At 42.6% G+C, this 144179-nt stretch overlaps 1 protein-coding gene across 1 annotated transcript; it reads left to right on the top strand.

The window, feature by feature from the left end:
* Window positions 1–60548: 60548 nt before the first annotated feature.
* LOC308058780 (uncharacterized protein) lies at window positions 60549–107551 on the top strand (the record flags this gene model as incomplete). Its single annotated transcript, XM_080375139.1, has 4 exons — window positions 60549–60712; window positions 64325–64397; window positions 86574–86670; window positions 86779–107551. The coding sequence occupies 4 exons, from the start codon at window positions 60549–60551 to the stop codon at window positions 86793–86795; spliced, it is 351 nt and encodes a 116-aa protein (XP_080231265.1). The 3' UTR covers window positions 86796–107551.
* Window positions 107552–144179: the final 36628 nt, after the last annotated feature.

Genomic DNA, 144179 nt, shown 5'->3' with positions numbered 1-144179 from the left:
TCCAGTTCTCAAAAATCTTACCAGCAAAATAGATCTATTGACCTGCTTAACCATTTCAGTGCTGTCTTCTCAAGCAGACATGTTATCAAGTTTGCTTGCTGTGTGAAAGCTGGCTCCTGTGTGATGTGGGGACCAGGAGTGAGATTATTGCAGTGGTCAAAAAAGATGTGCCTTGTCCTGCATGACATGCAATGGTGTGCACTGCATCCTGTCGGATACATCAGAGACCAGCACTGCTGAATGTGTGTGAGTGGGTTTGCCTGGGGAAGACTGGATAGTGTCACCCATTGGTAGGTTGAATAGCTTGACATCCTGGATAGCAGGCTCTGAGAAGGACACTGCTAAGGCATTTAGGACAGTTGTTTATGGTTCTGCTCTGCTACATGCAGTTTGAGGTAGTGAGGAAGGAGGAGGGGGAAGGGAAGGCATTCCCACAGTAATTTCCTGGTGTTTCTCTGGCTAACCTCAGCAAGATAGCATGGGGAAAGCCTTCTGATGAATGCTCTGGGAGAAAACACAGCGTAAGCTTCTCCTGCAAGTTACCCCAGCTCTGAGTATACAAGGTAGGCAAAATCTAGAGTCGATCCTTTACAGTGTGTGAGCACCGCTGGTAGCAGGAAATCCCCAGTTCTCCCTGGTAGCATAAAAATGAAATTAATGGCCAGCCTTTGCATAGTTCTGTGAGGGATTGAAGACCTCTTCCTTTTCATTCAGTTATCCATACATGGGCAGCCCAAAACTAGCTGGTGGGTTTTACAAAACCTAATATGAATGGAATTATTTTCATGTATTGCTTTATTTTTTTTAAACTTTCCTTTTATTACATGCTGACAGAAAAATCCAATATATAATCTACTGACAGCCAGTGAGTGCCAGAGCCTGAGAAGTCATCTTACAAAGAAGGATATGCAATTTTGTATTTCCATCAAGCATGCTAGAATAATAAGTCAGCTGCCACAAGCCTTGGAGAACTGGCCGGGATTGGACCACCTACAGCAAATTGTAATTAAGACTGTAGAAATTTCCCTTTTCAGGCAGTGGTTTCCAGAATATAAGGTCTCAATATTTTTTACAAGCTTCCAGCAGAGGAGGTAGATGGTCCCACCACAGTTCTCTATTCAAAGGAAAGGTTCAGAGTGTCTCCTGAGGAGACAGGCACCACAACCCGTCTCCAAGTCTGTTAGAGCAAAGTGTGTGCCAGTTGCTTTCTCAGGGCATGCAATGCTGGTCACCTTCTAGCACACCTTAGGTGCTTTCCTGCAGCACCTCCATCAAGGTGTCTGGTCCCCCCATGTCCCTCTGCCATCAGTGGAAGGAGGTAGGTGCCTTCAGCAGTCAAGGCAGCCCTCCTGCGACCTGAACTTGGCTCTGGAGCAGCTGCCTCACATTCATTAACTATAAAGACATTTCAGGTCCCTGCACTTCTGTCCAACTCTGGTGCTACAGAATTCAGAGGCTCTTTTTCCATTTAACTGTATGGCACTTGATGATGACCCTAAGTAGAGACTTGTAGAATAAGCATCCAACTGTGCTAGTTCAGTAAGCCCTACAGAACTATTATTCTTTGGATAGGGGTCAGGATGGGTTTTGGGGTGAAGGCATGGTGGTTTATACTTCTTGGAAATGACAGAAATTCTCTTAGCTCTGCCCTGATCTATTGTTTTATCACAAGTATGTTATGCACCTCAAAAGCTGCCTCTTGGCTAGGCCTTCCAGAAGCGTTCCTTTCAGTGCCAGCAGGAACAACAGATCCTTGGCTTGTGTAAGGAGCCAGAACATGAGGCCTAAATAGGAAATGCAGAACTGAGCTACTCCCTAACCCGTGGACTCTTTATTTCTTCAAAACAGGCATGAGTTACCTGCGTGGAAGGTGTCTTCTATTCCAGCACACATGACTGTGGTCAGCTTATACACAGTCAATCCATTTTCAGGGTGGAGAGATTGTTTTGAAACTGAGCTGCCTGGATGGAGAGTACAGTGGAAGAGAAAGGGAGGAAGGATAATGTGTTTGCCTGCAGTACACTTCTGAACCACTTGATATTTCTCTGTCTGGTATGGTGCGGGTCCTGTGAGACAAGGACAGGCTGGCCCTAAAATACTGTAGAGTCCTTTCATCTGCAGCTGTAGGTTTTTTCTTCAACAAATGCTTCCTGCTTAGAACATTTGAAACTAAAACATAGATCTTTTAAGTGCAGGGGATTTCATTTAGATGGCCCAAAGGGTTGTAGTTTATTTCTGGGATCCCCTTTCCCTTGTGAACTGGCAGTGACAAGGCCAGAGGGGCTGGAAGCTCAGGCTGCTCTGCCTGTCTGTCAGGACCAGGGAGCTGTGGTGTCCCATGTCTCTGTGGTGGCACCAGGTCTGAGGGCTGGGCAGGCACAGGGGACATTTGGCTGTGCCTGTTGTCCAAAAGAACATCCTTTATGTCCTCTGTGGAAAAGATGATGGGCTAACCTACTTAGCAACATTTGGCCTACAGGCTACCAGCTGACACACGTTGGAAAGGTCATTACTTAAGGTCTTTTGGGTCAGATATGTCCCTGTTGGCTGGACTTGTGCATCTCCATATTTATAATTCAACCAGTGTGTACTCTTAGAGGAGCTTTCAACATTTAACTTTCAGCATTTCAACCCAAAACACAGACTTGTTGTATGGGAGAATGCAAAAATGACTGCCCTGCTTTTTCTTTTTCAAGCTTCATGAAATAAGTGAGATGCAGGAGAACTGCAGAGTAAGAGGGGGTTAAATAAAATATTTAGCTTTAAAACATGGAAAACATTTTAGAAGACAGAGAGCCAAACTCTAATCTCATTTCCAGCGGAGTAGAGCAAAGCTGGCTTCAGCAGAGCTGGAGCCCACCTGAACTCTGCAGATGTGTGTGAAGCTATAGCATGCTAACGTGTGGCGTGGGACTCTCTTAAATGCCGTCTGTGTCAGATGAGCCGCCCTAGGTACCGTATTGATCATGTGCATCGAGGATATCCACAGAAGGAGCGAGTGCAGCCGGCAACACAGCATGCGCTCTCAAGCTTTGCAAAGGTCGCTTGACCATGCCTACAAATCCACCCTGCACGCTCTGCTCTGGGCGCCTAATCCAAGTGAAAGGCACCAGTGAGCTCTGTGGTACCCAGGATCAGGCCCACCTCTTAAGTTTAGCGCTCTTTCAGGTAGTTTCTGCTTTGTCCGAGCTCCTCACCATTGCTGGGGAGCGGCACTGTCAGTGGAGTGAACAGCGAAGCAGGCTTGTCACACCTCAGTGCTCACGGGCTGGAAATAGAACAAACTCACACCACTCCCACACAAGCACGCATTACACAGTCAAACAAAAATATCTGTACTTTCCGGGATGACTCCGATGATTTTTAATGCCACTGACTAAATCATGTGCTTTTCTATTACCTCAGGAAGACACCCAGCTCATGTGGAGACGGCACCGCTGCCTGGCATGGCCCTGTGTCAGCCACACCACGTGCAGTTACGGGTAGCTCAGTTTGCTTTTCATGTCTGGAAAAAGATTGCCATGGTCACTGTGGGCCACATCTCTTTTCCGCATTTTTGTCCCTAACGAGTGTAAAGCTAAGCCCAAGTCCGCTTGCTGAATCCCGCTGAGCCTGTGATCTGAGATGGACAAGGACTGCTCCCATGAGTACGTGTTGCAGGAACTTGACCACACACCACAAAGTTATCTGTGCAGCTTACTGTCAGTTTTCTCTGTCTTGAAGTTCAACTTGAATTCAGACATATGGCTTTAAATTCTCCAAACAGAGATCACCAGCAAGGCTGTAGGAAGGAGATTTCATTCCCTGTCCCCATTAGTCAACCATGAGCTTTCCTGTGCTAAAACCCACTCAGGAAATGCTGCAAACAAAAGGGGTAAATAGTTCTCAGCATTCCTTGTTGCTTGGAAGGAGTTAAGCTCTGCACAACAGTGATCGAGTTCTTCTGGCATTATCCCATTAGCTTAAGTCATTGCTGATGACTTCACCCTTGTGGTGACATCAGCCTCTAATCTCGTGAAGGTGAATTCATGTGAGATTGTTTCAAAACAATTACTCCCTGAATTGTAGGCCATTTCAATTGATATATGGATGCAGCATTCACTTTTGCAGATTGTAGCCTCTCTTCTGCAGTATGGATACACATTTTCCATATTGTATTTCAGCATGTGTGTTATGTCACAAGCTGGCACGGCCTGAGATCAGCAGGAGAATGTGCTTGTTTTAAAGGCAAAAGTAAAAGAAACAAGCAAAACCAACCCACCAATATTACTATTTTCATACATATGGTTAAGACTTCTCTACAGTTGTATATGTGGTTTGTCTGATTCCCTCTGGATGCTGCCTCCCTCTCTGTCTCTGCTGGAATATTCCTTCTGCCTTGGCTAGGCTGTGTCTCTGATTAGGAGTGCTCTGGTCATTTCACATTCTCTTGTCTTTTCTCATACATGGGGAAAAATGTAGACAGATAAACATCCAGGATGGTTACTTAATAAATCACTATTTTTAATAATATTAGATACCATTTTCTTACCCCATACGAGATTAAGTATAGGTATAAGCGCATAACGATGACAGATTTGGTCTTAAAATGTTTTCTGTTTTTTCTCTTTCCTCTGAAGAAGTGACTCAGAGGAACATGTAGACACAGTCGGCACTTATAAGAAGTGGTTTTAATAAGAGGAGACAAGTCATCGTCCCAGCTGTGCAATCCTTGCCGAAGTCAAAGGGGCTGAAAAGAAAGGCCCCGTTTGTCCTGAAGAGCAGCACACACATGTATACCGAAGGATAGCCATGTATTTAGACTAGAAGTTCCCCAGACCTAGACGAGACATTTGTTTGCTTAACTTCATTGTTCTTCCCTTCTCTCATCACTTGTCCTCAACTGACTGCAGCAGTCCCCGTGGAGTGCTGCAGCTGCATCCACCTTAAAACCAGTTCCCCCTCCCCAAAATCTCTCATGCTTCCAACTGCTGGTGGAAAACCTCTCTTAGCTGCTCCGTGTATGAGTCTGGCTACAGCCAGGGAAGGTGACAGGGCACAGCGTGGCACTGGAGGCAGGAGGATTCAGATGGTCTCCTCTCTATCTGCTGTATTGTGAATAAACTTCTTAATGTGACTAATAGTTCTTGGCATTGAACTGTAGCTCCTGAAGTGCAGAGCTGGCATGTCCATGTGCTAATGTTTAAAGTAATGTGTCAGAAAAGTTTTATAGTAGTAGCACAGTATTGTTGGGGGAGAAGCCTGTTTAAATAAAGCCAATAAAATTCTACTATCATCACTTTTCTGTCTTTATTGTTGAGAGGGTGGAAATGACTAAAGTTTTTATTTGGTGTTACAGTGTGATGCTAGAATTTTTTCCACATTTGGAAGTGGACAAGGTAGTGATAAAAAATCATTAAAAAGTGAACAAGTTGTCCTCAGCTCCTGGATGCTCCAGAGGGGCTCAGCCAAACAGACAGCAAACCTACTGTAGGCACCCAGAAAGGGATTTTTTTCTCCTTGCAAAATAACCCCTGTTGCGTTCTTCCTTTAGGAAGGAAATTGAGTCTCTGGATGACTAGCAAATGTTTTGCTCATTGTAGTGGCCTGTACGTTTCCTGAATATCTAGATCTGATTCAGATTAGGGCCTTTTTGGGTGGGGCTGGGGGGGAAGGATTGGCTAAATAAGAGGAAATTTGTATAGTTTTAGTCCAAGGTCCAAGCACTGTTACCAATTACACGTGTATAAGCTGTAAGAGAGGGGCTGCATCTGCCTCAGCTATAGTTAAAATTGTCCAGTACTTCATCCTTTTCCTCTGCCCTTTCCTTTCAGAGGGAAGGGAAGCAAGAAAAACAAACAGAGAAGGTCTCCCCAAACTGCTCTCTGTGATTGAAACCTGTATCAGGGTTAGGTAAAGTGTCTAGAGTTTAGCTCAAGACAAAGAATAGGCAGGAAAAATTGGATTGGCGAGTGTTGCTTTAAAGTGCAGTTATTGTGCCTGGCCTTCATGTGGGTACGCAGTGAGTTAGAAAAAGCAGAAAAGCGAAAGGTGAAAGCAGAAAAAGCCTTTCCTGTGATAAAATCCAGTAGAAATGGCAGCTCCCCCACTCTGCCAAGCTCTTGGTAACTGCTCCCACAATGCCTGACACCTGTAAGCCTCTGTAAACCCACCACAGTAATATGTCCCTCAACAGCAAGCAAAAATACTGAAGGATTTGTCTGGGCCAAACCATGGTGGTGCAATCTTTTTGGTTCTGGGAGCTGAAGAGAGGTTTGGGAATGGGATTGGAGTGGTTCAGCAGGGGTGGTGCATGACTCTCTATGCCAGGCATCTCTGGGCCACGATGGCCTCCCATGTGGATGCGGTGGCTGCTCCACCAGGGAGAAAGTGGTGGGCTGGTGGGGTTCCTGGGGGCTGTGCTGGCCAGCCACTCTCAACCTCGTGCCATGACAATCCTTCTCTTCTCCTGGCTGGGAGAGCATCTCACACCCAGTCTTCCTTCTCTGCCTGCTGCTTCAGAGGGCTAATGAGACACCGGGGAGTAAAGGACACAGCTCTTGTAGTGTGCCCACCAATTTTGAAGAGAGTATCCTTTGTGATTTGCTTTTGTATTGACCATGTGGCTACCAGATCGTGTTCCCTGGTTTTGTCTTACAGAAAGAAACTCCACTGTTTTCACTGAAAAAAAAAAAAAAGCTGGCATGCAAAAGACCAGCTCCATACAGCAGGCTGTGGTTCATTCTTACTGTCTCTGCTAGTTGGGCAAAAATAATTTGCCTTTCAAGATCCATCTTCTTTCCCCACTATATACTAGGTCTACATAAATCTTTTTCTACTGGGCATGCTGAGGTTTTGCATTAATATAGGAACCCTGAGGATTCAAAGATATGTTCAAAAGAAACAGAAACCCTCCCCAAAAGAACAAAGAGGTAATTCATCCTTACATATCTCTGCAGTAGCAATAGCTGTTCCACCACAGCATCCTCACTAAATGAAGGATCAAACCTATCCTCAGGAATACTTGCTTCATATCTGGCCCCAGAGCCACCACAGACTGAATGCAACCGAGAAACTATAGCACCATCCTTAAAGGAGGTTTGATAGACAAATTCCGGAGCCTGGGACACCCAGTGTCAGGAAAGGATTTAATTCAAACATTAGATTTTATACTTGTGCCTGCTTCTTCTTAGACTACATTCTTACTTTTCTGTGAACGCTTTTTACCCATCCCAATGCCACAAAGGGGAGCCTGCACCCGAGTTGGTGTCCTTGGGCACTAGCAGATTCCAGCAATGCCAGTGAGCTCTGCAAAAGTTTGGTTTCTTTTGAAAAGACCTTATATGTCTGACTGGGGCACCAGGTTTCAGCATTTTAGCTGGTATTTTTTCATGTTTACAGAAAAAGCCGTTGCTCATTGAGGGTAATCACAAGCAGCTATTTCTGTGTTTCTATGAGGTGCCATATGTATGATTTAAAACACAATTTAAAGGGAAATTTATTACTTTCATCATGCGGTGATGAGAGTGAAGGTTTAGGACAATTCAGTGCTGTGCACATTGTGGTATAGGAGAGTGCTGTATCAAGATCATGGTAGCCAGAGCACTTATTTTATTTTATTATTTTTTTTTTATTTATTTATGGGAGCAGAGGATGGCTTTGTAGCCCCTGTCCCCTTCTGTTCCCTACATTTCCCTTCCTGGGTTAGTTCTATGGCCACACGGAGCAGCTCACCACTCTGTCTACTGTCTCCTATTAATACTTGATCTAAACCTGATTTGTCAATGTCCCAGATGCAGGTACTGAACAATAAGCAGGATGGTCTCTGGATCTTGTAAGGCCGGTGGAGTTCACCACAAGCTGCAGAGAACTCTCCTTGTCTACTTTTTATGTCGGCTCTTAACAAGGTATTGCTGGAGGTGTAAAAGCTCAGGTAGGCACTATATATTTAGGGTGAGACGTGGCAGCTATTAGCGGACAGACATGCATAGGTTTGGAGAACAGAACTAGAGAGTAAAGTATGAGAAATTTTTCCATTTTTTAAGTGACATTCTTGTTTTCAGATAATAATGGAAATTTATGTAGTTGAGTAGCTATAGGGCTAGCTAAGATAACCTATGGTCTAATCCAAAGCCAGTCAAAATCTATGACTCTTGAAGGGATTTAAAGCAGCCTGCTGAAGTGCAGAATAGATAAAATATAGATAAAATAAAATACATGTATACTTTTGAAGAGGTGTGGTTTCAATACTATGCATGAGCTCACTATTGACTAAGGGACTGTATGGAAAAACAATTTCCTTTGCTTCTCTAAAACAAAAATACTTTGCAAACAATGTCTTATGCTTGTCTGCTACAATGTTCGGTGAAGCTGGGGACTGTATTCATGTGCTAGAGGAACACAGCCAAGAAAATGTATTATCTTATTTTGTAGAGCACACTTTCTCCAGGAAGAAATAAATTGAGCAAGACAGCTGCACTGGTAAAAATGAGACATACCACTAAGCAATTTTCATAGGAGGTTTTGAAAATGCTTTCTAAAGGACAGCACCCCTGAGCTCCATTTTACAGAGTATCCTAGATACAGACGATTTTAAGAAATTGCACAAATTTACATAGTGAATCTGCAGATGCAGGAACAGGTTCCTCAGATTTTTTTTTTGTTTTTTTTTTTTTTTTCTTTGCTCATTTGGGTAGGCAATCCTAAGAGTCAAAAGGTAACGATGATGGAAAGGTCCCAACAGGCTAGGCCTGTTTTCTTTTTTCCTTTCTCCCCACCTCCCCTTTGGACAATGGGGCAGCCATGGGGATCTCCCCCTTCTTCCCACCCACACTCATTCCCTGGTTGAGGTGCTGCAGGAAGAAAAGCAGCAGCAGGAGAGAGGCACCAGCAGAAGGGATAAGTGAACGGTCTCACATGTACAGGAGCCTTCCCTACCCAAGCTACCTCTCTTTCTGTGTATGCATTTATTGTGAGACATGCATAGCCACAGTGAAATGTTTTTGGTTTCTGTGCAAGATGCCACTCAGCTGCTCTGCTGCATGAGGACCAGATGCTACTCCCTCACACCTGCGTGTCAGGACTGGATTTAGACCTGCCTGTGATTAGGAGATAGTTTTCCTCTGGGTGAGATGTGTCTGATGTTGCCTTTCTAGTAACCCCATCTTGTGCCCCTCACAAGTTACCCTGGCACTAGCTCTGGAAATTCAAATCCTTCATGTTTTCCCCTAGTAGACGTATCACTGGCTAGCAGGAGCTTTCTTCATTTCTGCATTAAGTCAACTTGAGCTTCGTGAGGGCGAGAACTGAAGAAATACTTCAGAGAGATCATCATAGAGATCATACAGATAATATAAGCCTGTCACTTACAAAAAAAAAAATAGTGCTAGTGATGGGAAAGGATTTACTACATGGATTTCACTCTTCTGTTGGGAATGACACCAGGAACTCCCAGTCTTCTTCTCATAAAGACTACAGAAAAGATATTAGGTGGCATTCCTCTGTCATTTATGAGTGATCTGGGTAGGAGGGAAGGGAAAGAAGGTGATTAACTAAAGCCCTGAAAGTGTAAGGTTAGCTGACAGCCCCAGCTGTCTCCTGTACCCACTTCAACCCAGTGCAGGGGAAATCTGCAGAGGACTGTCAAGCTGTTAAGAAACAGCCTTCCCACAGAGCAGAAGAGACAGAGATGGAGCAGGGTCTGAAAATCTTACCAAATATGTCCAAATATTTGAAATAAGCTCAAACATTCAGTGGCTGCTTAGCCATACCTTTTGCACTCAACCCACAACAATTAGTGTTAACTGAACTCTGATTTTTATAGAGGAAGAAAATACATTTGGAGAAGTCAAGCTTAAAATTTTTTAGGGCTGCTACATTTTCCTTACTTCTTTATATGGTTTGATTAATGATTTGTCATTGTTGAATCAATGAACATTGAACTTGTGCTCAGCACATCACCAAGCATAGCAGTGAAATGACAAAGAACAGAATACATGTACATATATTTCAGATGTATTGGATGCCTCCTCCAAAATTCTGTTGAACGTAAGATTTTTTTCATACTTAGGCCTTATACATTATTTCTAGAAAATAACTGCAGAGATGGAAAGAGCACTAACACAACCTCTTATGACCCTGACCTTGTATCTCATTAAGTAACTGCTTTGAGTACTCACATGTGGAAACATTTGCTAAAATATTGACCCATAGTGCCTCAAGTCAAGTATCACAGACTTCTCTAAAGGTGTGAAATACCTGCAGAGCTCATTGACTTCACTGTAGAATTGGAGTCCTCAAAACTTGTTAAAATCATGCTGTTGTCTATAGCTATCTTGGGAAGCATTGGGTTGGTCATGTTGGGTTATTGGAAGCTAGAAAAACTGATGGGTCACAAGTAAACTGAAAATGCAGCTTTATTAATCCAAGGGGAGAACTAGAACTACAACTAGTTATGAGGCTGAATTAGGACACAGCAGAAAAAAAGAGAAAAGAGAAAGTGGAGCAGGACCTAAATTATGGTTACAAAATCCCACAACTAAAGTGCTTCATTGCAGAGGTACCATTGCCACCATGCCTTCCTTTCTTTGGGGATGTCACCCCACTTTATCACCTATACCACAGACATGGTATGAAGCAGCATTTACCATTTGCTTATTTTCTGTGAAGGATTCAAACTAATGATGCAGTGATATGAGACTGTGGAAACATGGCAAAAAACAACTCAACTTTTAGTTTAGACCAAGGAAGGCACATAAGATCCTCTAATTTCCTCAGTCTATGGTCTCGTAGCTTTTACAAAGCAAACCAGATTTCCTGATGTAGTGGGTTGACTCTGGCTGGATGCCAGGTGCCCACCAAGCTGCTCTATCACTCCCCTTCTCAGCAAGATGGGGAGGTGGAGAAAATAAGATGGAAAAACCTCATGGGTCAAGATAAAGGCAGTTTGATAAAACGAAAGGCCATATGCAAAAGCAAAGGAAAACAAAAGATTTATGCTTTACTTCACATCAGCAGGTGATGTCCAGCAACTTTCCTGGAAGTAGGGCTTCAGTAGGTGTAGCTCTGGAAGACAATCATTTTCAAATGTAATAACAAATGCATCCCCCACCTCCACTTCCCCATCCCCCTTTCTTAGCTTTTATTTCTGAGCAGACATCCCTTTAGTCAGTTTGCTTCAGCTGCCCTGGCCATATCCCCTCCCAAGATCTTGCCTGCCCCCAGACTGCTGGTGGTGGTGAGGAGGGAAGGTTGGAGAGACAGCCTTGATGCTGAGTGACCACTGCTCAGCAGCAGTCAAAACACTGATGTGCTATCAACACCTTTCTAGATACCAATACAAAGCACAGCACTGAGGGCTGCTGTGGGGAAGATTAACTCCATCTCAGCCAGGCCCAATACATCTGATCACAGAATCACAGAACGATCAGGGTTGGAAGTGGCCTCTGGAGATCATCTAGTCCAACCCCCTGCTAAAGCAGGTTCACCTAGAACAGGTTGCACAGTATCATGTCCAGGTGGATTTTTAATGTCTCCAGAGATAGAGATTCCACAGCCACTCTGGGCAGCCTGTTCCAGTGCTCTGTCACCCTCAAAGTGAAGAAGTTTCTCGTCATGTTCAGACGGAACTTCCCGTGTTGCAGTTTGTGCCCATTGCCCCTTGTCCCTGTCGCTGGGCACCACTGAAAAGAGCCTGGCCCATCCTCCTGACACCCGCCCTTAAGCTGTTTGTGTGCACTGATAAGGTCCCTTCCCAGTGTTCTCCAGGCTACACAGGCCCAGCTCTCTCAGCCTGTCCCCTTAAGGGAGATGTTCTAGTCGCCTCATCATCTCTGTAGCCCTCCGCTGGGCCCTCTCCAGTAGTTCCCTGTCTTTCTTGACCTGGAGAACTATCTGTCCCTTTGGTAATTTGTGTAACCAGACCTTTCCAAGTGGTGCAATCTACAAGCAAGCACAGGAGGAGCCTGTCACATTCATTTACTCTGTTAATTGTGTCAGCTATTGGTGACTGAGAAGGCAGTAATGAAACTCTCCAATGAGTGAGTAAATGTGCTCAGATTCCGGAGCCAAGTCACATTTCATAGATTTTGCAGAGATTATGCCTGATCTCCTGTTCATCACTGTCACATTTTACTCATTTCCCAAGGTGGGAAGGAATACTCCTCTTGTCAAAACCTGAGTGCTGTTTGTGGAGAATGGGAAGCCTCTTGTGCCGCTGTGACTTACGGATCAAGGTGATACGTGCTGGTGCATTGCCCTGCAAGAAGCAGACAGCAAACTTCTCCCAGCCTGTCCAGGGAAAAATCCTTTCCAGACCTCAAAGCTGTTGAACCCAAGCATATGAAAACACCTGATAAGTACAGGTGAAGCTTCAAACATGAGTCTTAATTGTGATTGTTATCCTAATTGTATCACAAACATGCTTAGGCTCCAGAAGGGATGGGCGAGAGAGGAAGGCTCAGATCCGTGGGTCCAGAATAGGCTGTCACAGCCATCGCAGATCAGAGAGTTTTTCCATTAAACTGAAACAAAGCATACCTGCATGTTTCCTAAAAATGGTATCCAGTCTCACTTAAAGGCTCTAAATCACAGTGAGGCCATGACCTTTGAGGATTATGTGACAGTATCTGTTGCATTGCAACACTTAACATTGACTTACTAACCTAGGAACATGATTGACGTGTCTGTCAAAAATATTTCTTCATTTCTGTAACAGATGTAGGTGTATTTGGAGTAACAGAAGTAAGCATGCCATTCTGGAGGCAAAGTTTTAATGATAGATTTTGGGAGAGAGGTCCGTGGTTCCCAGTAAAGGAACAGTTAAGTGCATTAATTCTGTAGCAAACAAATTTATTATTTTGAACTGTTGCAAAATGGATGAGATGTTTGAGTCGCAAGTCTGCTGGTTAGTCCATTTCTTATGAGATCCTTAAAAAGAGAAAGCTTGGCAGGTCTGTGGCTAAGATGACACTGTGATGTAGAAATGATCAAATATGGAATCACCCATCAGAAAAAGGGATCTCGAGGCTGTGACAATGAGTAAGTGGATGAAAGGGTTTTAAAAAGTAAAAAGAACAGAAACAGTGCAAGAAGAAGCTGTTTCTGCAAAAGCTGAGACTTAATGTGTCATTCTATTCTTGCAAAGTCACTGAGTTTGTAAGTACTCTAACATGCTGGAATTTTAATGCTTTTTTTGATTTTACTAATAAAGCGTGTTAAATGTATATCCTGTTGTTCCTACTGTGTAAGCATATGCTGCTTTCTATGGTGACTGTGTTAGCTTTCATGTTGCTGTTTTGAAGTATTCGTTAGATTGAAGACCAAAATATTTAATGGATCTGTTGTTATCTAACACTCACCACCTTCTCTAATAAAGTGTGGTGACATTCTGCCTTGATTTCTAGCAAGCTGTTAGAGTTCGGGTATGTTTGGGCAAATATATTACTGGAGAACTAGTGACAAATGAAAACTAGTGAAAAATAAAGGACTGTTTTAAGAAATAGTGTTCAGAAAAAGGTATTTTCTGATGGTTCCTAAAAAGCATATCAGGGATGCTGATTTCAGCAAGAAATAGGTGCATCTCGGACTGTGTTTCCTGAGCTGTTTGAACTGTGCCCAGCAGCTCTTCAAGATGAAACTCTCTACATTGCAGACCATTTCTGAGTCTGTTAAGAGTGTAGTACAGGAGTTTTCAGTGTGTCTACTGGATGCTATGGTACACTCAAAGTAATACGGAGGCTAGGTTAGGAGCTGAGGTAAAGATGGCTTCATGCCACCCATTGCTTTTCCTGGACTCTGTAATTTCCTAAAGGTAGACTAGATTGTTGTAAGTTGTACTTAGCTGTTGTGACACATCCCACCCGCCTCCTGTATCCTGTGAATATTCCTAATGGAATATGGAATGTGGCACAGAAGATGGGTGGCTTGTAGTGTCTTTTGCACTAGATTCACAGGGGTGTTTTATGCCACAGGTATAATGAAAGGGACAAGGAAAGGCTGAAAATCTGGAAAACAAGGAAATGTGGGGTTTTTTAAAACTGTGATCAATGTGAGTGCTGAGCAGCATTAGTACTGTAATAATTATAAAAATTAATTAATATGAGAAAAAGTGAAATGAAAAGGACATTGAATTGCTCACTTCTCATACTGTAATGACTAAATTACCCATTACTACAATAACTCATACACAATGTTGTTGCAGACAGCTCAAGTGGTTTGTTAGAGCATTGGGCTAGATTTCTCTCACGTAGCTTCAGCTGCTGCTAAGGCTGAAATTAAAATACTTACCAGTGCTAGTTGACATTTCACAATGACAAGCACTGCCAGAACACTGGTATTGCAGTGAAATTGTTTCTTTGAAAACATGAATTTTCTATGTGTGCTTCCTATTTATTAATTTGCTAGAAGGCCAAGTACTCTCACTAGGACTGAAGTAATTTCAGGTAAAAACAGTACTGCTGTAATTTCCAGTAATCAGGTTTCCTTAAATAATTTGTCTTTATACTCTCAATTAGTTCTATCAAAGGTGAAAATAGCAGGAAGAACTACTTTCTATATGGTGGACCATAGAGGTTTTCCTATCTGCAAGTGCAAAGTCTGTGGTGCATAGGAAACGCAGCATAATAAGGGAATTCAGATGGCAGGAGAGGAAAGAGTCACAGGAGACCTGCATGATAACTCCTACAAAACACTACCACAGCATATCTTTTCCAGGTTTTAGTTAACCTTTTTTTTTTTGGCATTTGTATTTTCACAAGGGGAAAAATGAATTGGTCTTATACTGTTATTGCTATAAATACTGACTTTTAGATTCGACCAGGAGGCTGGATTCCTACTGGTTTTAAAGCCAACAAATATGTGAGCTACATGAATTTTACCACAGAATATTTTAAAATTTGTCTGCACTGTTCTACATTGTAGAATAGGAGTGTAACAAAGACAAGATGAAAGCACAGCTCAGTGGTTTGTAGTGGAGCTGGAATATCACAAAGGAATCTCCCCCCCAAATCCTAGAAAGCTGAAACAGAGGCACTGAAGAGACACGTCTTCATAATTTGTATCTCGCTTCCCCAAGCTGACATTGTCCTTCCTATATAGCCCAGTTTTTCCACTCAGAAGGAGGCTGTTTGGGATTCCTGTCTACTTCTGTTTTCTTTGTCCCTGAGTCCCTTCATGTGATGTTTCCATATAATTGCTTAATATATATCCCCTGCCTATGGCTCTGACTGTTAAATCATCACTTTTATTTCAAGGGTATGCTTTCTTTAAATACTGGGTGTAAAGCTCTTCTCCACGCATCCCTTGTAACTCTACAGCCCTGCTGCTGGTGCCAGTCTTGACGGTCTCTTCATTATCTGCTTTGTGCTCTGTCTCTGCCTCTTTCTAGGTTGTCCCTTAGGAATGGAGTAATTTCCAACGCTTTTTTTGCAAGAAGGCTATGTCTTATTCAACTGCATGCTAAAATCCCATTCCTTCTGCCAGACCCGTGGAGCACTCAAAAGCACAGATGGTGGGTTGCCCTTTTTTGTGTCTGTCCTGGAGGGGAGGAAGATGGAAAGAGAGAGCTTTTCTTTAGGCTGGGCTTTGGCACAGCAGCGGCTATGCCGTCAAAGCTGACAAATAGCAGACAGAGCAGGGTATTAAGATGGTATTCAGCAAACCTTGTTTCAATCCTTGGCTCAGTTTCCAGTACAACAGGTATGAAATTTTCCTTCCTCACTAAGGTGTTGTGAGAGTAAAACCACGTTAATAATTGTGAATTGCTGGCGACTGTGGGGTGGAGGGGCAGACAGTGTTTTTTCAGCTCTGTGTTTAAAACTGCAACAGAACGAGGCCAGGTGTTGTGTTTGGGTTCTATCCTGTGAGGAGTGGATGGGGGAAGCAGCTCACTGCAGCGATGGGTACTCCTGTGAAGATGTTCAGGTGCCTCCGTCGTATAAGAACATGTGAAGGACAGAAATGTGTCATTGAACTTAGCTCTCCTGCTGTTAGTCCACTTCTGAGCTTGGGCATTCGCAAGAATTTGCATCCACAAGCAAGATGGAAAACTGAGGAACATTTTGGGTTTGTGTGTTACAAGCTACAAATTCTTTTTGGAAGTTCAAAGAGAAGCTTAATTAATTTTTGTTAGGAGGAAAAAGTCCCTTTATTAAATTCTAATTGCAGTGTTTAAGATTTTTCTTCATTTTATAAACTGTATTAGAAATAGGGAAACCCCCACACACAATAAATGGCAACAGATGTAGCTCTGTAGACTTCAGACCATTCCAAAGCCTTTGACAGGACAAACAACACTAACATACTTTCCAGTCTCAACCATCAAATAAAGTGTTTACAAATTAGGACATAATGGCCATTGCTTTTCTCCTCTAAAATAAAATAGAAAAAAGGGGCTTCAGATTATTGAATCTGCTATTGAACCTTAATTAGCCCTTGTCTCTTTGACATTTTGAAATCTATATCAAGATAAATAATTTATGGGATTTTTTTATGCAACAAATTGTTGTTTACAAAATGCAATGTAGTATGAAATCTTCTATTCTCTCAGGACCCAGACCACAGTGACCAGGGTTTCAGTCTCAGTTGGCAATTCCAGTTGAATAACTGGAACAGAGCATGGGTAATCATCATGTGAGCACGATCAGCCACAAATGGCAAAATGCTTAGCAATGTCCCAGATTTTCAAAGTATCCATGACTTTTTTTCAGGCCAATGGCTCTTAATGCCACTATGCAAATGTTTGCATGGCAATACTGCTGTGTTAAATACAGAGAAGGACTTGCCAGTTAAAAATGGGAGAAATAGACTCTATTTTAGGCTTTTTGAAGCACTGGGGAACTTTACAGCTGTCTTTACATTAAAAAAATGTCTTTTTTTCCCAGGGAATTACCCTTGAATTTGTCAAATTAGTGCAATATCAAATGAAACCAGTGCATTATCAGGAGAAAAGTGAGCTGGAGTTCTATCAGTGGACCAAAGTCTGCCACTTTGACATATTATATTGCATCTTCTCCCATAAGAAATGCAAATAGACAGGATCTGGCCCTAGATTATGTTTAGTACTTCTGATTTCCCTAGAAAAGTGTCTGTACAGAGACTGAATCACTCTTGATGTTGCCAGGATTTAGTCTGCAAATGAGATAAATCTCAAACATGTGACTTTGCTGATTAAATAGATCTTAATTGATTTGATTAATATTAATCACTTGTGTCCACCCTTTTTTGGTTCTCTGGATTTTCTTCTCTCACTGTTTTATTGACCAATACCACACTATTTCCCCTTTGTTTATGCTATACAGTGCTTGTCTCTTTTCCCCAAGTAGGAAATTAAACAAAATTCCTTGCTACAGAAAGAAAGCTCTGTCTCTGTCCTTCCCATTTGAGGGTGCCATATGCCCAATTAAACCCTTCTTTTCACCTTGATGATTATTTTTTGTTAAAGATGCAGACGTCCAGAGCGTGCAGACTGAGCTAAAGAATTGAGGTTGGACCTGGACCAGCAGAAGAGTCATTGTTCGAGTCATGTTGGTACAGCTTGAGCAAACACTCAAAGCAGCTGGTCAGCTCCAGATGGATTTCATCTCCAGTCAACCGTTACATGCAACCTTGCTTCCAGTGCCTTACCTCTCTCTGCTCAGACCCTCTGTCTACTATAATTTTCTTCCAGCAATTCTCTTTCTCATTTCCCATCTTATTTTGAGCAGCTAGGTAGATTCTGTGGCTATTTCTTCTTTGGAAGGAGAAATGCTTTACTCTTCCTTACTGTCTTCTGAAAGAAGAAAAACAATTGAGAGCAGAACCCCAAAGTGCTCCCCTTCTTTTCATTCCGGTTTCCTGCTCCTTTTCTCCAAAGAAGAAAAGCAGAGCAGAGACAAATGGAGAAAGTGAAAGCAAAAATGCACTTTAATCTGAAAACAAAAAGAAAAAAAAGGAAAATAAGATTCCTTTTGAAATCAAGATAAAAAAAGATTTACACTTTCCTGTAGAAAACACATCCAGTAGCATTTCAAAAAAAGACAAATTTCTGTCCTCAGTGAAGTCCTCTTTTTAGCTTTGGAAAGTGTTTTCACTTTTCTTTTTTTCTTTTTCATTATCAAGTCCTAAGCAGATCTGCTCTTTTTTATATCTTCTGACAGCTTTAAGCCAGATTTTTCTTCTGGGAGTTGAGGCTGTATGTGTGTTAGTACACAAAATGTGCTTGAGTCTGACCCCTGTGAGGCTGAGCAGCCGGTGCCTGGGTGGGAAGGGGAACTTGGTGCCCAGAGCAGGGTGGCTGTGTGTAGACCACCCGCTCCTGGACACCCTCTGGCTCCCGAAACATGCCTGGGAACTGCTGGGGGACACTCTAGCTAGCACAGGCCCAAACTGTGCCATAACAGGGCCACTCCAGCAGCTTAACAGTAGAGACCATCTCTCTCTTCAGGACTCAGGACTCCATCCAGGCACTGCTTGACTTAGTACTATAGATACAAATGGCGAGTATTAGTCTTTTTTGTAGGTCCAATAACTGTCCAGGTCTTAGAAAGTGAATTTATGAGGAGTAAATTAGTAGCTAGTTTTCGGTAGCAAAGCAGCCTCTTTTCTATTACAGGTTTTGCAAACTTCAACTGAGACTTGAAAGAGTGAGAGATGGGTCACAAACCCTGTGTGATGAACACACAATGGCAGCAGCTCACCTGGCAAGCATCCTGTGCGCTCTTCCTTGCACTTCAGGGCAATGATCACAGGTGTAACATTACTGAGAAGCCCAGGTAATGTGGGCTTGAGCTAAGGATGTCTGTTCCAAATCATATACCTGTGAGGCACCATACAAGTTAACTAGAAGAGCCCCAAGTGGGAAAACGCAGTTCATGTTCTGACCTGACCATCATCTTGTGTAGAGCTCAGGGCAGACTGGTTTGCTCTTCCTTGGAGTTAATCCTGTGTTTATGTAACTGATGTTTAGATATCAGCCAGGAGAAATCCATGCTTTCCTTGCTGGTTGTACACCACACGGCTGCATTGGAACCTGCGTGCGTTAGACTGGGGCACAGCATGTTGCTGCCATTCAGATACTTTCACACCAGCCAGTCATTACTGTTATCTCCAGAGCAGAACAAATACAGGTGATACTCCCAATGATTGCATGCAAGGAGCAAACAAGGATCTGTTTTCATGAGGCAGCAACCCAGAACACTTATCTAAAAACCTGCAGGAGTCTGTAGCCATTAAAGTCCTCAGTCTCCAACATGGGCCAGAGCCAGATGTGAGCAAATGCTTCTCATTACAAGTCAGTTACAGCCAGAGGTTTAACAATGTGGTTTCACTAGGTAATTGTGCTGTCCAAGTAAACTATTAATTAACCTCCTATTAGATGATGTCAAATCTTGCTGCACAAGAAACAATTACCATAATTGCCACAGTTTTTTTTTTCCTAGTTGACTTTATTGATTATGCAGTAAAAAGATAAGCATGGCAGGTTTAGATTGCATTTACTATCCATTGAGGAAATAATTCTTATTTCTGTTTTCTTTCAGATCTTTAAGAAGTCCTACATTTCTGTGAAGATATTTTTATTTTACTTTTAGCAGAAAATATGATATTCCATCCTGCTGTGACAAGGCCCACATACTATTCCTTTGAGTAATCTCTGTTCTTCTTTCTCCCCCGTTTATGTTTTGTTGATAACATTCTGTTAAACAAGTTTTGAAATAAGATTTTACCTCCTTCTGGCAAGGACAACACCTTCTTGTTTGTTCTGTGAAGTGGCAGGCAGACTTCTTCAGAGCTGTAAAAACTCATTCAAAATATTCCCCTCTCTGATGTACAGTGTTGCTATTTCTTGATTTATTTTATTAATTAGGATTTGTGGGAAGGGAATAGTTTGCAAAGTTTAGTTCCTGTGGTTGCTTCTACCATCAAACTCTTCGAAAATATTGGATTCACAGATATCTATTCCTTCTGTTGCTGGGACCTGCTGCAGCACAGCAGTATAAAATAAGAACATTGTCTCTTCCTGTGTCTGCACTGGTAGCCTTTGAAGTGACCTTTACAAAATTACAATGCCACCATTACTTCAGGTTATCCAAGAAACTGTGATATATGTCACTTCATATGCCCATCATGGCTGCAAAATGCTCAGACTGCTGAAGTCCTGGAATCCCAGGACTTGTGTGGAAAATTAAGGATCAATTTTAGCAGTGCCTCCACCATCAGCATTAGCAGGTTGTTTACCAAGTTATTTTGAGAAACTCATGGGAAGTCAAGGAGATGAGAGGGATCTTCAAAATAGATGTCTGTCATGTAACATTTGTGGACTTTATTGTCTGCCAGTTACCAGGGCTAGGTCTGTGAGCTATGCTGACAACATCAGACTTGCTGACGGAGAGATTAAATACTCATTTTGTAATTAGTGGGAGTATTATTTTGTTTTTATTGCAGTAATGCATAGAGGTTCCAGCAGAGATTGAGGGCCTCTCTGTGATAAGCATTAGATTTATGTACAATAATAATTAAAGTTCTTGCTTCATACTCCTATGAAGGTCATCTGAAGGGTGCTGTGAGATTTCAAAATAAATAAGGCGATTATGAAATGGATCCACCTTGAGCTGTTCAGCTCCCAAAGTTGCAAGATCAAGTCAAGACCACACACAGAGCTCCCTCTCTCCATGTTGTTTATGAATGGTTTACAAGGGGCCGTTCCCAGAGGGTCACTACCACAGGCACTCCAATATTATACCCACTTCTAAAACGGCCTCCACAGAATCGTTATTATGAACATTTTTTCAGATGTTATAAAATAACGGCTTCACAGTGGGTTAACTACTCTCTAGCTTAGTTGGATAGGGAACAATATAGTTTATGTGCTCTGAGCTTTCTCATGGATTAAATTTATCACTTGGTCAGTGGTAGTGCCCCTGTTTGACAGATGTAGGCCATTATTAAACAATTTGGCCTTCAAAACAGTGCCTGTATTTGGAAAAGTACTTTTGGCATAGCCAGCCTCAATTTTAGCAATCCATAATATAACGTAATGCCTTGGGAGACCTTCCTTATGTTGACAAAGACATGGAATAAGCTACTCCTGAGAACATTTTAATAAATGACACGGTGAGGGCATTGTCAGTAGGAAAAAAAAAAAAAAAAAGCCATCTTGGGCTCTTCCACCACTCCTTCTCTCTCTAAGATGGTGACTTCTGTCAGCTGCTCCTGAAGATGATTCAATTTATCTGTTTAAATTTTTAGATATAATGAGTCACATCAGAATAGAGTTGAAGGGTGAGAGTGCAATGGTAGGGAGACAAGAAGACTTTGTCTGGGGTGTACCTGGTGGAGGGCAGTGCTCAGGCAAAAGTGAGTGGGTGGGAGATCTGCTCACAAGCTATCTTGCAAAAAGAGACTTTGGCAGCATGGCAGTTTTGAGAAGGTGTCACAATACAGAAGACTTGGCATGTACATAGGTGTTTGTATGTGCAATGGGAAATGGACAGGAGGATCACACATTTGGTACAGACCCTTAGGCAGGGTAGCCCTATCCAGTATACAGAGTACTATGTCTGTGTCACATAAGGTTGTTGGAAAAAGAGGGAAGAGCTACATCCTCCAGTATAGAGGAACCTTCAGCCAGTGTTGGGAAAAAAAAATACAAGAGAGAGCAAAGATTTTTCTCTTTTTTTCTGCACAAAAGTATGTGTTTCTGATGAGAAGGAACAGGGAAATCCAACAATTATTGGACATAGTGAACATGGTGGTTTATAGTGGTGATAAGAGGGTATAGAAAATATGAAAAAAAGGGCAAAAGAAGAGATGGTGAAAAGTGTTCTGTGATATTTGTTGATTTAATAGTAAGAGAGTGATTTAAACTCGGAAGGGCTGGAAGGGAGAAATGAAGACTCAAGTGTCTTAAGGCCAGGCAGAGGTGGAAAGGAGCAAGCCACTGCAGAGAGGGACTGGGGAGAATGTGATGATGTAGGAATGTGACTTCAGATACAACCCTGACCTTGGAGGAGAAATGTTTGCTGAGCCTGTGGCTAAAGTCAGCTTTGGTTTGGCCAAGAGCACTCCAGCATGCATCCTTCCCCCAGTACTGAACTGGAAGGGCTTTTCTGTTTTTGGCGTGGTCTGTGAAAGCTGAAGCACTCAGTGATTCTGGCATTGTCCTCTCTGAGCATGACCCAGCCTTGTCAGTGAATGCTGAAGGTGCAAGGCCACAAAGGTGTGGAGTGATAGACATGACCATGTTGGAAAAGGCTCTTCACCAGGTAAACAAGGCATGGCATTGACTATCTGGTATGAAATTCGAGCTATTGACATGGGGTCACAGTTTCATAAATGGTCTCCTTCCCATTGACCTTCCCCAACACTCATGAACAACAACAATGTCCTGGGGTGGAAGATGGGCTGGAAAACGAGACCAGAGTCTTCTGGGACACTGTGTGCATGCAGTGACACAAAGGCAAATAACTCTGGCTGTATCTGAGGATATCTCGGCCAGTGAGCAGTGCGCTTGCCAGGGAAGTTCACTGCCAGAGGCCACCCATCCTGGGGAGGTCCTTGAAAGGGTGGTGTGAATGTTAACTTGAATGTTTCCTTTTCTTGTGGAGACCTTAACAGACAGATGTAATCCTTCTATCACCCTCTCAAGGGTTCAACAACAAGTAAGTGGCTTTTAATGCAAACAATTTGCTATTCAAGTTAAAGTTTGGGTGCAGGTCAGATCCAAATAGTCCTCACAAGGTGAGGTTCATGCATGCATTTAGACATCTTCATATGTTCCCAGCCTCGATTCTTCCTTTTTTTGCCTGTGAAGCACAAGACTAAAGAATTTCTGCTGACCTTGGTTAGAATAAAGGACTACAGTTATTTTATATCCAAGTCATCTTTGCATATGAGTGTTGGCTAACACGCAGTCACTGCTGGGGTGGAGCACAGCAGCCATTTTGTATGCAGCAGGTCTTACCAACAACTTCAAGGAGTGGGAGAAGTGGCAATAACTTCCTTAATTGAAAATTATGTGGGAATTTCACAGTGTGCAGAATATAATTAACCACACTGGAACCTGGCCAGATAACTAAGGTTAGCACCGCTGTACTTGCAGAAGTGCCACTGGTAAAGCAACACCTCCTGAAAACTTTAGAACCTAATCCATCCCTGTAAAATAAATAAAAGGCACGTCTTTGAAAGGTGGTGTACAGCTTTTATTTATATTTTGCCATGCCTTCATCACTTACAACTGAAACAGTCAATCACAGCTGTACACTAAAATAAGAAGTATATACAGCTTTTAATGACATATATTTTTTTACTGAATCAAAGCTGAGTTAGTATATTGCATTACGCCAAATCTTTATAAAATTGAGCCAAAGTCATCTTATGTGTGCAACACATTTTATCAAATGTGTAAGAAATATCTGGAAGAGGAATATTGTTTATATAGAAGGAAGGGGGGAAAAGTGAAGTTGGCAGCATATCATGCAAAAATTAGTTCAGCAAAAGGGGAAAAAAAAATCAAACTATGTGCCAGAGTTTCAGTCACAGTCAGATGAGCTTTTCTGAGCTTGCAAGTACTATACAAATGTGAAAAACATGCACTTGGTGCAGGAGGAAGTGAAGAAGGAAATAGCTGATGGAGAAGTCAGGGCTGTTAATGCCAATGGTGACGCTGCAAGTCAGCATAAGAAAAAGCATCAAGAAATGAAGTCATTCTTCAAGCCTGGATTTATCTCTTATATTGCTGGAGCTGCACTGCAGATTCCTTAGGCCACAGTGTGGGGCAGCTATGGGTCTTGTGGCACAAATAACGGTGCCTCTTTTCCAGAGGGAGCTTGATTCTCATCATGGCTACAACCCAATAAGCCAAGAAGACCTTACTGAAACTAGGAGATGCATTTGCATGTGGTGAAAAACCTGGACTGGGCACTCAGAACTGGGCCTGGTGTGAAGGTGCCCAAGAACCAGTCCAGGTGGGCACAGTGAGACTTTCAATGTTCAACCCTCAGGGCTTGGTACTGGTGGTGTTGTGAGAAGAGGAAGACCTGTAACCTAGAAGATTATGAAAGTGACATTTTAGAAAGTGAAATAAAGGGAAATTCCCAAAAGATGTAGGTGTGGTGCGTGTGTCTTTGCAGATGAAGTGATACTGCAGGGTTACAGCAGCTGGTGAAAAACTCTTCGCATCTCATGTACACCTCTGAAAAAGTCCCTCCTCTGTCCTGGGGTGAGGCAGAGCTCACAGAGGGGTGTTTATTTATCTCTGTGAAAAGCCAGATGGCCAGAGGCTGGTGCACTGGCCAGAGAGCAGCCCATTGCTGGGGGGATTGAGGGGCAGAGCAGGGACATGTGGAGCTGACATCACTGTCCTGGTCCTCAGTGCTAGGACTGCTGCTGGGTCTGGCCTTCCCTAATTTGGGGTGAATACAGGGAGATGCATTTTGGGCTGAGAGGGCTGAAACAGCAGGAGCCACTGCCCAGCATGCTGGCAGGGTGTGGAGCTGCCGAGCAGCTGACCTGGTGGGGCTGCCAGACCCTCTTGGGGAGTTTGGGCAAATGCAGTGTCACTGCTCAGCACTCTGGAAGCAACAGCACCTAGAAGAAGACAATGACAAAGGCCTTGCATCGTCGTTCTGAGAAGAAGCTCTGAAACGTTTTTCAGTGTATCGTGGCTGAAAAGAGGCAAATCTGCAGCTTCATTCCCCGTTTGTTCAATAAGACTCTGTTTACTGTCTTTCAAACTAAAAAGTATTGCATGAAAGGAGTACTGGGCACTATCATTAATTTCTCCAGCCCGCTGGAAAGAATAAGACCCTGAATATTGACTGACTACTTCGGTCAAAAGGTAACAGTGTATGGCTTGCTGGAAGAGTGTTTGCTGTTTTGTGTTCTGCATTCAGTTGCTGAATGCTTCAAATTTCACTGGTGGAGACTTTATATTGACTCTGACTTTTTTTGTTTCCATTATAAGGCTTTAAAGTTGCTGATGGAAACTTTTGCCCTTGAGCGTGAGCATAGCCAAGGGTAACATCCCCATGCCAAATACTAGAGGGGACCCCATCAGTCCCTTAAATCAAGCAAATTACAGTTACTAGTAACATACTGCAAATTACTAGTCCCCCCCATCCCCTGATGCTATGGAAGCGGGTGCCAGGAGCACGGAGGGGCTGGCAGAGCTTAGGAGAAGGTTGCAACGCTGCTCTTGTAGCCACTTGCTAGGCCCTCTCTGGGGCCGGGGTGGGCTGTGGGGCTCTCTGCCCCGTCAGCAGGCACACAGGGAGGATTCTGAGGCATATCACAGCTATAGCAAATTTCCACTGAGCAAAAAAATATAGAGAACCACTCCAAAGAGGCTAAGCCCTCTGGCTGGGCTGGTTGATGGAGGCAGTCAAGTGGCTGGAAAACATTGCTACCCAGTTAAATCCAGCAGTGAGTGTTGAAGCAGCCGATTCTCTAAACACCGCGTTTCCCTGCAGCAGGCGTTGGATTTGTGGAGAGCGTTGCCCTAGCAGGAGCCGGCAGGGCCACTGTGGAAGAGTGGGGCATGAAAGAGGGGATCGGTATGCATCCCAGAGTGCACAAACCTGGAGTCATTGCTCAGGCAAAACTCATAGGGACCAGCCCCTTAATGCAATTTCACCCAGGCTTTGAATGCAATTTTTACACAGCGTCTTTCTCCTTGACAAATCCAAACCCTTTCATCAGTGATGACTGGCACCAGCCCCCTGTGGCTCCTCTTGGACCGGATTCAAGCTGTATGTTGTTTTTCGCTGTAAATCTTTCTACTCTACTCCCCTGCCACCTGTCCCCTCCCCACCTTTTAAATTCTTCATTGATTTAATGCCCCCCCACCCCCACCCCGAGGCTATCAAACAGCTTTTCCCCCAGCGCTTTTGGTTGCTCCAGCAAAATGGGCTTGGAAGAAAAGTGGTTCCAGGCTGATAATTTGAAGAGGTTATACATGAGTGCTGTACAGAGATTGAAAAGCTCTGAGTTGTTATAGCAGCTGTCCCAGCTGAAAAAATGTCAGGGAGTGGGATCGTTTTCGGTGTGTTTTATGGACAGGGAATAGGCCAGGTTCCCTGGTATTTGAGTTACTCTGGGGTTGTTCAGCCAACCCCCACACTTTGCAGGATAGTAATCGGATCCCCGGTGCCCTTGAAGTGTGCTTGCACTCAGTGTAGAAAGCAATAGCTCTATGTCAAGCACTAAATGGACTTTTAAGTACGTAAGCCATTTTTGTTCTTGTAAAATCTAGGTTTGATTCTGTAAAAAGACTTGCACACCTTTTTTTTCCCGGGGAGTTTGATGCAATTTTTCTCTGGATTAAAGCCAAACGAATGATCCTCAGGGACTAACTCCCTCTCCCTTTTTTCTTGTTCTTTTTTTTTCTTTTTTTCTGTTGGCGATTAAGAAAGGATTTGGTTATAACTAATTACTTAAAATTGGTCAACCGCACTTGGAGCAATATATTGCAACCACTGGGTCGTTTGCACTTGCTTTGCTAGTTAGCTGAAGTCTTTCACAAAATTTAAGGCCAGAGGGGACTATTAGATCAGCCAGTCTGACCCCCTGTACATCACAAGCCATTAAATTTCACCCAGTCAGCCTCCTACTAAGCCCAATAACGTCTGAGCTTGGCTAAATCACAGAACCCAGAAATGTATCCAGACTGGATTTGAAGACATCCAGGTACGCAGACTCTAACGCTCCCTTGATAGTTTGTTCCAGTGGTTAAAAATTTTGCCTTATTTCCTGTTTGAATTTGGCTGGAAGCTGAATCCAGACTTTGGTTCTTGTTACGCCTTTCTCTGCCAGGTGACACAGCCCTTTGGTATATGGTGTTTTCTCTCCGTGAAGGTACTTAAATGTGTTGTAATCAAGTCACATCCCAGGCCTTTTTCTAGCTGTTAAAAAGAGAATGTAAACACATTCTGCTTTACGATTTTCTCCCAATAAGTCACTTTATATTTCCTTTTAAAACATTATTAAAATCTTTCTGTGTCCTCTCAGGTATTTGACTACCATTTTAAGCAGACAGATGATGGAGCTGAAGAAAATATTCTGTCTTGCAAGAATACAGGAACAATGTTCTAAATCCTAGACCAGGATGTAGGCCTGCTATGAGCATCCTTTCACCACCTGTCTGTGGGTGGTGCCCAGGCGCATGCTTTTCTTTGGCCTTAGCTTGCTGTTCTGTCATCTGTGAGGGAATGGAGTGATTGAACTCGTGACAAAACTTTTTTCCTGCTTGCTACATTCTCACCTGTGAGACATTTAAAAAAGTTTCTGGTTCGGCAGAGATCTCACAATCAGCAAGCTAATTGTGGTCCTCTCCTAGAGCATGAGAAGGTGGAGTCCTGTGCTATCTGCAGCCCAGCCAAGGACTCGAATCCCCATCTCTGTTATCAGAGTAAGGCACACTTGAGTGGGTTTTGCTGTTGTTACACCTCTTCTCTTGGAGCCATAGTGCTAAGTCACGTGGTCTGACCATTGACACCCATATAGCAGCTGAATACTGTCATCATGCTACAGAGCTGGAGCTCTCCTCTCCTTTGGAGACTCTTCTGCTTGACCTAATTGTCACATAGTTATGGGTTAAAGCCACTTGATGAGGAAAAAAATTGGTGAAAAATCTAAAGATCTTTAGGGCTCTCATAGTGCCACATCGCTCCATGTTCCTTGTTAGGTGCACTGCTCTATGTTTGACTGCTTTAAAACATTCTTTATTACTCCCAAGCCACTGATAAAAAGTGAGCTGAATAGTACAGCCTAGCTGTGATCACTGCAGAGCTCTCCGTCAGGTGCACCCATATGGAAAATTCGGCTGCTGATAACTGCTTTTGGATATGTCACTTAGCCAGCACTTGGTTCAGTTACTGCAGCCCTTATTGACTGTGTGTAATGCTAATTTTAGGGAGCTGAACACACCCTAGAAGTTGACGTATACTTCAGCTGGACACTTAACAACCTAATAAACACCAGTCCGACTTCATTCTTAGGATGGCAAGACCTTTACCCTGTGAAACCTTACTGATTACCAATAATTATATCTTTGTCTTCCCATTCTTTAGTGATAGAATTACTCATTATCGACTTGTAAATGTTGCCCAGGATTAACATCCAGCTACTCAGATTTTGTTTATTTATGCCACATGGCCTGTACTTTCCATGTTTTGGCACATCACTGTATGCTTTGAGCCTGGGGAATGGCTCCAGTGTTCAAAGAGGCATCAAAACTGAATATAAGTTGGCCAATTTCCTTAGGCAGAAGTCTAAGAACTTTTAGGGGTACATTCTATGAGCCTCCTCATAAAAAACTTTTTATACTTATTATCTTTAGTAGATCCTCAGCATCTTTCTTATTGTGAAGGAGTCAAAAGTTTCTTACCATATTTGGGTGATATGAGTATGATATTTGCATTTTACTGTGCTTTCCACACATAGGTCTGAACTAGATGTCCAAAACACTCCTGTCTCCTTGCATATTTTTCGGCAAAACAGACGTCATCTAGAATGATTTTTTAAATATTGCAAGGATTTGTATGTGTTACCTAAATATCCTTTAAAGTTTTTATTAGGGGTAGCTTATCCTGATGTCTTTAGACTTCCATGTCAATTTTCTATACTTCAGGTTTTAGTTTACATTAATTGCTCTCTTCCTTCCTTACCCTTGTGTCATATACTGCTCCTTTATTTCTAACTTCATCTTTCCCTTCACCAGAATGACCTTTTAGCCAATGTCATTATCTTTCCTGATTATGACATTATGCTTTTGGCTATCTAAGGAACTCTATTTACATTTAGAGTTTTGTTTCTTATTTTTAATCTTTAGTCAATTTTGCTTCTTATTTTCTTTTCAGCTTGGAAGGATCTTCTGTAGTATCGAGTAAGTTTTGTATGCATAACTATGTCTCTATAAAACTCTATTTATGGAGGCTAGTAGTTGAAACTGGCTTTTTTTGGTCTATGCTGGTGCGCTTTTGATCAAGATTGCTGTTGCAGTTTACTGTCTGTAATTTTTACTTATAATGATGTATAAAACAGAGTTGAACTCTGTGCAAGGCATTTTTTATTAGAAAAATGTCATAGACATTTTAAAGAAATCCTACTGATGCCTTGCTATTGGATGTGGAGGGATCTCTTGTCTCCATCTGCTGAACTGCAGTTTTCATACTAGCTGTCCTGATCTCTGATTTGACTCATTGGTCTAACAGAAACCTTCACCTCTTTTTGACAACTCACTGCTGGCTGCTTGTCTTACGGGATTTGTCACCCAAGACATATGCTCTTGAGGTGTGGGTTTTTGTTTTTTGTTTTTTTTTTTTAATTCTTGCTCAGATTTTTTTGAAAATGTGAGTGAGCTATGCATGATATTCCTGTGGGATCAAGGCTGACCCAGGCCAGGAGGAGCTGAGTGAAGACGGCTTTGCAGCTCCTCCTCTCTCCCTCTTTTGGGCCCCTTCAGATCATTTCAGTGAGGCAGTTAAACACTTTTCCCGCAATCCCTGTTATGACATTTAGTTCATCGTTCATATTTACTGGGCCACGTGTAAGCTCCGCTATAAGAATAATGAGAAAAGATACCCCATGTGGAGTCCTGCATATAAATTTCTATACTGGCTTGCATCTTCACTTATCATTCTTTTTTTGTTATAAACTGTGAAAAGTGCCTGGATCTGGATTGTGAGCAGTTTCCCTCCTGCTACTTCAAAAGAGCATATTATTCATGTAATGAACAGGCTTAGTGCTCGACTTGACAAAACACTGGGAAATACACTGTTGGGCACAATTCTGAACTGGCAGGGAACTGGACTGGGTGACCTAATAGGGCTCTTTCATCTCCAGTTACTTATGATTTTCAATGCTAATTAAAACCTCACTAGCTAGTGGGGAAGAACATCACGGCCAATTCAAATAACTTCTGTTAAAAGCTTTCCTTCTGTTTATTTTTTCCACTTGCCCACTTCAACTTTACACACATATCTCTTAAAAACACCCTTAATTACAAAAGTGTCCAGCTATAAAACTACAGGACAAACAAACAAAGCCATTTACATGTAGCAGCTTGTAATAAAAGTGCAAAGGCCAGTAAATAATTTATTTGGCTTTATTAAGGAAAAAGAAAGTAATTTCTCTGGTACTACTCAGGTCTCCAGGTGTGCTGGGGTATGGCTGTGCTCTCAGCTCACTATATCTGAGCTCTCCCTCAGCTCTCACCAGATCTGGACACTGACACGTGCCTAGTGGGGACATTTTTAACCTTAATAAACCAGCCATCAAACTTCTGCTGAGCAACTGTTTCAGCTCCATGGCTTGCCAGAGAAGGGCAGCCCAGATCTGGTGGCTTTACGCTCTTGATCACGTGTGCTGGATGTCTGGGCTACAGGCAGATGCTGGAGGCTCAGCTTCTCCTGAGCCCTGGGAGGATGATGGAGGACCGTGGCTCCTGGCGTAGCCTCTCTGGCTGCAGCGGCTGGGTAGCTGCACACAGGTGAGGTCTAGGTCTGGTGTCAGTCCAGCGATGGACATGCTGCAGCAATGAAACAGGCATCTGCCCTCAAAGGCTCACTCACAAACACATCTGATATCTTGCGTTCCCTCAAGGCGTCAACATTCCTGAGAGACTAGATAAAGACCCTCTCAGAAAAACTGTCAAAAGCTGCAAAATCAGATGGGGGGACTGCGACTGTTAAAGATACATTAACACAGAAGTGAACAGGATCACAGAATAATTTTGGGTAGACAGGACCTGTGAAGGTCTTGTGGTCCAACCCCTGCTCAAAGCGGTGCTGGCTTTGAAGTTTAGCTCTGCTAAAGCAGGTTGCTCAGGGCTATGTCCTGTCAAATTCCAACTATCTCCAAGGACAGAGGCTCCACAACCTCTTTGGGCAATCTGTGCCTGTGTGAGACCACCTTCATGGTGAGATCTTATCCCCTAATGTCCAAATAGATTTTACAATGTGTTGCTACTTGTGTCATCCTTTCACTGTGCGCCTCTGAGAAGAGTAAAAATGTAAAGGCAAGTAATAATTAAAAAAATATCAAACCAGTAATACATAATAATAAATATCAAATAAAATAATCCAGACAACCTGTTTACTACCTGGAAACTCTCTATTTAAAGAGAAATGTCCCTGAGTGGCTATTGTCACTGCAGTGACGCATTATCTGCGAACAGTGCAGCAATATTTACACACACCTTGCTAAAGAAGATGTTGAAACTGTGAAGTGTGAGATCAATTAAGAAATATTATAAGAGATTACAGCTGATCACCATAGGTAACTTTTATTTCCAAGAGTGATAGTTACCTTCAATACATTGTTATGTTCAGCATTTTGACAAATTGATGGATGCTAAAATATGAATATATTTGTTTGCAGTTTTTTGGACATCATCTCATCATGCATTCAGACTTGTAAATCACTCTCAGCTCCTTGAATATAAAACAGGTTCCATGAATTCTCCCAGAAGTGACCAATACTCTGGGATGACCTGAGGGTGGTAAGCAGTGGTTCAGGCTTCTGAAGTTAGCTGGGGTGAATCTAGCCCTGGTGATCCTCTTATGGATCCACACGGGGAGAAGGAAAATAGGACCACAGCCCTGCTTGCTGTGGTCTGCTGCCAAAGACCATCAGGTTATATAGGTTATGGCCTTCATGAAGAATCACAAATACAAAAAGGATAAAAAGCTCAGGTTCCCCTCAGGACAAGAATTATTCCATTTTCTGCAAAAAGAAAAAAAGCAAAACTATTTGTGCTTAACTCAAATAATTTTGTTGATTGCACAGTGTAATCTTTAGATTAGAAGTCATTTACTTCTGTATTTAAGAGAGGTTTTTTTGTTTGTTTTTTGTTTTTAAATTTTGGTCAAATGTGAAGCAATTAATGTTGTTTTGAAAAAACTCACCACTTTTTAAAAAATGTATCCTTTTTTTCCTGGCAGAAACTGAGTTAGCCAAATTCAACCCAAATCAATTTTTGCTCTTTTGAAACAAATTTTTGTCTTGTCAAAGAAATATTGCCTGGCTCTGACAAGGGAATCTCAAGAAAAGTGGAACATATGGAATGGACATCCCATAGGAAGATTGTTTTCTGACAGGTGTATTTGGAGAGGTGGGATGTGTAGTGAATGTATATGGAGAGCCTTCATTTGCATGGGTAACTGTCGACTGTGGATAAAGACTGAGGCCAAATGAGTAAGGAAAAGTTAAAGCTTGTTTTACTTGTCAAGCAAACTAAAAAATGGCAGTGGGCTAGTTAGTGTTGCATAGGTCTAGACAGGATGTTTGGTGACTTGGGGAAGCAGTGGAGAGACTCCAAGAGGGTGGGCAATGTGGCTGAATTGAGAAAAAACAGTAGCAGGTGCTAGTTGCATGCAGACCGCAGGAAGTGTAAGATGGGCAGCAAAGCCAGGAGGGCAGGAGAAAACACGCAGGGTGGTAGCTGGCTATGGCTGAGCGTTACACTTTTTGTCTCATGTGTGGGATTTGATGCTGATAGTGGATTTGGACTAATGTTTCTGCACAGCCCCAGACTCCCTGAATGTCACCATCAGTAAAGCACTTCTGACCGACACACCAAGAGTAGTGGGTTTCTGACTGAGCAGGACCCACACAGGTCTATGAAGTCCAGGAGCAATTTGTTGCAGGGGGTCTTTTAGACTATCAGGGAGAGCTGGTAGGGTTGTTTTGGCACAGAGTGGGTTCTTCAGAGCAGCAGGTGGGATGGTAGGGGCATTTTAGTATGTAGGGCCCTTCAGAACATCAGGTGAGACTGTAGGGAAGAGTTGTCCAGCAGGAGGTATCTGGGGATTGGGAACTGTCCCATGCGATGGATCCTGCTAATGATTTCCCTGAGACACCATTCTCTACCTTGGAGTTATGGTGGTGGCCTTCCCTATTGTGTGGGTTGCTTTAAGGGTGAATTCAGTCAAGTCTGTACTCTCATACTATTGGTATTGGAGTCATACGGGTTCCTTTGACAGCAGAAAGATGCTCTGTCAAAGCTACAGAACACTTTGTGGTGCACTTGAAAAGCTGAGTTGTTTGCTCGATAGATAAGAAGATAAGACAATGGAGAAGGCTACTTTTTGCAGAGAGACATACCTGTTATGAAAGGTCAAGCGTGCCCTGAGATTCACTGTGCATACACAGGCCCCCAGCTGAACAGGGGTCCACAGGAATGACAGCTACATCTTCCAGCATGTTACATGTGATTAATTTATATCTTGATTTTCTCTCCTTCTTGCCTACATTTTTTAACATTGCCTGTAACTATTTTATGTGGTAGTTTAGAAAGGACCATAAACTTGCACTTTCCAGCAGCCTGAATTTATGAACTGTCATAGTTTATACATTTTCGACCAAGAAATGTCTGGTTCTTCACAGCTTTTTAGCCTTTTGTTATATTCAAAGTGATTCATTTGTGCATATTCTGAACAGGAGTAGGATGAAGAAGTTGGCAACTACCTATTGAATAAAGGTATGTTTGAAGGAGAGCCAGACTGGAAAGGACTTTGTAATAGACAGTATCCTCAAGAAAAAAGTTTGCTTTTATTTAATTTTATTCTGTTTGTAGATATTTTTGGATGGATTAGAATTGTCATTCTCATAAAAGAGTTTCTTTTCCTAACAGATTCTGGGTCAAGTCATTAATATCAACTGTGTGGTGATGGCCAGCTTCTGTAGAAATATGAAAGTGGGAAATTCGATGGAAAGAAAACATTTCTTCTGTTCCAGGATGTGGGCAAACACTTATGGGTGAAATAGAGCTGAAGGGCAAGAAATGTATACATTTTTTGGCCCGTCCCTCCAATATATCCATTGATTTATGTCAGGAAGGCAGCAGGATACGTTCCCATGACTTTACAAGCTCACATGGGAAAAAGAGAACATTTTCATTTAAATTAAAAAGATAGAATTAACCCTACTTGGAATGGGTTTTATGCTATTGCAACCACTGAAACATGACCAGAGGCAAGAATCACACAGGTTCTCTCAAGAGTTTTGAGTGCTTCTTTTGAATTTCAGTTTGGATGCTGGGTTAGACACAGAAGCTGCATGTTTTAATACTGGTAGTGTCTGGCTCAAAACCAAGACACGTCTGTGAGCCTGCTCATCTCTCACGCAGATCAGGATGTATAACATTACCCTGACAGATGTAGGAAGAAATATATCTTGGAGTAATTTTTTAAATTTTCCACGAAGAAATTGAGTTGTTTTGAAAATGGATGTGACCCCAATACAGAGCCATTCAGAGATGGATCTCTTCAGAGGCCAACAAGAGGCCAGGCGGATACTCAGTAGCTGAATCTCCGCCCGCTGCAGGTGATTTGACATGGAAAGGGGAAAGACCTACCTTTTGTTTTAAAAGGTACTTTTGGTGCTCCCATGCTGCGTGTCTTTGACTTCACAGCTTCACAGTGGACACTTGAGTTGATCTTGGACTGGGAGACAGTCTATATTATGTCTGGGACAACTGGGCATACCCCAACAAAAATAGCTCTTACACGTTTTTAAAGTGTTTTACTAGAGGGCAGGGGATTTAAAGGAGGGAGAAGGGTTGATTTCGTCCAGAGAAATGCTCTTTTACAGACTGCAGCCAGCTGGATGCTGGATGGGCTGCTTCAAATTGGAAAGGAGGGAATAAAATAATTATCCTTCCCTAAAAATTAAGGGTCCTAAATTGATTTCACTTAACTTCCAGCCCAAACGGAGCGACTTACGATTTACAGCAAGGTGAGATCAGAATCAGGCCTGAGCTCTCGGGCTTTTTTGTAAAAGCTATTTTCATCTCTAGATTTCATGGACTTTTCTGGGTCCCATCTGTTCAGGGGTGTCTGCAGCATTACTCCATAGACAGGGTATTTTTCTGGGCAGAGATTTCATTCCACTGATTATTCACCAGCTTTAGTGATACTGAACTTACACAGCCTATTCAGCTTCACATTTTGTGGTAAGTTGGCTAGTGTGTACTTTTCTATGGCCTTTAAAAAAGATTTTTAGTGGTAGTGTTTGCTACAAGAGCCAGATTTTCAGCCCTGAAAAGCAGCTTGCTCTGTTGCAACACATTGCTGTAGATCTGGAAGTTTTCTTTATATCGCTGTCATGTTTGAGGTTTGATTTGGAAAAGACAGTTTGTGGAGAAAAAAGATAAACTGATCATCAATTTTTTGCCTCTTCACTGAGACTGCTGACTTGTGCTTCAATTCCAGCAGCTCTTCACTGATTGCTGTTGTCCCACTGGGAAAAAATCATCCTTTGGGAGGTATGATTTGCCCAGAACAAAAACAACTCAAGTAGCCATTCCACAAATAGCTTTCAGGAGGTGCTTCCCAGGTCAGTTTTATGTGTCTGCTACATCTCTTTCCTTCACATTGCACAAAGGAAATGCAGAGCAGTAGGGCTGGTACTGGGGAATAAAATGTCTGAGACCACACTGGATTGATTGGTCAGCAGAGATGCAGGGGTAGAGGGATGTGCACGACTGCTGACTGAGGTCCTTTAGAAAACTGTTTTTTCACTCCTTATTAAACAGCTTTTAGAGAAAGCAAACAGACCAGACAATTTCATCACAAGAGCTGCAAGTCAATGTATCACTATAGCTGCTTCTCCTCAAAGTATCTGTGCAGCTCACAATGGTTGAAGTATAGCTCCAATCTGTGGCAGTTAATGTACTTAATAATGTATGACCCACCCTGAGGGGAGGGTTGTCACGGTCTGGAAGCTTTTGTGTGCATTCACACTTCTCTGAGATCATCTGACAGACCACTCTGCCTATGGGAGCTGGAAACTAAGGCCCAGAGGTGCAACGAACAACTCAGGGTTAAACTGCTTAAAGAGAAAATATGGTAGAATTTAGATGCCCAAATGCCAGATGCAGATCCTCCAAACTTCCACCCTGTTCTTCACTATTAGAAGTACTGCTGCTATTACTATTACTTCACTGGATTTTCACGAGTGCATCCCAGAGTGGTGTTGCTGTGTTTGCCCAGAATTGATCCCGTCTCATCAGGGCTGGGTGGTGTGGTGCCTGTTTCACCACTCAGTACAGGAGGCGTCCCTCTAGATGTTAAGAGGACCATGGTCTGACAGGTATGCTGGGAGGATGCACGGTTCATTTCCATGGGCCCTGAAGGGTTCTGTGCATACAGCTTCCATCTCTCAGCACAGCAGTTCCATCTCTGTTGATGCAGGAGGCCATCAACAAGTGTCCTCCGTCTCCCCTCACCAGGCTGTAGGAAGAAATGCAAGACTTGTTGTGCCACAGGAGGGTGCTTTTCCCTGCAGCCTGGGGGCTAGATCTCTCAGGTGGAGGTTCAGGGCTCTGGGATGACTTACCTCTTTGGCATTACATGACTATTGGATGAAACATATGAATTGTTTGGGAACCGGGAGCACATTCTGAACGCTTCTGTATTTGCTTATAGCATTAGCCATTGCAGGTGTCTATGGGTGGGATTCATCTCCTCTAACTGCAGATATCTATGTCTGAGCAGAACAGAGGTGGATGTAGATATTGCCTGACACTGTGATGAGATTTGCCAGATGCGTTGGGTGACACGCACCATTATGCCCATGCACAGATCAGAGTAAGTGAGGAGAAACAGGCCTTCTCTGTATTTCTGTTCTCTGTTCATTACTGGATAATTGCCAGGTATGTTCACACAATTAATTCCAAGTTAAAGCAGTAAAGCAGCCTCCTTCAGTCTAGCAACTGCCTCACCCTTCAGTAGAAAAAAATTTAAAAAAGACAAAAAACCTGCTGCCATCTTGTGTCCCACTGGTGTTTACCAGCTGTAAAGCAAAGAGGGAGATTAAGTGTTCAACATTTAGATACGCAATATGATGCTTTTTTACCGAAACCTGTTATTTTAATAAATGGCTTCATCAGAAGAATTGAGGACCCTGAGGATGATCATCATGGGAACTGACAGCAGTAGGGAGCCAGCTCTGACCTTTGTCTCCTGGCAAACACTAGTGCACCCACTGGTTGCATGGAAAACCGTGACTATTTCACTTTGCAAGCACACTGTTTTGCAATGGTTTTGCAGACTGCTCCCAACTGTGGTGCTGATGCCAGTCATATGTGGGCTGCAGATTGAGTGACAGCACAGCAAAGAACTTTTTTTTGGAAAGCAACAGTTCAAGAGTTGATCTGGATGAAATTTTGTGTTGCTTTTTCCTGCTGAAAATGTACTTTTAAGCCATTAAAATTTTCTGAGAGGGAAAGGAGGAAAACAATCAAAACAATTTGACTTGATGTTTGAAAAAATATATTCTCACATTTGTTTTAAGATTTCTATTTTTAGAGGCTGACCTAGCCTTAATTAAAAAATAATAAAGTACTTCCCCTTCCTCTCTCCACTCACCAGGAAAACAAAAGGCTTTGTATTTACTTTTGTTTGAAATAAACCTTTTGTTAGATCGAAGTTTTGAAGTGCTTTGTTTTGGGTGGGGACACTGAAAATTATTTGGTTTTGGTCAACCCCAAACAATTTTTGGCCAGTGAGATGGAAAAAAACCCAATTATTTGCTTAGTTTCTTGTCGTGATTTTGAGTCCTGATGCTGCAAGCATGCAAAAAAACGTTCTGCGTTGTGTTTCAGCCGGACATGAATGTCTTCAGTGGTGACTTGGCCAAACCTCTCCTACGAAGGAACAGCATTTGTTGAACAGTTGTGGGAAACCGGGCAGAGCTGTACGCAGTAAAAAGAAGTCTGTCCTTCCCTTTGAGCTTTTTGAGGTCTACAGCCTGAGGCAGTCTCAGGAGATCCTCTGTTGGGGGTTAGATGTAATGGCAATATCCACTGGGACCAATTCCAGCCTGACAAACAAACAAACAAACCCCAGCTGCTTGTAGAGAAAGCAAGTATGTACTGGAGGTTGATGAGTGGGTGATTCAGATGCAGGAGTTAATTTGCCTTTTTATTAGAAGTTGCGGTGGAAGCAATTCAGGGAGCTTTCTAAGACCATACAATGAGTTTTCACCTCTCATGTTCATTCATAATTCTGGCTGTGGTAGATGATCCTACATTTTCAGATTGGGGGTGTATCGGACGTACTCTTCTGTGGAAAGATGTCAAAACGGTCTTGCTTTAACTCACAAACTTGGCTCATCACAGATGAATTGGGTATACAAATGTGTTTCCTGTGACTTCAAGATGTCATGAAGCAGCAGGAAACAAGTGTAATGTGTATGAACGGAGATCTGAAGAAAAGCTGAAGAAATACAGGGGTCTCAGGTTTGTGAACACTAAACTACAACTAGTGCAGCATGTGTGGTATTGGAGACAGCTGAATTAACCCTGCAGAATTAAAGCACAAAATGCCTGCGGATTGTCATGCTATACATATGTTCAGCATCAATATTTGAAGCTGAGACAGTAAAAGCTTTTTGCAGAACTGCACAGACGGAGAGAAGGGAGAATTGATCATTGGTCATTTTGATTTGAAATACTTGTAAACTGAAACATGACTGTGCAACTTATCTGACGTGGCCTGGCACCACCTATCTGCTTCATGCTCAGACTTGTCTTTTAAATCACAGCCTGATCGTTAGAAATGCTCACTGCCCGGTGTGACCGGATTTCATGCTCGGTGTCCTGCTCACCTGATGCTTGTCCACAGGACATGCTGGGTGATGTGCTAACTCCTTCAGCTGTCTCCTGCCACCTCGCACCATCCATCTGCAGCCCCTGTCTCCATCTGCCTCTGAACTCAGTCCTCGTCTGCCTGTGACCTCTTTACAGTGCACTAGCAAAATTTAAGGCAGGTGAGGACCTTGTGTTGGCTATTTATGGCTTAAGTGGGAGAAAGATGTGAGAATTTTCTTTTTTGAATGTCAGTTGTCCCAAATGGCTGCAGATGTGTAAATAGATGTAAGTGTTCCACTTCCTCAGGAGTCTGTTTTCTTCCACAGATTTGGCTTTCTTGTTGCAAAGCAGTCACTGACTTCTCCGTGCCTTTGGAGAAAGTTGGATTTCCAGCTTCTAAGGAAGTTATAAATCTTGGCAACACATATCACAGTGTTTTGAGAAAGATAAAAATCTGCTCTTTCCACAGGTGATTTTCTGTAACCCATCAGTTCTGCACTTCATTGAATAACTTGGCACTAAAAGCCAACATCCAGTTATTTTAAAACATTGCTATTAAATGGGGAGACCTTAGAGCCCTTCAAAGCCACAGGTGAAGCACAGTGCCCTATTTTTCAGGCTAAAATAATTAGAAATATATATTGGAAAAGCCTGATTCTAAGTAAATGTCAGATATCACCTAATTTCTCCCATGGAGAAATTATTTTTTCTTTCTTGTTAATTCAGTGAATGCTGCAGTGTGAGGTATACCTCTTTAACCCTTTGCTGTCTTGGGCCATTGTAACTTTTATGTGCTCCTTTGAAGAACTATGTCTCACTAATATACCAGCTATTTAGTTTGAAACATACCTTTAATTAGACATATATGGGAAGTAGAGTTGCTCAGCACCATGTACCTGCTATGCTGTTTAGTAGCCAAATGGTTAAACTTATTCAAAGGAGCTGGCAAACTTCATGTGGCAAATTCACTGGAAATATATTTATTTTTACTGTGGAACCAAGCCCATATAAAATGTCTTGAGAGAATCTGCTTGTGAAAACCTGGATTAATAATGGAGAAAAATAAAACAAGAGTGATAGTATGAATCAGTCTCCTAAGTTTTGTTAAAACACAATGTCTTTAAATTAGATAAATACCTCAGCTTTGCAAAAGCAAACTTTCAAACTGTCACAGGGTTATACAGAATGTCAGTAAAATATTTATTACAAAAAAAAAAAGCAATAGAAATCAAATTAGCATTTTATTCAAGCTCCATGTTTGACTCCAGCCTTCTCTAGAGCTCTTGGGGGAGAAACTCAGAGGTGGTAACCAGCCTGAGAGCACCGCAGTCCAGCAAACAGACACCCACCTTGCCCTGCCTTGGCCCCTGCACTGTCATTTTCTACCTTGATTTTGGCAGGGGAAAACATGCTTCTGAGCATCCCTGATGCATGTGACACATGGGGGTGCAGGGGAGGGTACTGCCTTCTACTCACCTCCTCGCAGGACTCTTGTCTTTGTCCAGTGGTGGAAAAAAACTGCTGCAAAGCTGAGGAAAAAAGCAAAATGCTGGGATGGGATCACCAAACCCCACACCAGGTTCAGTTGCTCAGCTGTGACCTTCCAGCCCATAGTGTCCTGTTGCATAGTGCCACCAAGCCCTGTGGCACTGTGGCCTCTGTGCAAATCCCTCCCCCCCCCCAGTGGCACGAACAGCTTCCCACAGTCACTGCTTACAAACTTCCCCTCCTCCTCCAAGTTTACCTGCAGGTTTTCTGCAGCCACAGGTAAGTTTGCTCAGTTTTATAGCCAATGTCTAAGCAAAGTTCAAAAGACGAAAACCACTCTGCCAGGCAGGGACCATGTTGATTTAGCTGCTCCTGATAGTCAAGTATGGTCCTACTTCTTGGCTCAAGGAGCTAAGTGTCACCCTTAATTATGGCAGATATTAATGTAATAGGAACAGATGTTTAATCATCTCAGGGTCTTCTTCCCACCGTGGGAGACTGTTGTGCAGCAGGCCCATCTGATTCCCCACTTCTTGAGCGTGCTTACAGCAAAAGCACAGGCTTGCTTGCTTGTGGATGCAACCCACGATGCCCTGACAAACTTCATCTTCTCTCAATTTGAGTGAGAGGAAAAAGAGCAAACAAACAAAGTAAACCATCACCAGGACATGATACTCATCCCAGACCCCTGACTGCCTTTTATTTGTCTCATCAGAGAAGTAATGGCTGTGCACGATCTTATATGAGCACAGGGGGAAGGGTGAGGAGTGCAGGATTTTGTGTGCTGATGCAGTGCTCTTACAGGAACCCCAGGGCTTTCAAATGAGAAAGTGCTTAGAGGCAGTTTATGTAGCCAAAAATGAGGTGGTAAATGGTTGTACTGGGGCCAATATGGGGGCAAGTTGGCGTGCCTATTTATAGGGCTGCACTGCTGTCAAGCTATTTGATACATCTGTGGTTCTGTGTGGGAAAGCCCATGAGAGGTTTGGGTGAAAACGTGAAGCTCTTAAGGTTTTTAATATGATTTGTACTGCCATTTAATTTTTAATAAAACTCCAAATAAAGTTGTGATTAAATGGCCATCGTGAGTGGAAGATTCCACATTAGCATAAAACGTGAGAGTTCCCAGAATGGGCTAAGATAGGTTTTATAATATGGAGGTATGCACCTCTCTCTCAAATACATTGGATAATGGATTCTATCAAAATGGAAAAAAGGAAGGTATAGATTTTTTTAAAAAATAAAATCTGCTGTGTAGTCAGTAGTTCCACATTTTGGAAGAAGTTGCTGAGCTTCTGGCATCCTTAAATAATACCCTTTTCACATGATAGTTACACTGCTCCAAAGACAGTATAATAAACCATGCCAAAAATTCTTCTGTTTCGTTTGCATGAAATTGAACTGACAGATATACCTGTCTATGTTACGTCCAAGAAAATGTCTTGTTAGAAACGTGTGAAAATATATTATATGACAGATGCTGAAAATGTTTCAGATACAGCAATAAATTGATTGTGGTTTCTGGACCAGATGTGAACTCTGTTTAAAATTCATCATGCTGGTCTCTATTCTAGCTCTGCACTTAAATAAATGCAGAGAAGTGGCTTTGCTTTTCAATGAAACCCATTATAAGAATAGAAGAGCTTCTTTCCATCTAATAAAGAATAGCCCTGACAGTAAGGCTTGCATCCGCAGAACAAGTATTAAAAGCACAAACTGAACCAGGGAAAGCTGTGCCAGTTCTCGGTTTTTGCTTTATTAATGTGCATGAAAACGCTTGGCATGTCGAAGGCACTGCAACCAAGAAGACTGAGATGCACATTATTTTCAGTTTAGAGGGAGATTCACAGCCATAAATCAGCCAAGGAGGGAAAAGGACAGGGGTCTGCAAGAAGTGGTGGCGTTAAAGGGGAAAGAGCCAGTTGCAAAGGTGCTACAGACATGACTGCGTGCCGAGAATCAGTCTGTGCTTCCCAGGCCCTTTATTTTGCAGCCATGTGTTCCCTTTCCCTGCAAGGGAGCAGGGCGAGAGCCAGACTCTCTTTTTGGCATATAGCTCGGGAGCTGCACTACCCCAGCTGGGCAATCCAGACTGCTGAAGTCAGGTGCTTAGGCTGCCCCTTCAATCCACAGGCACCTCTGAAAACCAGCCCAGAAAGACCGATGTGCTGAGGCTGGAAAAAGGAAAGAGGAAACAGGGGGCAAACGGGTGTTTGTGAGCATTTCCAGCCACCTCCCAGCTCCGGCACCTGGCTCTGAGCAGCACATTCGACACCTTTTGCTCCACCTCCCCACCTCTGAATCCCCTGCTGCTATGAAGATAGCAAGTACCTTTTTCTCCAGAGCCGGGGGATCAGAGCTTGCCCATCCTTTTGTGTTAGTGTCCTGGCCTGAGAAGGAGTAAGCCCCACGGGGAAAGGAGAGCCTGCTTGCTCCCCTCTTTGCACGTCCCTGGTATGGGACAGGTACCTTTGCTAAGGGCTGGTTGTGCCTACGTCCTCCTTGGTCCATGATGTTGCTTTAATTTGGAACACAACAAACCTTTTGTGATCTTTGAGAGGAATTGTGTATCTTTGCAGGGACAAGTGTTAGGAACATAATGTAGGTTTTATGACTACTCCTCTGGATTTTCTAATTGCAGTAAAGGCTTTTTTTCCCATTCCCTCACAAATAATGTCTGTCTCTCCCCCTCTCTTTCTAAAGGAAATACAGCTCATTTATTCTCCTACCCCAAAGGAACATCCACAAGGAGTGGAGAAATTACACCTATGGGTATCTCCCAATATGTCTCTCCCTGGTTTTAAAGGATATTTGAAACTGCCATTTGATATACTATTAAAGATGCATGAATTCCCCTCTAATGTCAGATGAAGGCTTTCTTAGACTAAAGCAGCCCTTCATACATGCTGCACCTAGCCCTCACTAGCACAATACCCTGTATTAGAGAAATATTTTGACTCATCAGACACTATCGATATGATTATATGTGAATTTTACTACAGTCCCCATTCTTTTTGCCTATAGAACTTTACATTGAGGAATATTCCCCAAATGATGTAAAACTTCATAATTCAAAAGCTCTCTAGTTGTGATAGATTGAATCAGAACTGTTTAATTTATGTGGAAATTTCTTTTCTGGTATGTATCTGCAATTCCTCTACATAATCACAACCACCTTTTTATCCTCCAGTGACTTCTAGTTGTCCAAGCTGTCTGTCCATAAACATTCCTTATACTGGACTGCCCCTTTGTTAAATACGTGCATAGCACTCAAACCCAGCAAAAACCCTGGGCTGCCATGGATGGAGCTTCTGTCTTTTCTGTAATTTGTAATCCTATTGCAAGCCAGAATCCCTGATTAAATTACAGTTGTTATGTGGGTTGGACTGGAGGGTTTTCTGAGTTTTCTGCTTGTTAAGTACACTGTTAACACTGTCAGTTTAATTTAGCTGAATCTCACAAATTTTATCATGGGTCTGTAAACTTTGAAGGTTATAAGGCTGAAAATATTTGTTAAATACATTTATTTATATTTAAGCCTGAAAAAAATATTTATATACCTCTATCTTACATAACATATGTCTGTAACCTGAATATATATATCCAGCTTATAACAATGAAAAGTTATAGACTGAAAATATTAGTTAAAATAAATACTTTCTCAGTTCTTATGCTTGACTTGGGGTATGGGAATCTTTAAAGTTATGTGCCCTGGCTTGTCTTAGAAATTGCTTTTTTTTTTTTTTTTTTTTTAACACAGCAGCAAACAAATGAAAAAAAGTTGAACAGGAGTTTCTGAGAAGTTCACAAAAGCCAGGAGTTGGGTCTTCAGGAATAGCAATGCATACTGCAACACTCATGCTAAAATCATCTTGTTTGGCAAGATTGCTTTCCTAGTTATGAAAAGACAGCTATAATCCGATCCACAAAAACCACCACTGCACAGAATAGGATTTAAGTCATGATTGATCAAATGTGAGCCCAAAAATCCTGGCCATCTTCTGATTTAACAAAAACAAATGCTTTCAAAATTAAGACTGAAACTCAGCCCCTAAACAGTCCTTTACACATCCTGCTTCATCCAAACAGTCTTGAAGAGGGTTAGTTGTAATGGAAATGCTGACACAAGCTTAGCTGTAGTGATGCTGTAAGACACTGTTATGCTAATATAAGCATTACACTCTAAGAAAACATACTGAGCTAGTGATACATATTTTTCTCTTGAACAAAATTGCCATGGGAACAAAGGTCATATGCCACACGGATGCCAATGTTTGTCAGTGACGTACATGTATGGCCCTTCACAATGACACACATTTTGCCACCTTTTAGTAAAAATAAGCCCTTATTGAAAAAAAACCATCAAGTTGTTGGTGGGCCCTCTTTGGCTTGGCAAAACCTGCTGTTCTGCCTTTTCTTTGTAAACACTTCTTGTTTTCTCTTGGACGAGATAATCATTGCTATCCGCAACACAGATGGGCACACACTGCTTGGAGGGACAGGAAATCCCCGGGAGCCCAGGCCATTTTTGCCACTTAGGAGAGCCATTTCTGTGCCTTTACCAGTGCTAAGGTTAAGGGCTTCTGGTTGTTGCCCAGGGCGTGGGGAAGTTTAACACTGAGCTTGGCTCCATAACATCCTTTCTGAAGGGAAATCTGGCTGTTTCTCTGCCTTCTCTTGATGATGAACAATTGCCTCACAGCAGATGCTGAAGTCTCCTTTTGCATTCATCTTTTTGTGGGCTAAAGAAAAATGCAGATGTTGCCCTTTCCTATACTGCCTTCAGCAGATGCTTTACTCTCTTCATTGTCGTTTTTTTTTCCTCTTGCTTTTAGAAAGACTGCTTTTTAGGCCTTTTTCTTCCAAGTGCCTTTATGTCTCTCCTTCGGAGAGTAATGCAAGGGTTTGCTCAACCCCAGCATCATACACAACAACCCCAAAATGCTATTCCTGATTGGATTCTTCTGCTTAGTACCTGTGGAGCTGGGCTACAGTGAGTCTTAACTTCTCTCAGTCTTCCCAGGCTTCCACCAGCCTTATACCAAACGGTCGTAAGATTTCAGACATGTGGAGCACAGGGCCAAAGCCTGAGGCTTTGGTATGGACTGCCTTCCTCCAGTTGTAGTTGAAGGTCTAAAAAAAAAGCTAGATGAAACAAGACATGCCATTTGTGTGGCTGCAGTCATCCTTGGGTGAATCATGAATCCATGGACTTGAAGCTGTGTGTGCAAGGGGGCACTCCTGAAATTTGTGCTGGTGTCCTAACACCCTCATGCAATCAAGAAGTCGACGTGGCACGCACTGAAAGTGTGAGGCAGCCAGGTATGGCTTGCAGACGTGTCTGGGTGGCTCTGAACCCACACCTCCAGCCCCACTGAGTCTATCCACTATCATATACTCTGGAAAGAGATTTCTTGGTCTATCCTGGGGACCAGCTGGGTTTGACTGGTGGGTCGTGCCCAGAAAGCCCTGAGGAAGATTTCTGAGGCACTCTTGTGAAATGGATGGGGAAAGTGGGGACCAAATCCTTTCAGAAAAAGGGGAAGAATAGGTAATTTAGATTACTTATATCCTGGACTCCTTGACCACTGGGCTATGGGATAGGGAAGGGATAGGACCTGCCTGGCCTTTTGTTCCTTCTACTTTTTGTTCCAGTGACTGAAAATGAAACGGTGAGATGGGAAACAGAAGTGGAGGACACTTTTCAGTCGCCTCCCCCTCTCTCTCGCCCCTCCCCCCCCCCCCCCCCCCATCTCTTTGCTCCTCAGGAAAATGATTTAAGTTGATCCGAACTGACGTTTTGAAAACCTTTTTCTGGTTTGTCAGCCAAGCCTGAATGTTGGCCACTTGCACTGCTCTTGCTCCGTGAGCGAGAGTGCTTCCTGGGGACTGGCTGACGGCAGCCCCGCGTGAGCCCTGCCAAGAGCACCAGTGGTAGGCCTCTCCAGAACAGATTGAATTCTTGACCTCTGAATATGCTATTTCTAGCCACATCGGTGTCCTGTCTTCAGCAGCTCAATTAAAACAAAAGCAAACATGGGTTTTGGTAGAAATGGCAAGTTGCTGATGTCTGCTTACGTGGAGGTAATGGGACGCAGGGTCACTGTTTGTGGCTGTTTTTATGGTTTTGGAGGCTTCCTGAAGCATTGCATGAGCAGTTCCTTTCAGTTCACCCCATGACCTGGCATGTATCACCACACACTGGTGTAAAAACCTGCCTGGGGCACAGCTCGCTCTCATCACCAGAGCATCTCAGCCCCACCCAGCTGGTGTTGGATAAGGTGACTACCTCTGCCCCATGCAGCTCCCTCCTCCTCTCCTTGGGGACATGGAGAACAGAGGGCATGGTAACAGTATCTCAGGTAGGGTCACAGTTTTTCCAGCTTCTGTTTTCTTTCATCAACATTGCTTTGGGTTTTTATTAGCAAAAAGGAGCCAAACAAAAACAAAAAGTGTGCACTTGCTTATGGAGCTGCTGGTAATAAGATTTATCAAAGCCCTTAGTTTTTTTGGGAGTCTGTTGCACACTTTAAGATCTGCTTGTAGGAAACCTCTGAGCCCAGACGGGTTTTTGCCCTGTTGTGGGTAGTTTTAATACATCAGGAGTGCACTTGTCAACTACCTTTCTTCCTACAGCTTTAGGGGAACTTTTAGATGTCACAGTCTGTGACCACTGGGAGCCTTGAAGACAAAACCTGATACTGTGAACTTGAATCTTTTGGGAGGGCAGAGTTGAAGGTGAATAAGTTTTAATATGGTTTGATAACAAGTGCTATTGAGGAAGATTTTATGCAGTGTTTGAGCTGGAGCTTTGTAAGGGCTGACAGCTTCATGTCTATGTGGATTGCTTTGCTGAGGTCTTGCTACAAAATGATGAAGGAACAAGTAACCTGTGCCAAAACACTGTTAGCCAGGATGTCCTTGGTAAACAGAGATTTTTAGAAAGTGTTATTTATAAAAGTTGGCAAGTGAAACCATTGCATCAGTGAGGAATTCAACAACGCTGTTAAATTACCAGAGTGAATTGACTAGTTGTGCATGTGGGCATATCTTCAACTAAACGATACTAGGCAGGGCTACAAACTCTCCAAAGTACTGTTATTTTCAAGCTAAACCTCAGATAACCTCCAGTCCTTTAAAAATATCTGTTACTGAAAATAAGTCCTCAGATAACCTTCATCCTTGGATAACCCACATAAAATCAAAGGCAAAGGACTAATAGGAGAAAGGAGACTCGGAAATAAAGTTGTCCTCATATTGCCCACACATGTGCACAACACACTGCTGCTTACTAGCTACTATTTTTACATGTAACGCATGTGTTATAAGCCTGCAAAAAGGCCGTTTTCCTTCTCTTAGCAGCTATCTTGCTAATTTAGCCAGGGGTGGTCCTGCTTGTCTGGTTACCTGTGGACATGTGGATACTGCTGGCACTCATGTTCTTGCGGTTGGCTTCATTATCTAGGGCTCCAAATACTCACCTGGGTAAGACTCAAACCATCCTTGGGCAGACCTAGGGAAGGTGGGAATACAGGTTGAATGGGTCTCAGAAAAGTGCCCCGAAATGGTCTGAGTCCTTCTGAGAGGATTTGTGTTACAGCTACAGGGAACAGCGGTGGTTTCTCCTCGCTGACAATGAAGTTTTAAAAGTTAGGTTTAGAGTGACCTCTGCTATCTCAGGAAATGTGAAAAAAGCACAACTCACTCACACACACACACAACCTCCCCCCCCCGCCAAAACCCAAACAAACAAAAAGAAGACAAATTTCTGTGCCATCTCAGCACCCTTTTTACCCACTAGAGCACTGAGTCTTCGTCTGTGGCCAAACTTCAGAGCAAAGCAAAGAAGAAACCAACCAGTCAGAAAACATGCAGCCAGATGCACACTGGGGGAAAAATGCAATACTTCCAGGTTCCTGCAAGTGAGCTGCTGAAGCCCTAACCCATGCAATTTGATTACGGTCATGGGAGTGTTTGACAGCCCTTGATGAGTGAATATATTGTCCCCCAAGGTAGGAGTCTGCCAGTCGCTTGGTGAACAGGATCAGAAAGCCTCTGTGCTGTTTGTGAACATCCCTGATGTGCATGGTCTTTTCTGCAAAACAAGGAGATCATGCACAGCACTTGGCAAATAGTTCAGCTACGTGCAGGGGCACAGAGGTTTGATAAAGCAGTTTGCTGCCCCAGATAGTTCCTCTGGGTGGGATTTGGCAGCTGTAATGGAGGCTGAGAGTAAGGTTTGAATTCATTCATCTGACAATAGAAACCTGAGCCAAAGCTAACATAGAGTTTTATGCTCATTTACAGACCTCTACAGACTAAAGGGTTCATAAAGGAGTTCACTGATACCTTGTTGACAATGGTGATGAAATACCCTGACTTGTCATCCTGGGAGATTTCAACACACACATCGACAAGACTGCAGATACAGAGTCACACAAACTCACCTCCTGGCTTTCCTCCCAAACACTCTCCTGGTGTGTCTACACTGACATTTACAGTCAGCCTCAAAGGGTCTCCTTTACTGGGTCTGAGTGGCATTTGTCACCCCAGCAGCAGATTTCAGTGGGTTGCATGCAGGGTTTGGTGAAGCCCCCTGCTCATGGGCAGTACTGGGAGGAGGTCAGCAGCCAGGACTGCAGGGTAAGGTCATGCTGAGTTCCTCTGCCTGATGCCTGCAAATGTGCTGCAGAGAGGGGGATAGCCATGATCAACAATGCAGCTGAGCTCTGGCAGGTCTCCTAGCTTTTGCTGTGCTAGGAGGTCACAGTGTAGGTGTTTATTTGGTATAAGCTTAATGATGACCTTAAGGTCACTTCCCACTATCAGTGTTGATCATCTTCTCTGATTTAATCCATGTGCCCTTTGACCTGCTCCAGACTGAACGTCAATAATGTGGACCAGCCCCACAGGCTGTCTTGAGCCTGGGGCAGGCAAAACATTTGGCCACCACAAGTGGACCAGAACAGCCTAGATCAGGCAGGGTTAGCAGAGGAGGTGTCAAGCTGGTGCAGAGGAGTAGTAGCCTGAAGGGATCTCCAGGCATGTTAGTATGTTAGTACTGGTAGGACTCAGAGGACCTCTAGCTCTCATTTAGCTTTTATCAGATACTCTCCAAGGAGCTTCCCAGAGGAGACTAGCACTGCATTGATGTGTTAAGGTGCTGAGGACTTGGGAATTTCCTCCTGCCCTGCATTAGCCCCCTCAGGTCCTTACCCCAGTCCCTGCAAAGGCATCTCCTTCCTTCCACCTTCACAGAGTGCCATGGTACTGCTGCACTGTTGGGCTGGAGAGGAGAAGGGGGGAGTGGGAAATCAGGGGCAGAAACCCGGATGGCAGCACTGGAAAAACAACATTTCATCAGGAATCCAGCTCCATCCTTGGTGACATGGTATGAAAGGTCAGGGAGCCTTTCTCAGCTGCAACAGCAAAGCAGCAAACAGTTCCTTAACCTTCAGCAGGGTTATCTCCAGTCAAAGCAGCCATAAGGATCAGCCAGCAAGCATGCTGCTGAGAACCGTGGACGACAACTCAAGAGATTCACTAATGCCCCAACTGGGTGTCAAACCAAGAGTGGATGAGGGGCAGTGTAACTTTTTAAAAAGCATTTTCTTTGTTTACAAATCACTTTCAGTTTTCGGGAGATGTTTCCTGGCCAAAAAACAAACGAAGCTCCTGCCCACACAAACTTATGGGTAAAGTTGAGATTAAATCAAAACACTCTGCTATAGATTTTCTTTTCTTTCTTTCTTCCTTTTTTAACTCTAGAGTAACAAATTTGGCCGTGAGACAGTGGGCATGATTTCCTTGCTTTAACTTTGGCAACCTGTTTCTTTTCCCCTGACTGTTTTGGTTTCCTAACGAACAGCCACAGATTCTCTGTGCTGTTGTGCTACTGTAGGAATAACTGCACATGACCAAACCTAGTTGCTGAAACAGGGATGAAGAAAAAGTCCCTTTGCTTTCTGTTGACAGAGATAGCTTGCTGCTAGTCAATTAGACCTTTGCCACAATCATCAGAACAAAGCTGTTAATGTAAATGGAGACACATTTTTTTAATTACTTGCTAGAAAACGTTTAGCCATCATTCCCCAAATCAGTGAATCTTGTCTCACAGGTGCAGTTACCAAGAGCTTTTTTTAGTGTTTTTATTTTCATCCAAGCATAACAGAACTTGACTCTAGATCACATACCTTCTGTTACTGAAATCTGAGTAATGCATTAAGTAATGGACGAATCTGTCTGGATTGACTAATGTGGTTACAGGAGTTTATCCCGATTTGAGATGCATGAATCTGGGATGAGAAGAACCAGTTTTAATAAAGTGCAGATACCTCATGGGGATCATGGGGGGAAGGGGATGTTTAGGTGCCCACACTCCCCACCTGCATGTGCACCCACCCGCCCTGACTTTTTTCTCTCTTTTTTTTTTTTTTTTTTTGGTCATTTTTCCTGGAGCACTGCCTAAAGGAATGAATTAAGCCTGTTAGGGCCTGTGTTGGTGTTGTGATGTTTATGACCCCAATAGCGTGATGATTGTTTTATGATGTTTGTATTTTGGCATCAGTGATGCCGTGATGTTTGCACTGCGATGTTGTCATCTGGGGAGGGCAGGGCCATGGCTACATTACATATATGTATCCCATACGTGGTATAAAATGCAGATATAAATCATATGAATGCTGCAGTCCTGGGATGTGTGTTCAGGGGGCCCTCATCCCACAAACAAACACTCATCAGGAACAAGTGTGCAGTCACGCAGCTGGGCACAAAATGGCTGAGGGTGGCTTTCAAACCCAACAGCCTGCCAGACTGGTCAATGCTGCAGGACCCCACATAATTTTCCATCAATAGAAATAGCCTGTTTTAGCTCAAAAGTGTGCAGCTTTTGTCCTCATCTTCAGAAAACTCTCCTTGGCAAGGTGGAGGGCTGCCCTGGGGCCAGGAGTCATGCCGTGGAGCTGGTGGCTTTCCCATGTGGGTGTGGAGATGGGTACTGAAACATCCCCAGAGTGATGTGATATTGTGGTGCTCCTCAGCAAGAGAAATAAGACATCCTTCACAGCTTGAAGGGTGAAGCCCTTGCCCAGGAGAGCTGCCTGCCCTGGTCCTGTTGGTCCCCACAGGGGCTGCTGCAGCCAAAGCAAAGGGACAGGAGAGACTGGGGGGGAACAGCAGTGCAGCCTGGGGGTGCGAAGGTCACTGCCTTTCATCTGAGGGAAAGAGTTTCTCAGGAAATAACTCTGACTACTTCGTGCTCACAGACATGTAAATCACAACTTTTTTTTCTTTTTTAAGTAATTTCTTTCTAAGCTAAAGACTGCCCTGATGGCTGCTCCTTCCTACCGTGTCTTTCTTCAACTGACCTAATGTTGAGGATGTCATTGTATAAAAAGAATCATACAGTCTTGCAGCACTGAAGCCTCCTTCTTACCCATTCAGCCATCAGACTAGATACTGCTTCCCTGCTTATCTTCTGGGCCTTTAAGTCAAGCGTGAACCATGTTTCTGCATCAGCGACCACATGTGAGAACTGCTCATTTCATGTTCCTCCCCCCCCCCCCCCCCCCCCCGGCCCTCCCCGCTATTGTTATCAAACTTTTGTCACTGGTTTCTATTTCAGTAACCAATGTGTAATCTGTAAATGCCAGACCCCTGGTCCCATCCACAGGGCAGATCTAAATGTCCTTCTTTAGCTAAACTGTGTTTTTTGCTTGATCTGTCGGCTCCCTTACTTCGTACTCTAACAGCAAACCAAGTGCCTTTGTTCTCCTAAAGCAATACTGCCCCAGGCTGTCCTTCCAGTAGACATTAGTTCTTTTGTTTGGATAAAAGGGTGTCATCACTCATTCACGATAAGAATATGATTCAGCCCTGTCTCTTTGCATTCACAGTCGAGTCTTCATAAATACTTGCTTTTACAGCATATTGTATATGTATTCAAATGGCTGACATCAGTGGGCCAAATTCTGCCCTGACATGAATTTGCTTCAGTCCTGCTGTTCATGTTGGGGTTGTGAGGAGTCTAAATCAGAGGAAAGTATGATCTGTACCCAGTCTTATTTCAGTGCAGGCTTTCTCTGAAAATAATGAGATGTGTGAGTGCTAGCCACTGTATGGATTTACTCCCAAATCAAGAACAAACAATAAAAACAATTAAGTAAACTCATTTTCCATGAAGCTTTTCTGTGACTGCGGGACCATATAGGTCTTTGTTAATTTAACACAGCGTAGACAACTTTATAAGCAAGAAAATGGGTGCTTTTTTCCCCCCCGATGACTGTGAAGACTGAATGTGAGACCTGAAAACTGTGAATCTTTGAGCCAAAATCCCAGCTCTGTTATATCAAGGCCGTTAAGACAGAAAAAAGCTACATCAAAACAGTGGGACCTGTGCATGATCCCCAATGCCTGGAACTGCAGCCTGAGCCCCAGGGTGCGGCAGTGTTCACAGTAGGGCCTTCTCCTTCCCACCCTGGTGTCCACCCCGGAGAAGCCTGAGGTTAGCAACCTGGTGGCAATGGTGCTGGGTCCCAGCCATGCCCTTGCTTCAGGACCAGCCTGCTGTAAGTATGTGCGCCAACACTGGCTACTCAGGCCACTTCTTAATCCTGGTACATGAGCTCACTAAGGAGAAGATGAGAGTTTCATGATGCATGGGTTATATTGATATAACTGGGATTTTTAAAAATGGCATAAAAAACTTTAAACAAAGTGTTCCTGGAAAGTATCTTCCAGTACTTTCTGAAACGGCAGGGGTCTAAACAGAAGCCTGTTGAAGTACATGTGTGGTTTTTCCTGCCTTCATCAAACTTTGGGTCCCTACCCACCAAGAAAGCTCGTTAGTGTTGCTGTTGTCATGTTGGCTTCAGGTAGATACCCAAAATTTTGGGTGCGACTGGACATGCACTTCCCCAGTACGTGTTCCTTCTTCTCTTCTCCACTGGACTAAGACTGGAATTTCTTTTCTGGGAAGGCTGTATTTGGACAGGGATACCACTGAAAAGCAGTGAAGAATAATAATTCATCAACATCTGCTAGAGCCTTTTGCTTTGCTCCTGAAAATTCAGATTCGTTATTCTGTTCGTAAGGCAGGGACTGGTAAATGCAGTGGTCTCTCTCTGCCCTGAGGTTGCACCCTTCTCTGATTTTCCACATTGGAGCTGTACACAAGTGTACAAACTGTGTCCCAAACTTGGATCTCTGCCAGCTCAAGGGAGAACTGGGCATGCAAGAATACTTCTAAAATGTATAAAAAGACTTTGACTGCAGTGATTTAACTTGATGCTAGATTTATTTAATGATAGCGAGGGTGTGGTGTAAATCTCTATAGTTTGGTTTGGTGTTTTTTTTTTTTCTGGACAAAAAGTCCTAAAATTTGCTGTAATTGAGCTAAAAGATATGGAGAGATACAGGATACAAGTGACTTTAAAATAATTCCTCACAACATCTGTTAACACTGAGACGAGCTAATGTTACTTTATTTCATGAACTAAGGAAGTGGAAAAGAGCCTTAAGGAAAACACATTAGGATAAGCTTAAGGAAGAACGTAGAGCATATGGTGGCACATGGGTAAGGAGGTCTGGATTACCTCGCTTAATAACTCACCCAACACATCTCTTTTCTAATCTATTAGTTTCCATATTTACCTTTAAGTGCTTTACATAAGAACTTCCTAGACCTAGCTGTGGCTTTCCAGTGTATTAGAAAGTTTCTGTTTAGTGTGGAAGGATTTGTAATCAGGCAAACATTTCATGGCCCTGTTGCTAACGTGTTAGGGAGCCTTCCTGACATCAAAATTTATTTTAAGGAACGCTTGTCCTAACAGTCAGAAAAGCCTCTGAAAACTCATCTGTTGAGCTTTGAGAGCTTTTTAGGTGCTACTCTAATGCCCACTGAAGCCAGCAGAAAAGCTCACAGTGACTTCAGGGTATATTTTATCGGGATACTTACGTAAGGAGTTGGTTAAAGTGAGTATCTGCTTTGAAGATGCTAACATTCACGGGACTGTACAACATCCATAAACTATGTGTTCTAGTACCCATTCAGTTTATTTTATTAAATAAGAGTATTTTTCATAAATCTACTGTCAACATTACCATGACAAAGAGTTGTCAGTTCTGAGCTTGGCTTGGGAGCTTGGGAGACAATCAGTTTGCTGTTAATTAATCTGATTGGAAAATTAATGGGGCACATAACAGGGTGAATGGTGTTGAGAGACTTTATGGTTCTGTCTGTCTGTTGCTAAATGACGCAGATGCATTGGATACCTTATGCAGCAAACGATGGCAAAACCTGTGAAGTTATTCAGCAATTATTTTTTTTTTTAGTGTTGGCCTTTCTGGAACTGACAGATAGCACTGTATCTGCTATATGAATCCTAACCCTTCCTCTCCAGGAAGGTTGATGGGACTTTGTGGGGATTCTTGCTTGTAAGTGTCATCATAAAAATAGGACCTGAAAAGCATTCTCTATGATTCACCACAACAAAAGACCTTTTGTTTCAGAAGCCAGACAAGGCTGGTAATGGACTGCATACTTGACTAACACGTCATGTAAAAACCCAACCACTTAAAATCATGGAAAATTCAGGACATCATAAATCTTACACCAACTGCATCATTTTATTTATTCAAATTTTTTTCAGATATTTAAAATAAATAAAATATGTTCCTACATAGGCTCTAAGCATTCTGCCAACTTACAACTGCAAAACCAACATGCAATATAATTGACTCACTGCTTCTACCAACTGAAGTAAATAAACACTGGAGCCCCATTCATCAACCAGTCCTCTTAAGGTTCCTCAAAGAGCTGCTCCAACACAGGGGTCTTGCAGCATGTCCTAAAAGTCAATAAATACAGATGGTGCCAAACTGCAGGAAGGGATTTATGAAGTCTAGGAAGCTTTTTGGGAGTATCTTACTGGCTACACCTCCTCTGTTATATTGAAAGGAACATAATCCAGTCATTAGTGCTTCTAATGCCTGCATCTCTGAGAGATGCATCACAGAGTATTTGTCTTAGGAAGGATCATCCCTGGAGGCTGTGGACTTCCTAGGCCCAAACCATCATGTCGAAATCAGTCAGGCCACTCAAAAGTAGCCGACTTGGGTCCCAGAGCAGAGATGCACATACCAGGTGTGTGATTGCCTTCTGCACCACAGCCTGCTTCCAATTAAACTGCAATGTGGCCCCATGTGAAGGATGTGCTGCAGGACTGAGCCAGAAATGACAAACACAGATGATGAGTACAGGTTATCCATCTGAAAGTAAGAACTGTGGCCATTTAGGCAGGCATATGTAATAAAATCTCTGAAACTCACTGTGAATGTAGCCCAGTTGAAGGGAGAGGACCATGTATGAAAGAGGGCCTTTATGAATGGTGTGCTGGAGGTTCAGCAGAGGGTGGCAGGGGCAAGTACAGAACTCCAAGAACTCAGAGAAACTGGGGAGGTCTTGAACCACTGGTCTTGCTAAGCTTCTTTACACTAGATTCAAAGGAAAAGCCACTGTGATGACAGCCCTGGATTTGTTATGTGGCCTCGTAGGACATTAATTTTGATCCTTAAAGCAGAGGTTGACAACCTGAAAAGAGTGGTGGGGAAGTGACGTGTAGGTGGGTGCTGTAAGCTGGCCATCTTTGAAGACAGAAGGATGGCTTTGAGTATGTTTGTCTACCTTCTCTGAGAAGCATGTGAAAGTTGGTTATGTTTTACTCACTGGAAAGGGAAACAGTTTCTTAATGGAGGGGTTGACTTGAATAGCCAGGAAGATACTAAAGTCATAATGAATAAGAAGTTTAGAAGAAGGAACAATGTACTTTTACTTAGTAGGAAATCAGACTCCTGAGCAAATAAAGAACAAATCTGCCCAAGGACATGGGACCAACAAATTCAGTCATTCCTGACCCGTCAGTGTTGAGTTAGAGGGCATATATTTCATGCAATGGTACCAAAGTTGGGTGAGATAATTTGCACAAGTAGAATATTAAGTGGTTGGTAATAATCAGACAAATATAAACAGTAAGGTTTTTTTTTTTTTAGCTTTATGACTTAACAAAAACAACTTTTTGAGGTAGTCAGAATATTTTTCTCATTCTAGGTGTGAATAATAAGAAAATGAATATGCAACTTTGACCATAAAAATTAACTACATTCTAGTAGCATTTAAAACTATTTTTAAAAGCAGAATAAAATTGGAAAACAAAGGCTAGATTTATTAGGCGGGTGGGTTCAAAGGGTCATTATTCAGGGGTTAAGATGTTCACCCAGGACCGCAAAGGTCCAGACTTCCTCTCTGCCAAATGTGGAAAGGATGCTTGAGTCCATCTTCCCCTAACAATTGAGTGGAGCTTTTATTTCTTCTGTTAGCATTTCAAATGCACTGAAAAAACTGATCTAATTATGACAGATAGGGAGAAATTGATTACAGAACTGAAGCAAATGTCTGCTTATGTGCAAACGGTCGTGTCTTGATTATATTTGTATGCAAAAAGTAAAAAATTCAAACCAGTAATACACATTCTTGGTTCTTTAAAAAGACCAGTTTTGTAAAGCTGAAAACAATTATAAGCCAAATCTACTGGGAGAATTTAAACAGAAAAATGTGCATGATAATTGCAAACTGTTTAAAAACATTTTACTAAAATGCCATACTTGTTATAAAACAAAACAACATAGCTTAAGTGAAAGCTGTTCTATTATACAAAAACCCACATGTAACAATTTGAAGAAAGAGTGAGGCAACAAAAAATTAATCTAACTCAGAAGATCGAAATGGTGATAAATTCATAAGGGAAGCAAGAGAAATGTAAATAGAGGTATCTGCCCAACAGAATTAAAGATCACCCAAGTTAAGGACAAAAAGAAATTTTTGATGCATGTTACCTATCAGTGATGTTTCTCTCAATGGATAGAAATGGTGGAATTGTTTATACTAACACAGAAAAGACAAGCATAGCTTTCTGTGTTGGTTGGAAAAAACCAGCTGAAAATACAAAATCCTGCAATAGTGATGATGCATTTTCCATTACAACAGTAATTCAAGAAAATGTTTAAACAGCAGCTACTAAAGTAGGTAAGTTAAATGAGAGGCTTGAACAACTTCTGTCCACACGTTTGAAAAGAAGAAGTCAAGAAACTCCTTTGACTATAAATAATGGTTTTGAAGAAGACATTGAACACTAGAAAGTTTGAGAGGACTGGAAAGATACAGTCTTATAAAATAAGACACGTATGGGACGAGAATGTCAATCATGTGTGTTTCCACTTGACTTTCCCTGGTCTTAAGAGAAATTAAAGTTGATGTCAGATTCTGCTAATAACTCTGTGTAAGAGATTATCATAGTAAAAATCTTTTAATAAATGTTTATGCAACTAACTATCCTTTTAAAACGAGTTTATCATTATGGTTAACACAGCTAATAGTATGTGATGTAAGGTACTTTGAATTCTGTATGACATTTAGCTTGGCACATGATGAAAATTTGATTAAGATTGCAGCATATGTTTCCTTAATTATAAACCTTAATTTTACAGATATGAAACTGGCATATCGCACTGAACGCTGGCTAAATGCTGGCACACTTGTCTCAAAATGCAATTGCTGGTGGAAATGGATCATTTGCTTGGTGTTTTGAATGGTTTCCTCAAACAAGTGATAGCCAGCCTTCTGCTATTCAAGAACTTTGTCTTGGATACTACATATAGTTGTTCCTAAAAGGTTACGTGGTAGAAAAAAACATCAGCAGAGTGAAATACAGATATGAATGGAAAATCTCCTGAATTTTTTGAGAAGCTGAATTCAAGCAAAAGCAGGGTTTTTTTAGTAGGATTTCAGTAAGATTCTCTGATTCACTAGCTATATTTACATTAGCATATTATTTGGCCAAATAGGAGTAGAGTAGCAGATTAAAGCAGCTCACACTGGGGTTTCTGCTTGTGGCACAGTGTTCGATGTCAAATCAGATTTAGGTGGGTCCCCCAGACTCATCACCAGTTGCTGGTTCAGAGCCTAATGCCTGCAGCAGCAGCTGGGCTGCACGTAGTGCACACTGGGGAGCAACTTCCTGAGCACTTTCCCCCAGCAGGAATTCAGTTCCCACAAACCAAATCTGAGTGGGTGACCTGCATCTGCATGCAGTAATCAGGGTTGGGGGAAGGATGCCACAATGCACCTCTAAACCTCCCTGCTGCACCAAACACAAGTGCTCGGTGGATGCAGCCATTGAATCCACAAAGAATGTGGGACTGGGGGATTTGTGTGTGAGTAGAGCAGGAACTGCTGGGGGAGGCTGTCCTCCAAAGAGCTGGTCCTGAGACTGCTAAATAGGAAGTGGGAGGCTACATCTGTCTTTGGCACCACTGTGGGAGTTGTTCTTAGTGCTGATTTCCACAATTGAAGAGGGATGCTGGACAAATTGGAGAGGGTTCAAAGAGAAAAGCCACGGGAATGATGAAAGGTCTGGAAAACATGTCTTATTGTGATAGACCAGAGGAGCTCACTCTGTTTATCTAACAAAGACAAGATTAAGATGTGACTTGATCACAATCTATAAATATGTACATGGGGATCAGAAATTTGATCACAGCTCTCTCTTTTGCGCTGGCAGACAAAGGATCTGTAAAGGTCCAACTTCCGGAAGATGAAACCGGGCAACCTCAGATGAGAAGAAAGTGGTTACTTTTAAACAAGAAGACGATTAATCACTGGAAATGCTTACTAAAGGTTACGGTAGATTTCCTACCCTTCACCATTTCAGAACATAGATTGGTGTTTCTTATTAAGGACGTGCTCTAAAATTACTGCCTAACAACCTTCCCTTGTCCCTCCCTGCCAGAGGATCACCTTCAGAAAAAAAGTACACAGATGGCCTGGTGGAGTGCTTACACAATGGCTTGCATTTGCAATCAGCTCAAAATTAGGATAAACTCTGGATGTTTGTTTATTCTCTTTATTTCCCCCAATTTTATTCTCTGGTTTGTTTGCATATGGGGAAATGCATACGCACACATAGAGATGTGTTTCCCACTACAAAACTACAGATACAATGACTTTAACAAAATTTAGGGTAAACTGGTTTGCTAAATTTTGAAGATGTTTTGTTCCCCACTGAAAATGTCCAGGTTCCACAAATAGTAATGTAACAAAAAGCTTCATATTGATTTTTAAAAAAAAATTGGCTTGAGTTGAAGTCACCCAAAATGAAACACTTGGTTCAAATTTTTCTCATAGGATTTTTCTCTATAGCAAAATCAAAATCTTCCTGCGGAAAATTTTGGTTTTGTAGTAAGTGCATTCCCATTAGAAAATAACCGTGCTATGAAACTCCCAGCCAACTATAGTAATGATAGCCATCACAGGGAGGGGGAGAAAGAGAGGGAGTGGATTTCTTTACACTCTCTCACTCAAAAGAGAGAGAAAACTGAGCTTCTCCCTTCCCTTTGTTTTAGCAGTCAAGTTTCCTGCCGCTTCTTAAGCACAAAAACCATATGCGTATGCATTTATTGCTTAGGTATCAAACTGATAATATATTAAAAGGATTATGATTTACTGCTGTAATTATTGGCCTCCCAACTTTCACCCACAATTATTGTGTGCATATATCTTCAGGCTTGCAAAATCCCCACTTGCCCATATAAATGATGTGATTGCATTACTCTTTACTTTCTTTGCTGCCCTAACTGCTCATTAGAGCAAACACCTCAAAGTGTTCATGTAAATATGTTGGGACTGCTTGGACTGCCTGGCTCACTCCCTCTTCTCTCTCTTTGTTGTTTTCCCCTCTTTCCCCTTGCCATCACCCCACATTTTTCCTGCTATTGTATATCACACTGTATTCCCCGCCCCACCCCCCACCCCCCATTTTTCCAAGTGCCCAAATGTTTCTGTCTGATTTATTTATGTCTGACACTACTTCAGAGTGCCCAGTTCATTTCCTCTGGGACAATTCTGCTTTTATCTCTCTTCATTTGGATGCTTATTTCCTCCTGCTCTGCTCTCCTACTCAGCTCTTCCAGTGCATTTTTTTGCTCTGATGTTATTTCCCCGTGCCCTTTAGTCAGATCCCTTCTTCTCCTCTACCTCTCCCATCTCCCCTTTTTCTTCCTTCCTGTAAGTTTCTCCTTCCTTTATGTTTCTTCTTCCTGTGCATCCCCATATGATCCAGAAGAGCCACATTGCTCACCTCGTCCTGTCTCTGCAAAGGAGCTTTCCCCTCCAGCCCCGCATGTTTCCCTGCTCCTTTTCTTCCACTCCACTCTTCCTTCTTTTCTTGCTGTATTGTTTTCTTCTTTCCGCACCTTCTGCCTTTACTTGTTTCTAGGCTTATCTAAGGCTTTTTTGCTTGACGGGAGTGTGCCTGCTCCCCAGCCGCACATTCACCTGGGGGAGACGAGGGCTGAAGACAGCCCTGGCTGTCAGTGTGCTGTCCCAAGTCCCTGCCCAAGGCCGATCCCACATTTCCCCGGTGTGGGACAGAAGTGTTAAGGAACTCGGTGGAAAGGGAATGAGAGGATGCTGTTGCCCGCCCCGGTGCAGCAGCTGTGTCCCATTCAGCCCCGCTCAGCCCGGAGGAGTGTGTGCGGCCGCCGGTCTGCGCTTGAAAGAAGTCCTGGGGTTACGCAGCCCGTTGCATCCTGGCGTCTGGGCGTGCACCCCACGCTGGCCAGCACTAATAGGTAAGCGAAAGCCCCCCGAGGGCCACTCACTTCCCTCCTGTAAATCCACATGTGGTTTGAAGGGATACTTTATGAGGTGCCTCTGTATACTTGATCCCTTGTATTTTTTCCTGCTGTGAAGCCTGAGGCCGTCCTTCACAGCTCCTGCAGTAAACCAGGGCCTTGGGATCCGGAGTCCCAGGGACACCGCAGGCAGCGAGTGTCAGCTTTCATAGAAGTTGCAGGTGCTTTCATCAGGGAGCTGCTGTGCAGCCCGTGTCTGTCCTCCTTGGAGCACTGCTGCCAAGTGCTGAAAGCCCACTGAGGAGGCGGGTGAGGCTGGTCTGGCAAAGCACCATCTGTTTGCCCCTCCAGTGTTCAGGCACTGCATCTCATGGTGGGTTTCTGTCCTCTGCCAGCACAGGAGAGTGACTGTCTTAGGCTCTTTGTCCCCTCTCTGGTCCTTAGCTGACCTAGCTGATGGCTTAGGTGATCCCACCAGTGAAAAGCAAAAAAAGAACTAGGAGGGCAACAGATGGCCTTGAAAGAGGTGATGGTAAAGAAGTGCGTGGGAAAACCAGCTCCTGTACCTCCTGCATGGCCAGTCCTCCCATGACTCAGTGCCCATAGAGCATCTGCTCTGCCAAGCAGCAGGGGCCCCTTGCACAAGGAGGATGTGGCTGATAGCTGACCTTGCCTTCCCTACAAGAGAAATGGTAGTGGGACTTTTAGGATCCCCTCTTTGTATCCTGGGAAGGCCTATTAGTCCTCTGTGAAAAACAGGGTCTGTTTAAGACCCAGAAGGACCATCAGAATGAATGCACCAAATCGACAGAATTGACCTACTGTGCAGGTCTCTGAAAAGCGGTTTTGGCTAGTGATTGTAAATAAGCAAAAAACGGAACCTGACATGCTCCAAAATCTGTGTTTCAAAAGTCTTGAGCATGGTGGACATAGGCTGTAGCATTTCTGGAAAGGGAGGAAAAAAACCCCAAACCAATGCCCTTACCCCCAAAACCATCCAGTGTCATGATGTTACAAGAAGAGAATGAACCGCCTAGAGACAGAGTTTTTGGAGTCACTTGGCCTATCAACTAGTGATTATCAGATTGTCTGTCTGTAATGGCATAACCAGTCATATGTTTTCCCCATCAAACCCAAAATAAATGAAAGGAGGAAACGAAGGAGTGTAAGAGTCCAGCACTTCATTCTTCATACTTCAAGAGCTGCAGCAACAAATCCTAAAGGAAAATTCCCAAGTGAGAAATGATACCAGTTCAAGGTCACATAAGCTGATGCATGGAAGTACATTATAAGAAAACTAGAAAGCCATTTTGGGGACTATCGTTGTTTATTGAATACTTGAAGGGACTGTTTTGATGTTCTGTGCCTGGACTCTGGGTTAGCAGTTAAACCTGGGGCCGGGAACCAGGGGTTTCTGCATGCTGCTTCCAAGAACCAGAGGATAAACTGGTCCCTCTTTTCTGAGCCTCAGAAAATTCCTGTTTTCACAGTCAGGATCATCACTTTATATGTTCCTAATAGCACTGCAGAAAAAGTTAATTTCTCAATTTCTTAGTGGGATGGCAGTTTGTTTCATGGGAAAGTGCTGTGTGTTTTCATTACTACAGCCCCCCATTAAAAGCAATATGGAGCCATCCTACCCAGAGAGAAAGTGTGTAAGAGGGGCTGTACTTTGGAGAAAGGCCATACTTCATGCAGCCCCCACGCATAGTGTGCTGTAAAGTATGCTGCCATTTTCCTCCAGCAGCATGGGATATGGCGATCTTTTGGGTTCCCCGTTCCTACCAGAGTTCCCCCTTATGAATCAGGCATCACAGGGACCAGGAGGAAATGCTAATGATGGATGAGGAGGCCAAATCTCAGGAAACATGAAAGCAGAAGAGGGTGCCCTACAGCACTGATATGTGCCTGCCACCCCCTTCCTTCACCCCCTTCCTTGCATCTTCATGGAGTATGTCTGGGTCCTGGGCAGTATAGGAGATGTTCTGGCAGCATAGGTAGTGATGGGAGTGGGGTCCAGCCAGCCTTCATGTGGGTCACGCCAGTGTCCACCCTGGGACAGAAGCATGAGCAGGAGGTGACCCAAAGTTTCGTATCTAAATGTCTTTCTTTTGGCTCATTAGAGCTGCATGTTCAGTTGAGCAGTGCTTGCACTAACCAAAACTTTGCCTGAAGGTATACTGGGGGTCAGGTCATGCAGGAAAATGAGCCTCATCTTCCACCTTCCTGGGGGATCCGGGGCAGCTTGTGCTTTGTCCAGGAGGGGCTTTTCCTCCCAGAAACTCTGTGGTGGGCCCGAGAAACTCTTTCCAACAAGAGTATCGCTGACAGTGGTACATTTCTACTGGCCATTTCGGATATACCAAACAGCCAGCTTGTATGAAAAAAATCCCCTGTGAGGGCTAATAATAACAACACTTGCGCTACTCCACCCTTACTCTGCTCAGTCATTGCAGATGATGAGTGCATCTGCACAGGGACTGACCACCATGTGTGTGCTGGGGCACGGGGCTGCCCCTGCCCTGGGAGTGCCTCCTTGTTATTATTATTAATAATCTTTCAAGACTGGCATGCGCTGCCTGTGCTTCCTGCAGCAGCTGAAGCTGGGTCTGTAAAACAGGTCTAATTTTAGAGCAGCCCAGGCTGAGCACAGAGTGAGACCAGACCCGGGAAATTTTGAGTTTTCATTGTTTCCTCAGCTGTGGGCGAAGAGCTCCTATGGATGTTTGGAGAGTTTTTCCCAGATATGTGAGCCCTCGCCTCTAGCTGCATCTCACATGAGCTCTGTCTCTAAAACCCTGGTGACATCAGCCTCTTTTTTTCCCTTTGTTTCCACGTCTTTAAAGTGGAAGACTGTTATTTTCCTACCATGCTTCAAAAAGGGAGAAATGAGTTGTGAGAATTCATAATAAATGTTGCTCAAGTATTTGAATAATGAGATGTTCAGGGCTTTGTTTGGTGAGGTAGGGCTTCAAATGTAATGCAATTTGTTTGGGCTTCCTGGGAAATTATGAGATGCATGCGTATGTGTGTGTGTATGGAGGGGGCAGGGAAATCTGAGACCTGTTTTTATGTGTGCAGGGAAAGATTTACAGAACCGTGTTTTCTGACGTCTTCTTGCCATCAGTCAGTTTAATGGTGCTGTGTGCTGCTGAGCTTTTAATGTTTTGTCATTTGGCAATAGTGGAGGGAAAACCTACAGAGAGGCCGGTCCCTGCTCGAATGCCGTATATTTGGAAACCTTAATTAGCCCCTGCTGTATCACTGCACACGTAGCTCCAACACTTTGTCATGTGAAAGGCTATCCGGTAGCGCAGCCAGTGCAGAGTCATTTCAGTTGGCATATTGGAATATGTTGCACAAGGAAAGATACTTTTTGCACAAGAAGTTTTTCTTGTAAACAAACTGACCGGCAGGCTGACAAAAACTATCGAGCTGTAGCAAAGCAAAAGGAAAAGTCACACTTCCTTTGTGTTCAGTGGGCCGTTGTCAGATGATGAAGTCTGCTATTACTGACCTTAAGAAGGCCTATTTTGTTACTGAAAGAGGTTTTCCTGTTCTCTGGATGGATTAACTTGAGTTTAGAATATCCAACTCTTTTTATTGCAGGCTTTCATCTCTGCCTGTTGTGTCAACATCCCCCACAAAACAGGAGTCAACTGGCAGCAAAACATTGTTGGAGGTGAGCGATGGTGCCAGCGTTATTTTCACTTACGCTTTTTACTAAGTGGCTGTACAATGTTCTCATTTAATACTTCTATACTGATTAATCCTATCATTAAAAAATATTCTCATCAGACTTGAAATGTTCTCCTTGGGTCCAGGAGCCAGAATTGACCATTTGCAAGGTTGGTTGTTTGTTTGGGAACTGAGCATCAAAAAAATAAGAAAGCAAGGAGAGGGCTCCTCGAGCACAAGGCGGAGAGCACTGGTTGCGATGGCTAGATTTAAGTCAGGCTTCAGACCACAGACCAGTTATAGGGTATTTCTATGAAATACTTAATTGGAACAAAGCTGTACTATGGATGGACAAGGAAAGGTGTTCAGTGGTATAACGTAACCATCCCTATTCTTTGGTACTGAAGACAGAGGGTTTCTAGCAGTTTCTCTTCCTGCAGTGCTGTTTCCTGGATTTTTAGATGTTGTGGCTGGAGGGATTTTTGTTGTTATCTATTACAACACAGCCTGTGGGATTGAATCACTAACTAGAACAGATAGGGAGACAGCCCATTTTAAAATACCACACATAGTAGAGAGTCTATCCCATTTGTAGATAAATTGTTGCAGTGTTTAATTCCCTCCCTTGTTAAAATCTTGGCATTTATCTAGTTCGGATTAATCTAGTGTCAGATTCCACCTACTGGATGTCGTGTCTCTGTCTGCTAATTCAGAGATCCCCCTCGTATCAGAAATGTAATACAGCTACTTGCAAGCTAAGACCGAACAAAATTTGGAATTTTCACACAGTAGGCAGATGTAACTTGTCAACATTTGTTTTCACTCCAGATGATACCAAACCCCAGCCTTATTAACGTAAAGAAAACCCAGAATGGAAACATACCAACAAACAAATAAACAAATCTAAACAAAATTCTCATTGTCTTTAATGTAGGACCCTTGTTTGAATTTACTGAATTGGTTGACCAGAGGCTCCTTTTGTGTCAGGTCAATATTAAAAAGAAGCATTTTTCCATAATGCTGCATTGCTCCTGGGAATTATAGCCTGAACAAATGCTATCCTTATTCAGCTTAGGCAGAAGCTTCTTGGCCGGTCTACAGCTCCTGTAATGTTATATACAACTCTGAATTAAGTGACAAACTACCCTGTGGCTGGCCTGTAGGAGAAAACAGGTACCTACACGGCAGATAAATGTGTCCACAAGAAGGTGAAGTTTAAAGTTTCCTTGAACAGAACAAATTGAGGTGGAATAGCTCACAATGAACTATTTAATTTTGCTTGTCCTGAAGGAAAATTAACATTATTTTTTTGTTATAGAAATTTGTGTGGAAATTTCATTTTCTATTGTTGAGACAGAACACCCAGCCAGCTCTGTTATAAACCACAGACAAATCACCATTTATTCTCCTATTGGATAAATCAAATTAATTGATTTTTTTTTTTTTTTTTTAGTATCTCACTAACACCTTTTGCCAATTGCAAATATATTAGTAATTCTTTCTTGAACTCTTTCCAGTTTGTCAATAGTATTTTTATAATATGGACATCAGAGCTGGACTTGCCTTCCTTCTGCTATTAATATTCCAAGGAACAACGAGCATCTGCCTTTCCATCCTTGTGTTTTATAGTTCCCTGCTTGCACATACCAAGACCACATTTTCTCTCTTCGTCAGTGCATTGCATGGAGAACTCTTGTGCAGCTCAGCTGGTTATCAGCCGTGACCTCTAAATCCTTTTTTAAGTCTCTGTTTCTGAAATATAGCCCACGTCCTCAGTGTACAAACTATCTGGGATACTCAGAATTATGCTTAACTGTACAATAAAATATGTTGGGTTTTGTTTTCTTTTTTTTCTAGTGAGCTCAGGTTACCATACAAACCAGATTGCTTGTAGAACAGATCTGCTTTTCTCATTATTTACCACTCCATGATTTTTGTGTCATCTGCAGACTTTGCAAGGAACGGGTGTAGATTTTTTATACTGGATCACAGTAATGTTATCCAATGTATCCATCAATACACCATTTTCTGCCCAAGTGCAAAACAGCCCTTTCCGGCGTCATTGCCAAAGACCTTATCTTTTCTGTCTACCGTGGTTATTGTCTTACTCTTACGGGAATTGTGTTTATAACATCTGATTTGTTTATGACCTTAGTGATATAAGCTGGGAATACATACTTGGTGCTTTGATACTTGGCTACTAAAGGCATTACATTATTCTTTGCACCTATCAAAGTGGTTTTCATTGCATTCAATTTTTACTCTGGAAGTTTGATGGCTTTTCTTAAGTAGATAGAAGAAGGTGGTACAGAAAGAATTTCCATTGTTTAAGAGCAGAAAGAGCTGGAGCTAGAAGTGTGATCAGTGTGCTGCAAACCTGCAGAGTGAAACTCCCCTGCAAATCATAGCTGTGGGGAGGATGCAGGACTGCATCTTTAGTTCAGTCTCCTGTTGCAAGGAAGTTTGACATCGTCTTCCTATTCACCTACATGAAATATCAGAATTTCCCATGACAAATCTAGGCTGCTGCTGACTTTAAAATAAACAGATAAGGTGTGTTAATAATTTACACTCAGATGACGTGAAGCTTTAGTTTTACTTTCACCTCCTCAACAGGCAAGGTAGGTCCATCAGCAAACACCAAACCAGGAGCTGCAGACCACAGTGTCTCTGCCTGGGCATCCTGTGGGCTCTGCTTCTCTCATGCCTCCTCAGCAAGAGCTGACAACTGTGATCATGCCCAGGCTCGCAATGCTAGCTTATAGCATGTGAGACCATGGGCTGAGCAACACAGCTGGAAAACCACACGGTCTTTTCAGTTCAAAGCCCATTTTGAGGCTGCGGGTGCAGAGAAAGCAGAGTTCAAGGTACTCCATGTTGGTATTCATTAGAAAAGACTATGTGTGGTGGCATCCAGTGTGGAGTCTGGGTAGGACATGTCTGCTGGAAGCATGTTTTGGGGTCATTGTCCAGGGGACCACAAGGCATTGAGTGTCTTCCACTTCTAGTGGTTTCTCTGGAACCTGCATTCATCTCCTTTCAAGAAGCTATGGAAAACTCATCATTAGTATTTACCATGGGAACCCCTCTTGATCTTGGTTGTGCATACAGGAAGCAAGGTAAAGGCTTAGGCTGGAAATACAGAAGTTTGAGTTCATTATCCTGCCCCTTTGTATCAGTCTTGTAGGATGTTTCCAGAGGATAGAAATGATGTAGGGAAGTGATCAACCCTGGGTACCCAGGTGGTTCAAGGGAGTGTGCGCATCATGACTGAGAGCAAGAAGCTCATACATAGCAGACAATATGTGCAAGATTTCTATAGGGGAATGGTTTCTACACTGGAAAATTCAAAACTGAAAGGAGTGGAAAGAGCCAGCTCCCTGGTCAGCAAAGAGAGAGACTCTCTGATTTCAAGAAAAGATAAAGCTTTAAGCACTGTGGCAGAGGGGAACCTCTTTTTCTCCAGGGTAGACTTAGGCTGGAGGCAGCTGTCATGGACAGCTCATAGGAAACAAACTGATGCCCTGTGGCTTACATGTCCAATGCACAGTCCTGAAGCAACCGAGAGTTATGGATCAAAAGCGAAAGTGCTCATTGTTTGCACATAGACTTCGCTGAATACTTCAAATACAGTCACATGTGAATCCAGGGAAAGCAATGAAAGGGAAAAAAGTTCTTCAGGACAATAATTCATTAGGATTAATTTCTTTGCTTTTATTCCTTCTTCCCAATTCTTTGGACTGGAGGGTTGTTAGCAACGTTTTAGAAGCTGGATACAAAATCTAAGTTAAACTCATCTCTGTGTAGGGGCCCAGCCTTAGGTTTTTGTTACTCTAGGGTACCATGAAAGCCTGGTTTTGAAGGTTACCCTGGTGCATGGGCCTGGTGACACTCATCCTCTATGATCTGGTGATGCCTCTGCCTGCTGCCTGCAGGCCCCTGGTTTCTTACCATGTCCCTATTTGCATAAGAAAAGACTTCCTATTTTAAAACCTTCCCTAACCTACAAATTAGTGCAGATAAATGGCCTCTTGTTGGAACTGGAGTGGTTATCCTACTTCCAACAATAGCACAGTCAATGCCAGATTTTAAGCCCTCATAATGCATATAATTGTGCGATATTATACCAGAGGGGAAATTTGTTCTGTAGTCCAGCTGGTGATTAGCTTTACATTGAGGCATTGGGATTGGATATCCCTTGAAACTTTATCCTGGTTAACGTAACTACAGCTGGTATTTTGTGGTATAACAATTCAACCCTTACTCCTGAGAGCAGTCCTGCTGGGACGGACCTGGAAGTCCTTGCTCAGATTTTACTCAGGCAAAATTCTTGCTACCTTCAGTTAAAGTTTTGACCCAATAAAGTCCAAGTGTGAGTACCAGGAGATGATCCAACAGAATTTCTTTGTTTGTTGGACATGGTTTATTCACTCAAATAAGGATTACAAGACCAAACCCCAAACTAGGCATAAATACCTGTGAGAAATGTAGGAACTGCTAAATTGTATTTTATTAGTAGCTCATCTACATTAATATCCTAACATCACTGACAGAAGCTGCAACACTTCTTTGGAGGTTACTCATAACTCTGTGCTTACCTGTTTATTCTCTAGGATTACATTAAACCAATAATTAATGGATGGCTCATATACAGAACCATACCTATTTATGTCTCTTCCCTTCTGAATAACCACTTCTCAATGTGCATGGTCCTATTGTTCCTTCTGTGTCTAATCTCTTTTTGAAACTTATGAACTAAAGTGAATTCAAAGCATTTACTTTGATGGGTATTTGCAAAAGAAGAATTGTTTGTTATGAAGAATTCCCTCATGTGTCACCAGCTTTTGGTTTTTTTTTTCTTTTCATTTTCATTTTCTTGAAAATAAAATTCAAAATTATTTTTGAAAGTTAAGTTGCACCATTGTTGATGTTTTTTGTGCTTAGCCCATTTTAAGAAAAATCTTTTTCCCATAAAAAATCAAACAGCCCAATATTGAACAAAAAAGCATATGAAAACCAATGCCAGCTGAGAGGAAAAAAGATTCTTCCTCAGCTCTCATTCTGACTGTTAAAAAATTATGGCTTAAAAATGCATGTCAAAATTTAGTTTGAAAAATGAAAAATGTCAATTGCGCTTATTTTTTTTCCAAGTGAAAACAGGGCTGAAACTCTTTAAAAGCAAACAGAACAGAAAAAGCTATTCTTTAAGAAAACAGTTAAATGTATTTGTTATGGTTATGTTTATTTCAAAGAGATGTGGTAGCAGTAATCTTCAAAAGGTATTTGGGAATTGCAAACAAATCTCTGTGCTTTTGCTTGTTGCATTTTGTTTCATTTTGAGTGCATTTTTTTATTCTAGAAGAGTACGGTTACAAATGTACTCTTGGACTTCTACACACACTGTATTTTATATATCTCTAACATATGTTTTCCTTTGTCCATTGTAAAATAAATGGTCCTGTTTATTCTTTTTTTACTTATATCTCCTGTAGAAATTCCCTCCCACGCTATTAATTCTTTGAATCATTTTCATTGCAGCATTTGGAACCTTTTAAATGTCTTCTATGTCTTGTTAAACAGGATCAAAAAGGACTCCAGAGCTGTGGATGAGAGTACATCTCCAGCCTTTCCACAACGTAACAGTCTATGTTATGTTTTTTTTTTTTTTTTAAGTCTAGCATCTTTGTGCAATGAGCTACCCAAAATAACACCTTCATGCTGAAAATACAACAGAGTTAGGACTGCCAGACTGGTTGGGTCAGACCAAAAGTCACTGTAACCTAATAGTTTTTTGAACAGGAGTAAACAGCAGCTGAGTGGGAAGAGCAGGGAGTGGGGCAGGCTGGAGAGATGCTTCCCCCCTTCACCCTTCCCGCAGCCTGTCTCAGGTTGCAGCTAAGCCATCATTTTTATAGCCACTAATGGCCTATTCTCCACTAATCTGGATAATCCCTTTTTGACCACTTCTATACCTTTGCCTTCCACGAACCTCTTTTGCAATCATTTATGGGACTTGCCCTGTACTGCGTGAAAAACTACATCTTCATTTGCCTTGAACTTGTTGCCTCATGGTTTAATGGGTGCCCCTTGGAGCTGGTACTGTGACAAGCAGCGGTATCATTCCCTGCCTACCCTGGCTGCACCATTTTGGAGTGTATTTTACTCTCTATCCTTTTCTCTTTATCATTTCCTTAAACAGCTGGAAGGTTCGTATAGTCCCAGGAGCTGAATGTCAAAGTAAATCTCTGGTGAGACAGGAAAAAAAAGGGAGAGAAATAAACCTCTGATTTACTGAATGTATTATCATAGATGTGATTAAATTCTTGAGAGCAAAAACTAATTGGACTTAATTGTGAGTCCAGGTTGCTCTAGTAGAAACATATGTAGAGTTTATATATTTGGCTGGTATACTCTGTGGAAGCTATGCTGGCCAATGGAAAAATATAAGGGAACTTGGCAGTGTAAATAATATAATTCATTATAATAAATGTTTTGGATAAATTGATAGGCATTGGGATTCATGTCTAAGTACAGGACTGAAGGGAAAGCTGGGGAAAGTTCTGATATTGAAGCAAGTATCAGAAGATGGAAGAGGAAACCTAAAAAGCTCCTTCTAAGTAATTTCCGTTTACTTTTGTCTCCTGAGAGATCTGTTGCCTACTTGTGCTCTCTGTGAAAGTGCCAGCTGCTTTTACATGAATAGTGTTACCCCCGACACCTGAGGATGGTTTTGAATCACAGACTGTCAGGTATTCCAGGGAGTCGAACCATGCCTGCATGGGCACAGACCTGCGATAGCCGCTACACCGTATTTCCTCAAGCTTTTTGGAATAGATGTTGGTGCCATTTGACTTGTTAAATATGGTGAGATGTATTCAGCAGTTACACTTGTACACAGTCTTGTTGAGAATTTTCACATTAAGAGATACGCCTTTATTCATACTAAATGTTTGAGTAACTGGCAGCCTATGAGCTTTCTTCTATCTCTTTAATATCTGTCCGTCAGTGGTGTATTATAATTTTGAATCAAGCACTAAATTGTCTCTGCAGCCCAAATTTTCCAGCTGTTGCTAAACACTAATTGCCAACTCCTTGAGTAAAATCTTTCTGCTAAATGTGTGCATTACACATTAAAAAACTATCTAAATAGGGCATATCTTAGGTTTTAGTAGGGAGTTGGCTGAAATGTCTCATGATTCCTTTTCAGTCTTCAAGAAAATTATTCAGAAGGAAAGGAAACAAAATATCCTAAAGCAAGAAAGGGAGGATAGGGCCGGTCTGCATTGCAATGAGCTCAGCAGACTCCCTGGGGGAAGCTCAGGAAACTGGTACTATGCTAATTCCCTGCTGGACCCTGCCTCCCGAAGTGATGGAGAGGCACGCAGCTTTCAGCGATGGGAGGAGCACAGCTAAAGAGAAGTGTAAAACTTTCCCGGGCTACATGAGAGCCTCATGTCAGCAGTACTGGTGCCAAAGTTGATAGGGAAGGGGCAGGTTCATCCGGCTGGAGCATGGAGAAGTGGGCAAACTTCTCCAGAACAGGGGCGGGGTAACAGGATGATGTAATGCATCGTGTGGGTAGCTTGAGCCATGCCCTGCACAAGGTGTCTGATGGACTGATGTACTTATCTTACCAGTATAAAGCTTGGATGGAATTCAAGCCTCGTGGCTGCGCAGGGTCCATGGAGATGACCGGGTGATGTTCTGGGGCTAGGAGGGGGTATACTGCAGTGGGTACTGCTCTTCGAGGCTGTGGCTGAGCCCTTGTGGTCCACAGGGGGACCAGGAAGGGTGGATGCAGCTCCCTGCAAGGCACTTACTGGCTCCCTCCTCCAGGCATGGAGGATGCCCTTGGCACGCTGGCAGGTAGCTGAAGGTGGGGAATTCATGGTCCTGGCCACGAGTGTTGACTAGGTTCAGGTGGAGAGCAGGTCTCAGGGGCAGGCTCAGGACACTTGCACAGAGGATGCAGAGTCCCCTGAGCTTGTGTAACAGCTCCTCAAGCCTTGTGACCACTTTGGTAGTGCTCAGGTGATTTATCAGTGAGGCACTGGTCTTAGCACACTTCTTCCTCTCCGGCAGGAAAATGATTACCTATCCGGCTATTTGAAACATTAAAAATTTTCATACTAACGGATCTCTGTCTGTTGCCTTCATTATTGTGTGAACCACAACAATTTTGAAGAAACAAGTATTTTCCATCAAGACTATGAATAACACCACTTGGCAAACTATCCATATAACAAAGAAAAAGCCTCCAACTTTATTTAGTGACTTTACATACAATGTGCCTTAATTACTGGCAAGCATGTCAAGAGCCTATTCCCACATGTGTCAACACTTCCTTAATACACTATAATTCATCATGTTAGCATGGCAGAAACAAGGTACTCTACATCTTTACACACATCCTTCTCCAAGTTCTGGTCCTGAACCGAGTATTAAATGAACAGAAAGTCTTCATCTACGAACAAAGAACAGACCACAGCATCGAAACAGTAAGGTCCCCAGAGTCAATCATAGTTATACATCACAGAGCACTTTATCATATTCTTCACAACACTGTCTAAATCCAAGAAGCACTGCTTTATTGTCAGAAGGACATTCACTTAATAACAGCAGTAAATCCAGAAAGGCAGGCTAATTTTAGACAGAAAACTTGGCTAAGAGAAAACCCTATCATTTCCCACTCCTGACATTTTTATTCATTGAGTTCATTTTCATGCTAGTTGTGTGATTAAATGCAGATAGGGATTTATTTCCTTTTAATAAAAAAATACATGATTCTGAAAAAAGCCAAAATTGCAAATAAGGGACCTGATCCTTTTCCCACAGAAATAAACAATAGTTTTGTTGTTGGCTTCAGCGATGACAGCAATTGAATCCATGAATCTCTGTTGGAAGAAAAGGTTAAAATTCCATTTGAAAACTCTTCTTGGACCATACATTAACTCTCTGGCAGTTCTGGAGGCAACCAAGAACCAGCACGATTTCTTTTCTAATCTGCCTCTGTGTGTGTGCAAATGTGTGTGTCGGTATAGGGAGCCATTTCGTAAAGAAGCAAGTGAAAATAAATCTGTCCTCAGTGTGTTGAAGTGAAATGTTTTATTTGCACTTGTAAACCAAAGTGCTTGCTGTATTTTTGCATTGCAGTTTTATTGTCAACAGTGATACAATCTTCCTTCCTTATGCATAGATTCTTGTACAGAGCCAGGAATCTTAGATGAAGGAAAGAGGTACCATACAGTGAAAGTAAATGTGAGAAGTGCTGAGCTTGAAGAACTGGATGTGAGCTCCAGAGAGAGCGTGTATCTTCCCTATTAGTCACTCAACCCAAAGTAACTGCGTTTCAGATGTATTCAGAACAGGATCCAATCCTTTTCTTGGGTAGCAATTGCTTGGGTAGAAATTACTGAGGACCAAATTTTGATCATCCTTTTGCCGCTTTAAAACTGTTAGGACTCTACTGAATCAGCTGAGCTATTCCGTAATAACAAACTTAAGAGAGATTTTTGAAAGGTGGTGCTCAAAGAACTGAGTATTTTTAAAAAGGCTTGTATCCTTCCACAGGCAAAATTTAAAAAGTTTTTTTTTTTTTTATTTTAGGGAAACAATGTAGTTTCCTTCAGTACTGTACCTTGCCCTGCACTGGGAATGCAAAAGCAAGTATATTTCTGCTGTAGCTTTCCTGATTGAACAGGCTTTGTGGCAGGAGATAGTACAAGGACTCCTCCACCTACTTTTTCATCTGCACCACAGATGCTTCCTACAGCTTTTCCGTTATGTATGGTAGCAGGCAGAGCTGGACAAACAGTTCCTAGTAACTCAATGAATTTCACCTCCCCTTTCCTGTTCACAAAGTTTCCATCATCTGACCACAATTTTCTTTCATTTGATCATTACTGAAATTTATTTGGAGTGATTCATCAAATAATTTCTATGAATAATTCTTGGTCTGCAGCTTGTTTGCAATCAGTTGGTCATGAGTATATTGATACTTGAAATCCAAGCTGTTTTGGCTGGATGTAAAGAATGTTCCCTAAACGAGTATGTTTAACATTCAGAATATTTTTTTCCAGTGCGATTTCTCTCCATTACAAGTCTCAATCTGACTTTGCACAAATATTCTGCAATACTAATTTTAGGTCATTTTTGTTGAACATTCCTTTCTACAAAGGTAGCAGGTTCAAGTACTCACAAAAAGGAAATGCAAGAGGATTTGCAAACACAGGTCAGTCCAAATTTCTGTCCCACCTGAATGAATATTTTCAGGACCTCATGCAGAAGTGACAAGGTTATGTTGCAGCTTTGGCATCGTTCTGCTCCTGATTTATTTCACTATAGTTTTACAATTAATGTGAAAGAATGATAAACTGATTCTGAGCACAGAGATGTAGATGTTTTTCTGGTTTCTGTGCATATATTCATCTGCAGGCTCATTACAGTATGTGCAAAGAGGATGTGTTATCATTGTTTCATGTGTAAAATATTATGAAAACATTGATGCATTTGATCCACAGTAAGGCACACACATAATATAATGTGGTTTGGATCCAAATATGTTTACTGCATCTGCCAGAAATTAAAATGACAGTAGAGCTTGTTTCTTAATGCAATAGTTTAGTTAAACAGGAACATCCAAAGCCTGTCTGACTGTTTCTAAATGAGTCGATATGAGGTTTGGTGGTGGTTGTTGTTTTTTTTTTTTCCAGTTGCATGTTTCAGCAAACAGAGCAATGTGGAAGGATTTTTTAGTGTAAAGATAGGCTTGGACAGGCTTTGTTTGTCTCTCCCTTACAATACCTTTCTGGAAAAAGCTTTCTCAGGATGGTTAGGTGTTTCTTGCACTGTTGAATACAATTGCCAGGAGCCTATTCCTCAAGGCACTGACTGCAGCCAAGTTCTGGTCTGTTCTGTACATGGTAAAGCTATGTTGCTTAGCTTTCAAAATATAAAATAACCTATTCATCTCAAATTTCAAATAATACATTTAATCCTGTTATTGTATTTACCTGCTCACTAGATAACTGTCAAACCAAAGTGTTCCTGTATCGAACAGGTTTATACACCCTTGTATATGACAGAGACAGTAGGGAAGAAATATACTTCCCCCTCACCCTCCTCGTCAGGCTTAACAGAAAAATATGGGCCAAAATTTTTTTCTCCATAGAATTAATCTTTTTTCATTGTGTGTACTGATAAATGTTATCTGGCAACTCTGTACGAGTTTTCACCAGCAATTGGAAACTGCACACATTAGAAATCTCTACTACAGACTAGCTGGTTACAGCCCTTGCCCCCTGACGAGGATTGTCTGGTCTGATGAGTATGAGCTATTTCATTTCTACTAAAGGAGAAATATTGCTTGTGATTTCTTGGCTAATAGTAGTTTCTTCAAATCAAGTGTGGGTGTTTCCTTACACAAGCCCTAATGATCTACAGAGCTTACCAGGCTGATTCCCATTTACACTAAGGTCAGTGCAAGTAAAGACCTTCAGCTAGGTTATAAATTTTACTTTGAGCCTCTTTATGTTGCTAGAGTTTATAAGGTAACTTTAATGTAACTGAGAACCAGGGACTATTGACTTGAGGTCTATGACAAATTCAGTCCCCCTATATCAGCTGGAGAACAGCCAGGACAGGAACTCATCGCCCTTCTGCACAGTGTTTTGGGGATGGACACTGGTCCTCTCCAGCCTTTCTGCCTCAGGACACAGGTGAGATCTTGGAGCAGTGAGGGGAAAGAGGAGACTCCTCCTAGCTCTCTAGTTATCAGGGATGTGATAAAGCCTAGTGCAAGCTCCTGATTTGGTGGAGAAGATTTAAGCCTCTTGCAGTGCAAGTGGTTGTGCCGAGGGCCCAGGGTTTATTTCTCCTGCCAAGCTGAGCCTGCAGATGTGAAATGAGCCCTGCAGTCTCCAGGTTAGAAAATCAGACTGTAAATGGAGAAGAGATTCCTGCCACCTCTCTTGTGATGGTGCGGTAGATTGAAATTCAGATTCTTGGTTTGGGACTAGCCTTCAAATCCTTTCTTCAGAAAACAGCAAGTAAATATTTTGAAAAAGAGTGCTGTTCCCTGTTCTACCTCTTATCCAGAAGCACGTGACATATGCAAGAGGCAAACCCACCAATTTTGCTTCCTATGCTGTCTTCACATCTCCGTGTAGCCTGGATATATTAGTTGGGCTGCAGGGATTAGAAGAAACAATCTCACTGCCTCCTGGTCAGGTCATGGATCAAGTGTCTGAATTCCCTCCAAGGAGGTTTGAACTACGCTCAGAAGAGGACATTGAACTCTGTTTATTATAAACATGATAAATATTCTTCCCACTCAGTCTGTGCACGAAGGAGACAGTGGTACAGTTGCAACTGCTGCTTCTTCCACCCACATTTGTGGTGAGATGGATTTATCCAACATGCATGGTACTTGTGGAGAAACCAGCTCTAAACTGCCCCTAGAGCTACCCAAAAGCTCAATGGGATTTCACAGATATGAATTTTGGAGTGAAGCATTGAGGTGACTGTTAATCACCAATGTGTTTCACCATCCCCTTCTCTCCCCAGTGTTTTCATGGCTCTAGCCCAGTGATTTTTTTGGTTCATGAAGATGAGCTCATTAATGGCGTGACCAGAAGCAGAAGAGCATCGCCTCTTTTTTGCCCTGGCGTTTCCTTCAGGCACAGGAATTTTCTTCTGGACTTTGGTTTTCCAGGTCTCATGTGTAAGGTAACCCATACCAGAGGATGCAGGACCCTTCTTCCTTTACACTGCCTGGCACAAGGCAGGCCAGCAGAAAGAGCCAGTTTCACTCTGTGAGTCACCAAACAGTAACAGACAAACTGCTGTAATTTTGACTTGCTTTATGGAAGCTTTACTTTTCTTATAAATTATACAATGGCATATTAAATAATTACAGTGCAATGAGAATTGTCCAAGTAAGTGCACATTGTGATTCATTATCCCTGGTTTTTATTGTTGTTCTTCACTTCCTTTAATTTGGTAAAACCAGTGATTTGAAATGAGTTTCCAGTTCTTAATGTGAAATAGGGAGGACTTACTGTTCTGTTTGTCAACTTAGTCGTAAATAGTAAAAAAACCCCTGACCAGCCAAAGTCAGTCAATAGTATAGGTGTTCGGAATCAATTGTCCAACTTCGCTGCAGAGGAAGAAAATAACTTGTGCTGAAATGAAACAAAATATTTATTTTCTATGTGTGCAAAGCATGTAACAGCCTACTGTCAAGAGCCAAGAACAGCTTCCCACTGCAGGGAATAAGGTTTCCATTACCATGCCTGTGCTCTTCCTGTTTGCACCTGTTATTTGGGAAACACTTCCCTCTTTCATTTCTGCCCCTTTATCCAAGCCTCAAAGCCTTTGCCTTCCCTAGTGTCCAGAGCACTTGCTCTTTCATTTCTGCTGTTGATTCGGCTTTTATGAAGCCTTGAGGTCTCCTTTTCCATAAGTTTCTAGCTGCCAATTTTGTTGTTCTTCATCAAGCACTTGGTTGACTGTTGAGGTTGCAGGTGATGTGGCAGGATGAGGCCAAGATGGAGGTGGGGTGGGTCTTGCAGGTCTGGACCATGATGGAGTCTTTCAGAGGATCTTCTTCATCATGTGAAAGGGCAACAAGATGAATAAAAGGCTCAGGATTGAGTATAGAAAATCCAGAGAGGCATGAAGATGCTTTCCTGGTGTGACTCATGAAGGACATGAGGTGTCCAAATGGCAGCCCTTACATGCCATCTTCTTCCCCAGCACAGTGTCATGCTCCACCCAGCACTTCAAGGGCTCTGCCCAAAGCTTCACAAGGCCTTCAGTGGGTGGCAGCCTCCCTTTTCTGCAGGTAGAGCCCTTTCCCATTTCCAAACGGTGCTTACCAGGCTCATTTGCTGTGACAGTAGCATAGCTGTCTGTGCTGCACTCTGCACATGTGAAGATGGACAGGTTCCTTCAATGCCCTGGGGAGATGGCATGGGACCAATGGAGGCTGCAAGTACCAGGCAAGCCTCCAGGTTCAGGACGCTGCCATATCTGGTGGGACAGGACTCTCCAAGCAGTGTCTCCTCTGAGAAAGGGCAGCATGGAGCTGGGTAGAAATGTCTTTTCCGCAGGGCCAGCCCATGCACTGCCACATGGACTGTGTTGGCAAAGCAAGATACAATGCTGTGACTGGCTGGGAGACCCTTGATTACTGCAAAGACAGATTTGTGTGAAGTAATGATTAAAAACCCACAACAACCAACCAAAACAGAGAAAAAGTTGGTACGAATGAAAGCTACGATGAAATATATAATGGGTCCACCATGCAAAGTAGTGTCCATCATACCCAGTATGGATCAGATATGTGTTTAATTTGTAGGAAATCTAGTACCCTTACTATTTTTAGCTAGTCTGGGGACTCTTCCTTGGCATATGGTATTTCCACATTAATTTTTTTTTTCAAAGTCATCATAAAACTTTGCCTCATGACAAAGATCCAGAGACTACACCTTTCCCTCTACACAGCCTCACCTTTTTGATGAATCTGAGATCTGTTCATCAGGCAGAACAGGAGGGGTTTCTTTTTCCTCCCAGTAGTTCATCGTGTAGCAATGGGCAGCTAATACTACTGAGAGCAATATCTCCAGCTCAGCAACATGTCTTTCCTCTTGCCATGTGCAGAGGCTGCAAAGCTGCAGATACACCAGGCATGCCAGCACCTTCTGTTTAAAATCTATTTTTCCTTTGGGTTTGGGCCAACAGTTCAAAGCCAATTGCAGTTGTTGGGCCCAGACTGCTATGAAATGGCTTTCTCGGTTAGCGTTTCATACCTTTCCTTGACAGTGGGCTGTACTGGAGTGCATTTCCATGTCCTGGCTCGGGGTTAGACACATTCAGCATGTCATACAAAATGGAGGCTCAAATGTGAGATGGGATTCACAGTTTGAGACTTCTGTATCCCACTGTGTCATGGCGTAAATGGTAGTCCTCCAGCTGCCTGGAATGACACACTCGCCACTGGTCTCCCTGCCCTGGTGAGAAAACAGTAAAACTAGATAGGGAGATGGACAATAAAAAAAAAGATTGGATGCATGGAATGACTTCCATATGAAAAGAGACTAAAAAAGTTGGGATCATTTAGAGAGGAAATGAAAAAGAAAAATATATGGTAGAGCTATCCAGGCTAGTTAATAGAACTGGGAAGATAAATCAGATGCTCTTCCTTACTATTTTTCCTTACACAAAAAACCCCAGGGGAACACTCAGTGAAACTGAGACAGCAAATTAAAATTTATAAAATCAGTTGCATAACATATATTTAACTTATGAAAGTCATTATTCTGTGATATCATTGCTATCAGGAAGATAGAGGGCATCAAGAAGGTACAGAAATGTCTGTATAGTGGAAACATCTGTGGGATCTTAATTATGAATAAATAAATAGAAAAACCTCATAGCTGCTCTATACTGTGTGCGAGACATGTAAAACCTTCTTCTTGTTTAGATGCATCTGGAGACTGTTTGGTGTCCCTGATCATGCATTGGTAACCATCTGAAGTGAAAGGAAGGTGTCTCAGGAGGATGGAGATGAGGGAGAGTTGCTGGTGCCCCCCTCTCCATGCCAGCTCTTTGAGGAGTGCAGCCATCAGCACCTTTCAAAACCATTGGCAGCTGCTGGTCTTTTTGGCAGAGAGACTTATCTTCATCAGGAGGTATGGGAGCTGCTCCACCTGCCTCCCAGGAAAACAGGCAATCGATGTGGTCCACGATTGGGTGGCTAGGACACCTTGATGGGAGTGGGTGATATGGAGTCTGAGCACCCTAAGACAAGGGAACTTACCTCTCTCTTGCTCTTCAAGGAAATCACAGGCTAACTACTGAGCTGTTAGGTATAAGACTTCAAACCACCACCCCTGCTAATGACAGTGTCTCAAGCTTTCAAGACCATCAGGGAACTTTAGGTGTGCTTTGAACATGTTTACTGGATCCAGCCTCCATGAACTGAGGCACGAGCCATGAATCTCACAGTCTTTGGCAGAGATGGAGAAAAAGTATTTGGCTCAGCCAGTATCATGGTTCCATTGGGCATGCTTTGTAGCAGAAATGTTGACGCCAAACTAAGCTTTCCTGTCCAAACTCAAGCGCTTACAGACTCTCATACATCTAAAGGATTAAGCAAATCCTTTGTGGATCACATATTTGGACATGGGTGACTAAATTCTGCCTAAACTGCTTGAGAAGTTGGTTTGTGCACATTGTAATTTTGCAGTTCCTTCCAACTAACCCTTTGGTGTTATATTGGTGATAATTACCTCTCTGACTGTCTGTCTCAAAGGGCACTCAGTAGCATAACTTTGCACAACTGGTAGAAACCATCTTCTCTCTAAAAACACCTCACCGATTAACATAGTGAAATTCAGAGCAATTGTTCACATCCAGATTTAGTTCTGAATTTTGCTGCCTTCCCTTCAGAACTAATGAACAGCTCCTGTACTTCATCTGATTTTAGCTCACCATTTCAGCTAGTGTGATGCAAGATGTTATTTCTTTCTATCAGCTTTACCTTGTTTCCATGAAAGAGTTAAGTGCACAAGAGTGTTAAATATCTTGGAAAAGACACATCCAACGCCACTGAGTGCTCACAACAGCTCAAATGAAACCCAAGCATTTTGTCTAAATGTGTACCTTTTGCAGCTAGAAGATAAATATTCTGACCCTGAGAGGAAAAAGGAATGAGTTTTCTACCATTGACAAAGAATTGAAGAGCTATGTAGGTAGAGACAGTTATTACAGTCCTGCTGCTCAGCCACTGTGCTCCCCACAGAAAAGCCATGCAGCTGTTCTGCTATTTTTCATTAGAGACTGACTCCTTTTCTAGCTGGTTGTGCCCTAGGGGAGCTCCTCCAGGAGCTTTGCCAGCTACAGCAAGATTTGGGAGGGCCAGGGCCAGCTCCTCATCAGGAGCAGGCAGGAGGCAAAGACTACCTGTTGCAAAGAAATATGAAAAGCAGTGAAACATCCACAGCAAGATTCATCCTGGCTAGCTGCTGGTGTCAAGTGTAGAGACGTCCACACCTGTGTTAGTCATCTAGCTCCCCTGAGAGCCCATGGAGATCTATTTAAGACATTCCCCATTGGAGCAAGATGAAGCGTGTCCAAAAGTGTCTGTTTCTTCCCTCCACTCCAGTGCCAAACGCGCTGTTGTAACTAGGTCAGACATAGACATCTACATCCAACCAATCCCATCCTCAGCAGGCACTTGCTGAAGATGAAGTGGGTAGATGCTTGCCCCTTTTCTGAGGCTGGCTGGACTCACAGAACTTGCTCTCACTCCATGCAATGTGCTGCTGCTCCAGAGAGGGAGAGCAGCCATCCTTAGCCCATTCACTTTGCTCCCTGCTACTTGTGCCAGAAGGGCGGTGGCACATCTGCATCTCTCCCCAGTCACATCTGGTTAAGGTGTGGTAACAGATCCTCCATACAAGGCTCCTCCTGAGGGCTGCAAGGGGAAAACTCTGCTGCAGCATTTCAAGTAAGGGTGGCCAGCAAGAGACACTTTTTCCTTTCGTTTTGTTTTCACCCACATGGCATGTAGCTGCTTACAGAACGAGATATGGATGTCTAGGATTTACACATGCTTGCATGTGTTGTGTGCACACACATATAGATGTGTGTCTGTATGTGGTTTATTGAGAATTAAAAATGCGTCTTTTTGCCTCAGACAGTGCTTCCAGTGCTTGCCTTTTCAGTTGGGGGGACTGTGTTTTTAATCTTGCTAATACAAAGAAAACAATGGACCTCTTTCTCTGCTAGCTGTAAAGGGTCATAAGTAAAATGAGTTTTGGCAGACTTGTTCCAACTAGACATACAACCACATGCAAAAATGACTCTAAATTTAGCATGTCATTTGTCAGAGTTAACCCTTCCCTTCCTCAAAAAAAAAAAAAAAAAAAAAAAGAGAGCTTATTTGCTATCTTCTTGTAGTCTGTATTTGCAAATGGGTCTTGCCTTGCAGGAATTTATAATGGTCTTTTCTTGTGTAAGCCTTTATTTCTCTTCAGGGTAATGACAAATGCAAGTTTATCTGCTTGGGAACAGGAAACTACTTTCATATAAGAACGGGTACACTTAAAACCAAGGAAAGTGTTTTCCTCTTATGTTTTGGATGCGGGTGGGATGGTCTTGCTTTTTTATATGGATCTAAAAAACTGTTGGACTCAGCCCTGTGTATTTCTGCAAGTCTCGGTCATCAGCATGAAAGTAGTTTAATGGAATAAGGTTACTGCTGTGAGAAATCACTGAATTTAAGTCAGTCCAGAAGTCTTTGAGAAATATTATATTGCACCTGAGACTTTATGCACACAGCCATTGGTGTAATACCTGTTACAGCAGGAGAAACAGGAACTGACCTTCAGCTGCAGCTATTTCCAGCAGGAAAAGAAACACTGAAAATGTCCCAGTCCATTTTCCAGCCTGTGAGGTTTCTGACCTTAGTGTGTGTTGTTTTATATGGTTATCAAAGATAAACAAGCAAGGGCTTCAGGGCAAGATGAAGTTCACATAAATCCTTGATTTAAGCTAAGAAATCAATGTCTATAGAGCAGTGCCAGTAATTATGTTGGGCAAGGCAAATGGTTTGGATGTATGAGAGGAAGTGGGAACTTACCCAGTTTGAAGTTCATTTCTTGGAAAAGTTGCTCTGAACTGGTCTGATTCTGTCTTTCTCCCTCTTACTCTCTTTTCCCTCCCCCAACCAAGAGAATACTGTTCCCAGAAATCCCAGAGGACATTCCTAATTGAAAGCAATGATCATGAGTCATTCCTGTATATTAAGTGAAATACTGTTGCATGCCTCCCAAGGGATAAAGTGATTAAACTCACTAGAGAAGGGCCCAGGAACTTCTGTTGTCCCTGCAAACCTTGTAATGAAAAATCAAGAAGATAAGCTGGGCATACAGTGTCTTCTTTCAAAACACATCTCTCTCTGAACTACTAGAGCCCACATACAGAGAGACAGAAAATGGATTGCATTTCTGACAGTTTAAGATTCAGATTTTGTCAACTGAGTCTGTTCTTCTGAACAAACTGTATGCTACACTGTCCTGTTGTCTGGGATATAATGGAATATAATGTTAGCTTCGGACAGTGGTTATTGAGCCAGTGCCAGCCTCACTAATGAGCATGTGGTTTCAATAATAATATGGCTACTTGTAAGATGGCTGGCCACAAGCCAAGCACTTAATATGGAGGGGGCAACAGATGTAAAAAAGTACCATCCCTGACATGATTGCATTTCCAAAAATTCTCTGGCAAAAAAGTTAAGACTCAGCAAATCAGCATAATGAAGAATCTCCCCATATCAGGAAAGGATGAAGCTCTGACAAATGAGTAGAAGCCCTACAGGCTTTGTGCACATATGGTCAAAAATAATATAAGAACAGGGGTGATAAAGGAACTGATAATCATTTGTGGAAAAAATTCAGGCTGGTAACGGAAGGTGCTGGATAGTTAGATTCCTTCCCTTCCCTTCCCTTCCCTTCCCTTCCCTTCCCTTCCCTTCCCTTCCCTTCCCTTCCCTTCCCTTCCCTTCCCTTCCCTTCCCTTCCCTTCCCTTCCCTTCCCTTCCCTTCCCTTCCCTTCCCTTCCCTTCCCTTCCCTTCCCTTCCCTTCCCTTCCCTTCCCTTCCCTTCCCTTCCCTTCCCTTCCTCATTCTCTTTTTTCCTTATTTTTCTTTGTAATTTTATTTTCTTTTTCTTTTTTCTTTTTTTGTTCTTGTTCTTTATTTTTCTTTTTCCATTTTCCTTTTTCTTTATCTTTTTAATTTTTCCTTTCTTCTTTTTCTTTTTATTTTTCTTTTTCTTTTCTTTAAACATTTTGACATTCCAGACTTGGACCTAAAAGTCCAAGTGCATCAAGACAGTGAAATGAATTACAGTTTAATAATATTCCCACCACACAGACAAAATGGATTCAATTACATAATGGTAGCATTAAATGTTATTAAGAAGGGGATCCAGAGTCTTGAGGCCAGACTTTCAGAAAATCATGATAAGCTGCTTAAAACAGCTGAAATAGCACATTTATAGGTTTTCCAGCCATAGGTTTGCTGAGGGGAGGGAGCACAGGGAAGGAGTCATTACATTTGCTCAGAGGCTCTGGTGTGCTAATCTGTTATCGAGGATTTAGTGTGTAGAAAAGCAGTGCCAGAAAGTTTCCAATTTGATTACTACATGTTAACCTGCATGGTTTGGGGATGCTTTCTGGAGCGGCTGCCATTACAGGAGAGTGCGTGAGGGAGGGGTCTGGGCAGAAATGCTGGCTCCCAGGCTCCAGCCACGGTGCCAAGGGATGGCCAAGCCAGCCAAGAGCGGGTGCTGCCGGCAGAGAGGTGGCAGAACCAGCCCTGCCCTATGCGAAGCTGCCCCAAACCCTCCCTGCTCAGTCACCCATGGGCTCTCAGGTGGCATGAAGCTGCTGAGCTGCTTTCACACAACCAGACACCTCTGCCCAGGGCCGCTGGGGAATCCTCTGGGTGGATAAGACACCACTGAAACATGGGGCACACTGTGCAGCTCTCCCAGAATGGGGCAGGCACAGGGAAAACATTGTTTTCTCCTACAAAACCCCCCAAAGAATTTTCTGTTCTTGATATTTAGGATTACAGTTATGGACAACATTTCATGATCCCTTAACCACATTTTTTTTCCCTACCTGCAGAAAAGGAAGACTTCATTTTAAAAAAATGGTAGGAAAGAAGCAAATAATCATCTCACTTGTTTTTCACTGCTTTTCCATTTTTTCATTTGAAAAATTGGAGAGAATTTGAAAAGAAGAGAAACCAGAAGAAAGAGCGGTCAGAACACAAAGGAGTTAAAAACTAAAATAGAAGGATGAACTTTTCTGATCACTAGCACACAAATTGATTGTTATTTTCACATAAAGGAATTTTTAGTTCACTTCACAACAGTGGTAAGACATAAATGTTCACCCTGAACTTTATAGCTGATGATATTGACAGGATTTCATAGCAATTTTCAGTTTCTATAGCTAATATGTTTCTGTGACTGTTCTGAAACTTTAATTATTTTAGACAATTCTGGTGTAAAGTGTTCCAAATGCTCCAAACTGCTTACTCTCTTGAGGATGTCTCCCCAAATATTTCCCCAAATTTGGATGCGCTAACTGAAACTGGGTTGTTGTATACTACTTACCAGGGAATGTTTCTTTGTGAAAGCTGCTTGGAGTAGAATAATGTTGCATGCCAGAGTTGGGAGACATTTCAAGCCCTGTTGAGTGGCCAACACTTTCGTCAGGGTGCTTGCTGATTCACGGTCTCATGATAAATGGTTTGTGACCAGGAAACAGCATACATCCATTGGTGGTAGGGAAGACAGCATTTCACTTCTGTGCTTCTTCTAACAAAATGTCCACGGGCACTTCAGGACATCACTGATCAAATATTCATACCCTGCAGCAGTGGTCTGGGGGCTTATCTGAGAAGAGCTCTGAGGTTTCTGAGTCCTGAACTGTCCTGTGCCACATGGTACCTGGGGGTGATGCACATACCCTGGCGCTGCCTGCTGAAAAACCAGTTGTGTGAGGCTCCCTCTGCCCTTGATGGAAGAGGAGAGAGGCAGAGGGACCTCTATACAGGGTGTTTCATCTCAAACTCAGTAACTGTCTAAGGGAGAGGGGATGAATTGCCCTATGAAGGTGCTAGTTCTCATGTGTTTTTATTGTGGAGGGGGCTAAATGTCTAGCTGCCAAGTGAATAGGTTGTTGAAGTTAAACGAGATGTACCTCAGCCATACCATGGGCTGTTGGCAGTGTTGGGTCCTTTACATCCTGCCAATCTGAAAGTGCTCTGCAATTGTCATATAGCTTCACTTCCAATGAATTGATATTGCAGATTCTTATTTTGGCTGCAGTGCATTAACTGTATAAACAGTCGAGTAAACTGGGCACCACAAAAGCTTGCTGGCTGGTTGCTGCATGCCCCCTAGGCAATAAAAACATGTGCAAAGAACAAAGAACTGCACAAATCGACTGCAGATATGACCACACACGTTAAGATGTAATACGTCATTGAGACAGGAGAAAAAGCCTTTGTAGCAACCAGCACTGGGTGGAACTGGCTAATCCCATTAAAGAGCACCAAAACGCATTGATAAAGGGCCAGCTTTTGTGCTCTTGCTTACAGGGGGGAAAACCTATTGACCTCAAAGAAAAGGAGCCAAGAGCAGAACCTGGCACAGCGCGAGTCCCCGTCCTTGCCTGCAGAGATGGCAGTATGTGCGGTAAGTGGCAGGGCTGACATGAAAGCGTGTGTGGCACCGGTTTCTCCGAGCACCCTGCCGTCTGAGGGACAGAAGGCCGGAGGAAGCTTATAAATCTACTCACGCCAGGATGTTACGGCATGTAAACGTGTGGATTTCAGAGGAGAGACAATGAGAGCTGCATAGATAGTGCAGTTCTTGGGAAACTGACTGCTCCAAGCTTTGATCCTCAGAGTCTGCAGGCTCTCCCAGGCATCCCCATATTTCAGCACAGTGTGAAGCTCTGGTTGCTCTTTGCTTGGACGCCTGGATGAGAAACTGGGGAACACTGAAGACAAGGTGCTTGTTTGAACGATCTATGAAGGAGGTGCTGACCCTGTTCCCAGCCAAGGCAAGCATCCAGGGATCTCCAGGAGGTATTGTGCTGATACCTTGTTTTCTGGCTGAAAGGAGATTGCCACCTCTGTTCTTGTAAGTGATCATGCAAAAAAATAAAGAGACTGAACTAACATGAATAGCTCCTGTTGTACCCTTTTGTACTCTTTTGGACTTTATATCAGTGATGATTTGTCTTATACAGACTTGCTTCCTTTGACTACGAATGCCCTGACCCCATGGCAACAGCCCCGTCTTATCCCAGCTCCCCTCCAGCCAAGAGGCACCATGTAGCTGAGTGTACATTTGTAGCCTGTGTGCTCACTTGCCAGCCAGAAAGGCTGTGCTGGCTGCCCAGGCGGTCCCTGCCAAATATAACAGCTGAATTTGGCATGTCCTTCCCTCACCGGGGTCACAAACTCGGGTCTATCTTCTCTTCCCTCACTTAATGTTAGTTGAAACTGGAATCAAAATTTATTAGGGTGTGTGTACTGAGAGGAAGGGTAGGCTAAAAGGCAGACAAGCAGGCAGTGCAATTGCAGGATTTTTATTTCCTAAGCTAAAATTAACCAAAGCTTACACAATCTTTGGTTTGGGGTGAGCCTTGGTTCAGGGAGCAAACCCTGGTGTCAGGCTATGGGAAATGGTCCAGGGGATGAGATGGGATGAGAGAGCTCTCCTCCACCCAGGGATCCTTCTCGCCGCTTCATTCCAAGGCTATAGCCTTGGGGTGACAGGAGAGGAGGCTCCCTCTGTTGTGTTTGTCCTGTGAGGCTCAGTCAGGGATCCTTCCCACTTCCTAAGGGAGCCACAACACTCTCCAGCCCTGCCTGGGCTGGGCACCCTAGGGAGCCAACATGCCCGGTGATATGCTCAGCCTTGCTCAAGTGCCTACTGATGGCAGGCACCAGCCTTTCCCAGTCTCCTGTCTCAGGCCACGGTTTGTTTGTGAGATCGTTTGCCTATGTGAAAGGTTTAAAAAGTTTATGTCTGTCTAGTTCTGTTTAGTTAGTGAAAAAAAAAAAAAGAAAGAAAAGTAATTCTTGAATTCTTGGTTCTTTCCAGATTGGCCCGTTCCTGTATACAAGAAGTTTAAAATAAAGGCAGGGAATGCATCTCTGCTTTTACAATTCTATCTGGGGACATTTGCCACATATAGTTACATGTATTTAATTTTGAATGAGCTCTTTGCAGTTCACCTCTAAGCAGATGTTCGTCTATACCTGAAAACATGAGAAGGGCTCAGAGCTGGCTCAGCCAGGGGAGGAGAGGCCAATCAACTTACAAGTGAATTTTTACAGGGAATATATTTTTAGACTAAGAATTTTAAAACTTGTGTATGTCTGTGAATCTGGTTGTGCATGAGGCTTTCTTTTTGTCTATCTCCCAGCCCTGCTCCCTCCTTTCCTCCTTCTGCCTGTTTCCTACCTCTCCCCTTCCCCATCCTGCCTCAGAAAATTAGCTTTCATTGGGCTTTTATAGCTGCACTTTTAAGTCAGTCAAGGTTATTTTCTGGTGCTTAAATTCCTAGTTAACATGTCATGGTGCCATTCAGTGCTGGAAATGATGTAATTTATTGGGTAGCTGGTCAATTGCACAAATAGCTGGAAAAACAAGTTTAGCTTGATATAAATAACAAGACACAACAGTATATACAGTACAACACCTTGCCTCCTGCTGCAAATCTCCTGACTTCTGTTATTCTGGTTTCAGCACGCCTAGCTGCCTCCTTACATTCACTACTATGAAATAAGATAATTATAGCACAAGTAAATATTACCCAATCAATCTACTGTAACAACTGTTAAAACAAGCCATCTTATAAATTTTGCTAACAAAATATGCCTCAACCCAATATACACAGAAGGTAAGTTTCTCTGACCTTGAAACAAATTCCAAGAGCAAAGAACATTACATGCATAATGAACATCCAGTGATGAGAAGCAGAGTTGGGGTCCAGCCCTGTTTCCTCTGACCCCCTGAAATCTCCTCAAGCTCAGTGGCAGAAGGATGGTGTGTTTTGGGACAGCTTGTCTCTTCAGGTACAGTGTAAATAGAAATAGTCCTCTGAAATCACAGATTGCCTTCTTCCCTTAAGTCCAGTGGCTGAGCTCGGACAAACTAACACTCCTCTTCCCTGCAAAACATCAGAGTCCAGTTCTTATGGGTGTGACGGCTGCACACGCCAGCAGTTTGGTACAAGGAAACCATAAAGCCTCTTCAAAAACCAGAGTATCCCCACCAAATCCATTTAAAAAGAAAAAACCCCAAACAACCAAACACCAGCAGAGATCAGAATAAGTTACTCAGTGGTAAGTTGCTCACGTTTCTGTGCAGAAAGTACTGCATGAGCTCATAACATTGTGTACTGCAGAAGACTGCTCAAACTAGGGGCAAACTTCTGGACCAACTGCAGCAGCAGGCCTGTTTGGAAATGCTACTGGATTTAAGGTTCAAATCCAGGCACTGCTCTGTAGGTTTACCTAACTGACTCACGATGAGAAGACAGTTTCTGTTGGGGTGGGGAGAGAGGAGGAAAAGAAGCCAAAATGCCTGATTGTGAAGATTAATGCCTTTTAAAACAAAATAAAGATGTTCTGAATCTGTGTGTGGCAGAGAGGGGTCTCAAGGGGGAAGCTAATTATGATATACTGCTTGAATACCATTATGCACTAATTACTGAAAAAAAGATGATGGATTCAAAAACCTTTGTATTACTAAATGCAACCAGACTAAGGCCAGTGTTGGCAGCTTTTGAAAACCCCACTGCAAGAAGCAGCCAGATCATGCATTGCCTGGACATCTCCCAACAAGCACGTGCTGGATTTCCCACACAAAAGGTGAAGTATGGCCATCTAACCTCTGCCAAATCCAGGTGTCAGAGCGGGTTGGTTGTTCTGGCCAGACCTTGCGTGGGATGTAAGTTGGGAAGAATGGCATGCACCGTTTGTACAACTGGTCTGCGAGCTGCCAGGAGTGCATGGTCTGGACTTGCAGGAAAGGAGAGCTGTTTCCTGGTTGATACCACTCAGAAATATTGCCTTAGATTTATCTCTTAAGGTCCCTCTAAAGGAAGGACTTGAGGTATGGTGGTAGCCACCTAGGACTCCTCAGGACTCAGTGGAGAAAGGTCTCAGAAAGTGATCTGGGGTCCAGGGTAGGCTGAAACATCTTTCTAAAAAGCTGAGTAAATTTGGTGTCCTTCCCTCTGCCTGGGAAAGCACCCTGGGGACAGTGGCAGGGTAGGCCTGGGCTGACATAGCGTGGCTAAAACCCCTGTAAAATGCACCCTCCATTTCATACGTGTTATGTGGAGGAGGAGTGGGGTGGGCTGGAGGAAATGGAAATATTGCATTTGTGCCTATAGTAGCTGAGAAGCACCGCTTACTAGCTCTGGTATGCTCCATGCTGTGCCTTGTCTACCAGTCCCTGGACCTCTCAGCTGGTGCCACATGTCTGCTGGGAAACCAGATGCATGTGCTGCATCTCACAGGGGTTTTGTACATCCCTAAGAATAAGGTGTGGCTCATGTTGCTGTCTCTCTACTGTGGTAAACTGAATGTCCTTATGACCATTTGTTGTCATAGAACGGCCCATTTCCTTACCTACCTTTGGACTGTTTCACCTGCCAAAAAGGGGCACCTGCCAACATTTCCCACCTGAACAGCCCCTTGCTCATCTTAACCCATGAATCATGCCTGGAAACTGAGTGGGAGAGTACTAGTTGGCATGGGACAAAAGCCATGTCCCAGATTTTTCATGCCCCATGTCTGTAGCAGCCTTCCCAAGGTCCCTAAAACTTGTCCAAGGTCTGACTGACCTGAAAAATTTCTCAAGGTCCATCCTAGCAGCTGAGCAGAACAGACAGTTGACCTCCAGGCATAGGCACTGTTTATTACACTAACTCCTTGGTGGCCTTATGGTCCTGTTCTCCTTGACATGGAGTGACCAGAGAGTAAGGCTTCAAGCATATGGGATGCAAAAAATGCAGAGAAAAAGCTGCATTTGCTTGCTGGGGAGTGACTTCCCCTGGGATCCAGTCAAATCTGCTCCTTCTGGTAAATCTTAAAAACCATAGATGAATGTTGAAGAACATACAGAAGATGTCTGGAAATGGAGTCCATGACCTGGTGATCTCCTTGGGTCAGAAAGCAAACCTGCTTTTCCATTACCTTTGATACGTTGTCGGCTAAAAGAGGAGGATGTACTTTCTGTCTCTCCAAGGAGACACTTCTGGTTTACTTGTGCCAGCCATAACCATCTGGCCCATAAAGCTGAATGGAATTCATTGTCTGACATATGTCTTTTGTTGTTGCTTTTTGCTGAAAGTCTGGCTTTCTCATCAAGTGAGAATTTTTTTGCAGGAAAATTCTCAAGTCTTTTTTTACTCCTGCTTTTTTGGACAAAAGTTTGAATTTTTTGAAAGAAATTTTGAATAAAACCGAAGTATTTTTGTGGGTTTGTGTTTTTGGTTTTTTTTTGGGGGTTGGTTTTTTTGGTTTTTTTTTCCCTCATTTTCATGAGAACAAGCATTGCTCACCTCAAGTGAGGGGCTGACCATTCACCTAGAGAGGAACAATCCCAGGTGCCAGGATACGCAAGGGACACCCTGCTGGAAAGCAACTTGGCAGAAAAGCACCTGGGGCTCCTGGTGGACACCAAGTTGACCATAAGCCAACAATGTTCCATTGTAGCCAAGGTGGTGAATGGGATCATGGGCTGCGTTAGAAAGAGTGCTGCCAGTAGGTCAAGGGAGATGATCCTTCCCATCTACTCAGCCCTGGTGAGGCCACACCTGGAATGCTGTGTCCAGTCCTGGGCTCCTCAGCACAAGAGAGACGTGGACATGCTGGAGAGAGTCCAACAAAGGGCCACAAAGATGATTAAGGGACCAGAGCACTTCTCCTATGAGGAAAGGCTGGGAGAGCTGGGCCTGTTCAGCCTGGAGAAGGCTCAGGGGGATTTTATTAATGTATGTAAATACCTGAAGGGAGAACGCAAAGAAGATGAGGTCAGACTCCTTCCAGTGGTGCCCAGTGTCAGGACCAGAGGCAACGGACATAAACTGAAACACAGGAGGTTCTCTCTGAACATCAGGAAACACTTTTTTACTGTGAGGGTGACTGAGCAACTGCAGAGGTTGCCCAGAGAGGTTGCAGAGTCTCTTGGAGATATTGAAAAGTTGACTGGATGTGGTCCTACGCAGCCTGCTGTAAGTGGCCCTGCATTAGCAGAGGCTTGGACCAGATGATCTCCCAAGATCCCTTCCAACCTCAGCCCTTTGGTGATGCTGTGATACCAAAAGCCTGCTGGGAGATAACACAGCAGTTCTATAGGAAACTAAAGCAGCTGTAGTCTTGCCTGTGATCTCCACAGGAAGCAGTCCTTGAAGTCAGCTGTTCCCACAGTGATACATGGATTTAATTTTTTGAGAGAAGTACTTAGAGTAGACAGGAGATGGGGACCTGGGAGTGAAGGTGATGTGGGAGGCACCTTGAGCTGGGTCTGAAAGGAAGGAAGGGGCTCCCAGGAGAAAAGCAGTTGCATTGGCAGAGGCAGAGCCTGCTAGACAGTGTGGACAGGGCAGCATGGGAAGGCAGCTGCGCTGCTCCTGTTGGGAGTGCTGGCTTGTTTGGTGCTGCCTTGTGTCCTGCCATGGGACCAGCTTTCTCCAAACTCATATCACCCCAGAGTGAATGTGCAGACCCAACTGCATCCAGCCAGAAATGGAACAGGCTTTGCTGGTTTTAAAGTGTGAATGTTTCCTGCCTTGATGGAAACACCTAGATTTGTTATTGCAAAGCTAGGGACAATCTCACAAAGCCAAGCTTAGGCCAACCGAAGGAGAAAAGAGCGCAACACACTGTGCATGCAAGGGTGGAGAACAGGAGCATGGGATTTGGGGTTGTGGTTTTGGGTGTGCATGTAAATTGTTTGTGTGGGCAATTTGCTGTTTTTACAGTGAAAAATCCTGATCTTCCAAAACTGCCTGTGTGGAAAATAAGGGAGTACAATTTTCACTACTCAGATTTATAATCTGCTCTCAAAAGTATGCCCACAGGAAGCAAAATTAGAATTTTCTTCTCAGGACAGTGCTAGCTCAGGATTTTAAAATACATCTTGAGCTAACATTTTTGTGAGTCATCCTGCATCACCGAATAAAGATATACATGATGTGAGCACTGCAGATTTAGGAATGAGCCAGGGTTGTTTTGTTGCTTTGCTCCATTATTGAGAATTTTCTGATTCTGCCACCAGTGGTTCGTTAGGTTGAGCCTGTCTGTAGTACAGCTTCACAGGACATGATGGAGAGATTACTTCGGTTCTATAAACATGCTGCTAAAGTCTGAGCAGCCAAAATATGTGACTATGGTTTTTTGTGGTGCTTTCATGGGTATCATTACACAGAATATATAGGTAGGTACCAGCTCACAGTCTTATATCCTCAAAGGAAAAAAAAATAATGTCAATTTCCATGTGTGAAATTATTCTGTTTAACAGGAGATATATCAATACACCACAACAGGGTGTAAAATATGTTTGCTTTGTAATTAGACCAGCTGTGTTGGGAGAACAAAGCAGGGGTTAAACAAGGCCACATGTTTAATCAGAGGTCTCACAGGGCTATGAATACAAGGAAAGCTGATCTTTTTTCATGATATCAATATAATGCAGTCATCCTGTGTGGGTTTTGCATACCATCCTGTCCACAACCAGAGAAGTGACTCCTATTTCAGTAAGAATTAAAGCAAAAGCAAGGGAAGACCAAAGGGTTGAGGGAGTTGATCTGGAGGAGATGATGATAAATCCCACTGCATCTTGTAACCCCCTCCTGTTCTTTCCTCCACAGCGGCATTATCTTCCCATCATAACCACTTCCTTAATAAACAATTAAGCTTTGTGTTTGGAATCTAAACATAATTTTTGGGGCCGAGGGAGAAAGGGACTGGGTGGCTCAGGGCTTGGCGGTAACACAATCAAGTCTACAGTGGCTTGAATTTCATCCAGGTTGCGTTGCCCTTGATTTATTATCTGTCCTCATGGAGGGGAATCACTGTCTCCCCTCCACACTGTTTTGGTGTGTCTACCCTGTAGTAACATCAAGCAAGACAAAATATCATGCATTTATTTTCTCACAAATATTGGACTGATTTATTTCAAGAAGTGAATTCTTGCTGATGCTCTTCATGCTCCTCTGTAATGGAAACTCAGCTCAATAGCCAAGTGAATGTTGAATAAATGAATACAGGTATTCAGTCCTGATGCTTGATTACAAAAGTGATAAGGACAGAAAAGCAACGAGCCATGTGGCTACATCTGCATGTACAGTCCCTACCTTCACTGATAGCTGTGGGTCAATCTGGTGTCGCTCACATTTCTGTAATGCACAGAATGGGGGGACAGCTATGCTGCTGCTGTCCATGCTGGTAATTGTCCGCGGCCTGAGATACTCCCTTGCTTTTCAGTGCCATCAATCTGGCAACTTCCCATTGTATGTAATTATTATTAATTTCCTCCCCCCACCCTCAAATGCTTGGAAAATGATGAGATAGTTTGCTCACAAACAGTTTTCATGAAAGAAACAGCTGGGTTGTTCTATCTCTTTACAAAGGCTTTCTGCATATCTGTCGAGCTGGAGTGTAGCGTGATGAGCTGTTTCTGTTGAGAAACCAGAGTTTACAGAATAAACAAAGTTGAGGTAAACCCTGATTATGAGGAAAGTCTGCATGTTAGGCTCCTTTGCAGCCTTCACTCACACGACTGGTCTGTACTTTTGGAAACACTTCCAAGGTTTTTCATTTGTGAATTGGTGTAAACGGCTTGTTGGAGCCAGGCGTGCCTAAATTCTCACCAACTTTTCCTTAATCTCTTTTGACTTGAACAGAGCCTCAGACAGGCGTGAGGAGATCAAGAGGGTCCCTGGGGAGTGCTCAGTTAGTGTGGTACCATCCAGCAGAACCGGTTCGGTGCTTCCAGCTCCCAGCCACACACTTCATTTTATGCTTTCGTAGATGGGAGAAGAAGCAAAGCAATGTGTGTCAATAAGCTAAAGGGAATTATCTCATGTACAAGGAACAGCAAACTCTGTGTTTTCCCTTGTTCGCTCTGGGATTTCTGCTATTTGTACTAAATTCAGCGCACCAGAGACTGAGTGCAGCTCCTGCTCCCTGAGGGCTATGTTCAGACATGTTGGGTCCTTGGGGTGGGAGTAGCATGGCAAGCAGGATCTGACGGAAAATCAGCTGCAAGGGGAAGTGGCAGAGCTCAAACATATCTTTTTCTTGGACTTTGTGCCTCTGTATAACCTAACCACAGCCTAGGTACCCTTGCTACTGCCAGCTCTTCTCGCCGGGGCACTGTGACATGGGGTGGGAAGGGTCCCCCGTTGCCTTCGGCTCTTCTGGCTCCTCTTCAGGCCCTGCTTGAGCCCTCACTTGATGACTGCACACAGGGCCCAGAACCTTTTCATCACACAGCTATTGATTTTTGCAGTTACTAGTATTGGTGTAGGTGGGATGAGGCATGTGTTGATGTGCCTCACCAGCCCAGAAAAGATCATGCAATTCAAATGCTGATGTAAAAGCCTGATTGCCTGCTTTGCCATGTGGTGGGAGTTAGAAAAGTGTCCTCAGTGGGTGTGAAATGCTAGATCTTTATTTGGACAGCCAAGAAGCCCAAGGTCTGTTGTTGACTTTACTTCAGTCCTTGCTTTAACAAAGTGTCTTCCCTCTTCATTGTGGGATTACCTGTAAGAGGCCTGGGTGAGATCTCTAGGTCGTGTGGCTTTAGTTGCTGCTGTTTCCAGTGCAGTGGGATTTTGCAGTTTTGAAGGCAGGAGGTGAGTGGCTTTCTAACTAAATACTCCAAGATTTCTGTTTGGTTTATTTTGCTCAGAAGAAGGTTCCAAGATAGAAGGCTGATTAAGAATGATTATGTGCTCACACTCTGTTTCTGACTGTCCTTTAGCCAGATCTTCAAAGAGAATTTTATTTGTTTGTGTTATGAACCAAATTTCTTGAGATCTGTGCTTACAAGAGGCTGTGATATTACCTGGGCATTATTAATTGGGAGATGCTTACTACCTTCTGCTGCTCAAAAACAACTAGAACATGTTGTTTGTGAAATGTGAAAGAAAAATGAAAACAATTTCCTATTTTCTGTCTTTGAAGTTAAGGGGGAAAAAACCCTCAGAGTATAGCTGAATTACCACATAAAGCAAAGTTGGGGTTTTTTTGTTGTTTTTTTTATTATTATTATTATGTAAAGATCAAAGTAGAGGGAGAAAAGTATTGAGAGGCATTTACTTTGATGAGTTTGGTTAAAAAGCAAAACTTGGTTTGATGGGGGAGATACAAACACAAAACACTATGTGCCGCAGATTTGCTGAATATGTTAAAATAGTGCTGAGCAGTATTAAATTAATGCAAAACTGAAGATTACACAAGGGTAAACGCTGCAGCTAATGTTTGACTAGAGCTGAACTGAGGGCTGAGTGCCTCCACTTAATTTGCAGACCATGCCCACGGCAACCCCCAGGAGGCTGGGAGTGGAGGAGACAGACATTTTATAGTGAGGAGCCACATTATTATTTTTAAATTTAGGAAAAAAAAAATCTGGCTAATGTTACTGCTTCTAAACGTTGGGGAGAGGCAACTGAGAGAAAGCAAGAAAGAAGAATCAGTGAGTGGCTTTTGGAGCTGAAAGAGAAAGATCTACTAAGCTAATACCCAGTAGGTGTGAATGTCTCTAGTAAATACTAGATCATAAATAGAACTAAGAAAATCAGCGTCGTTCAAAAGGCATGCTGCAGATAGCTAATCAGCCTAAAAGGGACTTGCAGCCACTGCTCAAGCATGTGCATGAAAAGTGTGCTTTTCATGAGCATTCATTTACACACCATCCAGCAGTGGAACGGTTGTGGTGAGTGAACATGATGGCATAGGGAAAGCAGTGAAATACAAAGTGGCTTTCAAGTTCAAACAAATATTTGAAAATTTTTTCTTCCACTCCACCCAGCTCAGACCATGGGACATTTTCCCTCCCTAGCAAGACTGGCCTTTCCCATCACACTGCCTGGCGGCCTGATCCTACTTTCTGGAACGAAGAGCACAGAAGACTGCTCTTGCTTTGCAATTAAGAGTTTTGTACAAGATCTTCCACTTTGGAAGAATATGTTTGAACCCCTGACAAGCTGTTGCAATTCCCATTTGCATGAGTAGTTGGAGAAATGAAAGGAAAGAGGAGGGCAGCACCAGGCTGAGACTGTAGCTGGTTTAAACTTATTCCTCAGATAATTTTGTTTTGGTCATTGAAGCCCTAAGTGCCTTTTAAGCATGATATGCTATGTCCTCAGTAGCACAGCAGTGGATATCTTTAGATTGGGTTTTCATCATATACTTTAATTTTCTAGGCCAGGGGATGACCATAATTGCTGAACAATTCAATGTAATGGAATGGGCAAATTCAGCGCTTTTTACTGCATTTTTCCACAGAATATCTAAAATCTTCTTTTCCACCGTAACCCATGTTTATGAAAGCAAGTACTTAACCCGCACATTTCCTGGACTTGAATCATTTCCTTAATAAGGCATAAAATTTTGCAAAATCACTCCCCTTACATTAACACATCATTATAAGGAGATATCAGTGTTTAGCACGTCAGAGGCAAACACTAGTCTGTGCAATGTACAGCTACACCACTCAGCTTCAGAGCCACGTACCGTGGCTTTCTAATAATAATTCTATAAAAGCAAGAACTTTCCTTCCTTTCTTTCCTTATTTTTTTAATTCAGTGTTTTACTCCTAGCTGTTATAGGCTGTTCTCTTGCACAGGATGAAGTATGTCAAACATGCTAGCTTTGCTTTTAGTTTTGGCTTTGATTCTGATAAGCAGAAACAAAACAGCAAGCGATGGCTACAATTTGAAACTGCTATAACCGCAGTTCATAAAATAATATTAAAAGATGACAAAAGTCATAAAAATCTCTGTGTTCCCTTCTGTTTCTGTGTTCTGTTAGACAGGAATCTCCTTTTCCAGGGAGACACTGGAAAGGCTAATATATTACTTCAAAAATAAAATAAATGTATACAAACCAGAATTTCTCCTGTCATGGGGCTGTGAACTTACTGTACTGCTGTAGGGCACTTGAACGTCCAACACCCAGTGACCTGGACAAACAGGTAGAGTAACTCCCAGGAGCAATTCCTCAGGCATCAAAAAATTTGCTTGCTTGGATTGACTTTAAGCATGTGCTCAGAATCTGGTCTTCACGCAGATTTCACATTGCTTTGTGACCTTTGCTTTGGAACAAGACTTCTTACCAGAGCAATTTTGCTGCAAAAGCCTTTTGCGTAGAGGGGGTCACCAAGCTACAAACATTCTTATGAGTTGAACACCTCTCTTTGTCCATCGAAAGGGTGGAGTGAGCAAGTCTCTGCAGAACCAGCTGCAGGGATGTGAGCCTAAGCCTTGCTTTGGCTTTGTGCAGTTCTGAGCTCTGTTCATTCAAACAACAGAACACACAAGGTGTTTCCTAGGGGAAGGCCTCACAGCTCTTGAAAAGTAGTAGTCAAGAAAGTAAAATCTTGCTTTATTTTTGACTGGGGACAGAGCTCAGATCCACCTGTGTTTCAGGCACTTGGACCATCTATCCCAGGACCCAACTCTTGCTCATGAGAAGGTCACTCAGCAGCTTTGTTCCTGGCTAAACCATAGCAGGCTCAGGTTTACATTAATAAAAATCTGTAAGATGCCATCATTTCATAAGTTAACACAAGTCAGACTCTGATGGTATCTCTGAGCCTTCTCCTGTTTTGTGAGCACACAGTCTGGGTTTTGACTGTTGAAGACACATCGGGATGAGCACACCAGCAAATAAAAAAGAATAACAGTTTTAATAAAGACCTGAGTGATACAGGGTTAATAAAAACTAAACACATGAGGGCTAGCTACAACCAGAATTAGCGCTGGTAGCATGCTGGGTCAGTTCTTTACAGTGTGTTCAGGGGTAGGATGAGTGGCTAGAAGCATGTTACTACAGTGAGGCTATTTGTGTGGGACTAGGCTTAGTTGTCTCAGAAATGTGAAATCATAATTATTGGGTTCCTTTCAGTTTGGAGCAATCCAGAAACGATACATCTTCTGAGTGTGTGGGAGGAGAATTTCCTTCTTTTCTTGTTCTCTTGCTCTCTCTCTTACATGTTCTTTTCTACTTCTTGATCCTAATGTGTGACAGTAAATAGTACTGGAAGAATTATTCATACTGAATAATTTTGTTGATATATTTCACCCTGGTAACTCTTCAAGCACATTGTGATTTCTCTCGAAAGCGTTTGAAAAATGCCACTAACTGTAAGCCACGTGATATGGTTTCCCTTCCCTAGTTGGGTGACTGTCTCTGCGATGATGACTCTGATGAGACTGCTCAAATGGGTGAGGAATGTGGAGCATGTCTGGGTCTCTCGAATTTTTCATGAGTCATGGGTTTTCCACCAGGTCAGAGCCTTTGGTTAAAAAAAAAACCCTGCAAACTTAATCTCTGTCATGAATTTCAGTCCAAAACAAGAAAATCCCACTCCCCCTCACTCCGGCTGCCCATTTTCTTCTCCTGTGTTCTGGGTGAAAAACATCCCAGGATTGCCAAGTTAATCCAAATTTCACAAGTAGTTGTGTTAGGGACACTTAGTTTCTACAAATTTTCTGCAGGCACAGTAGAGTAGAGAAGCCCTATCCAAGGTTTGGGTAGAGCAGTTTGAGCAGAAATCCAGCTCCGTGCTGAACACCAGGGAGAGGAGGTGTCACACATGCTCCAACTAAGTGAAAGTTTTCAAAGCTCATGTTTTATTCCTGGCCAGATAATCCAGCAGTGGACAACAAGGAACTGTGGGTGTTGTAGATGAAAAATGGATTAAACTGTGAACGTTAACAGGCAGCAGATAATTGGGTGTATGTATGTGTGTGGGTGAATGCCCCAAATGAGCTTTTGAATTCTCAAGCAGAAGCCTGCTACTTGCTAGCTGCAACAGGTACAGGCTTGTCAGTTTGGGGGCTAAACAAAAATAGCATGTCCTGAATTCTCCGTTAATAAAGGGATGTGGGGCAGAGACACCAATTAGGAGATTGATCATGTATTGTGCTTTTGTGTAGAAACTATTCATATTGTGAAATCTGGGGCTTGGTGTCCTGGAAACTAGAGTAGCCTGAAAGGAAGGGCTCCTGCAGAGAATAATTGGTAGTGGAAAAGGGAAGAGGGAGTCAGGAAGAGGAAGGCGATGATCCTACTAGGAGGAAACTCCCTGGTAGAGGGGAAAGTTCCTGAAGATCAAGGAGATGGGGAATCATTGCCACCAGTCCTGCTCAGTCACAGGATTGTGACCAGCCCAAGCAAAAGCAGCATGAAGGCTGTGGGTCTGAATACAGTCCCATTGCCTGTGTGATTTTCTACATGCTTTCCTTGGCCAACCGAGGATGTGCAGAGCTTGGTGACTGTGCTCTGCCTTCTACCCCATCCACCTCCTTCTACCCCTGGGCCTACCCTAATAAGGGCAATTTGTGCCTGCAAACTGATTTGCAATATAGTGTTTCCAACAAAATAGTGTTTGCAATATAGTAATTAATCCAGCCTGGCACTTTTTAGGCAATCTACAAATATGCAGTATGCATGTCCCTGCTTTGAGGACTTTTGTTGAGGAAAGCAGACAAATGACAGAAAAGCACAGAAAGCAGAAATGACAGTCTCCAGTTTCAAAAAAGGTCAGCAGCACGACAGGTCTAATTCCTATTGACACTGACCTACTGGCTCCTCACATTTTTGTCCTGGTACACAACTATCCAACAACATGTGCTTCATTGCCTTGATGTACCTTTAGCATCAAATGCCTAACTGAAAGCACTACTAGTTTGATACAGTTCTCTGGACCTTACCCAGGGCCCTGTTTCCAGATAATTTTTCTATCATGTTCAAGCACACATGGTTACACTTGGGTGGAGAAACTCTCTAAAAAGGTCATTTGTAATTTGGAGAGAATTGTCTCAAATGAAAAGATTTGGAAAAGGTGCTGAATGATCTGGGAAGTGAAAAAATCCCAGTGAAAGCATGGAAAACTAAGGAAAATGTTGATCATCATGATGTGACTGAACTGTAAAAGAACAAAACCCAACAGTAAATAAGCTAATAGCAACACGCATTTCCTTTTTGTCTTTGTTGCTCAATTCCTTGCTTGCCTTCTTATGTGCCAACCTTTTCTTCTTCCCCTTCTTCCCCTTCTTCCCCCTCTTCCCCCTCTTCCCCTTCTTCCACTGCCCTCCCCTCCCCTCCCCTCCCCTCCCCAGCTGTAAAGAGTTTGACCGGTCATAGCTCTGATGGGGGGGGGGGGGGGGGGGGGGAGACGGAGCACCCTGGGGTCACCCCAGCTGACTCAGGCTTTGTATCTACTACCTTTCCCTGTTTCAGCCTGGGAACTAGGTTCCGACTGTTGCTGGCGCTGGTGATGGTGGATCGAGGAGGTTTGCTTAGTTACCAGCTCCATTTCCAGCCCACAGGGACCTAGTTAAACTGAGACTTGTTGCTGCAGCCCAGACACACAGGTTAGGAAGAGGCTGCTGCCCAGGCCATTTCTGTGGATGGGGAGCTGGTCGCTGGTGCTCCCAGCAAACCACGAGGGGTCCTGACAGTGCAGAGCTTACAGGTAATGTGTCCTTACCCTGCTCTCAGACTGGGTGCCCTCTCTGACAGAGAAGCAAAAGGCAGAGAAGCAAAATCAAAGAAAGAGGGAGAAAAAGAGGAAGAAAGGGTATGGGAGAAGGCAGGAAAGAGAAGGAGTGTGGAAAAAAAATATAAAATAAAGACTCACAAAGAGTCTTTTACTGAGGATCTTTGAGTTTGGCATAGCTCAGAAGGTTACCAGTAAGGCACAGGCAGAAGTGTACAGGCAGGGTAATGTCCCTAAAATAAAGTATGAGCCAGTAATAACAGGGTCTTACAAATAACATGTTACACCTGGTCAGAAAGTCTTGCACAGTATCACACCATTAGATTTAGCGATCACTGTACATGTCAAAGCATGTTCCCACTTCACAACAAGCACTGGGGATGCACAGAAAAGGCTTTTGCTCCAGCTGATAATCCAGTGTTGGGGTGAGGCAGTGCCTGGGCTCAGAGAGACTCTGAGCCCCAGGAGCTGAGGATGCTCTGCTTCATTAGTACAGCACCAAAGCAGGCCTATGCATGAAAAAGTCACTGAAAGTCAAAAAGGTGTCTCTTAGGGTAACATCATAGACATTTGTCAATGTGGCAAAGCAATGAGCAGGGCAAAGACTGTTCTTTCTTGCTCAGTTTTCATATCTGCTGGGAGCTGTTCAGGCAGAAATGAATTTTTCCAGGTATTTTTTTAACAAAGAAATTCCACTTTATGGCAAACCTATAGATATTTCATGAAAAGACATGGAGTCCTTTATGCCTTAGAAATGCAAAAGGAGCCAGAACATATTTTTTGAAGTAGTTCACATATTTTTGTTAATAAATTCTTTTATGTGCTTTAGGTACAAGTTCTTCTCCCTGACACATGTTCATTTGCCTCCTAACATATTAAACATATACTAGACTATTTCTTTAAGAAATATAGTCTGAAAATAATCAACATTTTTAGTTGCAATGTCAGTTATTTCTGTGCTCCCCCATGCCATTTTATTATGGTGAAAGCACAAACAAAGCCACCTGGATATGAAATATTGCGCCTGATAAAAAAATCCATACAGTTGGAGAAATTTAAAAATGACAGGAATGGAACAGTAATGTATTCACATGTATAACAGCATCCATTCAGCAAAGGGCACGCTGTGCAGTCACTGGGAACCCAAGGGCCAGTCTCCCAGGCTCTCTGCCTAGCTCTGCTTTTTGACAGTCTCATGAAGGCACTACAGGTTTTTGGGGAGGCAAAGATATGGTGCAGGGAATTAAGAGTAACTCAAATAAGGGACTTACACCCTGAGGAGGTCAGCATCTCTGTTATCCAAATATTTCCATGGCTGTCAGGGTAGGGTCTGGCTGAATGGGGCTGCTCAGGAGCAAAGGCAGATGTTCAACAGGATTGCCAAAGAGCAGGGGTTTTCACAGAGGGATAGCCAAGATCAAAGGAAAATGGCACCACTGGGTTGACCAGGTTGTGGCAATCTGTACCTGTGTAGGAGCAAATTCCTATGTGGTCTGTCCATCTGTAGTTTCTTGCAGGATGAGGGCGGTTGTTTTTTTTCTGAGAGACTTGATGATTCAGCAAAATAAAATTAGTTTCTTTTTCTTGGCATGTATACTCTTTTCAGGATGTTTCTCTGCCCAAGACTGAAAATACTTTCATAAAGAGATGAAATTTGAAAGGTCATTGACAAAGAAACAAACAAACAATCAGGCAGCAAGACTGGAGAAGACATCTGTCCTTCCACAACAGCGTAGATGGTATGGAGAATCAAGAAAGTGTTAGCAGTAGACTGAATTTACAATATATGCAGTTAACATGCAAGGGACACAAGAAAAACAGTAGAGGGCAAGCATTTATTGTCTGCAACCCAAGAGATTTTTTTCTAATGGATGTGATAACTTCCTGAGAGTAGGAAATCCCCAGTTAATACTGGGGGGTTAGATAAAGAAGGAACACCTATAACAGTCTCAGAAGGACCTGCATCCCAAGACTTTATAACATGGGCTTGTTTTATGCACAAGTATAGACAAAATGGACCCTTTGAGTAGGAAGAGTAATGTCTGGAGAAAGAAGGTTTGGCTTCGTTTGCTTCAGGGAAGGACCTTCTTGCCCTGGCACCTCCCAGCTGCTCCTATGTTTGTGTGAATAGAGAAGGCTTGAAGGGTTGAGAGGCTGCAACCAGAATGTGGTGCTGCATCTTTATTTAACACCGCTATGAATGAGCAAACAATTCCTCACCCCAAATCACCTGATAATCTACTGCCTCTCTTGGGCCCCGCTCCCACCACCGCTGCTTTTAAACCCTTGTAATGCCACTGATTTCAATGGAGCTAATCTGAAAGGTACACACATGGGAGACAGATAAGAATCACTTTGCTACTATTCTGAATGACATGGCCTGCACTTCACAGCTGGCAAACGTGTATATTTAGTGGCACCACCACACACTGGGGATAGTAGATGTTGAAATTACATTAATCTGAATTGAATATTCCAAGCAAAAGTACTGCCAAAACACACACCCGTTTTGGTAGTGGCAATGGAGGGAAGCCAGCGCTCCTCCTCCCCTCCCCCCCCCCCCCCCCCCCCCCCCCACAGGGTTCATGTGGAGTCTTTCAATAAGTTTCTGAATGCATAAAGTGGGGGAACGTCATTGTCACCTGACAGGAATGATCACATTTTGATGGTAAATAATTACCAGCTCCCAATTACAAATGTGAGCCTCTTAAACTTCTGTAATTCATGGCAACATGCTTGCTGCCTCCAGCCATAAATCACAGTTTTTGCTAGGGAGTGGGTGAAAGAGCCATCTGTGATGATTTGCAACAAAGTCTCCAAATAGCCTAATTTATCAATATTATGTTCATCTTTTTGCCCATCTCCGTTGGCCCGAGCTCGTCTGAACAAATGTCCTGTTCCTCCCGCCCAGCACAGGTCACCAGGACAGATCCTCCTACACACACATCTGACTCTGCAGCACCCATTCCTGTAGTCTGCCTGCAGTGCTGGAAGGGCCGTTTAACCCAGACACGCTGGTGACCACCTCTTTTAACAAGTCACTGATGCGCCTTGCTTGGTTTTCTGCAGCATGGCATTTATTGCGAGACTAGCAGACGTTATTCATTTTTTGCCTGGAGGTACACCCAACAGCACGGCGCCTCAGTAAGCTGGCAGGGCAGCGATACTCCTACCTTAGTGTTCACATCTCTGCCATGGTCCAAGTGACTCATATACAGTGCTACAGCTGTTTCAGCATTCTAATTTTTTTTTTTTTTAAAGCCAGCTCTATTGGTGACTAAAGCTTATGTAAGTAATCTAAAACCTCAGTATTTACAATATAAAAGCACCACAAGAAACCCCTCTCAGGCCTTAAGCTTCTGTAGGATTTAATTTGGGGGAATTTTATTTGAAGATGCAATATCCTACCCCCCACCCCCCCTTCTTTCTTTCCTACGTGGAATCAAAAAAGCGGATCTTGGATGGAAATTCACTATTTATAAAAATTAACTTACCTCATTTGTGTAAGAAAGACTGTCAACCTTGATTAGAAAGCATTAATTCTTAAAAGGAGTCACGTAAAGGTTTAACATTATTGTTTTCTCTAGGCCTGAAATGATAGAAGTTTTCAGAAATTTTAAATAAAAAGTGAAAAATGGATATGTGACTCAGGAAATGAGTGTATCTGAGAACTACTGCCAGGGCTATTTAAAAAAAAAAAAAAAAAGGCCAAAATAGCTCATCCTATTTTAGGGTTGCAAATCTTACAAAATTCTGAGAGGAAGCACTATCAAACCGTGTTCCATTCTGTTTTACTACAACTATGGCCAACTACAACTCTACAACAGCAGACTTACATTGAAGTATCACAGTACCGAATCAGTTCCTAAGCGTCATTCCTTTATCTGGTTATTTCATTCACCATTTTAGGTCACGCTCCTTGGCACAACAGTGGGATATGGTTCACACAAAATTGGCTTTAAAATTATTTAGTTAAACTGGTGCAAGATGTGGTCACTCAGGCTGATTTAAATCTGCTCTATATCAATTTAGTTTAAGTCATTTCCTGATCAGATTAAGCTGAATCAATACAAACCAACTTTAAATAGATTCCAGTGTTTGCACTGGCTTAACTAATCTGATTTTAAAACACACCTTTAATTAAAGCAGTGCGTTTCTGAGTGTGGAAAAGGCTTTGCAAGGCAGAACTGCTTGTCCGTGATAATTGGCTAGTATTTTACTACCCTGTTGTGCTAATTGTGACCTGTAAAATACATTGAAAAAGCAATGCTATGCCTGAGAAGCATGACAGTAGGTGAGACTTCCAATAAATGCTGCGTCTTCACCGTGGCTTGGCGCAGTCCAGATCCAGATGTGGGAAGAGAGTTGTGGCCTGTCAAAAGACAATTAACATATTTACCAGGCAGATGTGTTTCATTTATGCAATAGGCCACTCTCTAGAGAACCGACAGTAGTTGGAGAAATCAGTTGTACCTGCAGCTTGGGGGTTGTTTCAGTCTCTTTTTTTATTTTGTTTCCATCTTTTTGACTTGGCTGTTCTGAACATTTCTCACAATTTTGTTAGCAAGGAGACATCGTGGAGAAACATTATAGGAAAGCTTTACTCATAAAGAATATATAAAACTTGCACTTTATCCCAGGGTTAGAATTGTGACCTTTCTTTGGATTGTTGAAGTAGGGGTTTTTGCTATCTCCGTGAGCACTGTTGTGTATAGTCTGCTAGTCACATATGTTCTGTGCTTGATTCAAACTCAGAAATTTGCACAGTATTTTTGGTTAGCAGTCCAAAAGTGTTAGAAACATACTTAATCTCCTCTAGATAAGTGATGCTCCAAATAACAAACTAGCCAGGAAGCTCATGAGTCTTTATTGCCTTTTTGCTAGCAGGGAACTGAAATGCAGGGAAACAAAACTAAGATGCAGCCCACCTCTCCTATGCATCTTGCACGTCACCAAGTGGCCACACACATCTGCCTGCAACATCTGCCTGGGCTGCTGGGAGAGGTGTGTGGGAACAAAGAGGGGCAGAGAGGGATCCACTCAGGATCATTTTGGCTCCTCAGTCATTCTGTTGATTCTGCAGGGACATGGAGCTCCTCCTGGGCTGATCACATCTTCTTAAGCAAGGTGCCTTCTTCCTCCTTTAAGAATTGAGAGACCCAGCAGGAGACTTTGTGTGTCTCCACATACTAAGAATGTAGATTGCCCAGTTTTGTTTTCTTGTCTTTTGTATCACATTTCATTAGGTCAAAGCAAAATGGATGTTATGAGACTAACCAGGTGTAAAAAAAAAAATCCATCTTCTCTATAGTATGAAATTTAAAAGGTTTTGCTACTGTGTCTTAGAAGTCTGTAAAATAAAAAGAGCCTGGCAGGCTGGCAGCAGTGTGAAAATTTAGGGACGGTGCCGACTGTTGCAGCAGGAAATAATGGGCTCCCTGTATTACTCCACAATGCCCCAGTGCTGTATAAAAAGGGGAGCGTGAGACCTCTCTGCTTTGGAGAAGGAGAGAAGGGTAGTCAGAGCTGTTACCCCTGTGCTCTCCCCATCCTCTTTGGAAAGCTGAGGCAGAAAAGGTGCTGTCTTAAATACTTCCTGGGGAGTAGAGTGGAAAGGCTGTGTAGAAGCCTTCCAAACACTGTGAGATGAAGCAGCTATGGAGAACGAATGTCATCTAAAGTGGTGTAGGCATAGCGTATGGGTCTCCTGCACGTATCTCCCAGCTCTGAAGGGTGAGGACAGGATGGCAGAGGACATTCTCCATCCCAGAACAGGTCAATAAGCCCAGACCAAACTTGGTGCTCCTTGGTATTGCTGCACGGTGCAGATACACACCTCACCCTGTGCCTGAGAAAAGTGGAGCTGCATTGTTCCACTTGTTGCTTGGTTTCACTGTGGAAAACACACCTAGTAGTGTCTTTGTTTACATACAATGTAGATGTAAAGCAGACTTTGTTTTGGATTTGATGTGACACAGTTTGCTGCCCATATGCCAATGTCACCCAGGAAGTGCTCCACGGTAGCCTGCAGCTATTGTCCCATTTTAATATGGGGCATGGGGATATGAGTCCATGGAGCCCAAATCTCACAGCGCAGTGCCCTATCGTGACTAAAGGGCGCTTCGTCTCATCAAGGTGAAACAGACTGTATGCGAACCTGAAGCCTGGAGGGGTCCCAGGTGGATAATGGAGCTGTGCTAGTTAATTAAAATTGGTTGGGACCCTGACAAGCTGCCAGTGTGCCTAACAGGCAGAGCTTGAACATGCCCTTGCTTAGGATATTTTTGGAGAGCATACAAAAAGTTAAGAGTGTGCAGCCAGGCACATTATAACAACTTGCATCCCACCTTGTAATTTCTGGTTTTAAAACCTATCTGGATGAGTCAGAAGCAGCACACTAGTGCAAAGAAAGCACACATCCAGGACCCATTCTTTTACTGTGGGATTAAACCCTGCAATTGCCTGTATTGGTCTGTTACTCTTTGTGTTTCCAAAAATTTCCAAATGATAGTTGGGGCTGAATACTGTAAGTGCATTAGGGACCCTGTGAGGCCCAGACCCTGGCCCCTGAAGCTGAACAGCTCAACTGGTAAGGTGTAGAAGGACGGGGTGAGAAACAGAAGCATAGACAGATGGAGTGATTTCTGCAAGATCATGCAGTAAGCCAGTGGCAGAAACAAAACCAGATAAAAATCAAGTCTGGTGTGAAAGGCTATTCATTCACCATTTGAGAAGCAGATGTGAAACACACTTTGATGGGTCTCAGACCTGGTCTCACAGACATGTGCAGTGAAGGCAGGCTAGGATTTTGGTCCTCAGACAGAAATACCTCTGCAAGCCAGCCATGCTGGGACTACCGCCCTTCCTGTCACAGGGCTTATGATATCAACCCTATTCAAAATTGAACAGAAGACTGAAAGCTGGGCCAAAGTTTGTCCTTGTTAGTGATGCAGAAAAAGTTTGGGCAGAGAAGATGGGGAAGAAGAATCTCAGGGACCAGTCTGAGGACAGGTAAACATAGCTGAAGGTGGAGTCAAGTGCACACACTCTTGCTTTGCTCGTTGTAGGTGATCTCCTAGGGAAAGATCTCATTCCTCAAAGGACTTGACCCTAGCCACTGGAGTTTGTGCAGAGGCTCGTACAGATGTCAGAGGAGCTGGATCAGGCCTTTGGAAAGAGTTGGTGATATTCTAATGAATAAAAACCCCTGTGTCTGGTGCCCATAGAAAGCTGCAAAGTTACTAGTGCAGTGCTCTACAGGACCATGAGCTCACACTCACAGAGACACCCAGCTCTGCACCAGCAACACACCCACATTATTCTTGCAAACTCCTGAATGGAAACTTTCCAAAAACAATACCACAAAATACATATCTGTCCTTCTCTTTGCAACAGGCAGTGGTGTAGTTAAGGGTAGACTTGGTCAGACAGAGTATAATCACTTTTTATTTTTGGAGGCAGAAGTTTGCCTGCTTTTTGGCAGCTGTAAGTGTGGGTACACCAGGAAAAAAAAAGCCCCAACAGCCTTCTTTACCTTACATAGCTTCTAACCCTTTCTCTTACTGAAACTGCCCCTGAGATGATATCCTTTATGTAGACCACAGATACGTGATGGTGCTGTGATAGAAGCTTTGATAATATCCCAACTGCTCGACATTCTGACATTGTCTTTGCATAATTATCTCGGAGCTGATTAAACAAAACAAAAGAAAACCAGAACTTTGCCTACAGACTCCTTTTTTCCTCTTGCAGGACCTATTCTTGCCAGTACCAAGGGTGGCTGGCTTTCTCAGCTGGCTCCTTTCTGACTTGTCCCCCACCGAAAAGCTTGAAACATCATCGCTCTTCACAGGAGTTCATCTTCATGGAGTGGGTTTCCAGAATCTGCAGCCACATTGACGTAGATGTTTAAGTGACAAAAGCACTGTGGTAAGTCTTATCTGGCAGCTGGCTTGCTGAAAAGGACCAAAATGGAACAGGCTATTTGCTGTATCTTCATCAGACAACTCTCCAACAGTCAAGATTTTCAAAAAGAGCGGCCTAAAGCAAGAGAGTTTTGACATGTGCAGAGGTACATGAAAAGTGGTCTTTTTCCTGAAGCAGCAACCAAAAGTAGACTTAGAAGGTAATCAGCAATAGCAATTTATAGATAAATCTCCTAAAATATGTAAATATAGGTTCCTAGGCCTTACCTGCCCCGTTTATGAAGCTAGTAAAGGACAATAATTTACATTTCACTTGGGACTGCATTAAAATAGTAAAGCTTGTTTCCTACATCTGATACAGTGAATCGGCAGCTTTCTGCTGTCATTCGTAGGCTTTGGATCAAGCCAACAACTATCATTTGGCCTGTTTTACTCAAAAGCCAAAAAACATCAAAGTCAATATGATTTTGTTTTGCTTTGTCCTGTTGTGCATAGCCTGTATGATTGCAAACATAAGGGTGAAAAATATTTTTCCAATAAACAACTCTTTTTTAGTGATTTTTTATAAAACTTGTTTCTAAGACAACTTGTTTTCACTGAAATTTGAATCACATTTATGAGACAAGATGCCACCAGTGAGAGGTGCCTTACTTCTACATTCACGGACTTTGCACGTTTTAGTCAACTTCAGTGTTTCAGGAGCACAGATTCTTCTCCTCCAAAGTCTCGTTGTTTATTAAGCAAAAGAAGGGCACGGAAAATAACGAGGAGTATTTTTTGGAGGTTTACTTTTGCAAAGTTGGATAATTTTTGCAGTGTTAGGCAGGAGCACTTCAAAGTTCATTAAAGAGCCTGTGTCAAGAATTTAAGGACCCATTGCATTGCAACTGTGTCAAGAATCTGAGGACCTGTCACCTTGGGATCCATCCCTCTGAGTGACGAAAACTGAAGAAGACAAAGGTCCAACTCTGTATTTGAATCATACTCATAATTTCTTAAAGTTCAGGGATGTTCTGATCGAAGTCTGACTTTATTTCCTACTAGATAAAGGAGGGAGATTCAAAACTTCCTTGTCAACCCAGGTTCAAACTTCTCTGAAGTTTATTTCGGGGCTGAATAGTTCTGCTGCTTAAATGGCTGGGAAGAGGCTCAGTGGAGAATTCAGACTACAGGAGTTACATGATGACATAATGTGTTAATCTTTTGCTATTTCTCCATGTCTGTTTAAAAAGCATCCATCAGGATGACTCCACACACTTGAGTAATTATTTTAAATATATACACAGCTATGGATGAAAATCCAAGATATCTTAATATGCTCTACTGCAACAGTTCCCGTGCCAAAGCAAGATGCTCCATCAACTTGCTGTCTTGATTTGCTCAACCTGTCATCTCCAATAAAACCTAAGAAAATAGATGCATCTTGCCAAGATGCCCCCAAGTCAGCGAATTTGAGGTTTTTCATACAAAGAGGGCAGAGGCTGCTCCAGAATGGAAGACCCTGCAGGGGAAATGCCTGCTATCACTGCCTCCTTCCTAAACAAAGGATCTCCTTCCCCAGGACTGCACCTGTGGCAATATTGTGTGTGGGAGGAAGATCTCTTGAATAGCCACAAGACAAGCATGCTAGTTAAATCCATCTATTCTTCTTTGACACTTTATATTCCGACTTCACGTTCCAGTGGTTGTAAAATGCTAGCCTTTTGGAGCTCTTCCACACTGGAAAATTGCATCATGATAAAACACAACCCCGAGGAATCTTGGTAACTAAGACAATGCTAAACATGCTGCTAAACATTGAACACAGACAGGGACTGTTGTGTTTAACATCACATCAGCTGGTTGTGGTTAAGCCCATGGGCTGACCAGCTGCCACAATGCTAAACATGATGGTATCTGCCTGTGCTGAATATTTAACAGTGTGTTAGCAGCCTTAACTCTCAAGGGTCTTTTTTCTTGCAGGATCTGGTTTTCTAGCATAGGCAAACATTATACTGATATATGTGACTGTTGTGAGGTACCAGATTAACCAGATTGGAACAGTTTACATGGTACTCTGATTTATGTCAAGGACTTCACTCTCTTAGTTGAGCTCCTGACTAGAGCAATTGCAAACACTCTGTTAGTTCATGCCTCGCCTTTGTTCCTGCACAAAGTGTCTCTGACCCCAGCACAGCTGGATTGTTATTGCACTGGACTGATGGTGAAAATAGCAGACACATGGCACCCTGACAAACGTTGTTTTTTCACAGAGGTCTTATCCGAGCTCAGGAGAAGGGGGAGACAAATGCCTGAATGGTATTTATGTACAGCAAGATGGTGAGGAAAGAAATGACAAGCATCTGCTTTCCTTCACGTGATTGGGCATGATGTATTGGAAGTACTCTCAGCTCTGTAATGCAAAAGTATAACACAAAGTTAACTCTACTAATGGATCTGTTGCAGAATTATTTTGGCCCCAAGACATATGTGACATTTGGATGTCTTTTTTTTATTTATTACCAGATATCAGACTCCTGCAGAAACAATAGATCAGTATGTGAATGGTCTAAAAATTAAGGCCAAGTTTGTGAGTTTGTGCAGCTTGATGCATGACAAACTCCCCACAAGACTGTTGGGATGACCAGATAGTTGGCTTTTGAAAGGGAAAATAAAAGCATATGAGTGAAATCAGCGCTTTCCCTGAAAATGAGGGAAAAAAAACCCCAAACAAATGACAAGCATGGCTTAAAGGTAGGAAATGGAAACCTAGGTAAATATTATTAAAATAGCATATGGTCTGAGAGATGGTCAGCTCTTATTGCAGCTTTTCCATAGGCAGAAGGGCTGTTTAGGGTCTTTCTCTTCACCTTAGCTGCTGATGTCGCAGTTACTGAAATAATAGTTTCAGCTGCACTACTTAAAACGTCAGAGTTGTTGGAACTGAGTATTTTGGGGTTTCTTTACACCTACTGGTAAAGTAAACTTTACTGAAATTCATCAGTGACTTCATGAGGCAGAAATGATTAAAATAATGAAGGAAATGTTAACGTTGTCTTTCCTAAGAAAATGGGTTACAATGAATGTGCTACATTTTAGTAAATGAAAAATTTTTCTTCTTTATAGTTTTTGATAATTTTTTACATTTTTCTATCATTTTTATAAGAAGGGAAAAGCAGACTGTAAAGAAGCTTGTATTAGTAGTGTTGGTCCAAACAGAAGAGACAAATTTAGAAGATACCAAGGATGAGTTTGAGGTTATGAAAAGAGCACTCAAAAGAGAGAATGGACAGAACTAAGCTTTTCATGCAAGCATGTGAGAACTTCAAGGAGGAAAGGGAATATGCACAGGCTGTGGAAGAGGAGGGTAAGTCTGCTACTAAGGAGGCTGAAGAGAGATGAGATGGGAGTACAGAGGACTGTAACAAAACTAAACCCTGTGAGACATCCTTCTCCTGACTCCATTTTCATTTCTTATAAAAGCCTAAACCCGGACACAGAACCTTCTGCGGGAAATAACATCCATGCTGGGGATCTGGTTTTGTACATAAACATCACAGTTTAGATGATGGCTTATATTAAGTGAACTTTCCTCCAGCTTCATGGTGTTTCCAATATTGTTGGTATATAGTTGGGTGGAAGAGCTCTTCTTCCTGGTGCTTTCTTAAGCATTTCCCCCTCAGTGTAGACCCCAGGAAGAGTAGGCATCTTCCCCACATTGGGCTGGCAGATGAGCTTTTTTATCTAGGCTGCTACCTGACCTCAAAGCCACTGCTTGGGAGGCAATGAACATCACACAGACAGAGGTGGAATTCAAACCTCTCAGAATCCTAATCAACATGTGACAACACAGCTATTTTGGGGTTTATTGGTTGGGTTATTATTAATTATTAATCATAATATTATTAATTGGGTATGAAACTGAAGACAGGGCCATTAGCTATGGGGAGGATGAATATGACTGAGACTGTAGAAATTCTGCACAGAGGAAAGACTGGGAGAATGAAGAGGGCACAGGGAGGGAAACAAGTTTGTTCTTGTCAGCTAGTACGAGCGAGTGGCAAGATATCAGTGAGGCCGTATCAGAGATGTGGACCTGAGCCAAGGGGAACTGGTTGGAGGAAGAGAAGATTTAGGAGTCCTCAGCATAAAGATGATCAAAGATGTGTTGGGAGACAACGGGGTGTCACACAAGGAACTTGCTTTTGAGAGAGAAGGAAGGGCAAATGGAGGTTGACAGAAAGGCTACTGGGCATGCCAGCTAGGATAGGAAGTGCATGGAAGAAGGAAGATTATAGAAAAAATGCTGGAAAGTTGGAACAGCTTGAAAAGGAAGGAAGGAAAGAAAAAGAGGAAAGAAAGGAAGGCCATATTTATGTATGGATCCATGGATGGTCTTCAAGAAGATTTGACTCCAGCTGAGATTTTCCAGTGACAGGGAGTGAGCTGCAGAAGTGACAGGTGCAATGCTTGGGTCAGATTACATGCTACAGAGAAGGATCTGAATATCCTGACTCTGGGATGATTCTGAGATGAATGAGTGTGCAGAACTCTGAAGGTGGGATATAATGAGCAAAAAGAATATTTCATTCTCAGTGCATACCCACAGCTTTCACTACGTCAAAGAAGCACTGCAGGTACTAGTGAGGTTGCAGAAACCCTGTCCTTCATCTCCTCAGCAACTTGCAAATCTATTGCCCAGGCCCAAGAACTCTCCTCACTGAAAGGGAAGCAAGACTGCTGATGGCTATTTGTTGTCAATGCCAATTTGGCTCATCCAGGTAAGGATTTGACTTCTAAACTTGATGACCAAAAATAATCCTCATTTGACCTAAATTCCATTGCCATGTCTAAATCAAGGGCTTCCTAGCTCTTTCTGGACTCATTAATAGATGCACAGGAATTACCTGGAGTTTAAGCTGGATTCATTTGGGCCAAAGGGATCATGGTATGATGCTGTCTGAATTTCCCTTTAACACCAGCCATCAACAGAACTAGTTCTGCATCCCTGGTCCTCCAGTTCTCTGAAGGAGAAAGATGTAGGTGCGCCCCAAGAAGAAGTGGCAAAACCAACCAGCCTGCTTTCTACACCCCAGAGTATGTGGTAGGGTGGGTTGGTTGTATTATCTGTATTGCTGTAGCCCTCAGGATCCTTTATGCTCACAGTTGTATTCTGAATTTGAAAGGGAAAAACTAGTGCATAAAGAGGCTCTGTCACCTGGATTCTGCAAGAAATGCACCTTAAACACTCAGAATTTTCTACTTGCAAAGGCATAGGATTGTGAAAAATCTTCTGGTCTAGCCCCAAATGGGATATCTAATGGGATAGCAGAGTAAGCAAGCAGAACTGTTGAAGGATTTACTTGCTGAGCCAAACAAGCCTGTAAGTAGTTAACCAGTGTTTAGCCTTGCTGAACTTTCATACCACTGCCATTGATAACCAAGTGGGACCTGGACAGCATGGGCTCATGGAAAAAAAGAGATGGGCTTGTCCTTTCTCAATCATAAGAAGACTTTTAAGCCCCAAGTGGTGAAAGATGTCAAAGTTAAGACGTCAGTAAAGAGAGACAGCTGAAGGCAAAGCCGTTGCCCATTTTCTTTGACAGAAATGTAGTAAAACTACCAATGGGGTGGTCTGGTAGCATGTGCAGTAGGAGTTATGTTGTGTTCTCCTGAAATGTGATTCTGGGGCACAAGACCACAGAAAACAGAGAGTTGTTCAGTGCCACAGGGAAAAGCCTTTCTGTTCAAGCATTTTGGTGACAATGTAAGCACATTGTGAGTAAGAGGTTACAGGAAGGTTAAACCAAGGGTATTCATGCTTTTACTTGTAAGTCTGAAACCAAGGTTTGGTTTTATATATATATATATATATATATATATATATATATATATATGCAGGCTCATTTTTAACTTGACTCCTGGTATTCAAAGACTCATAGGGCTTGGCCCTTCTTTGTTGGTTGAAAACTGGCACTGGAGTAGGTTTTAAAAAATTTTCGTTTGGTGACTGTTGTAACTGTTGTAATACTAAAGCAAACTCACTCAAGACCAGTTTTTATAAGTGTTTTCCCCCACAATGGAATGGATTCAGGTAAATATATTTATCTAATTAGAGGACCAATACCCAAACATTTAGGCAGTTGTCTTCCAGGGATATGAAATCCAGTTGGAAATATTCAGTTTTTTAAATTTTCTGTGACTATTCCAAATTTATGACTAGTGAGAACCTAATTAGATTATTCTCTCTTCAGAAGTCAATGAACACCCCCAAGTTACCGAGGTATATGTGGTCTGACTCACCGGAGCAGCATGGCCAAATTTCTGAGCTGCATGCTAAAATAGGCAAACAGCCAAAGAACTATCAGTTGTCCCATCTGTCAGAGGGCTGTGAGAAGGGAAGGCCCAGGAGCAGAAGCTTTGCTGGCCTGGGGCTGAGCATGCGGTGGTCTGGGGTTAACCAGTGGCGTTTGCCAGAGCTGTCCTCCTTGCCCACCTTCTCTCCCAGCTGGAGAAGCAAATTCCCCAGCAGTCTTGGTGCTCCATCAGCCCCAGCTGCTGGTTGTTTGACATAACCTCAGGGGGAGAGCTGCGCTTAAACTCTTCGCCATCACATATAGCTTAAGAGCAACAGCATGCCCCTTCGTGCCCTAGCGTGAACTATCACTAATAGCTCAGAGCATTTAACATGATGGGTTATGGTACATGAGAGCTTTACGCAGCCAGTCTACCCTGGATTACCCAGGTTGAGAGTAAAGGTAAAAATACAGAATGTATGTAGATTTGGCTCTAAGAACATAAATTTTGAGTGTGTCAGAGGCAGAAGCAGAAGCCAGGGGCAATTCTGACTGTAGGGCAGCAGTATGGTGTGGTGCCAACTTGGCCTGAACTGCTTCAAGATCCAGGGAGGCTGTTGTAGCTCTTTGCTGGGCACCTCCACAACCACAGGGCTTTTCACAGAATCTACATGACCACCTTGCTGTAATTAGGCACAAACTGTTCAGGATGCCTTGCAATTGCTACTGGAGTCTTTGATTGCTATTGAAGGGTTGGTTTCCTGTTTTGCATGCAACTATACAATGCAGCCAGCAGCCTGAGAGGCTGTGTTCATACCACATAGATGCACAAATCCATCCTTCCCCTTGACAAAGTGCAATTTGTTGTGCTGGTGATGGAGGTCCCAAGCAGCAACAATCTGCAGTGCTACATCTAAACACTTCAATGCCAGATGTGCATGCAAAAGCATGTTCCCACTCTTCATCTTGATAGGTGGTTTCTGTCTGAAATGCTATATTTGTGCATAGATCTGTAATAATGCAGAGTTGCTATAGCTTTTCTAACAGTTGCCCGGTCTGCTGAACAACAGTGTGAAGATTACATTTTCCTCTGAATTCAGCAGAGATCTTCAAACAGTGCTTGTGTGAGTATAAGGAAAGTCAAGCCCAGGAAGCCTGTAATTATCAGCTAAATAAATAATTTAATTAATACAAACTCTGGGCTAGATCCCAGCCTGACTTGGCAGTTTTATTCTGTTTCAGGGAGGTATAAAACAGTGCCAAAGCCCCCACATCTAGCCTTTAGGGATTCTCTTTTTGTCAGAAAGTCCAGGTGTCATGCAGAGGGGAGGACCTAGCCCTGCAGGTTAGCAAAATGCTTCAGAAACAAACAAGGATTGACCCAACTGAACCTTTTCTTGCCTTTAGTTTTTCAAAAGCTCAGCTCTGTTCCTCACCCCATCTCCCATCATTTTTTTTTTTCCATCTTTACATACCTCTAAATTTCCTGCCTTTTGGCTGGGACCATGCATGCAAGAGCCAAATACTGTTATAGCTGTTTTTGTGTTGGTTCCAGCCCAATTGGAAGCAGGAAATACTAAAATTCTCCTGGGTTATCCTTTTCTCTGGAGACTTCCATTCCAATTTTGCAGATTCATGAGTATTACGTGCTTTAGGCAAAGTTCAGAGATGAAACCAAAGCCAATTGCTACAGATACATAGACATGAGACACACAAGGAAGGCAGTGAGCTTTGTATGCCTCTAACATCCCTTGCAATCCAGATGCTTGCTTGCACCAAACTACTGCAGAGTCTGGTTAGAGCTGAGTCCTAAATCATACTGTTTCTGCACTCTTCCAGAACTTGTTCTGCACTACTTATTGTCTGAGGGTTCAGTTTCAGGGTGAAGCCAGTGGAAGAGCAGTTAAGCAAGCAGACTGCATCATCCTTACTTTGGTTCTCATCTTTACTCCTGGAGCTTTTCTCTTTTGTGATGTTGGTGGTTCTGTGTTGCATTATACCTCCCTGCCTGTAATGCTGTGTGACAGACTTGCCCAGCTTGGCACAGTGGCTGGAGATACCGTTGGTGCTGCGCACAGTGGCAGTGTTGAGAATTCAGGATTCAACCTGTATGAAGGACCGACGGGGCAGAAACCTCCAACTGCCCCGCACCCCCAAGCAGCATTTGCACTAGCTGTGGTAGGGACAGGACATGCAAGCACTGCTGGAGTCCCTCTGGACATCTTATGCCAGCCTCTCTTTTCTGGGGGCAGACAGCAAATTTAAACTGGGTTTTTCTGGGAAGAGCACTCAGAGATGACAGTCCTGCAAATACGGTTCCTCTCCATGGTGAACCTGAGCTCAGATCTGCTGATGGCAAGCATGTTTAGAGCAGTTACTATGCAATGGCACTACTATATAATGGAAATGTCTACTGGCAGTGGCAAAAGTAAAATCCTTTTGAGAAAAGAGGAAAAAAAAAAAAGAGACTGCGAATAATCTGGGGAGCTGATGGAGGAATGGGAAAGGATGAGTGCTGAGTTCTACTCATATCAATGTGATTTTTATCACTAGCGCACAAACGATCCCACGTGATACCCCTCTCCTCACTGTGTGCCCAGCAAATAGCGTGGACGCAGAAAGATTTATGGACATCAGCCACTGTCAGAGAACCAGGGGGATTTGCTTCATGAGGTCTGTTTCTGGGGGGAAAAAACCTGAGCATGTGTTTCTTTGCCTGCCCTGGAGCTGATCAGAAGATACTTGTTTAATAAGACTATTATTTCATATTGTTTGCATGACATTAGCACAACATTAGCGCCCATTGAAACTGGAGACCCATTTTAAGTGACACTGTTCCCAAGCACAGTAAGGGACAGTAGTCACTATGCTTATCAGCTGAACAGACAAGATATGGCGTGTGTCCTTTCCAAACGGGGAACTGATACACATAAGTGATGAAGTAATCTATCCCACAGATATTCAATATACAAACACAAGCATGACAGCCAGCTGCAATACTGAGCCATGGTAAGAGGTTTAACAACTCGGAAAACAATAGGCATTGTATACTGTAGGCTTATAAAACATGAAAAAAGGTTTCTATCCCACAGATATTCAATATACAAACACAAGCATGACAGCCAGCTGCAATACTGAGCCATGGTAAGAGGTTTAACAACTCGGAAAACAATAGGCATTGTATACTGTAGGCTTATAAAACATGAAAAAAGGTTTTCTCCCCTGAGAAATGACAGATTTTTGACAAACACAATTTGGCTGGAAAGTGGAATATCTGCTGATTGGAATATTTTTCGTTTGGTAGCCTTGATTTATTTTAAGATAAAATGCAAAAGCAAACACCTCTCAGAGAGATTTTGTCTTTGACCAAAAAAAGAACAATCTTCAGTGAAAATTTGCTTTGATGAAAAAATTGCAGCCAGTTTTGAGGCAAAGTACCTTATGGTAGGTGCTTCCTTTCTGTTTGCTTTTGCATCCAGCTCTGCAATTCTGCACTGCATTGGCTTTTACTCGAATACCACCTTCTGCTCCTCATATATTGCTGCCAGCTCCGGCAGCTTGGGCATAAATCTTCCTAAATTTGAGTGTTGTAGGAGAGGAGGAGAAGGAGGAGGAGATGAAGAAGGGATAGACTAGCCGGGAACAAGAGAGAATTTGAATCCCAGTTTTAGAAGACAGGTGTTCAGTTTGGTTAACAAATTATAAAGGAAACAAATGTTTAGCTGTTGTGGTCTTGGAGAGAAAATCTAGAAAACGTGAATTTCACAGGCTCAAAAACCAGTCAGCCATGGACTGATTGTCTGCTTTGTTTTTAATGCTGGGGGTTGAGGGCCCTGAGCAGGCCAGGTGCACCTCAGCTTGCCGTGAGCGTTTGGTGCGGCACCTTCTACCAGCATCTCTGTCCTGGTGCCTGTCCCAGGGTGGCCAAGGGGTGCTGCCGCCCGCCAGCTGCCCCTGCTCACACATGGACCCTGCACACCTCTGAAGTCTGGGCTCCACACACCAGCCCTGGGGAGGAGGAGGATGAAGGAGCAGCTGGTTCATCCCATTGCTGAAGGTGACTTGAGTTCTGCCCGACTGGCTGCAGAGGTGGAAAGCCCATAAGACGGACCTTGCAAAGACCACATATGGGCTTTTGTCTGGAGTGGCTCCGTTGCAGTAATGCTGGATGCAAGCAATGTGCCCAGCAATTGCATCGCCACCTCTTTTTGTGCTGCTAGGGATACTTACATCCATATGGTGTAAGGCTACTTGTATCCAGATACTGCATGCTGGTTTTGTGAACCCTACATACCATCTTCCTCTTCCAGCACGTGCCATCTTTGCAAACTTTCTTTCTGCCCGGATCTCACCTCTGTTTGAAAATTGGGGTTCATTTTCTCCCCATGAAACTACCCCTACAGCAATAACACAAGAAAGGCTGGTTTTCCTTTATCTCAGGTTTGTCATTTCCCTACTCTGAACTGTGGGCTTGAACCACACCGGTCTCTTACTAGCAGCTCTGGGAGGCTTTCGGTGCAGGGCCAGTTGCCATGAATCTAAACAATATGTTGAATAATCTCAAGCACTTTGAGAGTGTCCATTGCGTGGGAACGTGGGTGCTGAAGAGGGGGTTGTTGCAGTTTTCAGCTCCCTGGGCTGCCTGTGAGGTGCTGGGGGAAGACAGGGGTGGATTTCAGCTACCGAAGCAGTAACTCTGGGGACAGTTGGCAGGAACAGAAGCAGAACAGAAGAGGGCAGAGGGGGGTTATGAAGCTAAGTGAAACTGAGTAAGAAGAGATTATTTATTGCAGGAAAGTGAGAGCTTGTCCAGAGGGTACAAGCAAGGTGCTTTCCAGCAAATCTGTGAGGAAAGACTGAGAAATGCTGCACTAGATATGTGCACCTCCAAGGACCTGACCCACCTGTCAGAAAGGCTGTTACGAGCTTCTGGGAGTGCAGGGGAATATGTCTTTCCTGAAATTTTGTTATAGAGGTAGTAGAAGCAGTGTGGAGTCTTGTCTGGCATCTATCTTTATCCTAGCCTGAAACAATGCTTCTGTGAATAAACTCATGTGCCAACATGCTTAAAATGGTGGAAGATCGTCATGGTTTAAGCTTTTTCATAGAAGTGGCTTGACCCCTAGTCCTCAGTACATGACACTAGACCCCACCCACAATGCTGCTGGAAAATTTTTCCTCTGTTGAAAAATGGTATCATTTAGTTCTCAGGAACTACTGAACTACTAGCATATGTATCAAGATATGTAGATCAAATGATCTTTATCAAAATAATTTAACAAATTCTAGCAATCTAGTTAGAAGGGTATTTAAATCAAAGCTAATACCAGATGTTCTGTGACATAAACACCATAAAAAAGTACGTTCAGATATTTTTTTTTCCTTGCCTGTTACTTTGTGTGAGAAGTATACCACGGAGTAATGAAAAGGTTATGCCAAGCATTTAAAAGAAAATTCTCAGCTTCAAATACTACATAAAAATGGAAACATAAACACGGTTTTTAGAAGGACATATCTCCAGGGGGCTGACTGGGTGGCCCTAATGGTACGAAATGCCTCATTACACAGGGTATCTTTCACATAAAGTTACTTGGAGGACAACACACATTGTTTGTAAATTAATTCCGTAGCAGAAAATGGGTTGAAAGGGTGAAAACCACAAAAATGCAGAGAAAAATGTTTGCAGATCTGCCCATATCTTTTGAAGTAAAATCAGTTGAATACTTACAGTAGCAAGAAGACTTGTTTGGGTGGAAAAGACCAGCATACATACATTTTAATGGAAATTCTTAGCAACTCTGTCTCGGCATCATTTGTTTGTTTTACGGGATTTTTTAGAATTTATTTTATAATTATTTTTCCAGTTTCCAGCACTGAGTTGTATAAAGACCCTTCTCTTCTCCTCACTGGAGTGTTGGGTGTGAAGTGTGGAGTGCTGGAGTGAAGAATACACCAATGGGACAGGATGCTCTCTAATGTGAGACATTAGCATGTTTGGAACGGTCATCTTAGGTCATGAGTTATTCTTGATGTGAATGCACTTCTGCAAAGGTTCTAAATACAACCTCCTTGACTGATTTGCAAAACCTTCTACATTCTGGATTGCCATTTAAGTTAGCAGATACTTTATGCTCAAAAGGGGAACTGTGTGTAAGCAACCAATACAGCTACATTTAACATTGAATCCCACTGAATTGGCCCTATTGAAATGACCACTGAGTCAAGACCATCTGTGTATCACTTATTAGGCAGTGGGAGAGCCTGAAGCATTTTTATTAAGTGTTTATCAAAGCATGATACAGACCATCTGCATCATGTTATCACCTATGCTCCATTTGTGAACAAAAAGGTATACCTAATACCAAATGTCTCTTTTTTTCTTGTAATAATTTTAGCATGTCTAACATTTAAATTTCTTCTGATCACAGCGATCTGCTTTTTTGTATATTTTTTCTAACTGCCTGTATGTTTCTTAAGTTGATATTCATCAGCAGGTGATAAAAACAGTCTGTATTTCTCAGCTTATTTTGGTTGTGGAGCTACTTCTAAGTACCCACATAGGAGCTTTATTTTTGTCCTTACTATTTTGTTTTGCGAAAGCTACCATACCAGCACCACCTTAGAGACAGGAGAGAGTGTGCACACAAACACACACACACGTATATATATATATATATATATACATGTATAAAAAACCCTGTACGAACCGTACTGATTACAACTAAATTGTAAATAGCTCTTCCAGCAGGGAATCCCCCAACTCTGCATTACTCTGCTCTACAAAAGTAGCAGATGAGTCAGATTTCCCGGTAAACAGGACCAGAAAGCAAGGCAGTGAAGAAAAGCAGCAGCCACAATGAGATGTGTCATGACAAGACTGTCGTTACGTTTTTTGTCTGCCACGTATGTGTTAATGAAGGGTACCTTGGTCACTGAGTTATTACCTAAGGGACCAGAGGTAAATCAGGGAGGTTACAACTGCTTTCCATGCGAACAGGAGACTTTGAGCGTTTTTCTGAGCTGTTGATTCACTAAAATGCTCTAGCAGGGAGTTCAAGTTTCACGTATTGCATCATGAAAAGAGAAGCTGCCACTGGCTGGTGAATTACCTGGGGTTCCTCCTAGGACCTCACAGTCCTTTTCTGGCTGTGCAATGCATTGCACATCTGGGATACTAGGGCCTGACCCTTCCATACAGGAAAAAAGGTACCAGTTAGAGTTGTTTGAGAAACTGTTTTTTTTGACTGGCCATCAAGATCTCTACAGAAGAATAAAATCAGGCAACAGAGCTGGTTTAGCTTCACCTGATATTTTCTTCCAGTTTTCCTAGCTGACGTAAAAACCCAGTTTGTCATGAAGAAAAAAAGAAAAAAGTGGTTTGGGGTGAGTGGAATATCTCATATCAGAAGAATTATTTTCCCCTTTCTGATACTACTGAGCAAATCAAAAGAGAAAAAGGACTAGATGTGAAAACAGTCTGGAAAACAGTGGAAATATGCCTCTCTCATCCAATGATCCGGTGGCCATGGCAATGCACCCACCTCCAGTCCTGTTTTACTGAGAAACTTCAACCCAGATCTTGACCTTCCCAGGCTGTCTCCTCACCACTAGGTAACACAGGTGGGACATGGGGCACCTCCTGCTGGCACCAGTCTCCTCCACACAGTGCCTATGGGGACTGAAATACATCTATGCCTCCTGCTACATGGGACACCTGGTTTCTATACCCCACTCCACCAAACATTTGGCCATTTACATATGGCAAGACAGCATCAAGAAGAGAGGCTGAGATTGACCCACAACCCCAGGAAGATGCTTGGTTTCTGTCTGAGGTATACACAAGGCACACACGAGAAAAAGTGCTCAATTAATAGAATTTGATGCTAAATTGGTCCTGAATAAAACTGTATAGCTCCTGCTGCAGTATTATACCAAATCGTCCAAGTACATAGGTGTAGCAAAACCTGGAAGATAATCCTGGAGTTCATTCATATTCTAAACCCATGACAACCCAAGGATTGAAGCAAAAGATATTATTAGGCTGGCAAAAAAGGGCAACATGGGAACTCTAACCCATGGTGGCTGGCAAATAATTTTTAAAATGCTGGTGGGAGGAGTTTCAGGGGAAAACAGTGAGGCAGGAGTGAAGTTGCTTGTTCAGTGACACCTGAGACAACAGCTGTGTATGACAGTTATGATAATTTTAGATGGGAAGGGAAGAAATCAGAGAGACAGAAATGGGGGAAGAAGGGGGACTTACAGAAACCCTCTGCTATTTCAAGTGAGACTTTAGATGTAGGAGGGCATACCTATTTGCCAGTATTCCTGAATTATGGCTCCAATGTACATGTGTGTTAGATCTGCCAGTCTGTCCCTTGTTGCCTGAAGCCCTGATCTATGGTTAATGATCATTATGTGGTGTTTTAAAAAGTAGGCATAAAGAGTTCATACCAAAATTAAAGTGAAAACCAATCTGAATTCCTACTTTCCTTACAAAAGAAGTGCAGAGAGTTGTACTTATTATAAAAACTGAATGGAAGGCTGCAGCCCTCAAAAGCTGAGGTATTGTTTGTGTGCAGAACCTCCTCGTCCTTCGTTGAAGCTGGCATTTAAACCAGCTTAATTAAAACAAGTTGCTTCTGTCCATTCTGGTCAAGCAGTTAGTCTGGTGTAGCTCCAGCCATTAAAGAATTAGCTGCAGCGAAGCCAGCATTAAACCGCTAGCAAACTGAACGAAGTAAGAGCCTCTCCAAGTTAAGGAAATTGTTTCTCAAACACACCCTTGGTTAAGTGGTGCATGTCAGTATCGATAATGCATAGCTGCCGGCTGCCTGCACGCTGTGCTTCCCTGCCTGCAGCCAGTGGCATGGCTCTGACCTGGGGCGCTTGCTGGGAGCTGCGAGCTCCCCTTGGTTTGGGCGCTGACAAACGCAGCAGGGAGCAGCAGGGGTCTGGACTTAGGGTTTCGGCAGCAAAGTGAACGAGGCACTCGTTTTGAATAAATTGGCTTTAACTCACGTTTATTTTTGATCCTTGCTTTCTCTTAATAGCTTGTGACTCTGTTCGGGATCTGAGATTTCTGCAGAAAGCAGTGCTGTGGGGGAGGTGTCTTCATTTATCAGCCTATTTTACAATTTTTTGCTTCACTTCTGAGGCAGACAGATTGATGGAATCACTATTGTATGGCAGAGCCACAGTTGTAGAAGTGCACGTTCTGTTACATTTTGGTGTGGTTTTGTTTTCAAACACTGGCTATTTTTTGTTGAAGTAACTCTTTTTTTCCTAATACCTCCAGCCACAAAGTAGTTTCATCTCAACAGATGTCTTAAGCATAGTTCAGCTGCATCAGCAGATATTCCGGCGATGGTATTGCTCCCCTGTGACTCTCAACAGGGATTTTATTTTTTTTTTTAATTTTTTTTTTATTTAAGTGCTGGCAACATGGTTTATTTATAACAAGGAACATATTTCAAGAGCGTTTTCTATATCCATATCTATTTCTTCAATCTTTATCTCAGTAAATAGAACTTTGTGTTCGCATTTAGATTTTTCTTTTTCTTCCCCTCCCTGTACTTTCTGCTCCTCAAACAGCACATGGCTAAGAAACATTTGGGTGAAGTGCTGTTTGACTAGTATTATAGTCTAGAGCAGACTCAGCGGCACTATGCAAACATTTTCTTTACAGCATTAGTTCTTTCACCTACCAGATATATCAAGCTAAAAGTTTGTAACACTGCTTTCTTCCCTCATGTGTGTTTCAATCTTTCTGACATCTGGAAAAAGTGATTTTTGACTTGGTTCTTCCTGCATAACTTCTGTTTAAACTCGATTCACGAAAAAGATATAGTGTTTGCCTAGGGTTCGGGTGATTAAGACCATTTCTCCTTTTGCCTGGCAACACTACAACTCCTTGGTAGAAGGAGCCCCAAAAGAACTACTCTGGGAATTGTCACGTTTTATGATGTATGAGCTTCTTTTTCTTTTTAATTTTACCACAAGAAAAGAAGGAGCAGTCTCCCATCTGCACAGATCTCCTCAGCCCCGCTGAAGGTCGAGGCTCAGAGCTGGTTAACCATTAAAGCGAAAGGCTGAAATCATGCAGCCTCCTCTCAGGCAGAGCTCCCATCCCCTTCGGTAGATGTTCTGCATGATTAAACACGGAGGGCCAAACCCTTAGCAGATGGATAAACAGGCTTTGTTGGAGGATGGCCCTGGCTAGGTGGACTGGGGCTAGGATGGGGCCTTTCCCCTGAAAGCAGGAGCAGGGCACTGCTAATGCAACTGCTGGGGTCCGGTAACAGCTGGCATCTTTTTGTTTCTGTTTAAAGGGAGGTTTTTTTCCAAGTAAGTGATTCTCACACTTGCAGACCCACTGGCTGGACCCCATCCTCATTTCCTCTGGATGCCAGCCCTGAGCAGAAGCATGGCAAGGGCCAGTCACTTCTGTGCTCCCAGGAAACCGACTGGTCTTCCCTTTAAATTCAGACCCAGAATAGCCGTTCACATCACCAGTCAGGAACCTGGGGTGGGACCTTATGCTGGAGGTTTCCACTGCATAAAATGATCAAAGTAGAAAACTTCCAGTTCCTGCACCTTAAACATAGTCAAGGGGAAGATGATTGAGCTAAATGCAATTTTTCTGTAGGGTAAGGTATCATGGAAGTGAGGTCCAATGGGACCCTGACTACTGATAGCTGCTGAATGGTGGCTCCATATTTCATCCCCATTGGCTACAGGCAAGTGGTGGCCCACAGTGCTAAACTGTTAGCAGACTTTTTAGCATGGGTTTGGCTTAGGTCACCTGTCACCCTCTGTTCCTGGCTGGTGTATCCAGAGTTAGAACACGGGAGGAGAAACTCCCAATGAAAGTTTGGTGGTGGCTGTCCCATTTTGGAGAGTAAGTGAAGTTAGTAATACAGATGTGGGCTGCTTGCAGCCTGCTTCCCTCAGGACCAGAGACTGGTCCTTAGCATGCTACTGCCATAGACTTCAGTGCCCCCTACTATTTCTGTTATGGATGTAGAAAAAAAACCATGAAAGAAGCAGATATCAGTGTTCCAGCAATCCGCTTTAGTCTTCCTTACTATCCGTCGCTTGAAGGAATACTCATTTACTGTGTTCATCTGAAGATGGGACTGTTTTAAAATGCTGGTCAAAAGCATTCTCTTCCCACTCTCATCACTAGATCCTGTCATGATTAATAAAGCCATTTAAAGAACATTTTCCATTTCTCTTTTCCAGCTGCCCTACCTCGCCCTGACCTCAAATTAGTTAAATGAAATGGTGACCTTCCTGAATGTGCCTTCTCTTTCCATGCTGTAATCCCAGGCCCTGTTTTGTCTGACTTAAAACATTGTTATAAGGATTAACTGTCCATCTCCAGCTCTGCTTTCACACCAACCCATGGCAGCTCTGCTTTACAACCCCTGTCATTCATGAGTGTCTTGTATTTTCACAGGAGCACCGCTGTGGATGGTACAAATGAAAAGAAGAAAGGACTTTGCCTCCCTATTGTCCATAATCACAAAACACGATCTGACCATTCAGCTGCAAAACCCTTCAGAGCAGGGCTGTTGAACCCTGTTTTCATTCCTGGTAGTGTTGCTTGTGCAATGGAGAAATAATCAAACCTCTTTTCTTCATGTACATTTCTGGAATGTCTGTGACAGATCTGTTTATAAGTAGTACTGAAATGTGCATTACTTTATCCACCCTTTGTAACCTTCTTATGGTCACAGGGAAGGTTTGCTGAGGGATCTCTTAACTGGTGATTTGGGTCATAGAGGTAGTTATAGAAAGGATAGGGATTGCAGCTGTGGTATTTCCTTAGTGAGGGACCAGTTCCTATCCTGATGCCCAACACTGTGCTCAGAGTCTCAGGGTTGCCTGCACACAGGCTGTGCTTGGCTGTTGGCGCATGCCTCCTGCCCTTGCACTATCGTGACTCTTCTGGGAAGGGTCTTATGTGCCTTCAAGCCTTCCCAGCCTGATGTGGTAACTGCAAGGTCAGATGGCTAATGAGAAATCTGGGAGCGCCTGCACCACAGGTAGAGTTGCCCTTTGTTAGCACTGTAAACCTTGGCCAGAGGCTAAGTGCGTCCCAGGGAGTGATACTGGGATTTCTGCAGCCTGGCAGGTTAGGTGTTGCTCCAGGTGGGTGATGAGGACTCCTGGCTTCCTTAGCCTCAGACCTACCCTGCAGCTCACTTGGTGCAGCCATGCAGGTGGAGCCATTTGGAATGTCAAGATTGTGGTGTTTACTTCACCAAATAGAAGCCGTGAGACTCAGCAATGGTGACAACTGAGCTGGAGATGGCAGCAGACCCTTATCATGAAAGAAGAGGCCTATGGTTTCAAACTGTCTTTTAAAATTTTCTGTTTCCATAATGTTCAAGGTGCCTTTTCTGAATGGAGGCACTATTGTTTCAGATCCTTTTCCTGCCATCTTGATTCTATAGGCCTGATACCCAAAGCCACATTCATGCCAATCTGTGCACAGAAAGCCCCCTCTGACCCTGAGAAACTCTGCCTGGATTCTCAGAGTCCCTGTCTCAGCCTCTTCCCTGTTTGGCACCCTGTGCTTCATGGCACCTGGAGCCTGTTGAACTTTGGGGGAGATTAGCACCTCCACCTTGTCACGGGAGTCCATCAGAGAAACAATCCACTTCCTTTGTTCTTCTGAGAATAGGGGCGGAAATTGGCATTGCTAATATTTCACCAAGTACTAGTAGAATTGCCACCTACCTGCATGCCTCAAACATATGGGTTATGCCTAAACTGAGATGGCCATATATTTTTACATGTTGCAAGTGTCAATCCTATTCCCCCATTTCTAAACTTGATGAGAAACTTTCCATTAAATACATATGTTTCACTCTCACTTGGTTCTTTTCTCCCATTATCGTGTTTCCCCTTCACCTGGGGACAAGCTCAGCTCTGACAGGTGCAAGTTTAACTCCTTTGCATTAAGAAAAGCCACATTTTTCCTTCCCCGGACTGTCCCATCTTTCACTTAGAAATTTACCAGATAATGTTCTCCATAAAATGATATAAACACTGGATAATTCCAGAAACAGGAGTTTCTCCAATTCTTAAAACAATTTGGCCTCCTAATGTGTCCAAATGTGTATGTAGTGGGAGAGGGGAAATTTAACAGTGGCATGCTACACCACAGTAACAATTTCAGCAGGTTGTATGATATCGGATTTCCATTCTTTTTGCTAGCATCCCTGCAAAGATGTGTCATTCATTTAAAAAAATGCATTTAGCAACAAAATCCAGACCAATTAAACAAGGCTTAGGAGTATCTGTATAGGATTGCAACAGAAAGTTGCTTTTTTGTTTGTTTCACTGAGAAGGCTTTAAAGCACAATAGCTGTTTGCAGGAAAAGAAAAGAATGAAAAAGTTGCAAAGAAAAATTACTGATATGATAATTAAAAAAATATCCCTAAATAACAATATTGAACTTTTTTTTCCTGCTGACAAAAAAAAAAAAAGGTTCTGAAAGTCACGCAGAAAAAGTTACTTCACTTGAAGACCTTTTAGCCAAAATACCATATGCTACTCTCAGTGCATCGTAGTAACTGAGCTTCTTAGGAGACTAACTAGCCTGGGGAGTCTTCACACCCTGATCAGTTGTCTGGTTGCTTGCAGCAAGCTAAAAGTGCAGCCACAGTGAAGGGTGAGCGTTGGAGCCCTGCATCAGCTAACTGGGTGAGGTTTTGTTGATCAGTGTTAATGCTCTGGAAGAGGACAATGGTTCTGATGAATACAGGAAAACTACATAGTGCCAGATCTATAACAAGATTGCTGGCATTTGGGTAGGTTTTAAGTGAATAAAATCTGTGATTCCTCAGACTCACACGCTCAGCTGATTCCTTATCTGGCCGTCTCCTTTTTGGTCCCAGAAGGCCTCTGGATGCTGAGAGAACCACGTAGTCTTTGGGCTGCACCATGTTCCCAACTATCAGAGAGCTATTTCTCATGGTTACCTGAGGGGTGTGATTGCAGAGGCATGCTCCATGCACAGCAAACATGAGGTAAGTGTATGCTCACCATCCGCAGTCCTTGTCTCATTTGAAAAAAAACCCAACCAATCAACCTCAAGGGCCTTTTACATATTAGGTTGTGAGTTAGGTGCTATGACTAAGGTGCAGGAAAGCTGGGTACACCACCCTCGAAAGCCTGAGGGCATTCAAAACCACACTTACTACTGAACTGGGGAGTACCTTGAAAATATGGTTGTGTGGGAGGGCTCTTCCAACCCTTCCTACTGAAGTGGTGCTATGGTGTTGCAAATGGTGTGGAATTCATATGGCTGGAATGAAAGCCAAGAGGGAAAATGACTCAGGCTGCTCGGGGTCAGGGTGTTCAGCTGGTGCAGTGCTCACTGGGGGCTCTGGCCTGTGCTCCAAGGATTGCTCATAAATTTTTGTTCAAATAGACCCTGAATCAAAAAAGAAATAGTCATGAAAGCCTGTCTACTAGGTTGCAAAGTCATATGTTCTGTTCTGAATGAAGCTTTTGCTGGTTTTGCTGTGTATGTACTGAAGGGGGAGAACAGTTCCTGGAGACCAGTTTGATGGCAGGAGGAGAGGGCAGAAGTGGGTGGACTTCAGATTCAGGTGAGAATGGAGCCTTGGTCCTCTGCTTCCCAAGCGAATGTGTTGTCACCAGGATATTTAAAAAAAAAAAAAAAAAAACAAAAGCAAAACTAATTTCACTGCCAGATACTGAGATAATTAAAAGAGTGAGCCTAGGCCTGCTTTTCTAGGTAATTTGGCAGATCCTGTGGAGCACATCACAAGCACTAAGTAGCTGGAGACACCTCCTGCATTTGGTGCAGAAGCCCCAGAGTAGGGCAGGAGTCCAGGCACTTTGCTGTGGCTTATGGTTCCTATTGGCCACTGCGGAGTGCAAAGTCTGGGGGTTTCACGTTTTTATTTTTTTTTAAGCTACAGCTCTGCTTTACTTGAACCAATCTGTGTCCTGGATTTTTTTCTGGTGACCAAGATCTCTGCAGATCCATCTTTGGCTCAGCCTGGCCTTCAATGAATGCCTTTGAGCAGCTGTGTGAATCTCACTGCTTGAACGCAATGTGCTGTGCCATCTACTTTTCTTTAACAGCCAAGTGTCCAGCATTGTCACTTCTTGGTAACTAATGCATACAATTTTGACTTTGCACAATGCAGTGCAATACATTTGGCTCCACAATTTGAAAAGGGTCTGCCCTTTGTCTCTCTTTATCAGTATTATCTGACATTGAGTTATGAGCTGCTAATGACCCAGAGATAATGAAAGTCATGTCTCGGAGAGCTCACAGCCTGAAACACTGATGCAAGAAGACAGGAGAACCACTCAAGAAATCCAGTGGGAAGAATAATCTGTGGCTTTGAGCATAATATGTATTTTAATTACTGTTTGTTTGACACTCTGGTAGGCAATATGGAAGAAAAAAGCTTTTAGGAAAGTTTTCAATGGGCTGACAGCAGTGGTTTCATTTTCTTCAGCTGAATTCCCCTTCCCCCCTTAGTTTTTCGTCTCAGAGTACTGGCACTTTGATAAGTGTTGATGGAAAACACTGTCTTTTATGCTTAATGTGGGTGTGAGTAGAGGGGAGAATATATTGAAAGTGCTGCATGCAAGTGCCAGAAATGCCTGTGGTTCCCACACTTGGAGCAGAAAAACTCCCCTCAGGAGGCCCAGCAGTGTCAGAGGGTGCAAAGCAGAGGGAAGGTGGGCCTTAGCCCAAACTTCTGTCTCTTCCCTGGTTCTGACTAATTTGGGGAGCCTAGCAAGGTCAAGTAAATTAGGAGCTCAGTGGCCTGGGATTGCCTTCTGAAGATGTTTCTTTCAGGTGTCTTTACAATAACATCTTACAGACTTTGCTTAGACCGGTCTCCTTTTGGAGCCTGTTGGCCACTTATTCTTCTCAGCTGAAAGAAGATAGTGATTCCTGTCTAAATTGCTCAGGTTTTACACTGGTATGATCTGGATGAGAATCTGGTGCAAGTATCCTGCAGATATGCCAAGGAAGGAGGCAGTTGTATGTGAACACATTCATTATGTGCATTACCCCAGAGAGGCAAGCCACTGTCTCCGCTTGCCACTTCAAAGGAGTAGAGTCGGTCTGTTAAGAGAAAAGCAAAATCCTCAAGATGCCTCGAGGGATGATAATTGAGATTTCGTTGATTTGTACAGACAGCAAAGGAGACAGATATCTCACACGATTTTAAGTCTATACGGCACCCTTTTCTCAAGCATACTGTTGTATGTGAGTCTGAAATCTTCAGCTAAAACACTGTAGCCCAGCAATGAGGCTCCATGATCTTCACAATATGCCTTTGTTTTTGTTTTTGTAAGTGAAGAATATGCAGCTGATGAAAGACTGTCACAGATTCCCTGCAGAGCACTCCCAGTCTGAACCTCTCTCTCATGCCACCAGAATGAATCAGTTTGCAGACAGCAGTTTTTAGCAAAGATGCTTTATTACCAGGGCTGTAGCACCCACTAGAATGAGGGAACTCATTACTTTTAGAAAATTATTCTGATGTTTGAAGTTCTTTTACAGCCCCAAACTGGAGAAATTGCAAAGCTCCACATTTCTTTTTTAATGAGAATGAATGCATTGGATCTCTTTAATTAGACAGAGGTGGAAATGTATTAATTACCAGAGGACAGCTCTCCATCTTCATGTAACAGTACAGATGGACTGGCCCGAGCTCCCAGTGGTAATAAAGCATCCTGACATGTTGACTAACAGCCTTAGCGCCTGCTGGGATGAAAAGAACTGGTGGGTATTTCCAAACCTTCACTATCATGAAGAACCATCAGCAAGAACAAATGCTGTACACCTTTGGAATGCTTATTTTCTAATTACACACAGCGCTTCTATCAAATCTTACTGATTTACACATGAAAAATAATTGGTTGCTCCATTTTCCCCTCTGCTTCGACACCATCCACATTTTAGCAGTAGCTGTCTAGAGGATGGAGGTAGTAGACTATGTTTAAAACATTGTTACTTCCATTTTCGAGTGGTTAACTTTAAAGTATTATTTGCTGAGTCTAGGAGTTTGTGAGAAGTGTGGTTGCTAAAAATCATGCTGAAACTGAAGGAGAGGAGGGTGATAATCAGAACAGCCTGATTTTAAAGTGGGATTGTGAATTAACTTATTCAGCTGGAGTTCCTTTCTGCTGTTATCTTTTATCAGTTGTTGTCACTCTCTCATCTGTTACAAATGCCTAAATAAATTGAATGGAGAAAAACACTGGATGTCAAAAATATTGACTAGAATTCACAGTGGCTGGGAACAGTTGCAGTGCCTATGGCTTGAACAGGGAATGAGCAATTGTTCACAGCAGCAGCAAAAGCCTGAGTACAGAACAACCTTTCTGGAGTTGAAGGGTAATTATTGACGTTGGGATTTGCAAAGCATCAGAACTTTATTGTAAACAGAAGACCGTGCATCTGTGTGATGAATGTATGTTTCTCTTCCTCTAAACACTGCATGAGGCTTAAGAGAGACCCTAGATATTCCCTGGCCCCGATAATTTTTGTTTTTAGGTCTGACAAGTATAGAGAAGCTGAAGAAAGTCTCATTCCGTTGGCCAAGGTGATTTAGTCAGGGGAGTAATGCTAACTTAACTACCTCTGCAACTCCCAGGTTTTCTCCATTAGCTTGAATGGTGAATTAACTTACTGTTTTGAGCAGTTCCATAATGTTACACACCAGAAAATGTTTGAAATTGTGTGAGAAAATTTCTACTTCCTACTGAAGTTGCAGCTTTTTGTGTGCTTCTGTGGTATCAACAGTAGTTCTTAGAGTAAGGAGATGATGTTATGTAGTCACATTGTGGGTGTGCATGTCAGTACTTTTACTCACTATGAATGTTTCAATTAATTATCTGATTTCATCAAGCTTTAACAGAGGATTAAGTCTCCAATATATGAAGCTTCCACAAAAGGTCTGTGAGGTCTCTGGTGAAAGAGCATAAGGATCTACATCTACTTAAGTAAGGGTCTGTCTGATTTCCCGTATTGACCTATCTTTTCCTTCCAAAAGATATGTGGGACAAAATTTGTCACAGGGCAGCTGCAGCACTGTGGTGGGCTGGGCTGTGGAAAAGTGTTTCACTCCTGACCAGCTGGTTTAGCAACCAACATGTGTATCCTGGCCAAGCAAACTCTGTTCGCGTAGCCCTGGTTCCTACAAAAATATTGATATTTCTTGGCCCACCAGCAAGCTAGACAAAGTTGTTGAAAGACATGGTTAGGAGAGAAGAGAGTAGAAAGGGCTTAAGGATGTTACGGTAGAGGAGTGAGGAGTCCTACATCGAGGAGAAATGAGGGAACTGAGGTTATTGTGGTGGGTCTGTAGGTGATATGAGGATGAGTTCATCATCAATCATCACTGTGATTTGTTTGGAGGTTCAGTCAACCATGAAACATAAGTCCAGTGGAAATCAGAATTAATTAGTGATGAAGCTCATAGAGTTCCTTGTTGATGTGTTGCATTCCTCTGCTTAGTTCCCTTTGCCACATCAGGAAAGTGTTCCTCTTTTCAGACCTAGTTATGTGAAAGGTCGTCTTTTTGACCCAAAAATGTTTATGTAATGGCTTTAAATGATGTATTGCTCTGTATCTTAACTTCATGACAGTGGCACTTGAAAAATATGGTGATGTATGGATGAGAAAAACAAGGCTTAGATCCTGGTCTCATGCCAGGATCATGTCAGTCAGGCTGTGGTGTACCCTGTTTTGTTGTGTTCAAGTATGTGCATAGGACCCATCAACGCTGCACTCAGAGCACCTGACTTCTGTAGTCACACTGAACAAATCATTGGCCTAACTCTGATCTCAATGTAGGATAAATCAGCAGTGATTTGATTTAAATTGACAGAGATAAAGCAATATATTTAACGTGGTGATGTAAGAATCAGGTTTCTAGGATTTGATCTGACTAGTGTACTCCTGCAATAGATGGAAGAAGTGCTAACTGCAAAACAACAGGCTCTTAGCCTTTTTTTTTTAAAAAAAAAAACTTAGTTTTTACAGCTGGCTCTGAAGAGTTGGAGTCTTTCGGGAAGCACTGTAGACTTCAGGCCTTCATTTATCCACAGGCCAGGAGCAATGCTAGTAGCTGAAATGTGAGCTTCTCTAGAGCTCTCTAAATGATCTTCCGTTGGTCCCAGAAGATCATCCTCTCATGAGGTAAGAGGCAGCTTCAATATAGCCTGGTTTTCTGAGCCAGTTTTTATGCTTAGGACCAGTGGGCAACCTGTTCAAAGAGCATATATGCCCTTTTTTTAACCTACACTGAACACTTTCTGAAACATATCAGGTATGGAAACATGTTCTGGCAGCACCTCAGCCATCCCAACCATCCCCTTCTGGCTTTAAATCTGGTGGTTCTGTTCAGCTGCATAATTGTGCAGCTGTGGGCTTTTTGGGTTGCAGTTCTGGGTATTTGTGATGGGGATTGTCCATTACATTTTGCCACTCATCTCAGTTTCTGATGATTTCTACTTACTTATGTAAGGTCAATGTTTTTTAGCTTCAGTCAGTTAGAGATTACTCTTCTGACTGTGGCCAAATCATTTAACAATTTTCTCCTTTTGGAAAAGATGCTACCGGCTGGAAACATCCATCTTCTACAGAGAGAGCACCACGGCTTTCACCTTTTATCATAGCTAACAATGTCTGTATGTCAGAAATGAGTCAGAAGTAATTTTTCTCTCTCTGCATGAACAATGTTAGCATCTGACTCAGCAAAGAGCCCTGCATTGCTGTGCAGAGGTCCTCAGCACTGTCATCCTGTTATGCTGGCAGGCTGACTCATACGGCTTCAACGGAGATCAAGGATTCACGTCTCAACTAAGCACAGGCCCAGGAGCCTCCTTATCACTTCTCAAAAGACATGGTGCCCAACGGGAGGGAATGACGTGCTGTTACAACCACTGATTTTATTTTAACCTTGAGAAAGTTCTCTCTCCTTTTGTGAAGAAAGGAAAGGAAAGGAAAGGAAAGGAAAGGAAAACAGAAAAGAAAAAAGAAAAGAAAAGAAAAGAAAAAAGAAAAGAAAAGAAAAGAAAAAAGAAAAGAAAAGAAAAGAAAAGAAAAGAAAAGAAAGAAAAGAAAAGAAAAGAAAAGAAAAAAGAAAAATTTGACAATAAGTTGATAACTCAGTTGTTTTAAGGCAACATTGAGGTGAAAGTAAGGAAAAGAGCAAGACACTTTCTAAAAGGAAAGGTGAAAAGTGAGGGAGAAAGCACTATATCTAATTACAGGGTTTCACAATCCTAGATAGGCACCTTTGCCATTAGGTTGAGGGAAGGTTTTGCCAGCAAAAGATAGCACCATGCTTTCTTCCCTCTTCTGGCAGCAAATAGTAAACACCCACTTTCTCCTGTGACGTGGTAGTGCCCAGCAGCCTTTAGAAAGGGTTGCTTTGTGTTGCTGCTTGCCTGAGAGCTGTTGTCCTGCCCTGACTGAAGCTATGTTTGTCTCATGTTCTGCTTTATAAACAAAATGTTCCATTTCATGTATAAAATGTGAAATGACTTACCATGAGAGTTTGATTAAAGTAGTTGAAAAAACCAAGAATTGCGTGCGTGGGATTAATTTTTCTTTGATATCAAAGACCCTTTGGCTTGGGCTTTTTTGTCAGATGGGAGAACAACTGTGCAGATAAATGACTTCGGTGTCTGTCTGCCTCAAATAACACATGTGATGTGAGAAGTGCTCAGAGGATTTTGGTCTGGAGACTTTTTTTATTTTTTTTCCCATGCCAAGTTGATGTAAGAACACTACAAAACAGTTTATGTAGCATTTGGGCTAATATAGAGCCAGGTGGGGAGCTTGTCTGAAGGTCTAAGTGTTTGCAGCCATCCCAAAAAGCACATCTGTAGGTCACTAAAATGCATCCTGTATTGCTATATAGCTGTTGGATACTGATCTGTACTGAGAATTTGCACGTGTGAGTAGTGATGACAGTGCTAGCATTAGGCACCTTATAAGTATGTAGCACTGCCTAAAATGTGTGTTCATCACAGCTCCCTACGGTGTGCCACGTGCCATGTATTTCCCACACGGAGTTTCTATTAGCTCAAGAAGCAATAAATGTATGGGTACCTGGGGCTGGAAGAAATGAGCTCTGCCCCAGGGTATTGCCATGAACCTTTGGCAGTCAATAATGGGCACTGCCTGGCCAGTTTGATATAATGAATACTACCAACAAGATTAGAGGAACTAGCAGAGGAGTTTAATATTTTCTAACCAGTTTATTAAGGTTCCTTGGACAAAACCTATTTAAACACATATTTTTTCAGAGCCATGTTTTCAAATATGGTTTATAGCCTGAGAGCTGTCTCAAAGTAGCTATAATTAAAACTTGTATAACTGTAGACTATACAGTTGTTAAGACAGCAGAGGTAAATTATACCCGTGCCTATATATGGATTATACCTAATTGTTCAGTTTCAGATATGTGACTGAGAACAAAATGTATCTTTTAGCTTTCTTGTAAGACAGTGAAAGACTGGACAGTAATTCATTTAATTCCTACACTATGCTCCTCTCTGTAGTATTTGAGTGTCTTGTGATATTACTATCAAGGTAATTTCTGCTGCATGTTTGCTCTTTCAGTTTCCTAGGGAGAGAAACAGGCATAAGGGAAAGGTTTTAGTTTCAACTGTGTGAAATATGAGTGTGTTTTTATAGATGTACAAGCACACACCCAATCTGATATATCTATATATAAGTTACTTAATGGTCACACGTGTCATTGGAAGTAGATATGTGTGGTTCAGTACAATCCACTGATACTCTGTTTCAGGTTCTCTTCTACTTTAAACTTAGTCATCTTACATGGGAGTGTAGCCAAGAGATCTCATTGCTACATGATGTACTATGAAATCAACACACAGTACAGACTAAACTAAAACTGGTGTTAGATAAACAGATCCAAGCATGGAGTAAGTCTGGGTGACCTGAATGGATGTGTCATAGATTGCTATGAGTTATTGATGACCTTTCATAATTCACAAGTGGCTCAGGTTCCCTCCACCACTTCTGAGCTATGAGATCATTAATAATGTGTGCAAATAAATAACACATCTTGAGTCAGCTCATTGTATTTCCTATTGCTCTCTCTTTCCCTCCATGTATGGTGTGTATGCATATAATGTTTATTTCAGAAACAGTGAAATTCCCACCAGCAGCTGTTGGGAAGAAAGTTATATCTCATAGTTATATCATTGGAGAGCTATATTTCATAGCTGTGAGGTTATAGTCATAAAATATAGCCTTTTAATGTGTTAAGAATAACTTCTGCAGTTACTTAAACCAATAGGACTATTGTATTCCAATTAACTAAACTTTACAGTACGGTCGCATCCACTGGGTCAAATTCTACCATGACTTATGCACTGAATTCATTGGAAATTGGAAATGCCATCATCAGTTAGTACAAAACTGACTCTTCAAATCCCCTGGGTATGGTGGAGTCATACTGTTGGTGAATTGGTCCAACAATTAAGGTCTTTTGACCCTAAATGTGCTGTAGATTCAGTTATCATTTGCCAAGTCTTCTCTCTTTTAACTTGGAGTAATGCAACTCTCAGCCAAAAGCCAAAATGATTGCAGGTCCATTGAAGTTAAATCTTTCCATTGAATTCAGTAGGCTTTGGATCAGCTCCTAAGAGCAGCTGCCCTCTTGGAAAAAAAATCTATGTGAAAATTGTCCTTGATTTCACTATTAATGATCTTTACCCTGAAGTAACTTCATTCCCATATTTTTCCAATACTGTATTTAAATGCCGTTTTTCATTCCTCATTGTTCACACAGCTTTTGAGGTCTGTTCTCATCAGTGGTTTTCTTACTGTGCTACTAAGAAAAATACTGCCATTTGTAATCTCTTCTTTCAACTTTGTGTTTATTATTTGTTGAGAATGTATGCAGTTCCATGGGTCAGTCATGCCAGTGAAAGAAGTTTGGTCGTATTGCTCAACCTTCCTGCTTGTAGCTGCACAGCCTTTTATTCCAGTTTCTGATAGGTCCCTCCTGGAAAATGCTGTAGGAATTGAACCAGTAAGACATATCCATGGGATAAGTAAGCTGATGGCTATAAAGTTCGTATTGATACATATACGGCAGTGTCTTGGTAGTTCGTTGTTTGGTTACTTAAGGCTATTTCAACACGTGGGCAGCAATCTGATGTGCCAGTAGACAAGTATAGCTGTGTTGTTAATCAGACCGGTACCAAGTTAGGAAACCTCTATTAATCTGATGTTTGCATCTGCAAAGTTAGGTTTTCAAACAGAAGAACCCTTAAATAACAGTATAAGCAGATGGATCTTGTTTAGACTATTTCTTCTTTTTGGTATTAATTGCACTGCGATTGTGCAATTAGTCAGTTACAGAAAAAACTACCAGTGTGATAAGAATTATGTACCTAATTGAGTCTTCATCCTGACACCTTTAGCCATACTGTATGGTCCTTCATTCCAGGTCTGAATGGGAATAGTTTGCTCCCTCCACTGAGCATCTTCTCGGTGAGGCTTTTTCACTGAAAAAGCAGTTTTCACAGTTCAAAGCATCCAGGGGGAGGAAGGCCAGCAGTAGGGACTTAAAACTGGTTTCTGTATGGACCAGCCTACTTAGCACAGCCAGTAGTGCTTTACTGCAACCTGTAAGGGATTAACTTAACTTACCTCAAGACGGCTATCCAGTGGAGGAGGAATTTGGGTGAGAGATGTGAATTCAAGATGTGTTGACCCTAAGGTAGCATGGAAGGTCTGGATGGTGGCCCCCTCTCTGGAATGAAGTGATCCTAGTGTTAACAGCAACTATCTGAGGTTATAGGTGAGCTATTTAAAGTTATATCAGTGCATTCACTGAAGGTCCACTTTCCACATCTCTCAAAGTGATCAAGAAACTTGATACTTTGAAAAACTGCTACTGAAGGCACTGCTGCTGTTAGATCACCCTGGCTATGTTCTTCAAACTGAGGTGTCCTTCACTTTAAATATGATTTTTGGGGGAAGCCCAAAATGTGAGTCATTTCTTTACACACAGTCTTTCAAAAATTGTTGCCTCTATGTTAAGATACCCATCTTTCTGTCAAATAAGCCAAGGATTCTGTTAGCTGTGCAGAGTAAATCACCCTTTGGCCCCTGGAGGCAGCAACCTTTCCACTCCAGCCATGAAGTAATTGATGGAGTAGTACAGAAAAGCTTGCATTCTTGCTGTCTGGCAAAATAATAAATAAAATGTATCATTTCTTAATGGACTTTGGAGAGACAAGTAACTTAAATATGGTAAACATGAGAACAGCAGCCACCTTTATTTTGCCTGGGCAGTAGGGGAAAACATTGCTTTAAAAATTCATTTAAATATCCTCCTACATGAAAGGAAAAATTGTTTCTAATCCATCTAAGTAAATGTAACAAATATGTTTTGTTCAGGCTAACTAGTTGCAGTACTGCCCAGGGGGGTCCTGGTTAGAGCTTCCACTGACAGAAATTAATGGGAAATTTGTCCATTAACTCTAATGGGGCTTGTTGAGTTGCTCAGTGCTGGTTGGAGAAAAATGGGGAAGCTGGCAGCAAAAAGCTACTCTGATACGTTGGAACAAGGAAGAGGTTTACCCATTGTAGGGGTGCATAGATAACTGGTTTTCAAAAAGTTTTGGTTAAGAAACAAAAACCTCTACCCGTGTCATCTCTGACGTGAATGGGGGAAATCCTACCAGTATCATCAGGTGCAGTACTGAGGCTTTTAAAAACACCAGAGAAGTGCCTGGAGAAATGGGCTGACAGGAGCCTCACAAAGTTCAGCAAGGGGAAGTGCAAAGTCCTGCATCTGGGGAGCAACAACCCCAGGCACCAGCACCTACTGGAGGCCACCTTGCTGAAAAGCAGCTTGGCAGAAAAGCACCTGGGGCTCCTGGTGGACACCAAGTTGACCATAAGCCAACAATGTTCCATTGTAGCCAAGGTGGTGAATGGGATCATGGGCTGCGTTAGAAAGAGTGCTGCCAGTAGGTCAAGGGAGATGATCCTTCCCATCTACTCAGCCCTGGTGAGGCCACACCTGGAGTGCTGTGTCCAGTCCTGGGCTCCTCAGCACAAGAGAGACGTGGACATGCTGGAGAGAGTCCAACAAAGGGCCACAAAGATGATTAAGGGACCAGAGCACTTCTCCTATGAGGAAAGGCTGGGAGAGCTGGGCCTGTTCAGCCTGGAGAAGGCTCAGGGGGATTTTATTAATGTATGTAAATACCTGAAGGGAGAACGCAAAGAAGATGAGGTCAGACTCCTTCCAGTGGTGCCCAGTGTCAGGACCAGAGGCAACGGACATAAACTGAAACACAGGAGGTTCTCTCTGAACATCAGGAAACACTTTTTTACTGTGAGGGTGGCCAAGCCCTGAAACAAGCTGCCCAGGGAAGTTGTGGAGGCTTAGTCCTTGGAGGGATTAAAAAGCTGACTGATACAGTCCTGGGCAGCCTGCTGTAGGAGGTCCTTCTTGAGCAGGGGGGTTTGGACCAGATGAGCTGCAGAAGTCCCTTCCAACTTCAACCATTCTGTGATGAGTGGAAGAGAATTAAAGTGAAGTAGATTGCAGCTGTCCTCAAAATGGAGACTGTGAAGAGTACATGTAGCCTCAATAGAGATTATACCATTGATTGTGACTTCAGATCACAATGGGACATCAATGGTAATAAAATATATGGCAAGGGCAGAGGGCAAGGAAACCTAGCCAAGACTACTCAGAAACTGACTGTTCAGTAACTGTTTGTTTTTGCTGTGGAATAAATGTAAACTGGATGAACTTGTGTGTATGGTGTGGATTAGTCATCGAGGTTAAAGAGAATTAAGGTTAAAGAGAAATAAAGTTTTCTCTCTCTTTTTTTTTTTTTTCTTTTTTGTAGAGAAATGGTTCTCTTCTACATCAATGAAGTAAATACAATCCTTATCCTTGACTTTTAATGAACGCGAGATAGAAAACCTAGGGAAAAAAATCCGCTATGAATTGAGAACACACATGTAATTAATGAGAATCTGAGACCAAGTAAATGAATACCTTTTAAAAGTGTTTCTCTAAAAAAATAAAAATGTTGCTAATTTTGCAGAATTCCATCATATGGTTGCTTAAGGATAAAGACAAAACAGTTGGGAGATATGAACTATGTCTTAGCCAGATAAAAAACTTACCAAACCATGGGCAGTTATTTTTTAAAAGATGAGAGCACTGGGACATGACTGGAACAAGAACAGAAGCACACTAGTAATCCTCAAAAAAAAGGAATATACTTAGTAGTTACTATTTTTAAAATTAATTCAAATTCAATATTTAATAAAGAAAATAATCTATGAACATCCAGAAGACAATAAAACTATGATAAATAATCAGCACTGATTTTTCAAGACTAAATATTGCCAGACAAATCATTTTTATAGCCTAGAGTAATTAGTGAATGAAGAAAATGAGGTAAATATTGTATTGAAGGTCAGAATCTGAGCTGGAGAAAGGAAACAACCATATTGACTTCATCATACTTACTAAAGCAAGCTGAACATCAGCATTTATACTTTAGAACAGCATTTCTCTAAGTCTAATAAAGGTTTACTTGTAATATTGAATCAAATGGTTTCTAAACATTTCACATAACATGAAACCTGGGTAAAATGATCACAAAACTGAGCAATTTGGAATGCTTCTAAGTGTTGTAAAGATCGTTTCTAAAACACATCTTACTTCCTGACTTTATTAACAATCCAGGAAAGATCCAGATTTTTTATTAATGCAGCCTGATATGTGCTCTGAACATTTGGAAAAAAAATATTAAAAATATACATTAAGTTAGGGAGAAAAGCCAGAGAGTAACACAAATGTCATATTTTTAGGACACCGCCCCCCCCCCCCCCCCAAAATATTGATATTCAGAATGAAGAAGAAACCTGACAGAAGTAGTGCCATTTTGCTTGCATGAACAAAGATCTAAGCTCAATTTTTATTATGTGTGTGTTTTGACATATAACCTGTATCTTCTATGTATGTGTTTCCATTTGAATTAAATTAATTCAGTGGAAAGAATTTCCATTCTTTCCTTATATTGTTATGTACTGAAAGAATTACTCGGTGTTGACTTTACATAATTAGTGACATGTTTGTTAATACTCATAACTAAAAATACTTTAATACATAGAATAAAAAAGAACAGTCTTTTATAAGCTAGAAGACAAGGTAAGATTTAGATGCAGACAATCAAGAAGAAAACAAAAGGGCAGTGACACAATACTGGCTAGTCTGATAAGCGATGATTTTGGTGGAAGTGATGTGAATCTGTTCATTATTACCTCTGTCTTCAGGATAAGCCTCTGCTCTCAGGTCAATGTTGGTCAGAAGTTACTTTCAAGATGAGATTTTCCAACCATTTGCTACATGAGCAGTCATACCTTGGACATTACTTCAGCCCAAGGTCTTGAGCTCTCTAGAGTAAAATCATATCCTGATGATGATTACATGCAGAGTAATTCAGATTACAAGGATCCTCCAGTCCTGCTGCCCCTCAAAAAACATGACAATTTAGAGTTATGTTAGGTTGCTGTAGGTCTTAAAAACACTTCGTCCAGGCCCACAAAGTAATACAGGTGGAAAAGGTGCAGACTGTGCCACCTCTGATATTCCAGAGATCTCTTGGTTTCTCAGGTAGGTAAGAGTTTAGACACCTAGGCATTCACATAAACCCGGTGCTTTTTGATATGAAGCAGTTGCATTTTTGGCAGCACTGGCAGAAACGTCACAAGAAGGAACTGTTGTCGTTGTCCTGCAGGTGTAGGTAAGCATAAACAAAGAAGGAATCAGCTTCGTCCTCCTGGATGTTTGTGAGAAAATAATTAGACATATTTGCTACTTGAAACTCATGCGTCCAGACTTGCATATAGGTTATATGCAATATTACTGTTCCTATTCTACAGTTTGTAGTGAGAATGTGGGGCAATTATGAAAGTAAAATTTGCTTTTTCTGCAATGCATGCAACATTTATTTAAAGTTAATTGTTCCAGGGAACGCATTTGCCAAGAAACTCTTTCAGGAGATAATTTAAGGAAAATGACCTGAAGAATGGAAATTGTAGGATTGAATTCGCTTAATTCAAATGGAAAATGTCTTCATGGTTTCTACCCAGCAGGTAATGCACATGTTTATTGCATTATAGGAATTACAGAGCTAGTT

This window comes from Falco punctatus (genome assembly GCF_963210335.1).
Source record: "Falco punctatus genome assembly, chromosome: 2".
Taxonomy (NCBI): Eukaryota; Metazoa; Chordata; class Aves; order Falconiformes; family Falconidae; genus Falco; species Falco punctatus.
The sequence above is the reverse complement of the archived record's forward strand: the minus strand, read 5'-3'. Positions and strand labels throughout refer to the sequence as shown.